The sequence below is a fragment of the Esox lucius genome, chromosome 12 (assembly GCF_011004845.1).
Source record: "Esox lucius isolate fEsoLuc1 chromosome 12, fEsoLuc1.pri, whole genome shotgun sequence".
NCBI classification, from domain to species: domain Eukaryota; kingdom Metazoa; phylum Chordata; class Actinopteri; order Esociformes; family Esocidae; genus Esox; species Esox lucius.
Genome location: NC_047580.1, coordinates 36,657,276 through 36,801,454, shown reverse-complemented (window position 1 = coordinate 36,801,454; position 144,179 = coordinate 36,657,276). Strand labels below are relative to the sequence as shown.

Here is a 144,179-nt window from a genome sequence, read left to right as displayed (position 1 = left end):
CAATTCATTGGAAGAACCTTAAGAGCAGAACATATCTGTATAGTAATTACAAACCTTATTGAACTTGTTACTAGGGGATTGTAACAAAAGGGAGTGTCCATTTGACACAGTTCAGTGATAATAGATCATTCTGCCCAGGCCTTCCTCATCAATACAGTTAGAAATATACTATACATAATAATATTGGAAACAAAGTTCCTCCAGCTGATTAGTTTTTCCACAGCCATGGAGCCACATGTGATAAAACAACACAAATTATTTTAAAAGGGTACAGTGGAAGTGGAAACCTAAAACAGAGGGTCAGTGTAAAACTAACACTGTTTCTCTGTTCACATGCACAGTATGTCGCAATCTGTAGTCATTTTGAGTAGTTGAATGACTTCTCATAACACAGGAACAGATGTCCATTTGCTGTCCATCAAAACTAGTCCACACTTTTACAGGGTGATGAATCAGGACACAACTCATAATCCTGAACCAAAGTATGCATTCATACAATCCCTCTCTGAAGGTAGTAAAACAGACCATTTGAAAAAGGGGGCTCAGGGCAACACATTTGTTTTTGCCATTTTGTTGCAATTCTAGCCCTCGCTTCTTCACATACGAGAGCATCTTCACCTGGCTGCTGGAGGGCAGCTTGTCCAGCAGCATCTCAAATACAGGAAGGTATCTGATGGAGATATGAGGGGTTTGCCTGCACATAGCAATGGTGTTATTTAGCTGTCCCACTCACAGCTGATAGTTTTCTGAGAGTTTGAATACCAAACAGATTCACATAGTCTGATATGGAGCAAATACTGTAATAATATGAAGAAGTGGTGTTTTTCCCTCCCAAAATAACTAGAGGTATTCTAGTCCATACTGTAGATCACCAACCCCCTTAAAGAAACTTGTGTCATTGGGGAAGTAAATGAATAAATATAAATGTAATGTTAACTCTACCATGCTGCTTGTATATCACTTCTGACTTTAACTACTGGACTAGACATAGAGGGGGTTGAGACAGCACACATCCAACTTGTATCATCTGTTATAGATAAACTCAGTGAGGAAGAGATATATGTGGTATGTGAACATTACTTCCACTGCTGCCTTTCACCACTCTCTTTCACTCCAGCCACCTGTTTAGGTCATCTGGACCTCCTAAACAGACAGACAATAGAACCCTAAATAACTAGTTATTTAACTGTTCCAACTGTTACAAGGCACAAAACAATTTACCATAGCTTCTTCCTGGTGTCCTCATTGTTTTAAAGGTAGCTAGCTCAGCTAGACAGTGCCATTGGGCTGGTTGGCTAGCTACTAACTATTGAACCTTTTCTTATCTGAGAAAGGTTATCGGCTCACATATTAACAATTATTAGGCAAATATATCCGGGCTAGCTTGTTTACATACTGTTGCGCTTATTTCACGTGCGTCCACTCAAACATAATTCCATGCAAGACAGCCTGTCTACCTATTAATGTAGCAAGCCTACAACGTAAACAGACTGGACCTGTTGATTTTGCCCAGTCTGGTTGACCAATGGAGATGCATTTCCTCTCTTAAACCCGCCCACCGTGAAATTTGTGTCAAAAACTCGCAACACCAAAAAAGAAAACGAAAGCAAAATCCAGGGTAACGTAACCAAAGATAGAAAAAAAATGCAGATAGATAATGCTTCCAAATCGTGTTATCAAGAAAAAAAATCCCTCTCAAATATTTGTTCATTCATTTTCAATCAATTTGTTTTCGCATTTCAAAAGATTTTATTTGCAATATATATCTCAATACATTTTAGTTGATGTTTTACTTTCAATATAAATTATTTTGTTTGCAATACTAATACTTTTGTTCGTTTTTATTGGGAAAAAAGTAACTCCATATGTTTCGTTGATGAGGTATTGACGATCAAAATCCGAATCTTGCCCCGCCTCTTATGTGTTTACTTAATTATGTTAGGTTTCGTTTCTTCGACTTCCGCAGAATTACTTTCTTCAGTTCCGTAATCACTACTGTTTGTTTCATAACGAAGTGAAGTAACGTACTAGCCATAGCTAACGGACTGTACTGTAGCCTCTTTTCAGAAGTTACATTTCACTACATCTTGCAACCTAGTGACTATGACTTTAAGTAAGCGACGTGAATTTGGACTTGAATTTTATGAATTCTTAAAGGATACCAATCGAACATCAATCAAAAACAAAAGTAAACTCCGAGACATCTACAACAACGAATTCCGAAACAGGTAAACGTCCGTTATTACCTTCAGTGTAGGAGATACAGTGGCGGTTGATGATTAACTATAATAATGTCCTAAAATGTTTACGTGGCAACATTAATCTTACTCTGTCTCTATTTATTTCTTTTAGTGATGGGGTGAAACGTCCTAACTTCAGTTCTGTTCTGTACGCTCTTAAGCTGTCCAACAAAGCAAGGGTTTACTCTGGACAGGTGCACTTCAACCCAACGGTAGGTAGGCTATAATATAATGGTAAATGACCATGGTCAATTCCATGGTCAGTATAATGGTAAATGACCATGGTCAATAAAGCGGCCTGCCAGGGAGATGCCAGTCCGTTCAGAAAGCCTGGTTTGGCAAGAGATTGGCAGGAGATAGTTGCAAACAAAACTGCATTTTTGATAATATTTGATAGTCTCTGATAATCAATAATAACACATGGAATTTACCTTGACATGGTTAACTGTATAAGAGCAGGCTACTGCTACTTCTTTTTTGTTTGTTCATATCCAAAGGATGTTTGTTAATTTTACAAGAATACAATCAAAATGCCATTGTGTCAGATAATGCAAAGCCATCTTTTCTCTTAGTTTTCAGATAACTATATACATATATTCTCCCTGACTCACAAACTTCCTGTCTTACACACATCCTGTCTTATACACAAAAAGCACATAACACAAACCCACATCATCAGCAGTCCAGGTCAAAACACCTCTTTCTCTCTTACTCCCAAAAGTGAACATCATTTAGGAAATAATTTAGGATACCCCAGAAACTGAAAGATGCTTAATTCTCAGATAACTGAGAATTTCATTGGTTACACATATTGAATAAGTCCTACCTTTATTGCACCTTTTGATGTCTACGTCACATTGTGCAGCCAATCAATCCCATGTCTTTTTTCCTGGGCCATCCAACTGTGTGTAATCTGCATAGCAGTCAAAACAGACTTCGGATTACATCACCCAGAGGCAGCATATATAATGAAAACAATAGAGGTCCTAGACCTCTGAAGGTGCGCTGTGGTATGTGGTACCAAGACGTTAGCAACAGATCCTGTAAATCCTGTATGTTGCAAGGTGGGGCCTCCATGGATCGGACTTGTTAATCCAGCACGTCCCACAGATACTCGAATGGATTGAGATCTGGAGAATTTGGAGGTCAAACAGGGCACATTATCCTGCTGAAAAGGCCAATGCCATCAGGGAATACCATTGCCATGAAAGGTGCACATGGTCTGCAACAATGCTCAGGTAGGTGGTACGTGTCAAAGTAACCGGCTGGTGCCATGTGTTCTCCAGGTAAACGACACACACACCTGGCCATCCACGTGATGTAAAAGGAAATGTGATTCATCAGACAAGGCCACCTTCTTTCATTGCCCCGTGTTCCAGTTCTGATGCTCACATGCCCATTGTAGGTGATGCACTGTTTGTTCTGACACCTTTCTATCAGTACCAGGATTAACTTTTTCAGCAATTTGAGCTACAGTAGCTCGTCTGTTGGATCAGAACACAAAGGCCAGCCTTCACTCCCCATGTGCATCAATGAGCCTTGGCCGCCCATGACCCTGTCGCCAGTTCACTGCTTTTCCTTTCTTGGACCACTTTTTATAGGTACTGACCACTGCAGAACGGGAACACCCCACAAGGGCTGCAGTTTTGGAGATGCTCTGACCCAGTCGTCTAGCCATCACAATTTGGCCCTTTTCAAAGTTGCTCAGATCCTTACGCTTGCCCATTTTTCCTGCTTCTAACATATCAACTTTGAGGACAGAATGTTCACTTGCTGCTTAATATATCCCACCTTACGATGCCATGATAATGAGATTATCAGGGTTATTCACTTCACCTGTCAGTGGTCCTAATGTTATGGCTGATGGGTGTATCAGTGTTATTCACTTCACCTGTCAGTGGTCATAATGTTATGGCTGATGGGTGTATCAGTGTTATTAATTTCACCTGTCAGTGGTCATAATGTTATGGCTGATGGGTGTATCAGTGTTATTCACTTCACCTGTCAGTGGTCATAATGTAATGGCTGATGGGTGTATCAGTGTTATTCACTTCACCTGTCAGTGGACATAATGTTATTCCTGATCAGTGTACACTCACCTAAAGGATTATTAGGAGCACCTGTTCAATTTCTCATTAATGCAATTATCTAATCAACCAATCACATGGCAGTTGCTTCAATGCATTTAAGGGTGTGGTCCTGGTCAAGACAATCTCCTGAACTCCAAACTGAATGTCAGAATGGGAAAGCAATTTTGAGCGAGGCATGGTTGTTGGTGCCAGACGGGCCGGTCTGAGTATTTCACAATCTGCTCAGTTACTGGGATTTTCACGCACAACCATTTCTAGGGTTTACAAAGAACGGTGTGAAAAGGGAAAAACATCCAGTATGCGGCAGTCCTGTGGGTGAAAATGCCTTGTTGATGCTAGAGGTCAGAGGAGAATGGGCCGAATGATTCAAGCTGATAGAAGAGTAACTTTGACTGAAATAACCACATGTTTCAACCGAGGTATGCAGCAAAGCATTTGTGAAGCCACAACACGCACAACCTTGAGGCGGATGGGCTACAACAGCAGAAGACCCCACCGGGTACCACTCATCTCCACTACAAATAGGAAAAAGAGGCTACAATTTGCACGAGCTCACCAAAATTGGACAGTTGAAGACTGGAAGAATGTTGCCTGGTCTGATGAGTCTGGATTTCTGTTGAGACATTCAGATGGTAGAGTCAGAATTTGGCGTAAACAGAATGAGAACATGGATCCATCATGCCTTGTTACCACTGTGCAGGCTGGTGGTGGTGGTGGTGTAATGGTGTGGGGGATGTTTTCTTGGCACACTTTAGGCCCCTTAGTACCAATTGGGCATGGTTTAAATGCCACGGCCTACCTGAGCATTGTTTCTGACCATGTCCATCCCTTTATGACCACCATTTACCCATCCTCTGATGGCTACTTCCAGTAGGATAATGCACCATGTCACAAAGCTCGAATCATTTCAAATTGGTTTCTTGAACATGACATTGAGTTCACTGTACTGAATTGGCCCCCACAGTCACCAGATCTCAACCCAATAGAGCATCTTTGGGATGTGGTGGAACGGGAGCTTCGTGCCCTGGATGTGCATCCCACAAATCTCCATCAACTGCAAGATTCTATCCTATCAATATGGGCCAACATTTCTAAAGAATGCTTTCAGCACCTTGTTGAATCAATGCCACATAGAATTAAGGCAGTTCTGAAGGCGAAAGGGGGTCAAACACAGTATTAGTATAGTGTTCCTAATAATCCTTTAGGTGAGTGTATAATTCAATACCAAAACTCTCCAATTGCCAGGTGAGTCTATATGTTACTATGAAGTCTGTCAAATACTTTGTGTTTTCCTACAGGTCAGAGAGTACTATCTGGACCAATGGCGAAGACCCACTCGGTCTGTTCAGAATGGAGGCCTGATAACCAGCACCCCGCCTGTTCACAACGGGGTGCAACTGAATAAGTACACTGTGGGGGTGCCGTCCTCCCCTGGTCCTGCCCAAACTGCCTCCACTCAGAATGGGGTGACATCACATACCCCCCGGAGGGACTGGAAACTTGCCAATAAGATCCTCAAGATGTACAACTCTGACAGGTGATTGGTGGAAACATGGAGCGGTTTGTCTTATCCTTTATCCTTCAGGTCCTTGTTGACCCCTACATCCTGAGCCCTAACCCTAATACCTAAACCCAAACCCTTACACCCTAATACCTAAACCCTAACCCTTACACCCTAATACCTAAACCCAAACCCTTACACCCTAATACCTAAACCCAAACCCTTACACCCTAATACCTAAACCCTAACCCTTACACCCTAATACCTAAACCCAAACCCTTACACCCTAATACCCAAACCCTTACACCCTAATACCTAAACCCAAACCCTTACACCCTAATACCTAAACCCTAACCCTTACACCCTAATACCTAAACCCAAACCCTTACACCCTAATACCCAAACCCTTACACCCTAATACCTAAACCCAAACCCTTACACCCTAATACCTAAACCCAAACCCTTACACCCTAATACCTAAACCCAAACCCTTACACCCTAATACCCAAACCCTTACACCCTAATACCTAAACCCTAACCCTTACACCCTAATACCTAAACCCTAACCCTTACACCCTAATAGACCCTAACCCTTACACCCTAATAGACCCTAACCCTTACACCCTAATAGACCCTAACCCTTACACCCTAATAGACCCTAACCCCTACATATTTTACCCAGGACCCTAAGCCCTGTCCCCTGACCCCTACACGCAAACTACTTCAGACCTAATATCATATTGACATTTTTAGGATGTAGGTTGTGTGTCAGGGGTATTCAACTCTGAACCTTGAAGTCAGTTCCACTCCATTTATTCATTGCAACTCTCTAATCAGGGATTTATTTGGACCTGGGAGACCAGGTGGGTGCCATTAATGAGGTAGAACAACCAGCAGGCTCCGGACCCTGTAGGGTTTGACACTGTCATGGCAACCATAGTTAACAGACCTCCTGATCCGAACCACCCCTGGTCTCTGTCCTGCCCGAAGAAACAGAGGAGACACAGGCAACTTCACCTTGGAGCCATCTGTAGCTGGGCCATAGATAAGATAGGTTGAGGCCTGGTGCCTTCAGGTTGTGGCTATGATCACAGAACAGGGCATGCTGACCTGGGTGGCATCCATGAATACAGGCCTAGTTGAATAGAATAATGAAAAGTAAGGATTTTTCCACCGTTGAATACCACAATATTTGGGTTCATTTTGGTTTGGAGCGAATATGACTAACCTAACCCTTCTCACCCTTAACCTGACCTCCAACCCCTCAGAGCTGAGTTGATCTCGGACCGTCGTGGCGTCCTGATCACGTCTGACCACCCAGTCAAAGACGGACTCATCAAGTTCAGTCTGGAGAGTGTGACAGAGGTAGGACCTGACCACGACCTTTAACCCTGACTCTAATAGTTCAGTCTGGAGAGTGTGACAGAGGTAGGACCTGACCACGACCTTTAACCCTGACCCTAATAGTTCAGTCTGGAGAGTGTGACAGAGGTAGGACCTGACCACGACCTTTAACCCTGGCCCTGATAGTTCAGTCTGGGGAGTGTGACAGGTGGGACCTGAGACCCTGTTCTTCTCCTGCAGGTTCACATTGTCCATCTGTTCCTGAAGAACAGTTCCTCCAGTCCTCTGCTCTTCACCTACTACTCTGCTCTTCACCGGATGAGCTGCTTCACCCTGCAGGACACACAGAAAGTCACCCGTAACAACCCGCTGCAGCTGGCCCCAGGTATACACACACACACACACACACACACACACACACACACACACACACACACACACACACACACACACACACTCCTATAACATTATTAACCATTATCCTCCCCCCTCTCTTCCTCCCCCTCTCTTCCTCCCCCTCTCTTCCTCCCCCTCTCTTCCTCCCCCTCTCTTCCTCCCCCTCTCTTCCTCCCCCTCTCTTCCTCCCCCTCTCTTCCTCCCCCTCTTCTCCTCCCCCTCTCTTCCTCCCCCTCTCCTCCTCTCCCTCTCTCTGATGTCCTCCCAGGTGAACAGTATGAAGTCCAGCTCCAGTTTAGGCCCAAACACCCTGGATTCTATCCAGCCGCTCTGGTGTTTGAGTTTAAACCGCCCCACTCATCCTCCCCTCCCTCTCTGGCGTTCCACCTGTTACGGTTTGTCGAGGCTCAGTGTGTGACGAGTCTAGCCAGGGAGCTGGGTCCTACCGCCCCTTACCGACCCAGACCCATCATGTCCGCTGAGGCCTCCCTGAGGTACATCGTGGAGGATGGGGAACAACCTGAGCGGTAACATACACACCTAAAATATACACATTATAACATAACTACACACCTAAAATATACACATTATAACATACATACACACCTAAAATATACACATTATAACATACATACACACCTAAAGGATTATTAGGAACACCTGTTCAATTTCTCATTAATGCAATTATCTAATCAACCAATCACATGGCAGTTGCTTCAATGCATTTAGGGGTGTGGTCCTGGTCAAGACAATCTCCTGAACTCCAAACTGAATGTCAGAATGGGAAAGAAAGGTGATTTAAGCAATTTTGAGCATGGCATGGTTGTTGGTGCCAGACGGGCCGGTCTGAGTATTTCACAATTTGCTCAGTTACTGGGATTTTCACACACAGCCATTTCTAGGGTTTACAAAGAATGGTGTGAAAAGGGAAAAACATCCAGTATGCGGCAGTCCTGTGGGCGAAAATGCCTTGTTGATGCTAGAGGTCAGAGGAGAATGGGCCGACTGATTCAAGCTGATAGAAGAGTAACTTTGACTGAAATAACCACATGTTACAACCGAGGTATGCAGCAAAGCATTTGTGTAGCCACAACACGCACAACCTTGAGGCGGATGGTTGAAGACTGGAAGAATGTTGCCTGGTATGATGAGTCTTGATTTCTGTTGAGACATTCAGATGGTAGAGTCAGAATTTGGCGTAAACAGAATGAGAACATGGATCCATCATGCCTTGTTACCACTGTGCAGGCTGGTGGTGGTGTTGTAATGGTGTGGGGGATGTTTTCTTGGCACACTTTAGGCCCCTTAGTGCCAATTGGGCATTGTTTAAATGCCACGGTCTACCTGAGCATTGTTTCTGACCATGTCCATCCCTTTATGACCACCATGTACCCATCCTCTGATGGCTACTTCCAGCAGGATAATGCACCATGTCACAAAGCTCGAATCATTTCAAATTGGTTTCTTCAACATGACAATGAGTTCACTGTACTGAAATGGCCCCCACAGTCACCAGATCTCAACCCAATAGAGCATCTTTGGGATGTGGTGGAACGGGAGCTTTGTGCCCTGGATGTGCATCCCACAAATCTCCATCAACTGCAAGATGCTATCCTATCAATATGGGCCAACATTTCTAAAGAATGCTTTCAGCACCTTGTTGAATCAATGCCACGTAGAATTAAGGCAGTTCTGAAGGCGAAAGGGGGTCAAACACAGTATTAGTATGGTGTTCCTAATAATCCTTTAGGTGAGTGTATACACACACACACACACACACACCTAAAATACACACATTAATACACACACACCTAAAATACACATTATAACACACACACACCCGCACACACCTAAAATACACATTATAACACACACAGATCTAAAATACACATTATAACACACACACACACACATGCACGCTCCTTAAATACACATTACACACACACCTACAATACACATTATAACACACACACACACACACACATTCCTTAAATACACATTTTTACTCACACACCTTATAGACATTATTACTCACACATAGCTTAAATACACATTATAACACACACACACAGAACTTAAATACACATTATAACACATACACACAGAACTTAAATACACATTATAACACACACACGCGCACACACACACCTTAAATACACATACACACACCTTAAATATGCATTATAACACACACCACAAATACACATTATAACACACGCTCCTTAAATACACATTATAACACTCCTTAAATATGCATTAGAATACACAAAACCCTTATATACGCATTATAACACACACACACAAACTGACAGACTCCTTTTATACACATTACTACACACTCCCCTTAAATACACATTGCAACACACAGACACCTTAAATACACATCACAACACACACCTCTTATATACATATAACACACACACCTTATGTACACATTATAACACACACCTGAGGGAAATGGGTGATCGTGACAAGGTAATGGACAGTTGTGACTGGGTATGGAGGGTAATGGCCCATCATGACAGGGTAATGGACGAGCATCACACGGCAGTAGTGACAGGGCAACGGACGGCCGTGTCGGGGCAACGGACGGTCGTGACAGGGTATGGAGCTTATTGGATGTTCATGACAGGGTAATGGGCGGTCATGACAGGGTAATGGGTGGTCATGAAAGGGTAATGGATGGTCGTGACGGTATGGAGCTTATTGGATGTTCATGACAGGGTAATGGGCGGTCATGACAGGGTAATGGATGGTTGTGACAAAAAAACCGTTGTTTCTGTTCAGTCTTTCAGCCAACAACCTGGCTAGTGTGGTGATGCTCCGGGACTACAAGGTTCCGCCGTATGTCAGAGATCTGATCAAATTTCTCAACGGATACTCCTTCTCTTCTTCTTCGCCATCCTCAACTCCCTCCGCCAGAAGCAGACTAATCGACAATCAGTGAGTACCTATTCTTCCTCAGCCCCAATCCTATTCTTCCTCCAGTCTGTGAATACCTGAATCAGAGGGGCTAAGAAGGAAGTAGGGGGGCTTTGTGTATTAAAGATGGGCTAGGGAGGAAGAGGAGTGGCTCAGGGGAAGTAGAGAGGCTGGTGGGAATAAAAGGGGCTAGAGAGTAAGAGGAGGGGCTGTGTAGAAGAAGATGGGCTAGAGGAAGAGGAGGGGCTGGGGGGTGAATGGGGCTAGAGGAAGAGGAGGGGCTGGGGGGTGAATAGGGCTAGAGGAAGAGGAGGGGCTGGGGGGTGAATATGGCTAGAGGAAGAGGAGGGGCTGGGGGGTGAATATGGCTAGAGGAAGAGGAGAGGCTGGGGGGTGAATATGGCTAGAGGAAGAGGAGGGGCTGGGGGGTGAATAAGGCTAGAGGAAGAGGAGAGGCTGGGGGGTGAATATGGCTAGAGGAAGAGGAGGGGCTGGGGGGTGAATAAGGCCTTGGGAGAGATCTGGGGGAAGGTTGCAATGGATAAAGAGGAGGCGCTAGGTGTTAATGGGAGGGGCTAATTGTGTTAAATTGAAAAATATAGTCATGTTAATACTAACAACTATATCTCCTCCCTGCCCCATGTCTTAATCCTAACACTTCCTATTAGGGCTGGGCAATAAATCGATTTAATCGATTTATCGATTTTGTAGTGTAAAACGATTTTTATTTTGCAAACTCGAGTTTTTTGCCACAATAGTTTTTTCGGACTTTTCTGCGTTTCGTCCTTGTGCGTTACCATAGATACTAAAAGAAGCGCGTAACACAATCAAAACAACATGGCAGCGTGTAGTACTAGCAGAGAACTACTTCCAAAGAAAGGCACAGGAAACTCCGTAATTTGGAACTGGTTTGGTTTTGATGCAGCAGACAAAACACAGACGAAGCCTTGCTGCAAAATATGTTTCAAGGCTGTTGCTACTGGAAGCAGCAGTACAACAAATCTTTTCCAGCACCTGAGGAATAAACATCGCGAAGAATGGGAGAAGTGCAGCCGGCTCCGTAGCGAAAACGGCTCCTCTAGCACACCTGCTAAAAAGCAAACTACACTTCCTGAGAGCTTTACAAACTGTGTGCCTTATGATAAGAACGGAACGCGATGGAAAGCGATTACAGAGGCGATCACGTTTTATATTGCCACAGACATGCTGCCAATTTATTCTGTCGAAAAGCGAGGCTTTAATCACATGCTAAAAATATTAGATGAGAGGTACGTTGTCCCCAGTCGCAAGTATTTCGCCACTATAGCGCTGCCTCACCTGTACAATACAACTCGGGAAAAGATCCGCAGTGAGCTGGAGGAGATGCAGTTTTACTCAGCGACAACGGACCTTTGGTCCAGCCGGACGATGTAGCCATATCTGAGTCTGCAGTCATTTAAGTGCATTGAAAAAAAAATCGGAAATCGAATCGAAACTCGAATTTTTCTTTAAAAAATCGAAGATTTTTTTTTTAGGCAAAATCGCCCAGCCCTACTTCCTATATCTCCTCCCTGTCCTGCCCTATGTCTTAATCCTAACACCTGTATTGCCTCCCTGCCCCAGGTCTTAATCCCAACACCTGCTTTATCCCCTCCCTCCCCCATGTCTTAATCTTAACACCTATATCTCCTCCCTGCCCCATGTCTTAATCCTAACACCTATATCCCCTCCCTCCCCCATGTCTTAATCCTAACAATTTCCATATCTCATCCCTCCCCATGTCTTAATCCCAACACCTATATCTCCTCCCTGCCCCATGTCTTAATCCCAACACCTATATCTCCTCCCTGCCCCATGTCTTAATCCCAACACCTATATCTCCTCCCTGCCCCATGTCTTAATCCCAACACCTATATCTCCTCCCTGCCCCATGTCTTAATCCCAACACCTATATCTCCTCCCTCCCCATGTCTTAATCACAAACACCTATATCTCCTCCCTGCCCCATGTCTTAATCCCAACACCTATATCTCCTCCCTCCCCCAGGTCTTAATCCTAACACCCATGTCTTCTCCCTTCCCCAGGTCTTAATATATTCAAGTTAAAGTTTAATAATGAATGTTTGGTGATGTCCATGCATTCCAGACTTTAAGCAGTGATTGCCTGCAAAGGATTCTTGACAAAGTATTAAAGATTAACATTTTATTTATGATGTGCTAATTTGTCCAATTACATTTGAGCCCCTGAAATAAGGGGACTGTGTAGGAAAATGGTTGCAATTTCGCCTTCTCTGTGGTCCAGGTCTCTTTTGGAAGGTGGGCTGACCTGGGAGAGTTACAAAGAGCTCCTCCAACTGTTGCTTTACTTAGAGGCGATCCAGATGGAGGTGGATATTAAGAAATACAACATGACCAAGTCTCCCATGTTCCGAGACAAGGCCAAAAAGTCCTTGCTGGTGCTGGAGGTACGCACGCACGCACTAGTTGCTGACGGACGGAATAGACAGGACATATTTGATCTGTCACACCACATGGGTCAGTTTAGGTGGTGCAGGGTTTTGATCTGTCATATTACATGGGTCAGTTTAGGTGGTGAAGGGGTTTTGATCTGTCATATTACATGGGTCAGTTTAGGTGGTGCAGGGTTTTGATCTGTCATACTACATGGGTCAGTTTAGGTGGTGAAGGGGTTTTGATCTGTCATATTACATGGGTCAGTTTAGGTGGTGCAGGGTTTGGATCTATTATATTACGTGTGTCAGTTTAGGTGGTGTAGAGTTTTGATCTGTCATATTACGTGTGTCAGTTTAGGTGGTGTAGAGTTTTGATCTGTCATATTATGTGTGTCAGTTTAGGTGGTGCAGGGTTTTGATCTGTTATATTACAAGGGTCAGTTTAGGTGGTGCAGGGTTTTGATCTGTTATATTACAAGGGTCAGTTTAGGTGGTGCAGGGTTTTGATCTGTCACATTACATGGGTCATTTTAGGTGGTGCAGGGTTTTGATCTGTCATATTACATGGGTCAGTTTAGGTGGTGCAGGGTTTTGATCTGTCATACTACATGGGTCAGTTTAGGTGGTGCAGGGTTTTGATCTGTCATATTACATGGGTCAGTTTAGGTGGTGCAGGGTTTTGATCTGTCATATTACATGGGTCAGTTTAGGTGGTGCAGGGTTTTGATCTGTCATATTACATGGGTCAGTTTAGGTGGTGCAGGGTTTTGATCTGTCATATTAAATGGGTCAGTTTAGGTGGTGCAGGGTTTTGATCTGTCATATTACATGGGTCAGTTTAGGTGGTGCAGGGTTTTGATCTGTCATACTACATGGGTCAGTTTAGGTGGTGCAGGGTTTTGATCTGTCATATTACATGGGTCAGTTTAGGTGGTGCAGGGTTTTGATCTGTCATATTACATGGGTCAGTTTAGGTGGTGCAGGGTTTTGATCTGTCATATTACATGGGTCAGTTTAGGTGGTGCAGGGTTTTGATCTGTCATATTAAATGGGTCAGTTTAGGTGGTGCAGGGTTTTGATCTGTCATATTACATGGGTCAGTTTAGGTGGTGTAGAGTTTTGATCTGTCATATTAAATGGGTCAGTTTAGGTGGTGCAGGGTTTTGATCTGTCATATTATGTGTGTCAGTTTAGGTGGTGCAGGGTTTTGATCTGTTATATTACAAGGGTCAGTTTAGGTGGTGCAGGGTTTTGATCTGTTATATTACAAGGGTCAGTTTAGGTGGTGCAGGGTTTTGATCTGTCACATTACATGGGTCATTTTAGGTGGTGCAGGGTTTTGATCTGTCATATTACATGGGTCAGTTTAGGTGGTGCAGGGTTTTGATCTGTCATATTACATGGGTCAGTTTAGGTGGTGCAGGGTTTTGATCTGTTATATTACATGGGTCAGTTTAGGTGGTGCAGGGTTTTGATCTGTTATATTACACGGGTCATTTTAGGTGGTGCCGGGTTTTGTTTCCAGACTTGAATGTTACCTGTGTCCTTGTAGGTACCTGGGGTTTCAGAGAACCGCCCTTCTGTCCTGCGTGGCGACTCCCTTCTGGTGACCAAGTGGGGTGAAGGAAAGGAAGGGAAGGTTCTGGTGAAATACCGTGGCTACGTCCATCGTGTAGAACTGGAACGTGTCAAACTGGGCTTCAACCCAAAGTAAGGATGTGATTTGAGGAAGGTTTGCCTCTTTAATTAAGTTATTATAGAAAAATAATAATACATTGTTATTTTTATTTTGTTTGTTCATTTCTTACATTCCTCCCCCCAGATTGCTGTCGTCCTTTATAGATGGTCAGAAGTTCGATGTGGAGTTTACAGTGAACCGACTGACCACTAGACTGCAGCAGAGAGCAGCAGAGCTAGCCTTCCAACACAACCTGGGGAACACACTGTTCCCTTCTGGAGGCACAACTACCAAAACCCCCAAACTACAACAACTCTGGTACCACTGCCAACATCCCCTTCTTTTTCATTGACTTTTGACCCCTAACACCTACTTTGGGACCCAGCTTTTCCCCTCTCAATCACACTCACCCTCCACCACACTCCCCCTCTCCCCCTCTATCACACTCCCCCTCTCCCCCTCTATCACACTCACCCTCCACCCCTCCACCACACTCACCCTCTCCCCCTCCACCACACTCACCCTCCACCCCTCCACCACACTCCCCCTCTCCCCCTTTATCACACTCCCCCTCTCCCCCTCCACCACACTCACACTCCACCCCTCCACCACACTCCCCCTCTCCCCCTCTACCACACTCCCCCTCCACCCCTCCACCACACTCACCCTCTCCCCCTCTATCACATTCACCAATCAGGCAGCTAGTTCTAACCAAAGAGAGCAGAGCTCATCTTTCTCTATGTCCCACTCCCCCCCCCCATTTAAAAAGGTTGCTTAGACAACTGCCACATCGTCAACAACCTTGTCCTTTATTTCCACAGAGCACAGAATATACTCGGTGATGTGCTTTGGGTCCGTGCTATTGTGAAAATAGCAATGCAGACTGTTTTGAGTATTAGGAGCCAGTATCTCAATTCCTGGGTTGATTAGAAATAGAAGGAATCGTGAGCATGCAACCCATAAAGTAAACTTGTCTAATCTGTTAACTGTAACACGTCAACCTACTAGTCCAGGAACCCCTATTGTATCTATTAAGCTGGCTTTACTTAATATCAGATCTGTCGCCAACAAATCGTTCTTGGTAAATGACATTGTTTATGTGTCTCACTGAAACGCGGCTAACAGAAGATTGTACTGCTGCAATTCTTAACGAGACAACACCCAAAAAATGTGTCTATATGAATATGTATCGAAATGGTAGGAAAGGAGGAGGAGTGGCTGCCCTATTCAAAGATACAATCCAGTGCAAAGAAAATACACTAGTTAATTGTATTTCTTTTGAATACCTCTGTTTTACATTGAAGGGTACCCCCAAAATGTCGTTTTTAACCATTTACAGACCTCCACGATATTCTGCAAATTTTATTGATTTTTCTGAATTACTCTCTGTTATATCAGTTGATTATAACTTGATTATTATTACAGGGGATTTTAACATCCACATAGTTAATAGTACAGACAATAATGCCAAATAACTTTTTGCACTACTTGACACTTTTGATCTCACTCAACATGTGAAATAGCTTACACATTCTAGATCTGGTTATCTCTAAAGTTCTCAATATTTCCTGTCATGGAAAAGACTTGGCCCTGTCTGATGATTTTTGAGTCTTTTTTTATCCCTTATCATGTTCCAGTAAAATCTGTTTCTGTTATCCAAAGTCGACATCCGCGGAACCGCGGACAGTGCTCATTGGCATAAATATTTCGAAAAATAGATTCGCCATAATCGTCCGATTCCAATGGTATATTATTTGTAGCCATTTTCGTGAAGCGTTCCGTGTATAATTTGGGTTGTCCGTGTATAATATGGGTTGTATAGTTGTATAGTTTGGGTTGCTATGAGAACTTTTCACCAGGCAACGACATTGACCATGCATCTTAGAAAGGCTAATGTGTAGACAAGAATAGAGATTACAAGGGTGTACATCACTATATATGATGTTTTGAACCATAATACATCGTTTGTATTATAAATATGATATAAAAATAAATATTTAGTCCATATAGTATGGCGGTATTCTTGAGTTTATGGGAAGAAGTTGGTAATTTTTCGGAGTTTATAAAATAGTCCAAACGTAACTAGCGATCTAGTGCTTGAGTCATTACATGCAAAAAGAAGTGCTATACATTCAATCTTATTTATTTCATAATGTTTTATGTCTAGGTAGAAGAACCAAATTTTTTGGGGGTGCCTATATTTTTTACCTTCTATTATTTAATTATGTCATTATTTTCAACCCAATTACAGTGTAATTTGATAGTAAAGGCATGAAAGTATGAGGAAATACCATTGACACAAAACCTAAAAATGCTTTAAAAAAAATCTTGATGCTGAATGGCAGAAATGTTTTCCGAAAACAATTCTTTTGCCTTTCAAACAGATTGGTTTTATAAATAGTGACCCAGAAGTTTTTATGTGTTTTTATTGTAGCCAGAGGGGTTGTTATTACCAGTATACATCATAATAGGTTGTATCTGTTACAGAAATGAATCTAGGACCCAAAATGTCCAAGTAGTGAAATCCGGCCGAAATCCCCATAGGCTACCAAGGTTAAGAAAAGGTACATTAATGCACATTCAGGGCACGAAGCTCCCGTTCCACCACATCCCAAAGATGCTCTATTGGGTTGAGATCTGGTGACTGTGGGGGCCATTTCAGTACAGTGAACTCATTGTCATGTTCAAGAAACCAATTTGAAATGATTCGAGCTTTGTGACATGGTGCATTATCCTGCTGGAAGTAGCCATCAGAGGATGGGTACATGGTGGTCATAAAGGGATGGACATGGTCAGAAACAATGCTCAGGTAGGCCGTGGCATTTAAACCATGCCCAATTGGCACTAAGGGGCCTAAAGTGTGCCAAGAAAACATCCCCCACACCATTACACCATCACCACCAGCCTGCACAGTGGTAACAAGGCATGATGGATCCATGTTCTCATTCTGTTTACGCCAAATTCTGACTCTACCATCTGAATGTCTCAACAGAAATCGAGACTCATCAGACCAGGCAACATTCTTCCAGTCTTAAACTGTCCAATATTGGTGAGCTCGTGCAAATTGTAGCCTCTTTTTCCTATTTGTAGTGGAGATGAGTGGTACCCGGTGGGGTCTTGTGCTGTTGTAGCCCATCCGCCTCAAGGTTGTGCGTGTTGTGGCTTCACAAATGCTTTACTGCATACCTCGGTTGTAACGAGTGGTTATTTCAGTCAAAGTTGCTCTTCTATCAGCTTGAATCAGTCGGCCCATTCTCCTCTGACCTCTAGCATCAACAAGGCATTTTCGCCCACAGGACTACCGCATACTGGATGTTTTTCCATTTTCACACCATTCTTTGTAAACCCTAGAAATGGTTGTGCATGAAATTCCCAGTAACTGAGCAAATTGTGAAATACTCAGACCGGCCCGTCTGGCACCAACAACCATGCCACGCTCAAAATTGCTTAAATCACCTTTCTTTCCCATTCTGACATTCAGTTTGGAGTTCAGGAGATTGTCTTGACCAGGACCACATCCCTAAATGCATTGAAGCAACTGCCATGTGATTGGTTGATTAGATAATTGCATTAATGAGAAATTGAACAGGTGTTGCTAATAATCCTTTAGGTGAGTGTAAATAAACTTGCTTGCTCTCAGTTAACTAAAATCAGTCCTGGCTCAGTTTTTCTCTCCCTCTCAGGTTGTATGACAAGGCATTAGAGCAGAATCCAGAGCAGTACTCAGCAGTCCAGAACATTGTAGCTGGTTCTTCACGACCCGCTCCATACTTGGTGTTTGGCCCCCCTGGGACAGGTAACACAACATCATCCGTTTTTTGTTTTTTTAAACAAAAAGTGAATTTTATGAAGTAGTAGGCCAGAGAGTGAGAAAAGGATTGTATTTAATTAAGATATTCAAATATGTGTGGTTGTGTGTGTTTTTTAATGTTTTTTTTATGTGTGTCCCAGGGAAGACTGTGACGCTGGTTGAAGCCATCAAACAGGTGTTGAAAACCAAGGGCAGCTCCCACATCCTGGCATGTGCTCCTTCCAATAGTGCTGCAGACCTGTTGTGTGTCAAACTTCTAGAACACCTGGAGAAAAGGAAGCTGTTTCGCATGTACGCCTCCTCCCGTAACCCTGACGACGTTCCTACTGCAATAGTGGTCAGTCACTCAACTTGTTTTGCTAGCAGCCTTTTGCTAACTCAGCTTTTCTGACTTGGGGTTAGAATTAGGGTGAGAAAGGGTTGTTCAACCATTATGGGTTAGTTTATTGAGTTTAGGTTAGGTATAGGATTGGTGCTTAGGTAAAATAGTTATTTTTAGTGGTAATACATTTCCAGTCCACATCTTTTATAGTAAAACCTTGGCGTGTGTGTGTTTTAGGTCTAACTATACTCATGGCGACCAAATGTCCCAATGAATATAGTAAAACCAGAAAAATTTTTTACTTGTTTTGCCGGTCCCCTTGAGGCAGAAGTAAATTTCCGGCTCAGGGTTTAGGTTTAGGGTCAAATTTACTATTCATTTTAGAGTAAGAATTGGGGTTCCTTTAAGGTCCAGGTATTGTTGGTTAAGTTTAGGGTTAAGGTTAGGCATTACATCTAGGTAAAATGTAGGCATAAATGTTACTTTAATGAGGTTAGGGTTAGGTTAAGGTTAGGGTTATGGTTAGGTTTAGGGTTAAGATTAGGGCGAGGGAGCATGCAATTTCTATTTTCTGGTCCACATGAAGATAGCAATACAAACTTGTGTGTGTGTGTTGATGTCTACAGGACTGCTGTAACATGGGTGAACACTGCTTTGTGTTTCCCTGCAAAGAGGAACTAATGAAGTACAGCATCATCATTACCACCCTTCTCACTGCCGGACGGTAAGGCTAAGCTAACACTTGGAATACCCATAGCAGGAAAGCTAATGCTAATCTAACACTTGGAATACCCATAGCAGCCAAGCTAATGCTAAGCTAACACTTGGAAAACCCATAGCAGCCAAGCTAATGCTAAGCAAACACTTTGCAAAGCATTATTGAGATTATAATGCTAAGCGGCAGTCTGTGTGTCTCTGCAGGCTGGTGACAGGTGGCATTCCTCCGGATCATTTCAGTCATGTGTTTGTGGACGAGGCAGGACATGCAGTTGAGACCGAGACCATCATACCACTGGCTGGTGAGATGGAGCAATGAAGGGAAGGAGGGAGGGAGGCAGGGAGAGGGAGGAACAAATGGAGAGATAGGAATGGAGGGAGGGCGGGGAACTTTGTTATTGGTCAATTGTACATTGTTTTGCCCAGTAGATGGTAAAACAGGACATTTTTCTGGTTGGTCATTTTGCCGGTTCTGTGTGTGTCTGTGTAGGGCTGCTCGATCCAGATAATGGTCAGGTGGTTTTGGCAGGAGATCCTAAACAGCTGGGACCCATCATCAGATCTCCACTAGCCATCAAATACGGCTTGGGTCAGCTTCCTCTCTTTCTTCCTTGTATCTTCCCTGTTGTGTCTGTATTAAAAGGCCTATAACATTTTAGGAAAAAAAAGGAAACCTAACCAAAGTTTATTTTGTGGCCCAATTTTGTTTATAGTTAGAAACCTTCTTGCTTCCATTTAGAACCCTTTCCAAAAAGGATTCTACTTGTAACCAAACATGCTTCTTCCAGGAACCATAATGGGTTCTCCTATGGGGACAGGCAAAAATCCTAGTGTGGTCGAATAAACAAAGCCCTGTTATATTTTGTAGGTGTTTCTCTATTGGAGAGGTTGATGAAAGTGTCTCTCTACCAGAAAGAGGAATCCACTGGAACATTCAACAACCGCTATGTCACCAAACTGCTCAGAAACTACAGGTATGTAAGACTTGTTCACTGTTAAAGGGATAGTTCACCCAAAAATAATAATTTATCGTAAACATATACAAATATAATAGCATAAAAACAAATACTCTAATGAAAACATAAAAACAACATCATAATAAGAAAATAGAAGTAGAATAAAAATGTGATAAAAACATAGGAAGTTATAAAAGCTGTAAGGCTAAACGGTGAGGTTAGGTTTAGGCACTCAGTCCAATGCGTGTTAAAAGAGAAGTGTTTTTAACCTGGATTTAAAAATGTATATGTTTGGGGCACGTCTAAGATCTTCTGGTAGTTTATTCCAGTTATGTGCAGCATAACTGCTAAACACCGCTTCTCCATGTTTAGTTTGGACTCTGGGCTCTACTAACTGACCTGTGTTCATGGATCTAAGAGCCCTGCTCGGTTTATATTCTTCAAACAAATCAGATATGTATTCGGGGCCTAAACCATTCAGTGATTTATAAACTAAAAGCACCACTTAATCACCAGTTAGGAGGCCATTACAGTAGTCAACCCTACTAGAGATAAAGCATGGATGAGCTTCTCTTGGTTTTTTTAGGACACCAAGCCCTTGATTACTAATACTAGTTATTTTATTTTTGTTGACAAACATAATAATCTCTGTTTTATCTTGGTTTAATTGTAGACAATTTTGGTTCATCCAGGTTTTTATGTGCTCTATACTGTGACACAGAGAGTCTATTGAGCTGTTGTCATACGGTTCGAGAGCCAAATATAGCTCTGGAAAAAATGAAGAGACCAATGCACCTTGTTCTTTCCTTTCCAAAAAAGTTGAGAAGGAAAGTTTTGAGTGAAGAACAGAAGAATTCAATTTGCAGTGGTCTCTTAATTTTAACCCTCCTTTTCCTGACTCAAAACCTTCCATTCCAACTTTTTTGGAAAGGAAAGAAAAAGGTGCAGTGATCTATATTAGGTGCAGAGCTGTATATTTGAGTATCATCGGCATAGCTATGGTAGTTAGTGTTGTTGTTCTGTAGAATTTGGCCCAGAGGTAGAATATAGAGATTGAACAGAAGCGGTCCGAGAACTGATCCTTGGGGATTCATGGTTACCAATGGTGACCTACAGTGTCAAATGCTGCACTGAGATCTAATAGAACTGTTATTTTATTGGAATCAGTATTCAGCCGTACATCATTTAAAACTCTGATCAGGACCATTTCAGTACTGTGGTGATGTTGGAAGGCTGACTGAAATTTGTCTGAGACCGCTTGAGTTCACAAAACTGCTGGTTCAATATACAGTGGGGTGAACAAATATTTGATAACCTGCAAAATTGGCAGTTTTTCCTACTTACAAAGCATGTAGAGGTCATAGGTACACTTGGAATCTAAAACAACAATCCAGAAAATCACATTGTATGATTTCTGTAATAATTAATTAGCATTTTATTGCATGAAATAAGTATTTCATCACCTACCAACCAGTAAAAATTGCGGCTCTCACAGACCTGTTCGTTTTTCTTTAAGAAGCCCTCCTGTTCTCCACTCATTACCTGTATTAACTGCACCTGTTTGAACTCGTTACTTGTATAAAAGACACACACTCAATCAAACAGACTCCAACCTCTCCACAATGGCCAAGACCAGAGAGCTGTGTAAGGACATCAGGGATAAAATTGTAGACCTGCCTAAGGCTGCATAGAGCTTTTTGGTCTAAACTCCACTTGCCGTGTTTGGAGGAAGAAGAAGGATGAGTACAACCCCAAGAACACCATCCCAACCGTGAAGCATGGAGGTGGAAACATAATTATTTGGGGTAAGCTTTTCTGCAAAGGGGGACAGGACGTCTGCACCGTATTGAGGGGAGGATGGATGGGGCCATGTATCGCGAGATCTTGGCCAACAACCTCCTTCCCTCAGTAAGAGCATTGAAGATGGGTCGTTGCTGGGTCTTCCATCATGACAACGACCCGAAACACACAGCCAGGGCAACTAAGGAGTGGCTCCGTAAGAAGCATCTCAAGGTCCTGGAGTGGCCTGGTCAGTCTCCAGACCTGAACCCAATAGAAAATATTTGGAGGGAGCTGAAAGTCCGTATTGGCCAGCAACAGCCCTGAAACCTGAAGGATCTGGGGAAGGTCTGTATGGAGGAGTGGGCCAAAATCCCTGCTGCAGTGTGTGCAAACCTGGTCAAGAACTACAGGAAACGTATGATCTCTGTAATTGCAAAGAAAAAGGTTTCTGTACCAAATAAGTTCTGCTTTTCTGATGTATCGAATACTTATGTCATGCAATAAAATGCAAATTAATTACTTAAAAATCATACAATGTGATTTTTCTGGATTTATGTTTTACATTCCATCACTCGCAGTTGAAGAGTACCTATGATAGAAATTACAGACTTCTACATGTTTTGTAAGTGGGAAAACCTGCTAAATCGGCAGTGTATCAAATACTTGTTCTCCCCACTGTAGATGCATCCAGAGTTTTCTTTTTTTAATAGGGGCTTAATGGCTGCTATTTTTATAGATGTTGGAAAAAATGCCTGATTGCAGAGAGCTATTAACTATTTGCTGTTAAAAATTGTTTAAAAAAATTCTTATGTGTGTCGAGACAACATGTGGAAGCTTTAAGATGTCAAACTGTTTCTTCTAGGGATTTCTGATCAATTGTATTAAATTGCAACATAATAACCAAGTTATGTCTCGGTGGTCGTGGTGACATTACAGTGTCCTTGTGAGACTGTAGTTCTGATGGTCTGTCTAATACTTAAACATTTTTCACTAAAGAAACACGCAAATTCATTACATTTCAGTGAACATGAGTTCTGACGCTATCTGCTTTATTGGGTTTGTCAGCTTGTCCACCATGACAAATAGAGTGCCGGTATTGTTGATATTCTTGTTGATCATTCCCGATAAATGTTGCTGTCTGGCCCTGCGTAACTCATTGTTGAAGCTACCAAGGCTTTGTTTATAGATGTCATAGTGGATTTGAAGTTTAGTTTTCCTCCACTTACATTCCACTTTCCTACATTCTCTTTTCAGGGCGCTTACCATCATGGTGGTTCTCCATGGTGTTTTCTGTTTGATCATAGTTTTCTTTACCTTTACCGGAGCAACACCATCCATGACATTCAATATTTTGGCATTAAAACTATCCAGGAGTACATCAACGGACTCAGCACTTATTGTTGGAGAGATAGCTATGGCTTCAATAAACTGAGCATTGATACTCTCCTTAATGTACCTTTTCTTAACAGAAACAGATTTTACTGGAACATGATAAGGGATTAAAAAAAGACTCAGAAATCATCAGACAGGTGTCTTTACCAAGTCTTTACCATGACAGGAAATATCGAGAACTTTAGAGATAACCAGATCTAGAATGTGTAAGCTATTTCACATGTTGAGTGAAATAAAGAGTCAAGTAGTGCAAAAAGTTATTTGGCATTATTGCCTGTACTATTAACTATGTGGATGTTAAAATCCCCTGTAATAATAATCAAGTTATAATCAACTGATATAACAGAGTAGTTCAGCAAAATCATCAATAAAATCTGCAGAATATCATGGAGGTCTGTAAATGGTTAAAAACAACATTTTGGGGGTACCCTTCAATGTAAAACAGAGGTAATACCTTGTGTATTTTCTTTGCACTGGAATGTATCTTTAAATTGGGCAGCCACTCCTCCTTTCCTACCATTTCGACACGTATTCATATAACCACATTTGGTGATGGAGGGAGGGGTGGGAGTTGTTGCACCCCTATTTGGGACAAGGACAACTTCTGGAAGCATTGGGTGATTCTAGTCAGGGGTCAGGTGAGGGGGGCTGGATACTCTGCCTATGAGTACTGTCCTTCATGCTCATCTTGTTTGCACATGGCATTCCAATAGTGTGACATTTGTTGGCACCAAGCAGCCGGCATCCCGTGATTTTTGGATGAACCAAGTCTCATCCCTTAATCCTCATCAGGTCTCATCCGTCTATCCTCTCCTCAAGTGTCATCTCTATATCCTTTTTCTGGTCTCATCCCTCCTCCACCAGATCTCATCCATCTCTCCTACCCCAGGTCCAATCCCTCTCTCTTCCCCAGGTTTCATCCCTCACTCCACCCTCAGATATGGTCCTTCCCTCCTCCCAAAGTATGATCCTTTTTCCCTCTCTGGCTCATATCTCATCCCTCTTTGTCCTTCCTCCCAGGTTTAATCCCTTTTCACTCGTTGAGGTCTCATCGCTTACTCCTCCTCAGGTCCAATGCTTCTCTCCTCCCCTCAGGACTCATCCATCTCTACCTCCCTCCTCTGCAGGTCTCATCCTTCCATCCTCAAGGTGCCTAATGAGTTATTTTATGAGGGGGAGCTGCAGGTGTTTGCTAATGAGATGATCCGCAACTCTTACTGCAACTGGGAACACCTGCCTCAGAAGGTATTCACCCATATTGTGAGAACACAGCGGTAATGTAAACATGTTAATGTGATTACCAGTGTAGGAATTTCAATACGGCCACAATGGCCGTGGCTCTCGTTGCCCTGCGCTGTGGCCGTGATGCCCAGAAAATCATGGGATGCCCTACGGTCACCATGGCTACTGTCAAAATCTCAGGGTCAGCAGTTTGTTCCTAAGTTTGTTTGTAGTTTGTTACAGAGAACAATCACAAGAACTGACTACATGCAGGTAAACAAGCCAGTTAGTTATCGATAGACATCGGACTTATTTAGTGCTTAACTGAATCAAACCTTTCTGTTTTGGGAGGTGAGTTCATGAGCAACAGGGCGGTGGGAAAGAACTCCCCTCTGAGTGAGTGAATACCGGAGAATACACCAGAACACTTTTTGAGAGCTCAGAGAAGTAACGTTAAGTTTGACATCACTCAACATGGCAGCGTTTGTGGCGAAAGATTAAAAAACAACAATTACTTGCTCCGCCCACTAATAAGTCAATATATTTGTATATTTAGATATACGTACTCATTAGCGCAGGTGATTCTTTGTGGTTTACTTTTGGGTAACTGAGATAATGTCAATAACTGTCAATACCGTAGCCTGTTTGTTGTCGTAATGTGAATGTTTCTAAAACCTCAAATTAAACAGATTACAGAATAAAGAAATGTCAACAGGTTCATGTGAGAACACAGCGGTAATGTAAACTTGTTAATGTAGTAACACAGTGGTAATGTTAGGATTTTAATGTGATAACACAGCCGGTCTTCAACATTAGTTTGTTTCACAAAACTAAGGGAAAGACATTTTCTAGAATTTTTTGGAAACTTACCTAGTTAACTTCTGACTCTCAAGGGTGTTCTTAATAACCGTTGTCTCCAGGGTTTTCCTGTAGTGTTCCATGGTGTTGCCGGTCGGGATGAACGGGAGGAGAACAGCCCATCATTCTTTAACGTGGCAGAGGTGGAGGTGTTGATGGAATACATGAGGAAACTGCTGCAGGGCCAGGGCAAAAGGGGCCTCGCAACCATCTCACCAAAAGACATTGGCATCATCGCCCCCTATCGGAAACAGGTGGGAACACACCAGACATTTTAAATGTGAATGTAGAGCCTCTGCTGACCTGGAATGGTTGTTTCTGAATATAGGTAGAGAAGATCCGTAAAGCCCTGAAGATTGTGGAGAAAGAATTCAAACTGACCAGCATCAAAGACCTGAAGGTATGGAAACATTTCTGGTTATATATTTTATTTGTCTAGCTAGGGGAGGAATTAGGCTGTGGTGTCCACCCCACCCTGGTGTCTGCTCCACTTTTCAGCAAAACAACCACTGTTGAAACTGCTGGGATGGTCAGTCCCTGGGGCAGTAGTTGGAGGCGTGGTCAGTCCCTGGGGCAGTAGATGGAGGCGTAGTCAGTTCCAGGGGCAGTAGATGGAGGCGTGGTCAGTTCCTGGGGCAGTAGTTGGAGGCGTGGTCAGTTCCTGGGGCAGTAGTTGGAGGCGTGGTCAGTTCCAGGGGCAGTAGATGGAGGCGTGGTCAGTTCCTGGGGCAGTAGTTGGAGGCGTGGTCAGTTCCTGGGGCAGTAGTTGGAGGCGTGGTCAGTTCCTGGGGCAGTAGATGGAGGCGTGGTCAGTTCCTGGGGCAGTAGATGGAGGCGTGGTCAGTTCCAGGGGCAGTAGTTGGAGGCGTGGTCAGTTCCAGGGGCCACCACCCCAGGCCAGCTGGAGTAGCAGTGTTTTCAAGAGTAATTAATGACTGTCAGGCTAAACACTCAAAGGCCAAATGGGTAACATAGGCCAGGATAAACACTGCGTTGTGGACAGAAGTCCAACAGTTCAATACAGTGCCAGACACCAGGTTTGAAGAGACTGCCTAAAAAAGGAATCTCCCTGTAAAGAGTCTGTCTAGTGAACTACCAGGTGGTGAAGAGTCTGCCTAGTGAACTACCAGGTGGTGAAGGGACTGCCTAATGAACTACCAGGTGGTGAAGAGTCTGCCTAGTGAACTACCGGGTGGTGAAGAGTCTGCCTAGTGAACTACCGGGTGGTGAAGAGTCTGCCTAGTGAACTACCGGGTGGTGAAGAGTCTGCCTAGTGAACTACCGGGTGGTGAAGAGTCTGCCTAGTGAACTACCGGGTGGTGAAGAGTCTGTCTAGTGAACTACCGGGTGGTGAAGAGTCTGTCTAGTGAGAGGCTTTTTGTGAGATATCACTATATGGAAATCTAGAAAGCATCAAATTCAGCAGGTGGGTGTGTGGACCCATGAGCAATGTTGTTGTTTATTCAGTATGTTTCCTGGGCTGCTCTGGTATACCGTGTGTTTCCTGGGCTGGTCTGGTCTGCAATTTTAATAAAACATAGTGACATCTCATTCTGGTCTGCAATTTTAATGAAAAATAGTGACATCTCATTCCCTCTGTGTGTGTTAGGTGGGGTCAGTAGAAGAATTCCAGGGACAGGAAAGGAGAGTAATCTTGGTGTCAACAGTGCGCAGCAGCGCCAAGTACATCCAGACAGACCAACGCTTTAGCCTTGGCTTTGTCAAGAATGAAAAGGTACACACAAAAAACCACACACCACCCATCTAAACATACTACACACACCATTCATATATAAACACCACACATCTAAACATACTACACACACCATTCATATATAAACACCAAACACCACACACCATTCATATATACACACACAAAACACCACACACCACCCATCTAAACATACTACACACACCATTCATATATACACACACAAAACACCACACACCACCCATCTAAACATACTACACACACCATTCATACACTCTTTACAGGGAGATTGGACAGTTGAAGACTGGAAGAATGTTGCCTGGTCTGATGAGTCTGGATTTCTGTTGAGACATTCAGATGGTAGAGTCAGAATTTGGCGTAAACAGAATGAGAACATGGATCCATCATGCCTTGTTACCACTGTGCAGGCTGGTGGTGGTGGTGTAATGGTGTGGGGGATGTTTTCTTGGCACACTTTAGGCCCCTTAGTGCCAATTGGGCATGGTTTAAATGCCACGGCCTACCTGAGCATTGTTTCTGACCATGTCCATCCCTTTATGACCACCATTTACCCATCCTCTGATGGCTACTTCCAGTAGGATAATGCACCATGTCACAAAGCTCGAATCATTTCAAATTGGTTTCTTGAACATGACAATGAGTTCACTGTACTGAAATGGCCCCCACAGTCACCAGATCTCAACCCAATAGAGGGTCATCTTTGGGATGTGGTGGAACGGGAGCTCCATGCCCTGGATGTGCATCCCACCAATCTCCATCAACTGCAAGATGCTATCCTATCAATATGGGCGAACTTCTAAAGAACGCTTTCAGCACCTTGTTGAATCAATGCCACGTAGAATTAAGGCAGTTCTGAAGGCGAAAGGGACACAGTATTAGTATGGTGTTCCTAATAATCCTTTAGGTGAGTGTACATAATGTACACTCTAGAAAGAGCAGGACGGGGAGTATGAACAGTGTGGTAGAAGCATTAAGTATTATAGATACATATGAGTTTAATATGTTTATGAATGGAGTATTCCATTTATGGAATATTCTAATGTCCATTAAATGTATCTGAAAAGACATCAAAGCATCTGGAATGTTTGGTGTGATCAGTGTGGTCATAGATCAGCGTTGCTGGTTTAGGAGCCTTATGGCCTGAGGGGAAAAATTGTTTGTGATTCTGGAAGTGCTCTGATGCTCCGGTAGCGTCTTCCAAACAGCAACGGTGTGAACAGACCATGTCTGGGTGGCTGAACATCTTTCATGATGTTGGGTGTGTTCCTAAGGCATTGTGTATGGTAGATGCCTTATAGGATGGCAGCCAATGATGCACTCCGCAGACTTCACCACCCTCTGGAGGGACTTGCGGTCTGCAGCAGAGCAGCTGCCATACCAGGCAGTAATGCAGCCTGAGGATGCTTTCAATGGTGCACCTGAAGATGTTAGTGACAGTTTTTATAGACATGACAAATATCTTGAGTCTCCTCAGGAACTGAAGTCGTTTTTGGGCAGTTTTCACTGCCTACGTGAGATCATCCTTGATGAACACACCAAGCAACTTGAATTCTGAGACTCTCCACTTTAGCTTGATCTATGTGTATGGGGGCATGACCCCCCCTTACTGAATTCTATGATTCTCTTTAGTCTTGCAGACATTGAGAGAGAGTTTGTTGTCCTGGCACCATGTAGGCAGTTTCTTTACCTTGGCGATGAGACCCAGGATGGTAGTGTCTTCTGCGAATCAGGAAGTCCAGGATCTAATTGCAGAGGGAGGTGTTAAGTCCCAGGGTCCTGAGCTTAGGAACAAGCTTGGTGGGCAAAATACACATCTACACACACTCCCACACATTAACAGTGTTTCTCTGTGTTGTCCAGCGGTTCAACGTGGCTGTGACCAGAGCCAAAGCCCTGCTGGTTGTAGTGGGAAACCCTTTAGTGCTGCGAGGAGACCCCGCCTGGGACAGGTACGTCCTGACCCCTGACCCCTAACCCCACCTGGGACAGGTACGTCCTGACCCCTAACCCCACCTGGGACCAGTACATCTTCAAAGAGGTCGACATTAGAAATACCTGAAGTCATCCACTGAGACAATTTCAGGAATGACTCAATATGTCACTTTAAAAACTTACTTCTCCAAACCACACCCTTTCCTCTCTCCCCTCCTCCCTCCCCTCCTTTCTCCCTCTTTTCCCTCTCCTCTCCCTCCTCCTGTCTGTGCCTCTCTCCCCACCTGTTTCCTTTCTATCCAGGTTTGTCCAGTTCTGCTCCTCTGAGGGGAGTCCAGGGTTTAACTCCTCCCAGGCTGAGGGTAGTGAGGAGGTGGTGGGGAGACTAGCTGCTCTCTGCTTACAGGCTGAACCCCACGGTAACACACACACACACACACACACACACACACAGAGTACGTACACACACACACTGAGATTATTTTAAATTATTTTGGAGGTTGACCGTCTGCTGTTTTGCCCCCCAACAGTGGAGACAGAGGAGAGTGAGGTTCAGCAGCAACTAGATCCAGAGTGGAGGAACGAGCTGTGATACACACACACACATACACACACACACACACACACACACACACAAACCCACATACACACTGCCTACACACACATACACACTAACACACACCGCCCACATACATACACACCACCTACACACAGACAGATTCAAGTAGACTGACACAGTAGACTCAACTGTATTGATCAGGATTCAGTTGTTCTTGCCAATAGCTTGCACCAATTCTATCCAGTTTAAGTAGACATTGTAATGATCAGGAATCAGTTCTACAGCTAGACACACCAATGAGTTTCATTAATCTGAAGATATTGTACTGATCTGGAATCAGTTCCAAATCTACATAACTATGACATTTATTGATTGTGAGTAAATTCCAACTACTCCGGGACCAGTTGTGGAGGACAGAAAAACAAACTCCTGTTATGACATTGAACTCTGAGTCTGCTATCTATATTGGTGCTAGTTTTACTACTAAGTTGGTAATCTGTACACAGCAGTCATCTCGTTTAACTACTGAGTCAGAAATCTAGTTTTATCACTAGGAATGCACAGACTGAGACCAGGATTTAATCCTTTAATCAAGATTTTTATTTGAATAAAGTACTTTTATATAAAGTAGTGTATATTAGTGGTTGAACATTATGTAGGACTTCCATATCAACCAGGTTCTTTACCTATCAATGCATCCATATCAACCAGGTTCTTTACCTATCAATGCATCCATATCAACCAGGTTCTTTACCTATCAATGCATCCATATCAGCCAGGTTCTTTACCTATCAATGCATCCATATCAACCAGGTCTTTTAGACATCAAGAAATCCACATGAACCTAATAAATCCACTTTAACTGGAATTAATGCAAATTATATTTCTGGTCCTTTGTCTCTTTGTTAAAATTCTTCAGATTTCTAGGCCATAGAGCTGTTACCTTTCATGTAATTGGACCAAATACTCTTCACTAATACTGAATACTGATAGAATACCAGCGTTTAATTTTTGTAACATTAAACAGCTCTAAAGTTGACCTGTGTGGGGAAGTCATTATTGGCAGAATTCTTGTACCTAAAGACAGTAAAGACCAAATGAATTATGCTGTTCTGTAACTTAGCAAAATATTTACAAATATAAACAACATGACTGAATTACATGCAATACATCTTTATGTATTTTCTCATGTTTCATGGGGAATGTATTGGTCCCTTTTTACATTTTTATTTGTCACTATGTTTATTATGGAGTGATTGCTCAATATGTTTGCTGTACCATGACTCTATATTATAAGGTCATTTCTGACTATGTTTTCTGACCTTTGACTGGGCCCTTGGGACTTCCTGCTGGCTGAGGTTATACACAGGAGGACTCCTTGGGAACTCTGAATCACAAAAGCTATTTTGGTCATCTTGATGCTGTGAATGGGGGCCCCCCTTTGTGTTTATTCAGCGTTGAAACCCCCATCTGTTTACTCTGCGTGAAACCACCATCTGTTTACTCTGCCACAACAGAAATGGATACTGAAGTGAATAAGAGCATATCAAATGTCCTGTAGCCAATCAGAACTACCATAAGCCCATATGCACAGGCTGGTATAATATACAGTAATGTGAAAAAATTAGGACATCCCATTAAATATTCAGTTATTCATTAAGAAATGTTCACATATCGATGTATAATCTATTTTTATTAATCACTGGAAAAGAATGTGATCCAATTGCAGGTAAACAGCAAAAAATAACATTGTTTTACTCATTAAACAAAAGACATCAACATAAATGCATATTCTAACTGAGAAAAAAGTTAAGACACCCTACCCCCTAATATCTAGTGTTACCCCCTGAAATAACTTTAGTGAGACGCTTCTTGTAACCCCCAGTTTCTGACATCGGTCTGAGGAAAGTTTGCCCCACTCCTCAATGCAGAATGCTTTAACCTATGTGATGTTTGAGGGGTTTCTTGCATGTACAGCCCGTTTCAAGTCACCCCACAGCATCTCAATGGGATTAAGATCTGGGCTTTGACTGGGCCATTCCAGGCCTCTCCATTTCTTAGTTTTCAGCCAGTCCTTGGTGGATTAACTGGTATGTTTAGGGTCAGTGTCGTGTTGCAGGGTCCAGTTCCGAATCATCTTAAAATCTTCTTACCGATGGTCTCACATGTTGCTCAAGCACCCTCTGATACTGTAGAATTCATGATGGATTCTATGATGGTGAGCTGGCCAGGTCCTGCTGCAGCAAAGCATCCCCAAATCATGACACTTCCACCTCCATGCTTCACAGTTGGTATGAGGTTCTTTTCCTGGAACGCTGTGTTTGGTGTGTGCTAAACATGTCCTCTGTTCTGGTGTCCAAATAATTCAATTTTAGACTCATCTTTCCAAAGAACATTATTCCAGAAGTCCTGTTCTTTGTCTACATTCTATCTGGCAAACTTCAGTCTGGCCTTAGTGTTTCTCTTTGAGTGTAATGGTTTCCTCCTTGCACACCTCCTGTGAAGATTAAACTTGTGTAGTCTCTTTCTGATTGTAGAGGCATGCACTTTCACATCAAAGGTCACCAGAGCCTGCTGTAGGTCCCGTGATGACATTTTAGGGGTTTTGGAGACTTCTTTTGGCATCTTGCGGTCTGCTCTCGGGGTGAACTTGCTGGGCCGGCCAGACCAGGGAATGGTGGCAGTTGTTTTGAATGTCCTCCACTTGTACACTATTTTCTGGACAGTGGAATGGCTGATTTCAAACTCTTTTTAAATCCCTTACCAGACTCATAAGCTGCAACGATCTTCTTTCTGAAGGCCTCAGACAGGTCTTTCGACCTCACCATGGTGTTCACTCTTACATCAACAGTCAGAAGCACACCAAACTGAATATCTGAGGTTTAAATACGGCAAGCCTCCTTCAAAATGCTGAGTAACAATGTTCAAATCATGTGCACCTGATGTGATACACCTGTGTGTGATTTCAGCCATTTTAAGTGGGACAAAATGCGGGGGTGTCCTAATTTATTCCTCACCAGAAATTGCATGTTTATTTTATTACATTTTACAGAATGTTATAAGTATTTCCTTCAGTTTTACTTGTTTAGTTATATTACTTGAATATCTCTGTATTGTTAAAAGTGATATTAAATATCCATATCTCTAAATACGTAAAAAAAAACATGTGACTGTTAGTGGGCTGTGTGCAAAGTCTATTGGCAGAATCCAGATCAGCTGCCAAACCAGGTGGGCAAGGATGACCAGATGGGCAGTGACAACAGAAATCATCCAGAAGCTAGACCTGCAACACAACCAGGTAGCCTATAGACAAAAACAGCCAGGAGTTGCCAAGCCAGGTAGCTCTAAGGCACAGGTGTCAAACCGGTTCCACGGAGGGCCGAGTGTCTGCAGGTTTTCGCTCTCACCTTGTACTTGATTGATTAATTAGTTCACTAATTGGTTAATTTCTACCCCCACCTGGTTGTTCAGGTCTGACCTGGGAACCAATTTAAAGGAAAACCCAAAGACCTGCAGACACTCGGCCCTCCGTGGAACCGGTTTGACACCCCTGCTCTAAGGTGTATGCCAGATAATAATTATTGTTTGTAAATCCAGTGCATTACCTTTCACCGTCACACCCTGGGCCAGATCACACTTCTAGGTACAGTAAAGATGCCTGCAACTTGGGAACAGTACATGGGTATGGTTATCAACTGCAAGACCAATTCAGGGAGAGGAGCAATGGGAAGTCCATGTAATGCTTTGTAGATTAACATTTAAAACAGCCTTTACATCGCCTGTTTGTGTAGCGTTGACTGAGACGACAGCTGTATCAACGACATTAGGCTAATTATCAAGAAATAAGTAAATTAGATATAGGGACATCAATAGTGGTTGCCAGTGGTTTACATACTTTCCTCAATATTGGGAGACAGCGGCCAATATTTCAAAGCCAACGGCAAAACGACTGACCCTCTAGAAAACATCATAACGTTTTTCTTTTTTTTTTACATTCATCAGCTTCTTGGTTGTCCGACATTATTAATATTATTCTGTACATGCTTGACATCCACTCAGAACATATTCTCTGTATCAAAGTTTGATGCAAGAACAATCATCCACAGTGCTAGGAAAAGCCTTTTCTCAACACCAACGTCATGCTCTGAAGAGAATATCACTACATCTTCATCATGGATAGCGAGACCAAGCACTTTAGAAACACATTTCTCAAGTATCAAACTATAGAAATGATCCCTGAAAGTATAGTCTTGGCCATACAAGTCATCTGATCAAGCTGAAGCAACTTGGACAGAGCATTTACATTGTTGGTTTGTTTCCAAATTCACAGTGACGACAGATGATTCAAAGAAATTAGGCTAATTATCCAAAAATATGTCAATTAGACATAGGGACCTCAATAGTGGTTGCCAGTGGTTTACATACTTTCCTCAATATTGGGAGACAGCGGCCAATATTTCAAAGCCAACGGCAAAACGACTGACCCTCTAGAAAACATCATAACGATTTTATTTTTGTATTTTAAATATGTATCAGCTTCTTGGTTGTCCGACAATATTAATATTATTCTGTACATGCTTGACATCCACTCAGAACATATTCTCTGTATCAAAGTTTGATGCAAGAACAATCATCCACAGTGCTAGGAAAAGCCTTTTCTCAACACCAACGTCATGCTCTGAAGAGAATATCATACATCTTCATCATGGATAGCGAGACCAAGCACTTTAGAAACACATTTCTCAAGTAATCAAACTATAGAAATGATCCCTGAAAGTATAGTCTTGGCCTTACAAGTCATCTGATCAAGCTGAAGCAACTTGGACAGAGCATTTACATTGTTGGTTTGTTTCCAAACTCACAGTGACGACAGATGATTCAAAGAAATTAGGCTAATTATCCAAAAATATGTCAATTAGACATAGGGACCTCAATAGTGGTTGCCAGTGGTTTACATACTTTCCTCAATATTGGGAGACAGCGGCCAATATTTCAAAGCCAACGGCAAAACGACTGACCCTCTAGAAAACATCATAACGTTTTTCTTTTTTTTCACATTCATCAGCTTCTTGGTTGTCCGACATTATTAATATTATTCTGTACATGCTTGACATCCACTCAGAACATATTCTCTGTATCAAAGTTTGATGCAAGAACAATCATCCACAGTGCTAGGAAAAGCCTTTTCTCAACACCAACGTCATGCTCTGAAGAGAATATCATACATCTTCATCGTGGATAGCTAGACCAAGCACTTTAGAAACACATTTCTCAAGTATCAAACTATAGAAATGATCCCTGAAAGTATAGTCTTGGCCTTACAAGTCATCTGATCAAGCTGAAGCAACTTGGACAGAGCATTTACATTGTTGGTTTGTTTCCAAACTCACAGTGATGACAGATGATTCAAAGAAATTAGGCTAATTATCCAAAAATATGTCAATTAGACATAGGGACCTCAATAGTGGTTGCCAGTGGTTTACATACTTTCCTCAATATTGGGAGACAGCGGTCAATATTTCAAAGCCAACGGCAAAACGACTGACCCTCTAGAAAACATCATAACGATTTTATTTTTTAAATATATGTATAAGCTTCTTGGTTGTCCGACAATATTAATATTATTCTGTACATGCTTGACATCCACTCAGAACATATTCTCTGTATCAAAGTTTGATGCAAGAACAATCATCCACAGTGCTAGGAAAAGCCTTTTCTCAACACCAACGTCATGCTCTGAAGAGAATATCACACATCTTCATCATGGATAGCGAGACCAAGCACTTTAGAAACACATTTCTCAAGTATCAAACTATAGAAATGATCCCTGAAAGTATAGTCTTGGCCTTACAAGTCATCTGATCAAGCTGAAGCAACTTGGACAGAGCATTTACATTGTTGGTTTGTTTCCAAATTCACAGTGACGACAGATGATTCAAAGAAATGAGGCTAATTATCCAAAAATATGAAAGATGAAAGTCTTTTCTCAACACCAACGTCATGCTCTCTAGACAATATCTTACATCTTCATCAAGGATGGCGAGACTACGCACTTTTGAAACACATTTCTCAAGTATCAAACTATAGTACAGGTGAAAGTACAGTTGCATCTCAAAACATTTTATTATTGAGGAAAAGTGTTTTTTTTCTGTAATTCAAATAAAAAAGTGACACCTTTATACATTCTAGATTCATTAGGTATATAGAGAAATATTTCAAGCCTTTTTGTTTCAATCCTGATGAGGACGGAATACAGGTCCTATAAATCAATATTCCAGTATCTCAGAACATTAGACTTTTTCAAATAATACAGTTATAAAAATATTGCTTTGTTCAGCTAATTCACTCCAAACACCTGCAAAGATTTCCTATGTATGTTAATTTATGCACTGAATACTTGGTTGGGGCTCCTTTTGCATTAATAACTGCATCAATGCGGCTTGGTAATCAGGCTGTGGCACTGCTGAGGTGTTATGGAAGCCCAGTGTTATTTATTTTATGTTTAGGAAAATACTGCTTTGTCATCATCCGCCGACATCATAAATTAGAATTTTCTAGGGCTCTCCAGATTAATGCTTTAATGCATGCTATTAATTTAAAATGCTTAACATAAGAAGGTAAAACAGCAACATAAATGCTTTATTTATAAAAGCAATTTGCACACATGGAAATACTTTTATAGTTGGAAAAACGTTTTGCAAACTTGCAAAAACAAGTTGAAAACTGGTTGAAACACTGGAGCTGCATGTTCCAGAATCTACTCAGATTGGTTAAAAGGTGATACTGTGAAGGACTCACCATGCACTCAGTTCATTGGTCAGAAAAGCAATGTCATGCCACTCAGATTCCTCATGGGTATCTCTGATTCTAAACGCTGTGAAACGCACTCCTGCAGTACTCAAACAGTATGTTATTAATGAGTTGCATGATTCCAAATATCAAGTTATTTACACGTTTGCAAAACGTTTTTACAATTCAAAAGTAATTCCAAGTTTGCAAATATTTTTATACAAGTGTCCATAAATGTTTATTAATAAAAAACGTATGTCTCTGTTTTATTTTAATTAACGCCGTTACCTTTTTGTCAGTCAGAACCATAGTGCTTGACTTGAGCGGGAGCTGTCACTTATCCATTTGCAACAGTATATGGGCAACTTCATTTGGCACTTGAATACTGGAATGGTGAGAGCGCTTCACATTAGCTTTTTGCCGGACCAAGGAAGTGGAGCCAGCCAAGAGCGAATGTCTCTTACTGAGTGCCTGACAGGCTGTCTGACTACCCATTGTTAAATAGCATAGTGTTCAGCGATATGGTTTTTCATGCAGTGGACTTGGGTTCAATCCTTGCTTCTGATCAAACAAGATAGATTAGGATTAGTCCAGGATAGATTAAACTCCAAGGTCTCACTCCGCGGATACGCGGATTTTGCACATTAGTATAAATTAGCATAAATAATCGAAAAAAACGATAATTGACAACATCGTAGTTTTTTTGTGGATTAAATCTTGACATATTCGTGAGGCGTTCCGTTTGTGTTCCCATGTGAATCACCGCCTGAGAGGCGATGGGAGAGGCGCACCAAAACTGACTTTTGCACACATTTCCATAAAACGTTATTACTAGAATCATCAGGCTGACTTTTGCTCATATCTAGGTATTCTAATGAAGGGATTAGTACATAGATTTTGTTCTATGGGGATAACAGCCTGCGTGAGAGAAATAGTAGAGTGTAACCAACTGCCACCTCTGACTGATCACATAAGTGTACATGTCTATAAATATCCCAAAATGAACTGTAATAACTAGAATCGTACTTACCTAATATCCAGACAACTCCAACAAAGCGATCCGGAAGTAGTTTGTATTCCCATTTGGATAAACAGCCAAAAATATAGTCCACAAAATGGTGGCCAACCGAAACGCAAAATGTAGGCTACATTTCTATGAATATCCAGAAAAATAATCACTAGAACCATACGGCTGACTTTGGCTTAGATCTAGGCATTTTAACGAAAATAATGGTATATCATTTGTATCCCTTTGTATGTCCGCCTGGTAGATCTGGACAAAATCGGTCACCATTACTTGTTGGATTATCCAAGGCTTCCTTTGTTGAGTTTTCATAAATGCCGCCTGTACAATGTTTATATTGGCTGGAGACATTACCTTATATCACGTAAGAGGTGAGGTGACGTCATAGAGTTCGTTCCCATAGTAACGGTAAACAATATCGCTATTTATGTTTATTTATTATCTATAGTCCCTTATTACGTCGTTTGTATTATAAAAATAATATAAAATGTTTTTTCTGTTAACATACTATGGGGATGTTCTTTGGTTTTTGGAAAATATTTGAGTTTCATAGTCTTTTTTGACAAGAAAATACGAACTTCGCTACTGATCCTCTGCTGCCATCACATGGTCGTTTGGTGTCATTACATCTAATTTATCAAAAAATGTCTCATCTGTATTTCATAAAATTCTCTGTTTCATCTCTATGCTGAAGAACCAACATTATTTGGGGAACCTATAATTTTTTACATGGTATTATTAACTGTATTCATTAGTGTCAGCCTAAAGCAATGTAATATGACAATAAACGCATCGAAATATCAGAAAATAACATTGAAACAAAACTTCATAAGGGTTTCAATAAAATGTTATCATACCAGTCTTGTTAGCAATTGCTCTATTCTTCAAAACAAATTATGCATTAGGAGTTCTTCAGGATAGGCAAAAACCTTACTGGCTTCAAGCTTCAGTAGCTACGTTATATAGTAAGTCTAAAATGAAACTGTTTACAGTTATATTGCGACTATTTCTGGTGGATTTGTGTACTTCACAACACCTTGCACAGTAAAAGAGGATGGGTTTTCACAATTCTCTCGAGAATAACAGATGAAAAAGTCAGTTATGGTCACCTATATTGATAGTTATTGTATCAATGTCAATCACGAATGAAAGAAAAACATTGTTGTTCCATGAAATGAAATAGCTTTGGCAGTGTTAAGTTCATCTTCAGTCTCGCTAGCAATTGCTCAATTCTTATGACTACTCCAAGTAGTAAACAGTAGATACATGTAAGCCTATTACTGGCTTATGTTAAAACTGCCAGTGGCAAAAGCCATACAGTTCATAGATGCTATTTGTGTTGGAAGTAAATTAATAAGAAACGTCAGTCATTTCAACACAATGCTTAATGGTGTCTAGCTAAATATTCAAATTTGGCGTGATGTTAATGCGTGACAAAATTTGCAACCAGGTTATTGTGAGTTTTTTATTTTTCCCCCTCAAAGTTTTCAGTTTGTTTTTCAATTGAATTGTTCACGTTATAGGTCACATTAAAGGTGGAAAAAGTTCTGACCTGATTTATCTTTGTCTCATTCTTGTACATCACAACAACCTGGCATTTTAACAGGGGTGTGTAGACTTTTTATATCCACTGTATACTCCAGTCCCAACTTATATGTAAACACGTTGGTGGTATCAGATTCAAAATGGGCATGTATCTTTCCAAAAACAATAAAATTTCTCAGTTTCAACATTTGATATGTTGTCTTTGAACTATTTTCAATTAAATATATACATAACTGATTTGCACATTATTGTATTCGATTTTTATTTGCATTTTACACAGCGTCACTTCTTTGGAAATGTTGTATACTGTATAATGCTAGTTTATTAAAAATAAAAGATTTCATATAAAACCTTCAAAGGTAGAGGATATATCCTTACTTTACAGAATTTTGAAAGGTAATACATTATCTTGAGAGAAGAATAACGAATGATTACTAACAAAACTGATTCTCCTATCAAAATGAAACTGCTTTTTATTTTTATGCCAGATTATTATCACTTCATGCCGGAGGACAATTTCAAGGTTCAAATGTATGAAACTGTTCATAAAAAATGAAAATACATACAGTCGTATCAGACCACCTACATTTCTTAAATACTCAGAAATGTTTAGCAGTATACTATGTTTTCTATATGCAATTTAACTATATAATACCAGTTTTTTTATGCTTGAACGTCAACCGCCATTTGTGAATGTCTCTCCTTTCAGTCCTATAATCCCTCCTATTAGAGGTTTCTAATCTGGAATGTCCCTATTTTGTTATAATCCAGAATGTCTCACTCTGGTAGGAGGTATGATGGTGACCACTCTGATCCTGAAAAGATTGGTCACCTTAGGCCCCATGCTGCAGTTACCCGGTGAGAGCTGGCAACCTGAGGACTACATGGCAGCCCTTAGAGACTCTGGGTTTACCCAGGTCACTATGGAGAAAAAGAAACACAGAAACCTGATTTACCAGGCTATCTACGCTACAGCTGATAAGTGAAAAACACAGACGCTTAACATACCAGCCAATATACACTACCACTACAACTGAGCGACACTTAACTTACCTGGCTATATACTCTACAGCTGAATCAAAAGCTTTGCTTCATAAATGGTGGCATGAGCATTTCGTCAGAAGACTTTACAGATTATATTCAATTGATGCTTCACAAAGCTTAACACTGTCCTGCATCTTGGTAGAGCACTGCAATTCCAGAATAGAGCTATTTAACTAACTGCTTGTAGCAGATTTTAACCATAGTATAGAGTAAATGGAATTTGTATTTAATTGCAGCAACCATTTCAGTAGCGAATGCAATATAAAGTACATCCGAAGCGAGCTATCTTCTGTAAATAGTAGCTAACGTCTCCATATCTGTCTCCATAAGAGGTGTGTTTTGCTAATCAATATATTGTTTCAGCTAGCCTACCGCCATTTTTTATAGAAATGTATGGAGGTTAAAACCTTTTTTTTTAACTCTTAAAAATGTCATGTATGGAAATTGTTTAGATAATTTGTGAAATTCGACTTGCACGAAAGACCAGACATCATTTAATGACCAAAAATAAAATAACCTTATTTGGATAGATTTTACACCGGTTGTAACTCTAAAAATATGTTAAGAAAATATGTTTTGGGGAGTATGCCCAGACCCCCAAAAACGAGAATTAGCCCCTCCATCCATGATTTTCTAGTTGCGTACCTGCTAGATAGAGTAGCTATACTGTAGTGACACACGTGTCTCGCAGCCAGATTTATTTATCCTTGTCAAAGTAGTTTGTTAGCTAGCCAGCCAGCCAGCCATCCTATGTTGTGATAGTTTCACTTGTAACTCTCGCATAGTCATTTAATTGTTTCTTTCTTTGCCTAGATGATAAAGAAAATTGCTCCTGGATCAGCTCTATGTTGCAAAACTACTCCTGCCGAAGCTCAGACAATATGGAATGATTTCCTGAAGCCTCAGCATTCTTGTTGACACTCTAGCATCTACAGTGTGTTTAGTCTTCAAGCAAATACAAAAAAATGCAGGCATGTGCAATGTGCATGTATCCATCTTAAATAAATAAACTTGCCTGCTTCATTTGGACCACCACATGACCTGCCTGATTTAGATTTATTTATATACCATACTGATTGTTGTGTGTGTAGAGTACCTGTGTGGTTACATTGTTTAAAATACAACCTAATGACATTTACAGTACGTAGGGTTTATAGTAGACTATATACAACACATACCACAGTTAAGGTCTGTTGTTAGACACTCTGCAAAGTATAGGCATACAAAGGTACAGTTATGTCCGCAAATAATTGGACACTGACACAAGTTTTGTTATTTTGTCTGTGTCGATATATTGACTGTATAAGCTGCTAAACTGTTGTTAGCATTGAAGCAGAATGTTGGATGTCTGCTGAAAGTTGCAAGTAGAAAAACACGAAATCTTATTTAGGCAGTTGCTAGGAAGAGGAAGTAGATTTAGCTTGTGTGTCTCAGACACACAGGGAACAGGACACAGATACTGAGGAACTTCAAGCTGAAGACATAAAGCCCAAATATGACGCTTGTGCTGCATGTACACATATAAGGTATAGAACATAAATTGGACCAATGGCACACTGCTTGGCTACCTTAACGCCCCCACTTTTTAGGCGTGTTTGAAGTATAAATAATGCTGTTATGACAGTTCATGTTTAGACATTGTGCGGCAACACTTGTCTCCAAAAGCTTTTGTAATAAACGGAATATACGGTACGGTAATTGACCTGACTCCTGGTGTTTTATTCTCCTTTCCAATAAACCAACTCGGCTAAGTGTTAGACTTCAACATCTGTTTACCAAAATATTTTCTAGCTACAATATACACTCACCTAAAGGATTATTAGGAACACCTGTTCAATTTCTCATTAATGCAATTATCTAATCAACCAATCACATGGCAGTTGCTTCAATGCATTTAGGGGTGTGGCCCTGGTCAAGACAATCTCCTGAACTCCAAACTGAATGTCAGAATGGGAAAGAAAGGTGATTTAAGCAATTTTGAGCGTGGCATGGTTGTTGGTGCCAGACGGGCTGGTCTGAGTATTTCACAATCTGCTCAGTTACTGGGATTTTCACGCACAACCATTTCTAGGGTTTACAAAGAATGGTGTGAAAAGGGAAAAACATCCAGTATGCGGCAGTCCTGTGGGCAAAAATGCCTTGTTAATGCTAGAGGTCAGAGGAGAATGGGCCGACTGATTCAAGCTGATAGAAGAGCAACTTTGACTGAAATAACCACTCGTTACAACCGAGGTATGCAGCAAAGCATTTGTGAAGCCACAACACGCACAACCTTGAGGCGGATGGGCTACAACAGCACAAGACCCCACCACTCATCTCCACTACAAATAGGAAAAAGAGGCTACAATTTGCACAAGCTCACCAAAATTGGACAGTTGAAGACTGGAAGAATGTTGCCTGGTCTGATGAGTCTGGATTTTTGTTGAGAAATTCAGATGGTGGAGTCAGAATTTGGCTTAAACAGAATGAGAACATGGATCCATCATGCCTTGTTACCACTGTGCAGGCTAGTGGTGGTGGTGTAATGGTGTGGGGGATGTTTTCTTGGCACACTTTAGGCCCCTTAGTGCCAATTGGGCATGGTTTAAATGCCACGGCCTACCTGAGCATTGTTTCTGACCATGTCCATCCCTTTATGACCACCATGTACCCATCCTCTGATGGCTACTTCCAGCAGGAGAATGCACCATGTCACAAAGCTCGAATCATTTCAAATTGGTTTCTTGAATATGACAATGAGTTCACTGTACTGAAATGGCCCCCACAGTCACCAGATCTCAACCCAAAAGAGCATATTTGGGATGTGGTGGAACAGGAGCTTCGTGCCCTGGATATGCATCCCACAAATCTCCATCAACTGCAATATGCTATCCTATCAATATGGGTCAACATTTCTAAAGAATGCTTTCAGCACCTTGTTGAATCAATGCCACGTAGAATTAAGGCAGTTCTGAAGGCGAAAGGGGGTCAAACACAGTATTAGTATGGTGTTCCTAATAATCCTTTAGGTGAGTGTAAATAAATGAATAAATAATGAATATGGGCTTGAAATGCAGTCCCTCTGCTTTAATTTGAGGGTATTCACATCCAAATTGGAGGAAGGGTTTAGAAATTACAGCTCTTTAACATTTTTCGTCCGGGCCGTGGAACACTGGACCAGCTCTATACCCTCTACGGGGTGCTGGAGGGTTCATGGGAGTTTGCCCAACCAATCCACATGTGTTTTGTGGATTTGGAGCATTCGACTGTGTCCCTCGTGGCATCCTGTGGAGAGTGCTTCAGGAATATGGGGTCCTGGGTCCTTTGCTAAGGGCTGTCAGGTCCCTGTAAGACCGAAGCAGGAGCTTGGTCCGCATTGCCGGCAGTAAGTCAGACTTGTTCCCAGTGCATGTTGGACTCCGGCAGGGCTGCCCTTTGTCGCCGGTTCTGTTCGTAATTTTTATGGACAGAATTTCTAGGCGCAGCCAGGGGCCAGAGGGTGTCAGGTTTGGAGACCACACAATTTCGTCTCTGCTTTTTGCGGATGATGTTGTCGTGTTGGCCCCTTCAAACCAGGAACTTCAGCATGCACTGGGACGGTTTGCCGAGTGTGAAGCGGTGGGGATGAAAATCAGTACCTCCAAATCTGAGGCCATGGTCCTCAGTCGGAGGAGTTTAAGTATCATGGGGTCTTGTTCACGAGTGAGGGAAGGATGGAACGGGAGATTGACAGACGGATCGATGCAGCTTCTGCAGTAATGCGGTTGATGTATCGGTCTGTCGTGGTGAAGAAAGAGCTGAGTCGCAAGGCGAAGCTCTCAATTTACCGGTCAATCTACGTTCCTACTCTCACCTATGGTCATGAGCTTTGGGTCATGACCGAAAGGACAAAATCCCGGATACAGGTGGCCGAAATGAGCTTTCTCCGCAGTGTGGCTGGGCGATCCCTTAGAGATAGGGTGAGAAGCTCGGTCACCCGGGAGGAGCTCAGAGTAGAGCCGCTGCTCCTCCACATCGAGATGGGTCAGCTGAGGTGGCTTGGGCATCTGTTTCAGATGCCTCCGGAACGCCTTCCTGGGAAGGTGTTCCGGCCCGTCCCACCGGGAGGAGACCCCGGGGAAGACCTAGGACATGCTGGAGGGACTATGTCTCCCGGCTGGCCTGGGAACGCCTCGGTGTCCCCCCGGAAGAGCTGGAGGAAGTGTCTGGGGAGAGGGAAGTCTGGGCATCTCTGCTTAGACTGCTGCCCCTGCGACCCGGCCCCGGATAAGCGGAAGAAAATGATGATGATGATGAGCTCTTTAATATGTAGCCCCCTCTTTTTCAAGGGATGAAAAGTAATTTGACTATTGACTCAAAAGCTGTTTCATGGACAGGTGTGGGCTATTCCTTCATTATTTCTTCATCAATTAAACAGGTAAAAGGTCTGGAGTTGATTCCAGGTGTGGAATTCACATTTGGAAGCTGTTGCTGTGAACCCACAACATGTGGTCAAAGGAGCGCTCAATGCAAGTGAAACAGGCCATCCTTAGTCTTCTTCAGAAACAGGTGCCTCACAATGTCCTCAACTGGCATTTTCATTAAATAGTACCTGCAAAATACAAGTCTCAATGTCAACAGAGAAGAGGCAACTCTGGGGTGCTGGCCTTCTAGGCAGAGTTGCAAGGAAAAAGCCATATCTCAGACTGGCCATTAAAAAGAAAAGATTAAGATGAGCAGAAGAACACAGACCCTGTACAGAAGAAGATTGGAAAAAAGTGTTATGGACAGACCAATCTACGTTTGAGGTGTTCTGATCAGAAAGAAGAACATTCATGAGGCGCAGACCAAATGAAAAGGAGTGCATGATGCCATCTGTCAAGCATGGTGGAGGCAATGTGAAGGCCTGGGGGTGCTTTTGTGGTAGTCTAATACGAGATTTGTAGGAGGAAGGTCACTCCATTTTCTCATCATGGAGCCAATTTCCTCCTACAACAGGACAATGACCCAAAGCACAGCTCCAAACTATGAACTATTTTGGGAAGAAGCAGTCAGTTGCTATTCTGTCAATAATGGAGAGACCAGCACCCTCACCGGATTTCAACCCGATTGAGCTGTTGTGGGAGCAGCTTGTCTGTATGATACATAAGTGCCCATCAAGTCAACCAATCTTCAGGAAGCATGGGGTGAACTCTTCAGATTACCTGAACAAATTCACAACTAGAATGTCAAAGATCTGTAAATGAAGGAATCTGTGACGAAGGACTCGATTATTACTTCAATTAAAAATAATTTCCAACCTTTTCAATTACTATTTATTATTCATTATGCGATGTTTCCTATTCAGATTCATTTCATGTATGGTTTCATGGAAAACAAGGACATTTCTTAGTGACACCAAAGTTTTGGCAGGGCTGTTAATATTTCCTGGTTGAAACAAGTAGCAGGAAAAACGCAGCATGGCAAGTGGATGTTCTGTAGATTAAACTTTGTCTCTGAATTTGTGGGTTGGCGAAGGCAGGACCATTTATGAAAACATAGGTGTTGTATGTACTGAAAAACATATCTACCTTGGGCTTGGATAAATGGTCTACAGATTCACCTTTGTTAGCTGAAGACTTGGCCAGGAGTAGTACTACTTCTCTGGGTGTGTGTGCGCACTACACATTTGGTGCCAAATTGTAACATACTAGTCTACTGTCCTGTCAGTGAAAATTATTATCATAAAACATTTTTTCTCCAAATGTTGCTGTGATAGAAATGATAGGTAAAAGGTAGCATGCTACCACAATATCTTCAGAAGTAGCCAGAAAATTAATGGCCAGCGACCATAGAAAAAGCACTGTTGTCATGGAAACTGTGCTTCCTCCACAACTCCCCCCCCAATATAGCGATGCTATGGAATAATGCAGATATAACTGTCAGGAATATGGCATGAAAGAAATATTAACTTTGTCCTTAATCCTCTAACATTAAGGCTAATCACACTAAGGGAGTTAAAAACAAGCATGTGAAGCTCTCATAACAGTGGAGGGGATTATAGAATCTTTGCATTCAATGAATAAAGGCAAATCACCTAGTCCTGATGGCCTGTCACTTGAATCTTATTTGCAGTTTTGGGATTTATTGGAGGAGCCAATTTTTAAATTGTTTAAGAATTGTATTGTCAAGGGTGAAATGGTTACATCCATGAAGCAAGGTATCATCTCTGTAATTCCAAAGCCAGATAAAGATCTGTCTCTTAGTGATAATTGGATACCAATAACTGTTAAATATCGATTATAAACGAATTGCCCTGATCTTGGCCAAAAGGCTTAAAAAAGAAATAAATCAACTTTAAATGAGAATCAGACAGGCTTTTTAAAGGAGCATCATATAAGTTCCAATTCTGGAAAGATCACACTTCGTAGCTCTCGAACCAAGACCTGACGTAAGGCCTGATTGGCTGGAGCACAGGCCAAGATGGTGTAAAGAAAGCTAGTGAAGAGAGAACCCCATTAGCCACATTGGATTGCAAGTACAAACTGTTTTTGCAAATCTAATTCTGTTAACAAACAGGAAATAATCCACAAGCACAGTTTACTATACACGAATACGATACGTTCCACAAACTCAAATGTCACTCACAAACACCTCTTGACCTGATGAAATGAGTTTGCATATTGTGAATTCCGATTGCGGATCATGTTTCATACTTACAGATCGTAAAGTATTAATTTTGTGAATTTAAAACATGTTGGCTATTTACAGATAATGATGTATTGTTTTGTAGAATTTGTGCAATTGTAGATTTCTATGTAGTATCAAACATCTGAATTACATTTGTGGACTACAGGAGAGGGGAGGGTTATCCGTGATGGACTGTAACACTACAGGAGAGGGGAGGGTTATCCATGGTGGACTGTTAACACTACAGGAGAGGGGAGGGTTATCCGTGGTGGACTGTTAACACTACAGGAGAGGGGAGGGTTATCCGTGGTGGACTGTTAACACTACAGGAGAGGGGAGGGTTATCCGTGGTGGACTGTAACACTACAGGAGAGGGGAGGGTTATCCGTGGTGGACTGTAACATGGGAGGGGAGGATTATAAATATATTTGATTGATAATTCAAAATGGGTAGTTACTTTTCCAAAACAATACAATTTCTCAGTTTTAACGTTTGAAATTGTTGTAATGGTACTAGTACATTGCATTCTGTTTTTATTTGCATTTTACACAGCGTTCTGACTTTGTTGGAAACGGTTGTATAAAAATCTCCGCCTGATGGCTTCTCCCTCATTATACCTGTTCAAAATTGTCTAAACACATGTTTCTATTGGTCTCTATGTCACTCCATGTTTGTGACCAAGATACGCCAGTGAGGTGCCTTTTATCTGAGGACAAACATAAATGCAGGCAACTTACAGTGATGGAAAAAAGTATTTGATCCTCTGCTGATTTTGTATGTATGCCCACTGACAAATAAATTATCAGTCTATAATTTTAATGGTGCAAATCAATTTATAACATTTTAGACATGCGTCTTTCTGGATTTTTTTGTTGTTATTCTGTCTCTCACTGTTCAAATAAACCTATATATAGACTGATAATTTCTTTGTCAGTGGGCAAACGTACAAAAGAAGCAGGGGATTAAATAATTGTTTCCCTCACTGTATATGCACTGGGTCTATGGTCATCTTATATGCAGCTGGTCTATGGTCAACATATATGCACCTGGTCTATGGTCAACATATATGCACCTGGTCTATGGTCATCTTATATGCACCTGGTCTATGGTCAACATATATGCACCTGGTCTATGGTCAACATATATGCACCTGGTCTATGGTCATCTTATATGCACCTGGTATATGGTCAACATATATGCACCTGGTCTATGGTCATCATATATGCACCTGGTCTATGGTCAACATATATGCACCTGGTCTATGGTCATCATATATGCACCTGGTCTATGGTCATCATATATGCACCTGGTCTATGGGATAGCCTGTCAGAGATTCTGAGAGGCCCTGAAATTGGGCATTTAAAAAATATATTTCAGATATCTTAAAACACATATTTTTGGCTTTGCTTTTCTTATTGGGTTTTTGGTGTTTCTGTCAGCTTTGGTCTTACAACGTTTGTCTTATAGAAAATATATTTCAGTTGGATACATTTTCTATTTTAAGCTAAGATTGATTTGACTAATATACATATTCACCCTTGATTAATACATGGTCAATACAAATATGTATGAATAAGTGAATAAGACAATCACACATCAGAATACCTTCAATCAATGTACTCAATCCCAATATCAATGACAATATTTTAATATTCAACATAATCCAAAAGGTTTCCAAAATGTAAACAGTCACATGGTCACAGTTAATGAAAATAAAAAATCTATTTAGTTTTGGTTATGGTTAGAGTTAAGAATAAAGCAAATTATCCAGTGGGCCTGATTCTACAGAAATACAACTCATGCATGCTTCATTGCAGTTTTTCTCAAAAGTATTTCCCAGCATGCTCAATTGCAGTGTTTGCAGTGTGCACATAATTTACTTTTAAGTTGCTGAAACTTTAATGTGGTCCAACAAAGCTGTATTTTTTATGTCTGAGAAAGATTTTGTCCACTTCTTTAGTGTTACAACAGACAGTAAAGACTTTCATTCTACTCCAAAACTAGACATTTGTCCATTGTTGAAAAAGTTGTCTTTTCTACAGAGGGCAATATATGTTGTAGAAGGTTTGGGGTTAGGGATAGAAATCAGAGGGGAAAGTTTGAGGTTTTCAAAATCAATTAATTTATTTACAAAAAATTCAAAGTTTGAAATAATGTACAGAAGCAAAGGTGCAGAAAAATTGTGCCTAAACTTTGTAGTTTCCAAGGTTCATTAATAATAATTAAAGTAAATATCCAAACTTATATAGCTATCTTAGTATGAAACCTGTATTGTGTGATTATAAATGTATACTTCAATTCAATTTACTTAGTCTAATTCTCAGTTCACATAGAACCTTTAAACTTTAAGAGAATTTGAGGAGAAATTGCATGTTTGATCTTATTGACCACTGCTATCTCTTGTAGATTGGGTTGGGATACATCCAGTTTAAATTTCAGTTAATTCAAGAAGTACAAAACTATTTTAATTACAAACCAGGACTTTCAATAAGGTTTACTCATTGAATTGACAGTTGGTACAATAATCTGTATTGAACAGACGATCAAAAACATAATACTGACCCAACCCTTTTGTCACCAGAGGACCAACCCTTTTTCAAAAGTAAAATCAAAACCTTAATACTGACCCAAAATTGAATGGAAAGCATGGAAGGCTGTGTACCTTTTGAACTGTGGAATGTGCAGGTTTAAAGAGAGATGACATGAAACTGAAGATAACATTAGGTTGTATTGTGACCCTGATTAATAGTGTTTATTTGGAACAGCTAGTTCCTACTCGTCATATAATCCCTACCCAGAAAATAATACCTACCCAACAGATAATTCCTACACAGAAGATAATGCCTACCCAACAGATAGTCCATACCCATCAGATAATCCCTACCCATCACATTATCCCTACACAGTAGATTGTCCCTACTCAGCATCTAGTCCCTACACATAAAATAATCCCTACACAGCATCTAGTCCCTACCCATAAAATAATCCCTACACAGCATCTAGTCCCTACCCATAAAATAATCCCTACACAGCATCTAGTCCCTACCCATAAAATAATCCCTACACAGCATCTAGTCCCTACACATAAAATAATCCCTACACAGCATCTAGTCCCTACCCATAAAATAATCCCTACACAGCATCTAGTCCCTACCCATAAAATAATCCCTACACAGCATCTAGTCCCTACCCATAAAATAATCCCTACACAGCATCTAGTCCCTACCCATAAAATAATCCCTACACAGCATCTAGTCCCTACACATAAAATAATCCTTACACAGCATCTAGTCCCTACCCATAAAATAATCCCTACACAGCATCTAGTCCCTACCCATAAAATAATCCCTACACAGCATCTAGTCCCTACCCATAAAATAATCCCTACACAGCATCTAGTCCCTACCCATAAAATAATCCCTACACAGCATCTAATCCCTACCCATAAAATAATCCCTACACAGCATCAAGTCCCTACCCATAAAATAATCCCTACACAGCATCTAGTCCCTACTCATCATATAATACCTACCCATCAGACAATCCCTACCCATCACATAATCCCTACCCATCACATAATGCCTACACAGTAGTTAGTCCCTCTTTAGCATCTAGTCCCTACCCAGAAGATAATCCCTACCCAGCAGCCTCACCTCCTTTCCATATCACTATACTAATTAACGCTATAATAAATCTCACAGTGGAAGATAAGTATCCAACCCTTTTGTACCTGAATGCTTCTGATGGTCGAGGGGACAGGTGTCATGGGTCAGTGGTCACAGGTCAGATGTCAGGTCTTAGAAGTCAAGGGGTTTGAGGTCAAGTGTTAGAGATCATGTGTCTGAGGTGTTAGTGGTCAGAGCTGGCTGGGCTTGATTCAGGGGACACCTCCAAACCATCCTCACTATTGTCCTGTCGGGGTGTGTGTGAGGGTGTGTGTGAGGGTGTGTGTGTGGGTGTGTGTGTGGGTGTGTGTTCTGGAGAGGGTGTGTGTTCCGGGGACTCTGCTCTGTTTTCCCTGATCTCCTGAGGGCTCTTCAGAAACCTGGAACGGAGAGAGACAAATGGAGCTCAGGGTTTCTGTCTGTCTGTATGTGTGTCTGTCTATGTGTGTGTGTGTGTGTGTGTGTGTGTGTTACCTAAACAGTAGTTTCTGCCCAGGTTCCTTCTTGATGATGTTCAGTTTGTAGTAGTGCCTGAGAGCACGAGACATCTTCTCATACGTCATGTTGGCTCGATTCTACCAACACAAACAACTTATCATCAACACAAACATCATTATCTCAAACATCATCATCATAAACACGATCATCATCCCAAACATCATCATCCCAAACCTCATCCTCACCACAAACCTTTTCCTCATCATAAACATCATCATCCTAAACATCATCATCCTAAATATCCTCATCATCCCAATTCTCATCCTCACCATAAACCTTATCCTCATCATAAACATCATCATCATCCTAAACATCCTCATCATTCCAAATGTCATCACCCCGATCATCATCATCAGAAACCACATCCTCATCATAAACATCATCATCATCCTAAACATCATCAACCTAAACATCCTCATCATTCCAAACGTCATCACCCAGATCGTCATCATCAGAAACCACATCCTCATCATAAACATCCTAATCATCCTAAACATCACCATCATCCCAAACATCATCATCATAAATATCATCCTAAGCATCCTCATCATCCCAAATCGTCTCTAACCCTGTATGAAGTACAACTGACTCCAACCCTGCATGATATAGAACCGACTTCAACCCTGCATGAAGTAGAACTGATTCCAACCCTGTATGAGATGGATATGATGCCAACCCTGTATGAGATGGATATGATGTCAACCCTGTATGAGATGGATATTATGCCAACCCTGTATGAGATGGATATGATGCCAACCCTGTATGAGATGGATATGATGCCAACCCTGTATGAGATGGATATGATGCCAACCCTGTATGAGATGGATATGATGCCAACCCTGTATGAGATGGATATGATGCCAACCCTGTATAAGGTAGAACTGACTCCAACTCAGTATGAGATGGAAATGACTCCAAATATTTGTGAGGTAGAATTGACTCCAACCCTTCATGAATTGACTCCAATCGTTTGGGGTCAACTTGACATGAGTCCATCCTTAACTGGGAGCTAAAGACAGCATCCTGCATACCTTGTGGTTCCCCCAGAGTCGGGCTAGTCCGTTGGGGTCGGCCACCCTGAACACCAGCCTTTCCGGGTCCTCCCAGCGGATGAAGTGCTGGTAGCGCTGGTCTGATAACAACTGGTACACATAGTCCCATAGCAGCCTGCAGTCTGCAGAAGGAAAGACAGCAAATTGGAGTGTGACTTTAACACCTGACCAATGAGATGGACTGAAAATAAATCAACATGATGTTCAAACTGAGCATGGCTTTATAACTGAATGTCACTGTAACACCTGACCAATGAGATAGTGATGGCCAAACGAGGCTTTATTAGCGTTATTTTAGCAGCAGGATATTATGCTGCACTCTGAATTTCTTAATCACTATAAAAGCCATCACTGAAATGTTTAAGGCAATATAGTTAACAATTTGATCTGTAAATAAGATGTCCGTTCCAACAATATTGGAACGGACATTAAACATAAAATGTACAGACTACATTATTAACTACATTGCCTTATATAGTTCAACGATTGCTTTTATTTTGAAAAAGACCATCTGAGTTAGCGCTGCTCGCATAATATCCTGCTGCTAGAAGAACAGGAATGAAGCCTCGTATGGCAATCACTACAATGAGAATGACTCAAATAAATCAACATGATGTACAGACTCAGTGAACATTAGATCAGATTCAACTTTATTGTCATTGAACAGTATAGGTACAGTACAATGGAATGCATCTAACCAGACTGTATTTTGTTGTACTGTACTTGTACTGTTCAATGACAATAAAGTTGAATCTAATCAAGTCAACAATAAAGCATGGCTTTATTACTGAATATCACTGTAACACCTGACCTATGAGATGGACTAAAATGAATCAACATGATGTACAGACTCAGTGAGCATGGCTTCATTACTGAATGTCACTGTAACACCCGACAAATGAGATCGACTCAAATGAATCAACATGATGTTCAGACTCCGTGAGCATGGCTTCATTACTGAATGTCACTGTAACACCCGACAAATGAGATCGACTCAAATGAATCAACATGATGTACAGACTCAGTGAGCATGGCTTTATTACTGAGCGATTACTGAGAGGCTGACAGGCAGACGTGGACCTGCCAGACGACTGTGTACTGTGTACTGTGTACTGTGTACTGTGTACTGTGTACTGTGTACTGTGTACTGTGACAACACCTTCTGCTCCATCTTGCTTCTTTCCCTTGTTGTCATTAAAGTGTCTGTGGCAGGTTTGAGGACACCTGGACCAGAAGGGCGAAGGCCTTGGTTACCCATTTGGGAAGACCTTTATCCATGCAGCCTTTTGTTTGGTTTGAAGTTATGATTAGATTTTTTTGAATAAATATCATTTTTTATAATAAAAAAAAAAGGTGTTGTTCCCATTTTTGTCAAAGCATAAGAGTCGATGGTAACAGCTGCAATTCTTAATCTCCTCCCAAGTGTTCAAAATCAAACATTATTAAACTCTGGTATTTGTTAGGCTAAATAATGCGATGTGAAATTAAAGCTGCTTTTGCCATCAGAAAACATATTTTGTAAACAACTGCAATGTTTATTTTTTCTTTCTTTTTATTTTCACAGCATCTGATGTTCCTCCAACACTTCCCAACATCAGTGAAGTTTCCTTGAAATTTAGTTTCTTCCACTTTTGTTATTCACTATTTATCTTTCTTGTTTTTCACTTCCTCTCTGTCTCTGTGTGTGTTTGTGTGTGTGTGTGTGTGTGTGTGTGTGTGTGTGTGTGTGTGTGTGTGTGTGTGTGTGTGTGTGTGTGTGTGTGTGTGTGTGTGTGTGTGTGTGTGTGTGTGTGTGTGTGTGTGTGTGTGTGTGTGTGTGTGTGTGTGTGTGTGTGTGTGTGTGTGTTTGTGTGTTTGTATGTGTGTGCATGCGTGCGCATGCGGGTGTTTTACCTGGTATTTTGCCATTCGCCTCTCTGGGTGGGGCTTCTTTCTGAGGCCTCTCTTGATTGGACAGATTCAGAGGTTCCTCCTCTTGGGATTTAGGAATTGTTGGTGGACAATCTGTCAGTCAGAGGCAGACAGAGAGCAGATAGAAGGAGGGGGGAGGAGAGAAGTAAGGAGAGAAAATGAAAGTAAACAATTGTGAATTGTTAACACAGGACCACTTAGAATGAGTCAGTACATAATGTTGTTACAGTCAGTTCTGATGTGGTGTGTCTCCCTGTGTCACTGGGAGAGGAAGGGTTAACTGGGCAACTTCTCCAGGTTAACCACCTTCTGGCCTTCACAAAAATCACCTAGAACTGTGTGTGTGTGTATTCAGCCTAATATTTCCTAGTGGGAAGATAAACATGATGAGAAAATGTTTTTAAACGTTGACCTTTTGAGGTCATTTCCACAGTCCCCAGCTGGAAAAAAATAAGTACTTTCAGCAAAGGGTTTAGGGTCAACTTACAAAAAAAATGATTTTAGTTAGTGACATGACTAGGGCGTGTAGGTTGAGTTCAGGGTTAGTATTTTAGGGTTAGAGAAAACATTTCCCACATGATAACAAAATGTATAATGTGTGTGTGTGGGGGGTGACGAGGGAGGGGGTCATGTAGTTGCCCAGGACGTATACTAGCCAGGTAGATACTGCAAATTTTGTAAATGTATTAATAGTTGTGCACAATTATAGTATTTACAATTACAGTTTTACTTGAGGTTGGGATGAACAAAACATTGTGGTGTTGGGCTAAACAGAAAATGCTGCTGTTGGGCTAGACAGAACATCTTGGTATTGGGCAAGACATAACAACCAGGTGTTGGGCTATACTGAACATCTTGGTGTTGGGCTAGACAGAACATCTTGGTATTGGGCTATACAGAACATCTTGGTGTTGGGCTAGACAGAACATCTTGATGTTGGGCTAGACAGAACATCTTGGTATTGGGCTATACAGAACAACCAGGTGTTGGGCTAGACAGAAAAACCAGGTGTTGGGCTATACAGAACATCTTGGTGTTGGGCTAGACAGAAAATCTTGATGTTGGCCAAGACAGAAGATCCTGGTTTAGGGCTAGACAGAAGATCCTGGTTTAGGGCTAGACAGAAGATCCTGGTTTAGGGCTAGACAGAAGATCCTGGTTTAGGGCTAGACAGAAGATCCTGGTTTAGGGCTAGATCAGGGACAGGCAACTCGGGTTGGTGGTAGGGGCCACAGAATATATGTACTGGTCATCAGGGGGCCACAGAATATATGTACTGGTCATCAGGGGGCCACAGATTTACTTGGAACACACACACGTCCATGTATTTTATGTAATTATTAACAAATGCATTCAAAGTACACAAGGTCTGATTCTAGTTAACATATATCTGGGCAATTTTAAAATATTGATCAAAGTGATGTTTTCCCGCTCTGCTCATCTCTCCCGGGATTCAGCACCTTCTCTGCCATGTGATTAAACACGTTAACCCTTTCAACGCTATAGGTTTTATGTCTGTTTTCACTTCTTTGATATTTTGTCTTATACAGAGACTTCTGTAATAGATATCATCAAACATCAGCACACTCTCAGCTACACTTAGAAAGACATCACAATAGCTTTCTGAGACCCTGAAAATGTCTGTTTTATATGTAAACACACAAAAAAAGATTTCAAGTCTATTTCATGTTTTGTTTTCAGGATAGAATTTGGTTCCAATACTAACTTTACAACAAATTTAAGGTCAAACGATATATATTTGTTTTTTTCAACAACAAAAAAAGGGGGGATATATCCTTTTACTGTTTTCTAAATTCATCTGAGGGCTGCACAAAGAGGGGGTGGGGGCTGCATGCGACCCAGGGACTGCCAGTTGCCCATGCCTGATTTAGACAGAAGATCTTGGGCTGGTTGCCTGGGATATCTCCCCTTGCCCAGCAGCCAAACACGTCTTCAACTCACCTGTCCGCGTACTGACTCCATCCAGCTCTGGGGGATGGGGAGTCTGGCTTCCATTGGATGGGTGGGTCTGGGTGTTCCTACAGAGGGTGGGCTTGGTGAGATTCATGGTGGGTGGAGTTTGAGGTCCACAGACCACACCTCTTCTCTGTTGCTTGACACACTGTAGGACCTCATACAACACATCACCTGGCCAGAGAGAGGGAAGTTCAACACACCTACACCCACACACATTACTGTACACACACCTACACACACACTACTGCACACACATATACACACACAAACCCCTCCACAAACACCCATACCCACACCCAACTATACACACAACTACATAACCACAACCCCACAATCACATACCAACCATGTGCCCTACCTGAGTCCGGACAGCGTCGTCTGAAGTCGTCCTTGGTGAGCAGACAGAGTGCTCGTCCGTTCATCTCAAAGCGTCCTCTCTCTGACCGGCGGAGCGAATACTCCTTCTGGGCCCAGTGCAGCCAGTGGGCCACATCCTCCTTATCCCACAGGGATGGGTTTATACCTAAACACACATTTAAAAAACCACAGGCGTTTAAGGGAATTTAAAGTCTTTTAGCTTATTTTCTGATCGGTGTATTTACAGACTTCAATACCAAATAGGTCCATTGCAGTGAACAATGAAGAACAAAAATAACAGCTGTATAATTGTACCCTGATAAACACACCTTCTCAAAAAAGAAAACATTAGGCTCATTGCAATTTGAAATCTCTATGCAATAATGTGCATAATCCAATATTTGTTTGATTACTTTATTCAAAGGTGAAAAATGACAATCTGTTTTGAAATTATTCAGAATTATCGCTTTTATAAACAGAACATGTATTTAGATGTTCCAACAGGCACGAGATTCCACCCAAACATAACAGCATCCCCTGTGATTGGTTATAGGCGAGGGAAATAATGAGGTAGTAGAAATAGTAAACTGCTTCCCAAGCTTGAATAATGCAACACAGCCTTCCGCTGCACAAATCACATGTCGACGCTACGTAAAGATCTGAAATAAATGGGAGCTGGGAGAGTGGCTGTGGTAGGTGTATCATGTCCTTTATCTGGGAGAGTGGCTGTGGTAGGTGTATCATGAAATTTATCTGGGAGAGCTGGTGCTGCCATCTTCTGTTGCCACGTGCTACTAGAGAAAAGTAACGCAATGTAAAGCTACATAGTTTCCAATGAGGTAAATTGAGTAGCGTTATTTATTTTAAAAATTAAATAGTATGGGATTATATAAATTAAATAACTAATGTGTTACGTTACTCATTACCATTACAAAGTAGTCTGACTACTTTGTAACGCATTACCCCCAACACTGCTTGCCATAGAACCAGAAATCCAAGATCAATATCTCGTAACCGTAATCCCAACCCATGAAATAAACATTAATAATCTAATCTTAATGCCTAAACCTAACCTAGGTAAATGGACACAACCCTGAATTTAACTGGTAATACCTAAACCAAAAACTCAAATTCTAACAATGTCCATTTACCCCAAACCTAATCCCCAAACTCCAAATTTTAAAATGACCTTTATCCCAAACCTCCCAAAACAACCTTTTTTCCAGTGAGGACTTGCTGAAAACAACATTTTGGGTGGGACCTATTTGTAAGTAAAAACAAGACCACAAACAAACATTAACAGTCAGTGTATTTGCATGCCTGTCAGTGTGTATAGCAACTTGTGCTGTGTGTATATGTACAGTATATTTGACTCACGTAGTCTTCCAGGTAAATGCCACAGATCATCATCTTGTGATGGGGGGAGAACAGGGGGAAGGACGGTGGAGGGGGGAAGGACGGTGGAGGGAGGGCAACGAGATAGAGGGAACAGCACCTTTCTACCAGGTTCTAGGGGATTGTCCAACGCCAGGGGACTCCACTCTCCGTGCTCCTGCTACACTCACAAAATGTGGAATGAAATCAATTCAGTTAAGACCCCAACTCTTCTTCAGTCTCGTTTTCAGTTAATAAAACTATACCTATAAACGTCTCTCTATAAACGTCTGTAAACCTTTAACTATAATAGTGTATCTCGCCACTCAAACTATCCAACGCATAAATGCAAAAGTGAAAGTGTATCTTATCATTTTACTTCTCGGTCGTACACTGAAAGTTTCAAAATAAACAACTAAATGCATAAAAAGCAATATTACTTCAATGTATTGCTGCTGAAATATAACACTGTACTGGACGCTTTTCCTAGATTTAATGTTATCAGAGTTTACCTTGATCAAAGTTGGCGGGGAGCTGCGTCGTTTTTCCATCGTTAAAGCCAACCTATCCAGACTGGTTAAATATATATAACCTGTCCACTAATATTTAATATCGTATAAGACTCCTATTTATTTACGGTCACAACAACAAATAACATGTTATAACCAAAATTATAAGAGTTGGAAATTCTATTCAGATGCCGCCTATGACATTTTGATCCTTGTTTCCGGGAAATGAAATCGAAAGGATGCATGTGTGCGTGTGTTTGTGTGTGTGTGTGTGTGTGCGTGTGCGTGTGTATTTGTGGATCGGGTTATTATTGGATTTTAGTCAGTGTATAAATGTACATAATTAATGAGCTAATTGAAATTTGTTTAAGAAATGCAACATACGTTTTTATGTGCTGATTTAGTGTGCATGCGCACAATCCTAAACGTGTGTGCGTGTTTTCAGCGCCTACCGCCGCATGTGCGCTCGAACGCTCGCTCTAGTCTGTTGAGCGTTTAAAAAACAGCAGGCGATCAAGGGAATTGAAAGTCTTTTAGGTTATTTTCTTCATTGGACGAGAGAAACACCGCCCTTTTCCAACGAGGAAGCAGACTATTTGGCAACGAAAGAACTGGAAGGACTGGGTTGTAACTGACTTCTATAGCCAAAATCTGAAAAACACTGCCAATAAAAAAAGCTCTGTGGAGTTTATTAATTCCTCCACATTTTGTCATACAAAACGTTACCAGCCACACAGACTTCAAAATATGAATGTTTGTTTCTTTTACTGGTTTCAAATCCAGAATGTCCATTTTAGGGGGTTCTAATCCAGAATGTCTCTTTTAGGGGTTTCTAATCCAGAATGTCCCACTCCTGTTACAATCCAGAAAATTTCTCCTTTTATGTTGACAACCTGCGGATTACATGGCAGCCCTTAGAGATGCTGGGTTTATCCAGGTTACTATGGAGGACAAAAAACACAGACCCCTAATTTACCAGGCTTTATACGCTGAGTAAGGGTTATATAAAGCCAACACCAGAGATAATAAGCTGCGTTGGTGAAGATTAGTTTAAAGGGCTGTATAAAACCAACACCAGAGATGATGAGCTACATTTTTACATCTGTAATTACTTGGACAGTAAGCAAGTTTTCTTCTTTTGGCTCTATACTCTTAGTTATGTGGTGAAGGTATATCTTATCAGCATTGGTGTGAGGGTATTTGTGTATATATTGGTTTAAACAAAGAACCTGACCACGTTTTATACTCAGACCCTCTATTTCATAAAACAGCAAAACAGCTGGTCTGGTGTTTCTGGTTAGTCAGGTGAGTTCCATCACAGATTTGTGCTGTCTTAAGAGAACTGCCAATGTCTAGTCTTTATTCTAGGCGTTGCATTTGCCTTTGGAGTCTATTGCTATTGGTGTTGGCCAACACAAGGACCACAGAGGTGTCAGTGAATTATGAGGCAAAAAAGTTTAAACTAAATAAGAAAGAAAAATAACTGAAATATTGCAAGAACCTAAGGCTTACCAAAACATCATTAACAAAGGACAGTTGAACTCAGCTATCCCAAATGGCCTCGTAGAAATATTGCTTTGAAAGATAATCTATTATTTTTAGCTACTTGTTATATAAGTGGCACTGTCGAGCCAAAAAGAGTCCCTGAAAATTGTGTCCAGCCCAAAATGGGAGTTTTTAAAAATGATTTTGTTAATAATCAATCAATCAAATGTATTTATAAAGCCCTTTTTACATCAGCAGTTGTCACAAAGTGCTTTTACAAAATACCCAGCCTGAAACCCTAAGGAGTAAGCAACAACAGTGAAGCACAGTGGCTAGGAAAAACTCCCTAAGAGGGGCTGAAATTTAGGAAACCTAGAGAGGAACCAGTCATGGAGGGGTGACCAGTCCTCTTCTGGTTGTAATAATTAATAAATACATGTGGGCTGTATCACCAGGTATCATCTTGATCTGCAACACAACCAGGAGGACTTTGGACAGGGACAGCAACAAGTCTTTCAAGCCTGGATCCTGGTACTCAGGAGGTATGGGCCAAGACCTCATGTTCTCTTAAGTTTAAACAGAGCGGAAGATGAGGCAAATTTAGAGAGTACATTCCTCAGATTTACAAGGATTTACAATGGAGGAGGACTGACCCCACTCCACTGGCACAATACTATAGCAGCGTAAAACCTTGGGGCTGAGACAGGGGGGTCCAGTGACACTGTGGCCCTATCTGGGGGAGGCCCCAGACAGGGCCCAACAGGCAGGAAGTCAATCCACCCACATTGCCAAGCATCTATTTGCCCTTCTGGTTAGATGCTAACTGCATTTTGTTGTACTGTACTTGTACAGTTCAATGACAATAAAGTTGAATCTAATCTAAAATTGCCAAGCATCAGCTAAAGGGACACCAACCAACCACAACCACCCTGAATGAGGGCCGAGTATTGCCAACAGAGTTCAGTCCAATTGCTCGAGGGGCACAACTGAAAGACAACAGCAAGCCAATGACTCCGCCCCCAATGTCATTGGAGAGAGGGCATCCCATCCCAGTGCCATCTTTACAATATCAAAGTATTGAAATAATCCTTGATAAAAGCCACACGTATGTTATCCAACAAAAATAAATGTATTTTGGCTTATAGTATTCATTTTTAGCCAACAATGTTGTAGACAGCCTACACTTTTCCAAGAAAAGTTACTTCAATCAGCCCATGAACTACAATACCTACAAGGCACTTGACTCACGTCACTTAAAGGCGAGTTTCCTGCAAGGAGGTAGGGTAACGGGTAGGAGGCATCAGTTTCCTGTGACGTATGAGGAGGGAAAATCAAAACATTGTGCTTCACGCCATTCACAAACGAGTTACCCACCTTACTAACTACAGTTTTGCTCTTTGTACGATTTCGCTTTCAGCTGTACGTGAAGCAAAAAACGACATATTATATTGTCCAGGTAAGCCCAAAACTTTAAACTGTAACGACACTAAATACCTCCCAATCCAGCTATTTTTAGCACCATGATACTAGCTAGCAATCAAACGCTAACTTTGATGACGGGTCGTTTTTCAAATTAATATTGCTGAAATTTATCACGTCATAGTAAGCAATCAAACTAGTTTAAAATTTATTAAACTAAATTTAAGAACGAGACAGAATGCAGAGGACTTCCCGTCTGAAGCGCGAGTTGCAGATGTTGAGCACAGAGCCTCCTCCAGGAATCACGTGTTGGCAGACGGAGGAGCAGATGGACGAACTCCGGGCCCGTGAGTAGTAGGGTGTCAATCAACTAAATCAACGTATCGACCAGTCGGTAATATGGTTCTGTATCTCTGTACAATATGCCATAAACTGCTAAATATGTGTTGATACTGTGTTGTGTAGAGATAGTCGGAGGGGATGGGACACCGTTTGAAGGAGGACTCTTTTCACTTGAGATCAAAGTTCCGGAGAGGTACATGAGAGACAGACACACACACACACACACACACACACATACTGGTTTAGAACTCATTACAAATTTAGTGAATGTGTCGAGCGATACGGTATCAAACTTGGTGTCCCCATTGACACCTGGTCAGGGAGGTTCAGGACATTTTTAGGACAACTGAGATTTTGAGGACCATAACTATTTAAGGAGGAGCCAGTTGTTTGTTTTCTAATAGTGATGATTTTTTCATCAAAGTAGTTCATGTATTCATTACAACTAAAGTGAACTCCCACTTAATTTGTTAAGCTTTGCTTTTTTTGTTAACTTTTCAACTGTATCAAGGAGACATTGTTTTTGTTCACCTCAATCAGGTTGGAGAAATAAGCTGATCAAGCAGACGTGAGTGTTTTTTGGTATTGTAGTGTACTGTCTATCCAGGCTAGTCTGAATACTTCCAACTTGGTGGAGCGCCACTTTCGCTCCAATTTTCTGGAGGCTTGCTTAAGTGCTCTAGTATTGTCTGTGTACCAGGGAGCAAGTTTCTTGTTGCGTATTTCTTTAGATTTTAGTGGTGCAACCGTGTCTAATGTTTTTCGCAGTGTTGAGTTTAGATTCTCGATTTGAACGTTTACAGATTTATTTACTCTGCCGTTAATGAACGAACTTGTAAGAATATCAAGGAATTTATTTGTAGTCCAGAGAATTTATAGTACGGCTTTTGAAACTCATTGTTTGCGGAGCAAGTGGATTTCTTGTTTTAACGGTAAATGTAATAAGACTGATCCGATAAACCGGGATTTTGGAGGGAAATTATTAGATCTACAATATTTCTCGTGACAGGACTAAATCTAAGGTGTGATTGTGGCAATGTGTTGGACCTGAGACATGTTGGATAAAACGCATTGAGTCAATTATGGCTTCAAATGCTTTTTAAAGAGGATCATTGGACTTTTCTATATGAATATTGAAATCGCCAAAAATTAGAATACTATCTGCCATGACTACAAGGTTAGACAAGAATTCTGGAAACTCATTGAGGAACAATGTGTATGGCCCGGGGGGCTATAAATAGTAGCTATGTAAAACGATTTATCGGCTGGTTAACTTTCATGAGTAAAACTTCAAAAGAATGAAGTTCAGTGATATGTTTGAGAATACATTCATATTTACTGTCATAAATGTTAGCAACACCCCCTCCTTTTCGGGATGCACGAGGGATATGATCACTAGTATAACCAGGAGTACAGGCCTCATTTAAGGCAGTGAATTCATTTGGCTTTAGCCACGTTTCACATAAACCAATAACATCTAGTTTATGGTCAGAGATTAATTCATTTACTGCAACTGCCTTTGGAGCATGGGATCTAACATTTAGGAGTCCCATTTTGAGATGCAAGGTGATAGTCATTTTTATTTGTGACCGAGATGGAGAAAGGCTTCATCTTAAGGTTGTTTTTGTTAGCACTACCTTATTTAACTTTTCTCAGCCTGGAACGAGTCACAGTGGCAATAGGTAAAGCTGTACTAACTACTCAGGCTATGCTATCAACAGACTCCGCTATGCTAGCAGGCTGGCTAACAGCCTGCGACCTGACCTGCACCCTATCTCATGGTGAGGCTATAGGAGTGAGATTCCTGTCAATGTTCCTATTTAAAAGAAGCGCACCACTCCAGCTAGGATGGAGTCCGTCGGTCCTCAGCAGATCGTAACCTCTGACTGTTTCATCCTAACATCGTTGGTGCCAACGTGAATAACAATATCTCTGTACTCTCTATACTTGCCAGTTTTAGACTTTGCTAGCACCAACCCCAGGTAGGTAACAGCAGGCAGCGTACAGCACGTCAACGATCCCACAATGCAATTGGTCAGCTGACAAGAGCAGGCAGGCAGACAGACAGAGACACACACACAGAGACACACACACAGAGACACACACACACACTAGTTGTCCTTGTTAGTTTGTGGGAATGGAGGGGCCTGTGGGTTTCCTTGGGAACTATACTAATGTTAATAAAAACACTTATATAAGTGGTGTCAAACGATTAAAATAATTAATCACCATTAGTTGCATAAACGTCTGTATTTAGTCGTTAGAGATTGATCACAATTTGGAGTGTGTTCAAATGTTGTCTCAAACAATTTTCTGTTTAAAAGGCAGTGCATAATGTTAAAGACATTGTTTTTTTGTAAACTATGGACATTGCTTGATTTAAAAATAAATTAGTGATGGAGCTTTTTCCAAGGTGGTCCATTAGAACAGGGTATGGCATGGCCCGTAAATGTCTCCCCTCAAATGAACACAGTGACTGGCAGAATCTATTAGTATCCCCTGTAAATCTAAATAGAAAGTTGCTGGTCTCTGATCCAATAGTTCTGCCATGTCCTACCACTGTGCTCTTCATCAAGGCACAAAGTACAATAACACCCATCAGTCCCTCTTTGGACAGCTGCAGGCATGTTATCCAACACTGAATCACACCTATGCTTTGAGGTATTGTACTTATTAGGACAAAATGTGGTTAGAATGGGGTTCAGGTCAGGGCCTGCAAACAAGTACCTTTTTTGATAGGTGTTTGGCCAAAGCCAAATACGTGTATTTATAAAATTATTTCCAAATGCTATAACCAGACTAACTTGATCCACGTCATAAAAAGCATTACAAATGTCCATCCATCTTCTTCTGCTTATCCGGGGCCGGGTTGCGGGGGCAGCAGTCTAAGCAGAGATGCCCAGACTTCCCTCTCCCTAGACACTTCCTCTAGCTCTTCCGGGGGGAAACTGAGGCGTTCCCAGGCCAGCCGGGAGACATAGTCCCTCCAGCGTGTTCTAGGTCTTCCCCAGGGTCTCCTCCCAGTGGGACGGGCTAAGGGATCGCCCAGCCACCCTGCGGAGAAAGCTCATTTCAGCCGCCTGTATCCGGGACCCAAAGCTCATGACCATAGGTGAGAGTAGGAACGTAGATTGACCGGTAAATTGAGAGCTTCGCCTTGCGACTCAGCTCTTTCTTCACCACGACAGACCGATACATCAACCGCATTACTGCAGAAGCTGCATCGATCCGTCTGTCAATCTCCCGTTCCATCCTTCCCTCACTCGTGAACAAGACCCCATGATACTTAAACTCCTCCGACTGAGGACCATGGCCTCGGATTTGGAGGTACTGATTTTCATCCCCACCGCTTCACACTCGGCAAACCGTCCCAGTGCATGCTGAAGGTCCTGGTTTGAAGGCGCCAACACGACAACATCATCCGCAAAAAGCAGAGACGAAATCGTGTGGTCCCCAAACCTGACACCCTCTGGCCCCTGGCTGCGCCTAGAAATTCTGTCCAAAAAAATTACGAACAGAACCGGCGACAACATGCACCGGGAACCAGTCTGACTTACTGCCGGCAATGCGGACCAAGCTCCTGCTTCGGTCGTACAGTGACCTGACAGCCCTTAGCAAAGGACCCAGGACCCCATATTCCCAAAGCACCCTCCACAGGATGCCGTGAGGGACACAGTCGAATGCCTTCTCCAAATCCACAAAACACATGTGGATTGGTTGGGCAAACTCCCATGAACCCTCCAACACCCCTTAGAGGGTATAGAGCTGGTCCAGTGTTCCACAGCCTGGATGAAAACCACACTGTTCCTCCTGAATCCGAGGTTCTACTATCATCCGTATTCTCCTCTCCAGAACCCTGGCATAGACTTTCCCGGGGAGGCTGAGGAGTGTGATCCCCCTATAGTTGGAACACACCCTTCCGGTCCCCCTTCTTAAAAAGAGGGACCACCACCCTGGTCTGCACTGTCCCCGACCGCCACTCGATGTTGCACAGGCGTGTCAACCAAGACAGCCCCACAACATCCAGAGACTTGAGGTACTCAGGGCGGATCTCATCCACCCCCGGTGCCTTGCCACAGAGGAGTTTCTTGACTACCTCTGTGACTTCAGCCCGGGTGATGGACGAGTCCACCTCTGAGCCCTCATCCTCTGCTTCCTCAATGGAAGACGTGACGGCGGGATTGAGGAGATCCTTGAAGCACTCCTTCCACTGCCCGACGACATCCCCAGTTGAGGTCAACAGCTGCCCACCTCTACTGTAAACAGCGTTGGTAGGGCACTGTTTCCCTCTCCTGAGGCGCCGGACAGTTTGCCAGAATCTCTTCGAGGCCAGCCGATAGTCCTTCTCCATGGCCTCACCAAACTCCTCCCAGGCCCAAGTTTTTGCCTCCACAACCACCCGGGCTGCAGTCCGCTTGGCCTGCCGGTACCCGTCAGCTGCCTCAGGAGTCCCACAAGCCAACCAGGCCTGATAGGACTCCTTCTTCAGCTTGACGGCATCCCTTACTTCCGGTGTCCACCATCGGGTTTGGGGATTGCCGCCTCGACAGGCACCGGAGACCTTACGGCCACAGCTCCGAGCGGCCGCTTCGACAATGGAGGTGGAGAACATGGTCCACTTGGACTCAATATCTCCAGCCTCCCTCGGGATCCAGTCGAAGCTCTGCCGGAGGTGGGAGTTAAAGATCTCTCTGACAGGAGACTCGGCCAGACGTTCCCAGCAGACCCTTACAGTACGCTTGGGTCTGCCGAGTCTGTCCAGCTTCCTCCCCCGCCATCGGATCCAACTCACCACCAGGTGGTGATCAGTTGACAGCTCCACCCCTCTCTTCACCCGAGTGTCCAAGACATATACGGCCGCAGGTCAGATGAAACGATAACCAAGTCGATCATCGACCTACGGCCTAGGGTGTCCTGGTGACACGTGCACTGATGGACACCCTTATGCTTGAACATGGTGTACGTTATGGACAAACTGTGACTAGCACAGAAGTCCAATAACTGAACACCGCTTGGGTTCAGATCAGGGGGGCCGTTCCTCCCAATCACGCCCCTCCAGGTGTCACTGTCGTTGCCCACATGGGCGTTGAAGTCCCCCAGTAGAACGATGGAGTCCCCAGTTGGAGCACTTTTCAGCACCCCTCCCAGAGACTCCAAGAAGGTCGGGTACTCTGCACTGTCGTTCGCCCCGTAGGCACAAACAACAGTGAGAGACCTATCCCCGACCTGTAGGCGCAGGGAAATTACCCTCTCGTTCACCAGGGTAAACTCTGAGCTGGGGAGCTATGTGCAAACCCACACCAGGCCGCCGCCTCTCACCATGGGCAACTCCAGAGTGGTGAAGTGTCCATCCTCTCTCAAGGAGTGTGGTTCCAGAGCCCAAGCCGTGCATAGAGGTGATCCCGACTATGTCTAGTTGGAACCTCTCAACCTCACGCACGATCTCAGGCTCCTTCCCCGCCAGCGAGGTGACGTTCCACGTCCCTAGAGCTAGTTTCCGTGTCCAGGGATCAGGTTGTCGAGGCCCCCGCCTTCGACTGCCGCCCGATCCTCTACGCACCGACCCCTTATGGTCCCTCCTGCAGGTGGTGAGCCCACGGGAATTATTACAAATGTATAATTCAAAATAAATTTAAGGCTCAACGTAATTTTTTTTTGACACTGGCCCAGTGGGTTTGAAATTTATTGGCCCCAACAACATTTTTACTGTTTTATTTTTCCAATAGTTACAATTTATCAGCGTTACAACATATAACCAAATACTTTTGTTACTTAATGGGATAGTTTGTCCAAAATTCATATTTTTCTGAAAGTTCACTTACCAGGAAATTCCAGAAGGCACTTATGCTGTGTTTCCACTGGTGATTTACCCTAGTACCAGGGCTACACTGGTGATTTATGCTAATGTTGGCTCCAGACTTTCCTGTTTCCACTATACATTTGGTACCATGGACTTAAGGAGGGGCTCACGTATGGAGGGAGGAGTAAACTATCAACACTTTGGTTTTCCGGTTATGAAACATTCAAGGAGAAATTTTTCTGGTAGTAAAATAAACAATAACGCCATGCTCAGTTTGTTTACAAATACAGCATTTGAAGTAATAAAAACTAATATCTTCCTCAAACTCCTACGACTGGCTCCTTCTCCATGTACCTACACTTGTGACACAGCAACTTAACTTTAAACTTAGATAGTACTGACAAAATACTTATTAAACTATCTTAAATAGAAGGATTTGGGAGAATTCTCAGAACATTTGGTGTTTTTATAGGTTCTGCAGGTTATGTCTGTCTCATCGCTCCGTTTTTCAATTCAGTCAATGGCATCGTATCACCTTCGGTCGTTCCAACTCTTTCCGTTCTGAGTCTTTGCTTCCCTGTACTGTTGCTTAATTTTCTTTATTTTATAAGGGATTTGTTTGTTAGATCGGATGAAAACCCTTACGAGAAGCCTAAAGCAAATGATACACATTGCCATTTGAATAGAACAACATGCCTTGTTTTCACAGCACGTAACGCCTCAATCCACAAACCCCGCCCTAAGTCCTAAAGTCCGGGGCTTGGCATCAAGTGAGAGCTGGTCTACTCAGCCATGGCCTGGCCCATGTCTGTGGAAACAGGGAAAAAATCTGGACTTCTGGGTAAAATACCAGTGTTTGGCACCAGTGGAAACGCAGCAATGGTCATTTATTCAAACAATTCATTATTTAGCTCTGTCCAAGTCTGTAATTAGCGTTATTAGCATCGTCCAAATTGATGAATGGAAACGGTTTGTACCTCTATTGCAAAGCTGCATTGCAAACCACTGTCGCGGTAGCATCAAGGTTTACATTTCTTTTTATTTCAACTGTACACTGACGAAACAGCCGGCGGAATTGGCTGAATTCAAACTGGCACTAGCAAACTATTTCCTATAGCCACCATGAACAGCTTCTGTTCTTCGGCAGTGATGTCATTGAGGTGAGTGTAAACTTTATCCTCAACAAGCCATGTTAAGATATGTTGCTTCACCTAGCTTTTTAAAATTGCTGCTAGTTTATACTTATGTATGTTATTGATATATTTGTGCTTTATATATTTCTTAATTCTTACTATGTAGATTTTATTGTGCAGGATGACGCTGTGTTATTAGGTGTATTTGATAAATTCACTTTGAACCTCTAGATTTCATTTTTTTGTATCGATGTCGACTTCTGCCTGCTCGTTTGCCTGCTTGTGGGTCTTGAATTTAAATTTAATTCTATTAGCTCTGCAATTGGGACAATACCTCTGCCTCTCCAGAGTTGTATTGTGGGAGAATCAATGGAGCAAATGAGACACAATTTTTGCGAGAAACATTTTAATAAAGAGGATTGTGACCCACATTCATTTAGAAGAGGACTAAAGGCGAATGCCATTCCATTAAGTTACCTAGTTCAACCCATGGAGACAAGACGGATTGTAAGTAGTACTTCCGATTGCTATGGTATAATACACAAAGTACACATTGCCTCTGGATATTCTGGGCAGGGGTTGGGGATTAATGTGTTCACCATCGCCCCCCTTTAGCTGTTCTCCAAGCTTCTATTCGGTATTCAGAGTCAGACACAAAATATATGTAATTTCCATTCTCAAGCAAATACAGTTTGACTGTCTGAGGTGAATATCAAAAACTAAATGGGTAATTTGATTTCTAGCTAGTGAATACTAACTTTTGTTTATTGTGCTGTATACACTTACTCTTCCTGAACGAACAAGTGGATTTATACAATTGTGAACAAAACTGACCGGTAAACACAGGAAGTACACATTTATTTGAAATGAGAATTATATCATGAAAATGAACTTTATTTTGAGGTATACAACATTGTTATTTGAGGTAAACAACACCACTTAATGCAGCTTTGAGATAGGGCACATACGGTTTCCATTCATTCATTTGTATGATTCTGAACGCTAATTACTTACTTCCACAAAACATATTAATTTTATGTACTGTAAATACCTTTTCAGGAGGCTGAACAGATCCAAGTGTGATCCATAGTGTTTGTCTAAGCCCATGGGCACATAAAAAGGTAAGCGTAGGTCTCATGCAATAACAGAATTGGCAGATAAATTAGCAAATTCTTGATATTGCAGGCGGACAGTTAAGCTGTCAAACAATGAGAGTGAGGAAACTGAGAGAAACAGATGCAGCGGCAGCTGTATATTTCCATACAAACTTTAAAAGTATTGTATATTTCCTTTGAAACTTTGAAGTATACACTTTTTTCATTAGCCAAATTACACCAAGGATACACCAACGTGTGTTTTCATTAGCCGAATTACACCAAGGATACAACAACGTGTGTTTTCATTAGCCGAATTACACCAAGGATACACCAACGTGTTTTCATTAGCTGAATTACACCAAGGATACACCAACGTGTGTTTTCATTAGCCGAATTACACCAAGGATACACCAACGTGTTTTCATTAGCTGAATTACACCAAGGATACACCAACGTGTGTTTTCATTAGCCGAATTACAGTCTCACACTTCTGCGATTACATACGTTAGAATGGGTCATCCAGAGATGTCTCATCTCCACATTACAAACTGGCTGGCTTAAATTTATAACGCTTGTTATGCGGAAGAGTTGCTGTGTAGTTGGTTTGTTGTCCCCCTTGCCATTCCGTTTGGCTCCTTTTACTTTTGTTGTCATGCTGTACTGCCGTCAGTGTCACCTACTCAACCTATTAGCTGCTGACTGATAGGTGATGAACACCGGCTGGGTAAACATAGCTAGCTAGATCAGTTGTCAGAGCACGTTGCTATTAATAGCTTGCATACTATTTGTAGAGCAGGAATGAAAATTAAACAATTTCACTAGTAATTTGCTTACCTGGAGAATCAATAAGGTAGGAATAGATGTCTGGGTAGGACACCTCTGGCCATAGAGTGGGGTTAATGCACCAGTTAGATGCAGGGAGACTGAATGGACATGATTTAAGATGGACCAAATTAATATTTTCTATGTATCTTGCGTGTTCTATTGCAGGCATAGTGGACATATATTGACTTCACATAATATATTTTGGGTCCTCACCTTAACCCTGGCCTCTAGAGTAGCAGTCCTAACCTCAACCCTGGCCTCTACAGAAGCAGTCCTAACCTCAACCCTGGCCTCTACAGAAGCAGTCCTAACCTCAACCCTGGCCTCTAGAGAAGCAGTCCTAACCTCAACCCTGGCCTCTAGAGAAGCAGTCCTAACCTCAACCCTGGCCTCTAGAGAAGCAGTCCTAACCTCAACCCTGGCCTCTAGAGAAGCAGTCCTAACCTCAACCCTGGCCTCTAGAGTAGCAGTCCTAACCTCAACCCTGGCCTCTAGAGTAGCAGTCCTAACCTCAACCCTGGCCTCTAGAGTAGCAGTCCTAACCTCAACCCTGGCCTCTAGAGTAGCAGTCCTAACCTCAACCCTGGCCTCTAGAGAAGCAGTCCTAACCTCAACCCTGGCCTCTGCAGGTATCCATTTGAGCCTCCTAAGATGCGGTTCCTGACTCCCATCTACCATCCTAACATTGACAACGCTGGTCGGATCTGCCACGACGCACTCAAACTCCCTCCCAAGGTCAAGGAGACAGAAACAGACGTTAGATTACGTATTGATTTGAATAATAGTTTCTGTGGTAGGTTAATGAATACATTTCAAGAACCCAATACTGATTCCCACTTTTGTGTGTGCGTGTGCGCACAGGGTGCATGGAGGCCATCCCTGAACATCTCTACAGTTCTCACGTCCATCCAGCTGCTGATGGCCAATCCCAACCCTGACGACCCACTCATGGCTGACATAGTGAGTGTTAGTCACACACACTCTCTGTGTTCTGTCTTTGTGTCTGACGATGTCTCCCTCTTCCAGTCTGCAGAGTTCAAGTACAGCAAACCGGTGTACCTGGAGAAGGCCAAGAGGTGGACGGAGATGCATGCTGTTCAAAACAACAAGGTGACCTATCTCTTGTTACATGATGTACACATTAGCGTTCTACAGGTGGACTCTACATGTAGTGCCTTCAGATAGTACAGATGGACTCTAACCCGAACCCTTCCGACAATATTCAGGCCACGTCACCCATGTTTTCTTGTTATATAGACCTCATTTCTACCCATATATTCTACCCAGAATATCCCATAACGATGCGAAAACAAGTTTTTACAAATGTATGCCAAAACATTGAAAAAAAGAAAATAAACTGTATTTAGAAGCTTTATTCAGGTCTTGTCTATACCCCCTGTATAGATTTGGCGTTGGTAGCGATCACAGATTTTGGCCTTGGGTTTGCCGCTACCAGCTTTGCAGACCTGGTATTTGGCAGTTTCTCCCATTCTTCCTTGTAGATCCTCGTAAGCTCTGTCAGATTTAATGGGAAACATCAGTAAATTGCAATCTTTAGGTGTTCCTAAAATGGGGTTACATTTTGGGCTTTGGCTGGGCCACTCAAAGACATTCACGGTCTGGTGCCAATGTTGTCTTGGCTGTGTGCTTTGGGTTGTTGTGCTGAATGGTGGGGATGCACCGATATTAGTATCGGGCACGAAACTTGGCTCAAGTTGTACTCACTCAAGCTCTGCTCAGCTAAATTGTCTAGTAGGAAAGAAAAAACACTAATTTAAGCAATTTTATAAAATATCGTTGGACACAACACAGCGCAGAGTTCGAGTATGATAATGCTAGCAGTGCAGAACCACAACAACAGCTAACTCCCAACACTGGAGAAGCAAAATAAAATGTCTAGAGACAGCAGGAGGGCAGAAATAAATGATAGAGCAGAGTATAAAAAGATTCAATGAATCACGCAGTTTACTATCACACGAGCATCAGAGCAACAGTGTCCAGTCTTGCATGTTCAGTGTATCAAACTAGCTAGTGAATTCAGAGAAGAGTAACCAGCTGTGTCTGTGCAGGCACACGTTTGCGTTGAACAGTCAGTAAGTGGCTGTCATATTGATATAAAGGCAGCCATCGTCTGAGCGACCACCCAAGGTAAGAAGCTATAGTGGGGAGAACAAGTATTTGATACACTGCCAAATTTGCAGGTCTGCCATTTTTATCATAGGTACACTTCAACTGTGAGAGATGGAATCTAAAACAAAATGTTTATAATTTGCATTTTATTGCATGACATATGTATTTGATCACCTACCAACCAATAAGAATTCCAGCTCTCACAGACCTGTTAGTTTTTCTTTAAGAAGCCCTCCTGTTCTCCACTCATTAACTGTATTTACTGTACCTATTTGAACTCGTTACCTGTATAAAAGACACCTGTCCACACACCCAATCAAACAGACTTCAACCTCTCCACAATGGCCAAGACCAGAGAGCTGTGTAAGGACATCAGGGATAAAATTGTAGACCTGCACAAGGCTGGGATGGGCTACAGAACAATAGGCAAGCAGCTTGGTGAGAAGGCAACAACTGTTAGCGCAATTATTAGAAAATGGAAGAAGTTCAAGATGATGGTCAATCTCCCTTAGTCTGGGGCTCCATGCAAGATCTCACCTCGTGGGGCATCAGTGATCATGAGGAAGGTGAGGGATCAGCCGAGAACTACACGGCAGGACCTGGTCAATGACCTGAAGAGAGCTGGGACCACAGTCTCAAAGAACACCATTATTAACACACTACTAAAATCCTGCAGAGCACACAAGGTCCCCCTGCTCAAGCCAGCACATGTCCAGGCCTGTCTGAAGTTTGCCAATGACCATCTGGATGATCCAGAGGAGGAATGGGAGAAGTTCATGTGGTCTGATGAGACAAAAATTTTGCTTTTTGGTCTAAACTCCACTCGCTGTGTTTAGAGGAAGAAGAAGGATGAGTACAACCCCAAGAACACCATCCCAACCATGAAGCATGGAGTTGGAAACATCATTCTTTGGGGATGCTTTTCTGCAAAGGGGATAGGACGACTGCACCGTATTGAGGCGAGGATGGATGGGGCCATGTATCGCGAAATCTTGGCCCACAACCTTCTTCCCTCAGTAAGAGCATTGAAGATGGGTCGTGGCTGGGTCTTCCAGCATGACAACGACCCGAAACACACATCCAGGGCAACTAAGGAGTGGTTCCGTAAGAAGCATCTCAAGGTCCTGGAGTGGCCTAGCCAGTCTCCAGACCTGAACCCAATGTGTGCAAACCTGGTCAAGAACTACAGGAAACGTATGATCTCTGTAATTGCAAACAAAGGTTTTTGTTTGTATCAAATACTTATGTACTGATGCATCAAATACTTATGTGATGCAATAAAATGCAAATGTATTACTTAAAAATCATACAATGTGATTTTCTGGATTTTTGTTTTAGATTCCGTCACTCACAGTTGAAGAGTACATATGATACAAATGACAGACTTCTACATGCTTTGTAAGTGGGAGAACCTGCATCCTGTAACTGTCACAACTCGATAGCTACAATGGATTAGTGTCATTCAGGCAACAAGACCTTCGGTTTTTGAATTTTTCTTTCAAAATAAAAGTCTGCGATGGGTTGTGTGTATTGTTAATATTTTCAAAGAAAAAGCTATTTCGGGGGAGAATATAAACTAAACAAATGACTATTTAACGAATACATTAAATAAGGTTACGAATATTATAAGGTAGAGCACACTGAGAAATGGTTAGAGCTTAAGTAAGTTTACATAGAGAACCACAACATGTTTATAGGGGACAAAACGTTAGTTTGGTGCAGCTTTGAGTACTTTGTATCGGTACTCTGTATCGGCAAGCACCCAATTATAAGTACTCGTACTCTGTCTGGTATCGGTGCATCCCTACTGAAAGGTGAACCTTTGCTGAAGTCTGAGGTCCTGTGCTCTCTGGAACAGGTTTTCTTCTAGGACCTCTTGGTAATTTGCTCCGTTCAGCCATTCCTCAATCCTGAACGAGTCTATATGTAATAGATACAGTATATGACCGTTATCCTGACAGACTCTGTGTAGTGGTGTGTTTCCTCCACTAGGCGGGGCTTTAACTCCATGTCAATTTTGTCATGGCAATACTCAGCCCTCATTCAGGGGGGTTGCGGTTGGTGAGTATCCCTTTGGTTGATGCCTGGCAATGTGGGTGGATTGATTTCCTGCCTGTTGGGCCCTGTCCGGGGCCTTCCCCGGGCAGGGCCACAGTGTCGCCGGACCCCCCGTCTCAGTTCCAAGGTGTTACGCTGCTATATTATTGTGCTGGGGGATATGAGGAATGCACTTTCTAACTTTTTTCAGTCTCCTCCAGTTTTAAATTTTAGGAGGAGATGAGGTCCTGGTCCACACCTGCGGAGTACCTGGTTTGGGGGGCCCGTTGCTGTCCCTGTCCTTGTCCACCTGGTCATACTTTTGACCTAGTCTAAAATCAAATAGCCTCTGGATTTAGCCCAGAGAAATTTATAAATTATTCCAATTGGACTCTTAATATCTCACCCGGCACAGCCAGAAGGGGACTGGTCACCCCTCTGAGCCTGGGTCCTCTCTAGGTTTCTTCCTAAAATTCGGCCTTCTTAGGGAGTTTGTCCTAGCTACTGAAATCCAACACTACTGTTGTTTGCTCCTTGGGGTTTAAGGCCGGGTGTCTCTGTAAAGCACTTTGTGACAACTGCTGTTGTAAAAAGGGCTTTATAAATACATGTGATTGTTTGATTGTCCTATTAGGACCCCTGTAGTGAAGATGAGACATGGTAGTAGAATAGCAACTCTTCATATTGGAAATGTGATGCATTGACTATGTGCCTGTGTTTGCAGGGCGGTGTGGAGACGGTGGACAGTGTGGAGTCTCGGGTCCAGGTGGACAGTGTGGAGGCTCCTGTCCAGCCATTGGCCCGGAAGAGAGAAGCTCAGAATGTCTGTCAGGACAAGGCAGAAGGGGAACGAGAGCCACGCTCCAAGAGATCCTGTCTGTAGCGGGACACCTACAGACACACACCCTCTCCTATGCCCTGGTGCTGGTCTTGCTCTTTCTGCAGTTCGTCTTTTTAAATGTGTATTTTTCCAGCACAGAGTGTGATGTTTATCAGTGGTTTCCAGTCCTGCTCATGGGGGCTTTTGGGGTGTTTTTGCTTTCAAATCCACTTTAATTGTATGAATCAAACTAATGTTTTGCTTTCAAATCCATTGTATGAATAAACTTTGTAGAAAATATATTAGGAAAATAATTTTAAGTCCTTGGTCCAGGCTTGATTAACACTTTGGTACTGGATAAGGAATGTTCCTTGTATTATATACTTTTTCTTATTAAAATATATTTCTGCCGAACTATAGATGTTCTAGGTGATTTCTCAGTGTGTTTTCTTTTTGTATGTGTTGGTTGAGGGGTGGGGGTCACTGACAGGAATCCTAGAAAAACACTGACTATGTACAGACTCAGTGAACACAACCTGACCACAGAAACAGGTTGTCACAGACAACTGGCCACCCAGAGAGGACCGGTTGTGCTCCCTCTGCCCAGAGAGGACCGGTTGTGCTCCCTCTGCCCAGAGAGGACCGGTTGTGCTCCCTCTGCCCAGAGAGGACCGGTTGTGCTCCCTCTGCCCAGAGAGGACCGGTTGTGCTCCCTCTGCCCAGAGAGGACCGGTTGTGCTCCCTCTGCCCAGAGAGGACCGGTTGTGCTCCCTCTGCCCAGAGAAAGATGTAGAAATGGAGACATTTTCATCGTACAACCACAGGCTTGTCATTTCTCATGACGAAACTATTATTTTCATTTAACCATTTTAACAGTCCTTATTCAATGGTAGTGACCTTTTTAAAGGCACAGTCCTGTCACATGATCATCCATCTGATATCTTTTCAGCTAAAAAGGACCACAAACTAGACTAAACCTGAATAAGTTCACAACTCACTGGCTAAATATTTTTAAGTTCATTCAAATTTGCACAACTTAGAGGTATATGGCTAGTTATATATTTTCATTGCATGCTAGTTAAATTATTGAAAATGCATACACAAATACTTTCAGTTCATATAACTCCAACAGGGTCCAGATTTGATTGTATTTGCTTAAAGGAATTGTGTAATATACTTAGCTACAACTACGATACAATTTCCCAGTATACATTGTCATTTCATGTGAACTAGAGTTGCAACCCATCACTATTTGTTAACAATAGAGTCAGTACAGCAGAGTTCAAGTACAGCAAACAGGTGTACCTGGAGAAGGCCAAGAGGTGGACGGAGATGCATGCTGTTCAAAACAACAAGGTGACCTATCTCTTGTTACATGATGTACACATTAGCGTTCTACAGGTGGACTCTACATGTAGTGCCTTCAGATAGTACAGATGGACTCTAACCCGAACCCTTCCGACAATATTCAGGCCACGTCACCCATGTTTTCTTGTTATATAGACCTCATTTCTACCCATATATTCTACCCAGAATATCCCATAACGATGCGAAAACAAGTTTTTACAAATGTATGCCAATACATTGAAAAAAAGAAAATAAACTGTATTTAGAAGCTTTATTCAGGTCTTGTCTATACCCCTATATAGATTTGGCGTTGGTAGCGATCACAGATTTTGGCCTTGGGTTTGCCGCTACCAGCTTTGCAGACCTGGTATTTGGCAGTTTCTCCCATTCTTCCTTGTAGATCCTCGTAAGCTCTGTCAGATTTAATGGGAAACATCAGTAAATTGCAATCTTTAGGTGTTCCTAAAATGGGGTTACATTTTGGGCTTTGGCTGGGCCACTCAAAGACATTCACGGTCTGGTGCCAATGTTGTCTTGGCTGTGTGCTTTGGGTTGTTGTGCTGAATGGTGGGGATGCACCGATATTAGTATCGGGCACGAAACTTGGCTCAAGTTGTACTCACTCAAGCTCTGCTCAGCTAAATTGTCTAGTAGGAAAGAAAAAACACTAATTTAAGCAATTTTATAAAATATCGTTGGACACAACACAGCACAGAGTTCGAGTATGATAATGCTAGCAGTGCAGAACCACAACAACAGCTAACTCCCAACACTGGAGAAGCAAAATAAAATGTCTAGAGACAGAAGGAGGGCAGAAATAAATGATAGAGCAGAGTATAAGAAGATTCAATGAATCACGCAGTTTACTATCGCACGAGCATCAGAGCAACAGTGTCCAGTCTTGCATTTTCAATAAATTATTGAAAATGCATACACAAATACTTTCAGTTGATACAACTCCAACAGGGTCCAGATTTGATTGTATTTGCTTAAAGGAATTGTGTAATATACTTAGCTACAACTACGATACAATTTCCCAGTATACATTGTCATTTCATGTGAACTAGAGTTGCAACCCATCACTATTTGTTAACAATAGAGTCAGGTTATTGAACTAATTCATTTTCAGCTGTTTCAATTCGTAGACAATTATACATTTTCAACTCTTAATACTTTACATGTCCATTAAGGCGTAAGTGTTCATTTGTACAGTGGCCAGAAAATCAAGATGGATTTTTGATTTAATTTTAGTAGAGGGAGTAAAATACTTTTTTATTAGATGACTGGATTACTTTAGAAATATGAATGTTTAATGTTGGTTTAAGATAAATTAGTCAATCCGTGTACATGCTATAGAGATAAACAAACAATTCCAAAATATCAAACTGAAGCAGATCATGTTGGGAACATTTACATTTTTAGCTTACAATATTTTTAGTAAAATTCAGTATCATAATTATTTCAAGTCATTAGGATAATTTTTCTAACTTTGAGTTACTCAGGGAAGTATCAAAAAATATCTTAAGACTTAGTGTACTTCTAGCCAGTTTGCTTCTAGCCAGTGTACTTCTAGCCTCCTCTATCAGAGCAGGGCAATCCCATCCAAGCAACATGCTGCTTACTGCATTTTTTGGAACTGGGACTGTTGCTAAACTGTCAGAGCCAAGGTGAGATCACCTTTTCAGGACAGTGTGTATTCAAGGAGTTTTGTTCCTTAACTGACCATATGATAGGAGTGCACCTTTAAAGGATTTCCGATCCAACATCGGCAGCATTTCACATGAATGGTTATTCCTAAATAGTACTAAACTGAATTTTAAAACCAACAATGCCTAGAAACTGTTTTGGATTGAGTCCAGGTCCAAAACATAATTTCATTGCTGCAAGAGTGGTTTAGGTTTACCCCTTGAGCGAGCATAAAAGACAGTTGTAGTGGCCCAGTCAAGCATAGGGAGCTGTAAATATATACACAAACAAGGCTGTGATTGAGATTCAGTCAAAAATCACATAGCAATGTTTACAAAGTCTTTATTCATTTTTTGTCCGCACACTTCTATAATGATGAAAGGAATGTATACCTGAGAGGTGGGTCAACATAGTAGTGGACCAGTACCAAGACCAGTCTGGTAGTAGTTGTAGGTTTTATACAGTAAAACCAGTCTGGTTGTAGTTGTAGGTTTTATACAGTACCAAGCCCAGTCTGGTAGTACCTGTGGGTTTTTATACAGTACCAAGACCAGTCTGGTAGTACCTGTAGGTTTTTATACAGTACCCAGACCAGTCTGGTAATAGTTGCAGGTTTTATATAGTACCAAGACCAGTCTGGTAGTAGGTGTAGGTTTTTATACAGCATTAAACCCATCTGGTAGTAGACCAGTATCAAGACCAGTCTGAAAACTGTAGGATTTTATACAGCACAGGGGATTTGACCACTGGAAAAACACCCTGCAAGTTGGGTTTAATTGAAGTGAGCCTAACACCTCATTCACACATAAGCGGCATGTCATTGTTGAAAGCAAAAGCGCTCCATTTCTAGCCATTCAAAAAAGGCCTCCTTTCCTGGTAAAATCAATTCACGTGTCCTATTGTTGTTCTGTAAATTATATAATAGGACTCAGCACCCATCTAAGGTCATACGTGTACATGGTTGAGGCAAGTTATCTTTCATCATCTAAATGAAACGTTTGTTACAAGAATCATATATAAGTATATGATATAAATGGAACATCTGGGTTTCTAGGGACAACATGCTAGTTCAGAGGTAGTTACATTGTATTTACATCACTGTCCCCTGTATTCTGATTGGCAGGGCTCAACATTACATCAGAAAGACATGCCAAAGAGGTGAGATCTGAGGAGGGGAGGGGTCATATAGGTGAGATCTGAGGAGGGGAGGGGTCATAGAGGTGAGATCTGAGGAGGGGAGGGGTCATAGAGGTGAGATCTGAGGAGGGGAGGGGTCTAGGGAGGAGGACTAGGGGCTAGTGACAAGAGGAGGAAGGGGTCACTAAGATTAGGTGGTCCTCTAATCTGTGAACCCTGGCTACATCCCATCCAGTCACACACAGTACTAGAACTAGGCTGGACTGAGACTAAGATACATGGTTCACATGGTACTAAGTTACGGAATCTCACAGATAATACTATCTCTCGGCTGGGCTTGAGTCTAAACCACATCCTTTTACAGGGCATGCCACTTTTTCTAACTTGTTCAAAATATCTTTTTTAATAGTTCTTCTATTACTGCAATAGCAAATACACCCCTCCGCAACTCCAAGGACAGAAGGCTGTAGAAGCCAGTCCCATCCAGGAACTAGTTGTTACCAGGACTTGGTAGTGGACTAGAATAAAGTTTTGAGTGGATAAAGGGGCAGAGAAATATAAGAAAGGTGGATACTCTCTACCGCCACCTGTTGTTAAAAGTCTGTAATGATCCACAGTGTGGAAGGGATACTCTCTACCGCACCCTGTTGTTAAAAGTCTGTAATGATCCATAGTGTGGAAGGGATACTCTCTACCGCACCCTGTTGTTAAAAGTCTGTAATGATCCATAGTGTGGAAGGGATACTCTCTACCACCCCCTGTTGTTAAACATCTGTGATTATCCATAGTGTGGAAGGGATACTCTCTACCACCCCCTGTTGTTAAACATCTGTGATGATCCATAGTGTGGAAGGGATACTCTCTACCGCCACCTGTTGTTAAAAGTCTGTAATGATCCATAGTGTGGAAGGGATACTCTCTACCACCCCCTGTTGTTAAACATCTGTAATGATCCATAGTGTGGAAGGGATACTCTCTACCGCCCCCTGTTGTTAAACATCTGTAATGATCCATAGTGTGGAAGGGATACTCTCTACCGCCCCCTGTTGTTAAACATCTGTGATAATCCATAGGGTCCGAGTCAGTTAGTTAGCCAGTGGTGCTTTAAATTGTAAATTAATGTCCCTTTGTCATTTCATTAGCCACACCTTACCAGTCTGACTCCTCTGTCTCCCTCTCTCTTTCTCTCATGCTGGAGGAGGATGCCTGGCATGGGATGATGGGAACGAAGGAGGAGGAGGAAGAAGAGCTTTGGCTGTTTCTGATTGTCTCCAGCTGGGGTTGAAGGGCGGGGCTTCCACTGTAGAGCACTTCGGCCTCAGTAAGTGACATCTGCATTGACGAATCAGAACAAGAGCTCTTCTCTGTCTCCACAGAGACCATAGAGTCATCGAGAGTGCGATCACGGTGCAGGTGGGGGTGTGGCTTGGGGCGTGGCCATGACAGGATGTGGGTGTAGTCTCGTGTGAAGAGGAGGAAGAGGAGGGGGTTGAGGCATGAGGGAAGAGGCTGAAGGAGGAGCAGGACAGACTTTATCACCTCCTCCCCCAGGGAGAGCAGACCCAGCAGTGAGCAGAGGGACAGGAAGGCCACAGGGATGTAGAGGAGGCCGTTGGTGAAGATCAGCCAGGCCACGTGTTTCACTACGCTGCACTCCCATACCCCCCCACACTGCCCCCTCCGCAACTCCCAGGACAGACGGCTGTAGGAGCCAGCCACTATCAGCAGGCACAACGTGTTCACCATGATCAGACAGAGGGGGAAGCTCAGGGAGGACGGGGGAGGCAGAGGGGAGGGCAGGCAGAGAGGAGAGGAACCGTACTCCCCCACACTGACCAGAGGAAGGGAGGCCAGGATAAGGGAGAGGGTGAGGCAGAGAACAGCGGCGAAGCGCACGCTCCCGTGCGAGGGCGTCTTCCCATAGGCCCGGGCACACGTCACGCTCACAGCGCACTGCACGGCCGCCAGCGTCAGCAGTAACACACTGGCCTCGGACGCAAACACCCACACCCAGCCCGTCACCTGGCAACCGGCACCCGACTCCCAGCGGGCGCCGTGGCGACCAAACTCTCCAAGTGTCAGGGCATCTACCAGGGCCAGGGTGCATGTGCACATGCCCGTGAGGAGGTTGGAGGCGCCCATGCAGGCGGTGGTGAAACGCAGCGGAGACAGGCAGCCTGCTGTGCTGAATAGAGACAGCAACAGCAGAGAGTTCCCCAGCAGAGACACCACAGAGATGGACCACAGGCCCACACGGACCAACCAGCTGCCCAGCAGAGTGTCACATGGCCGGAAGGCATCTGGGCGGGCGGAAGTGATGGAGACACGTTAAAAAGAGACATTTAGATGTTAGTCATTTAGCAGACAATCTTCACAAGAACATTTTCACACTGGCTCCCTTATGGGTATCCCTCCACAAACCTGGCCATAAAAAAAAAACTTTCCCTTGTCAAGGGAACTACAGGGGAACCAGATTAAATCTTCAACACCTGGTAAATGTGTGTTTTAGTATGTGTGCTTACCTGCTAAAGGTGTGTATTGGTGTGTGTTTACCTGGTAAAGGTGTGTAGTGGTGTGTGTTTACCTGGTAAAGGTGTGTACTGGTGTGTGTTTACCTGCTAAAGGTGTGTACTGGTGTGTGTTTACCTGGTAAAGGTGTGTACTGGTGTGTATTTACCTGGTAAAGGTGTGTACTGGTGTGTGTTTACCTGGTAAAGGTATGTATTGGTGTGTGTTTACCTGGTAAAGGTGTGTACTGGTGTGTATTTACCTGGTAAAGGGGTGTATAGTTTGTGTGTTTACCTGGTAAAGGTGTGTATTGGTGTGTGTTTACCTGGTAAAGGCGTGTATTGGTGTGTGTTTACCTGGTAAAAGTGTGTATTGGTGTGTGTTTACCTGGTAAAGGTGTGTATTGGTGTGTGTTTACCTGGTAAAGGTGTGCACTGGACATTGGTCTGTAGGTTAGACTCCTCTATTTCCATCTGAAACTCTTCCAGGTCAGGATAATCTAACAAAACAACAGCCAGACAGACAGACAAGTTTGGCCTAGACAGTGTTCAACCTGGCCTAACTCAATGTTTCATTATCTCACATCACTCCTATCTCAATGTTCTCCTATCTCAGATTACCCCTAACTCAATGTTTCACTATCTCACATCAGTCCTATCTCAATGTTCTCCTATCTCAGATCACTCCTATCTCAGATCACTACTCTCACATCAGTCCTATCTCAATGTTCTCCTATCTCAGATCACCCCTAACTCAATGTTTCACTATCTCACATCAGTCCTATATCAATGTTCTCCTATCTCAGATCACTCCTATCTCAGATCACTACTATCTCACATCACTCCTATCTCAATGTTCTCCTATCTCAGATGACTCCTATCTCAGATCACTACTATCTCACATCAGTCCTATCTCAATGTTCTCCTATCTCAGATCACCACTAACTCAATGTTTCACTATCTCACATCACTCCTATCTCAATGTTCTCCTATCTCAGATCACCCCTAACTCAATGTTTCACTATCTCACATCAGTCCTATCTCAATGTTCTCCTATCTCAGATCACTCCTATCTCAGATCACTACTCTCACATCACTCCTATCTCAATGTTCTCCTATCTCAGATCACCCCTAACTCAATGTTTCACTATCTCACATCAGTCCTATCTCAATGTTCTCCTATCTCAGATCACTCCTATCTCAGATCACTACTCTCACATCACTCCTATCTCAATGTTCTCCTATCTCAGATCACCCCTAACTCAATGTTTCACTATCTCACATCAGTCCTATCTCAATGTTCTCCTATCTCAGATGACTCCTATTTCAATGTTCTGCTATCTCAGATGACTCCTATCTCGATGTTCTCCAAAGGATCTGACCCTCTTTAATAACCACTGTGATTATTTTAAACGCTCAGCTATGAAAAGCCAACTGACATTTAAATTAATCTGGAGTGAGGCTTTACTGAACCCCTGGTCATCTGAATGTTTGTATTTATTCATGGGCAATTGGCCTTAAAATTTAATTTACTCTTAAAATCTGGCTCAGTCAGAAGAGGACTGCACCCCACCTAAGGTTTCTTACTAGTTTCAAATCCTACTTGTTTACTTAGCTACTCTGCATCAATTTCTTGTTCCATGCCCTTTGGGGTTTCAGGCTGGGTATCTGTATAATGTAAAAAGGGGCTTTATAAAACGAATGTGATTTGAATACCAGCCTTGTTCAGATGAGTGATATCTGAATTATATATACATATATACAGTAGCTTGTTTGTTTTCAGTAGCTTTTGTTTTTCAGTAATTTGTTTTTCCAAATTTTCTGTGTAATTGCAAGGCAACTTTTCTCACAGCATTGGCAGTGTGTGTTTGTGAGTTAGTATGTAAGTGTGAGTGTTCTTACAGTGTGTGTGTATCTGGATAGGGTAAAGTGTGACAGTTTTCTTGTGCAGCTCTTCCTCCTCGCTGCTCTGCTCAGTCTCCCATTGGCTGATGGACTTGTAGCTGTCACATGACGTGTATACACAGCACTGGTATGCATATGGCATTTCCACCACCCTGAGAGGGAGACAGCAACTTACCGTTATTCACCTCCATAGTTACATTGCTAGTTACCTGTGTCAGACAATGAAAAAGTCAGAAAGGGAGACAGACAAACAGGCAGACAGACAACCAGGCAGGCAGAAAGCAGTGTAGCAGGTAAACAGACAAAAACAGACAGCAGACAGACAGATGAACAGGTAAACAGACAGAAACAGACAGCAGGCAGACAGACAGGTCAACAGGTAAACAGACAGAAACAGACAGGCAGACAGGCAGGCAGGCAGACAGACAGGTGAACAGGTAAACAGACAGACAGACAGGTGACCCTCAGGCAATGACATGACCTAGATTCCTTAATGTTATGAAGCGGAACTACGCTCCAGAGTTCTATCACACTGACAAGTTCAGTTTTGTCAGAAGTCACGCCAATAAACTAGACAGATATATGTACATACTGTAAATTAGAGCCAAAAGATTCTCTGGTGTATAATTACTATAGCTCTGGGGGAATGGGGTATATTTAGAAATAATCTCCCGAGTAGGGAGAGGGAGGGGGGAGAGTGAGGGGGGAGGCGGAGGGGGGAGGCGGAGGGAACAGTAGGGATGGATGTGGTGTTGATGGTCTGTACATTCCAGGAATTTGGGATACTGTGATTGACAGGTAGCATTACCCCCAGCCATTTCACAGATGACTAGTTCTGTTGCTGTTGGGACGGGTCAGGAGACAGCCTGGTTTGATTGGCATGTTTGGAAGTCAGAGTCTGAAGGAAGGAGGAGGGGTTTGAGGGGTTTGGGGGGTGTGGTGTCACAGTTTTCAGTATTAAAAACCTACACATCAGAGTGACATCAACGTTTTGTGTTTTAATAGCTGTGTGTGTATATGATAAAGTCTTTATTTTCTTTACTGTGTCTATCTTGCTAATCTGCCAATTTAAGGCATTAATGTTTTACATTGAATATTACTTTTGCAATACAGTTTAATATCAGAAGGTCCTGGAAAATAAAAAAGTTATGAAAATGTTTGGTAGTACCCCAACAGTTTGAGATAATAATTCATATAGTCCAAACAGAAAACAGTTTTCTTGTTGACAGCCTACATCATTTGTATAGGGCCGCCCAAAATGTTTTTCTTCCAAAGTTGTCCTGTCATAAAAGGTAATGCCAGAAACTAATGGTAACATTTGTGGTTTTGCAATATGATGCACACAAGCTTCCACAGTTTTGCTTAATGATGCAGACACACTTCAGTAGAGGAAGCCTGTGTGCATCATATTTAAGGTTAACAGTAAAGGATAGTTGATGTAAATATGACTAACTTAGAAGATTATCCCAGTTTCAAAATGATTCATAATAATATTACAAATATTTGACTTGTATCATCGGTATATTTGCTGAATTATGCATGGTGAGACTGGGTGATTTCAGAGGTTAGCTTAGTGGAATTAACTAAGGATGACTTTCAGTGTGCAACAGTGGAAGAACCTTTAGAACCATAATGAATGGGAAGGGTTATGGGTCAGAGGCAGATATCTTTATGGGTCAAACATTAGGGGTTAAGGGTCAGAGGTTAATAGATAGGGTTGTCAGACCTCAGACGGGGGAAGTGTTCAGGGCTGAAGTCTTCATAAAGCTCAGTGTTTCCTCTCAGCTTCAGATGGGTCAGACCCCCTAGACCACCCACAGGAAGTGACATCAGACTGTTCTCACTTAAGTCCCTGCAGACAGAGGAAGTATTGTGGAAAATGCTTTTGAAAGCTGTGAAATATTCAAATATGAAATCTGGTTCTTGTTGGTGACATGAAATAGATTGTTGTGCTGCCTTGTGTTTGGACCGATACGGAAATGATTCTGTAACGCTGTACACACCCAGGCAACACAGGCATCTCCATGACATCACACTGTAAACTGCCTGTTGTGGTGGACCATAATGACATCACACTGTAATCTGCCTGTTGTGGTGGACCATAATGACATCACACTGTATCTGCCTGTTGTGGTGGACCATAATGACATCACACTGTAATATTTCTCTTGTGGTGGACCATAATGACATCACACTGTAATCTGCCTGTTGTGGTGGTCCATAATGACATCACACTGTAATCTGTCTGTTGTAGTGGACCATAATGACATCACACTGTAATCTGTCTCTTGTGGTGGACCATAATGACATCACACTGTAATCTGTCTGTTGTAGTGGACCATATTGACATCATACTGTAATCTGCCTGTTGTGGTGGTCCATAATGACATCACACTGTAATCTGTCTGTTGTAGTGGACCATAATGACATCACACTGTAATCTGCCTGTTGTGGTGGACCATAATGACATCACACTGTAATCTGTCTCTTGTGGTGGACCATAATGACATCACACTGTTATCTGTCTGTTGTAGTGGACCATAATGACATCACACTGTAATCTGTCTGTTGTAGTGGACCATATTGACATCATACTGTAATCTGCCTGTTGTGGTGGTCCATAATGACATCACACTGTAATCTGTCTGTTGTAGTGGACCATAATGACATCACACTGTAATCTGCCTGTTGTGGTGGACCATAATGACATCACACTGTAATCTGTCTGTTGTAGTGGACCATATTGACATCATACTGTAATCTGCCTGTTGTGGTGGTCCATAATGACATCACACTGTAATCTGTCTGTTGTAGTGGACCATAATGACATCACACTGTAATCTGCCTGTTTTGGTGGACCATAATGACATCACACTGTAATCTGCCTGTTGTGGTGGACCATAAAGATATCACACTGTAATCTGTCTGTTGTGGTGGACCATGATGACATAGCCCTGTAATCTGTCTGTTGTGGTGGACCATGATGAAATCACACTGTAATCTGTTTGTTATCATAGAACATAATGACATCACACTCTAATTTACCTGTTGTGGTGGACCATGATGACATCACACTGTAATTTGTCTGTTATAGTCGACGATAATGACATCACACTCTAATTTGTCTGTTATAGTAGACCATAATGACATCACACTCTAATCTGTCTGTTATAGTAGACCATCATGACATCACACTCTAATTTGTCTGTTATAGTCAACCATAATGACATCACACTCTAATTTGTATGTTATAGTAGACCATAATGACATCACACTCTAATTTGTCTGTTATAGTAGACCATAATGACATCACACTCTAATTTGTCTGTTATAGTAGACCATAATGACAACACACTCCAGTCTGTATGTTATAGGGAGCCATGATGACATCATATTCCTGTAGGACAAACTGCACCATGGAGAGATTCCATATGATCCACAGCTAATCCAATAAAGCATCCAGCGTTGCCCTCCAACAGGGCGGCAGATAGCCTGGTGATCAAAGTGTTGGGATAGTAAATTAAAGTTTAATGGTTTGAGTTGGAAAGGTACAAAATCTATCAATGAGCAAAGCACTTAACACTAATTGCTCCAGGGTTGCCGTCAATAATAACTTATCATATGCATTGATATGGCAGGATATGGATATGATGGCAGCAGCGTACAGCACAGACACACCTGTTCCTCATTACTAATTGTTATCTATTTAAAGCTGCACTAGGTAGGATTATCAGTAAAAAACAAACAAATTATAGCATTTTGCAATTAGTCACTGGTCAGGGAGTTGTTCAGCCTGAATGCCCAATAGAGAAGGTTCAGAATAGTAATATGAAAAATAGAATTATCTGTTCCAAAAAAACTAACTCAGAGTTCAAAGTTATTATTAACCTTGCTAACATTAGCTTAGGGTTCTTGGTTGCTAGCTATAGAGAGTTAGTCCTCTTTCACTTCTTTTCAGTTGTGTATGCTGTAGTAGACAAGGGAGGCATTGGCAGTTTGTCATCCTGGTATCTAGCTGCCATTACAGTTTCTTACAGTAAGCGAACTTCACTCCCAATGGCGTACTCATGCTATATGCATCTTCCAGGTAAAATGCGCTTTCTCAAAATAAGCCAAGGAGGAAGGCCTATAAGAGGTGATTGGTTGGAATGGGATTGGCTGGAACAGAATTGTCTGGATAGTGGCACTCTCGAAAAATGATAAATTGACGTTCTACTGGTACTGAGCTGTCTGTGTTCCTAAACAACTGTTAGAGAGCCTCATTAGCTTATCCAACTTGTTTTTTACATTCATTTTTTACTTATTATGTTCCTGTTCATTGAGACCCTGTATTACAGGCCTTATTAGAGATCAAGTTTAGAAACGTTGTTCTTCATGTTGGTGTCATTTTGTTGTTTTCATTTTTGTCTCTCCTTTACACACTCAATAACCTCACACATCACAAATCTATCACATGGATGATCGGGGTGACTGGTCATGTTGTCAACAGAAAGATTTGCAACAAAATTATGTTATTTTTATTTCTCGAAGATTACTTCCTATAATTATTATCTATTAATTATTACCTATTATCTATGAATATAGCATCTTCCTAAATTGCATATCCTTTGTGTTAGGACTTTATTTAATGTTCATTGGTCCCTGCCTTGCTGCTTCAGACTGCGTTCTGCCGATTTGAGTTCAGAATAGTAAGCCATAGGCTAAGCGTGAATGTGGAGCTAGCCCCTCTTTCAAAATGCATGTACATTGTACGTGTGAAAATATTAATACGCATGCTCAGAATGTTAGTGTGATCAATGTAGATCACATGAATTTGATGCCAAGTGGGGCTGACAACCCGTAGCTCCACTACAGCTTCATTTCGTATTTCAGACCTCGTTGACTGTCTGTCTGGCGCCAAAATTAGTCGGCAAGAAGAGCGAGGAGGGTAGATTGTCTTAGCTAGCTTGTTACCTTCACAAACGCCAGATAACTTGATAAAATGAATAAACTGAATTTCATACTCGAGCACCAGTTTGAAACCCTTAATTTGGAGGAGAAACTTGAAGTAAAGCGACCTGGTGCACATCAGCCATGGGATATTGTCATCACTCAAACTGCCGGTAAATGTAACCGCGGGTTTAACGTGGAGTGGATAACGGTTAGCATACAAAAGAAGGCACTCTTCTGTTTTCCATTTCTGCTATTTGGTGGAGATGGTACTTGGTCAAGGACTGGTTACAAAGATTTGAAACATCTTTCTGAGAGGATTTCAAAACATGAGAGCAGCGGGAGTCATCTGGACAATGCTGTGAAATTGGGCTTACTTGGAAGGGTAAATGTCGCAGCCCAAGTTGACAGTGCATACAGGCGCTCCATTGAGCAGCATAACAAACAGGTGGAGGAAAACAGGTACGTTCTCAGCCCGATCATAAGGTATTAAACTGTGTGGAAAATGTGAAACCGCACTACGGGTCAGTGGACTCCCTGAATCCTGGAATATTCAGATGCATTTTCAAGACTATGTGTGAGGGCGATTCAAGACTTCAGAGGCACTATGATGCTCAGCCCATCTTCAAAGGGACATCTAGAACTGTACAAAACGAACTGTTAGACTGTATGTATGAAGTGTCCAGGGAGGAGATAGCCAAGCAAGTGGACGAGACATCATGTGTTGCCATACAGGCAGATGAAACAACTGATGTTTCCTGTAAATCACAAATGCTGGTTGTGTTGCGATAGATGTTGCCTGACAATACAGTGACCGTGAGGTTTTTGGAGTTTGTGGAAGTCATGGCCCTGTTGGCACATGGGTTTCTGAGCTTGGTTGCATTCCTAATTTAGGTTTGTAAATGTGACAGTGGTAATTCTACTTGTGTGAGAGAGAAGGAGAGCAATAATATAAGGTCTCTCTCTCTCCAGTACGTGTACTACAACACCTAGTAGAAGCAAGCCGCTCTGTCCTTAAAAGTGTTTTGTGGAGCCACATTGTTTGTTGATGTGTTAAATAAACACATCAGTAGCTAGAGGGAGTTTTGTAGCTTTACTGGTATGTATCCTATATTTTAAAATGGTTTGTGCCCCAACAATAAAAACGCCACTGTGGATGACAGTGTCCTCTTTATGTACTAATTGCAACCAACACATTTCAAGAAACAGAACTCTGCGTTTTTGTTCAGAATGTTGCAAACCGGATGTGGTTGCTAAGTTAGAATCATACCCTCTACCAAGGGTTGGTAATTGTATGGATCGTGTTGGGGCTGCTAAATGTATTAGCAACTTAGATCAGCTGAAGGGATATTGGCAGGTCCCTCTAATGGAACATGCCAAAGACCTGTCTTCTTAACTTGTTTTCCCTTCAGGATACAAAGGACTGCTATTTTTTTCCCCCACTTTTCAAAGGACTGCTGTATGGTTGGGAAGATAGATGCATATTTAGTTGATATGGTTACTATGTTTGTTCGGTTTATATGTTTAGTGCCACACAACCCGAAAAAGTCCAGCACATCAGAAAACTGTTCTGAAATATAATGTGCCAACTTGACTGTTAATTTGTCACAGAGTTAAATCGCCCTAAATACAGTGAAGTGTCTTGGAAATGTGATCGTTAAGGAAAATTCTAGTCAAATTTTGAGGCTATCAATTATCTTCCTATGCCAACCTCTCCCTAGGAAATGCATCCATGGGCAATGGCTGGTTAATCTTGTTGTCTATATCATTATAATCTTATTCTGATTACTTTTGTTGTCTATATCATAATAATCTTCTTCTGGTTACTCTTGTTGTCTATATCATTATAATCGTCTTCTGGTTACTCTCGTTGTCTATATCATTATAATCGTCTTCTGGTTACTCTCGTTGTGTATACCATCATTCTAATCTTCTGGTTACTCTTGTTGTCTATAATCATAATAATTGTCTTCTGGTTATTCTTGTAATATCATTATAATCTTCTTCTGGTTACTCATGTTGTCTATATCATAATAATTGTCTTCTGGTTACTCTTGTTGTCTATACCCATCAAAATAATATTCTGTTGCTGCAGAGGACTTGTACCACAAACAGCAGAGTCACAGTAAGTCTTATTTTGTCAGATGTTTTCCTTAAAATCAGGCAGGGAGATTTCTGTGTTTGTGCCAGAAAGACCTGGCACATTTGGTATGTTTTCTTGGAAGAGATGTGGAGACGTTCGAATTGTTTTGGTTATGCATCCCAAGGCAACAAATATACTGACATTTCCTTGAGTTAAAAACATATATGTAAACTTCTGAATTTTAGTCACCTACCTAGTTCTAAATTTAAAAAACAAAGACATAGACAGCCATGTTTATTTTGGTGAAGGCAATGCAGTTTTGAAGAGACTAGGGTTGAATGGCCTCTTCTATTTGCACTTCTGGTTAGATGCTAACTGCATTTCGTTTTACTTGTTCAATGACAATAAAGTAGAATCCAACCTAATTTAATTTAATGCGGGTTAGCAGGATACCAAGATTTACCAGGATTTCTCCCCTAAACTCACTCCCTTTTACTGGTGCAGAATCACTTGAGAAACTGGTAAATTATTAATCCTTAACTGTATGAACAGTGTGAGAAACAATGCAACAGCAAATGCAATGTCCAAATATGTCTTCCTTATTGCCATCTTCCATTTGCCATCAGTTTTTGGAATCAGAAATTCCATGTTTGAAAATGTTTTATTGACTGGGCAAACATATGAGGACACATAACACAGTACACAATCTGTTGGCTCAACAGTGCTACTGGGTCCTAAAATCCCAGAATGCATCTTTTAGTTGCTGAAATTATTTTGTTTGTTTAAGTGTGTGTATACTTACAGTTTGGTGAGGGAGTGAAGAGAAATGAATGTATCAGGGTGAATCCACTCAATACAGTTGAAGCTGAGGTCTCTGGGAAGGATAGAAGGGAGAGAGGGCCAATCAGGTAATCAGTCATTGTGGGGTTATAACGGTGATCAGTTCAGTGACATTGTGGTGATGTACCAGTGACATTGTGGTGATGTACCAGTGACATTGTGGTGATGTACCAGTGACAGTGTGGTGATGTACCAGTGAGTGTGGTGATGTACCAGTGAGTGTGGTGATGTGACAGTGACAGTGTGGTGATGTACCAGTGAGTGTGGTGATGTACCAGTGACAGTGTGGTGATGTACCAGTGACAGTGTGGTGATGTACCAGTGAGTGTGGTGATGTACCAGTGACAGTGTGGTGATGTACCAGTGACAGTGTGGTGATGTACCAGTGACAGTGTGGTGATGTACCAGTGACAGTGTGGTGATGTACCAGTGACAGTGTGGTGATGTACCAGTGACAGTGTGGTGATGTACCAGTGACAGTGTGGTGATGTAACAGTGATAATGTAAGTCTGGTGATGTAACAGCAATAGTGTGGTGTTGTGACAGGACTCACAGAGAGCGCAGAGAGACGAGATGCTGGAAGGTTCTCTCCTCGATCCTCCTGATTTGGTTGTGCTGCAGGCCTCTAAAAACACACACACACATATGCAAACACACACCAACACACATAAATTCATATTTGTAAACTTTTTTAGGACGCAAACCACAATGACTGGTTTCTAAGACAACAACACCATGTTTACTCACATCTCCTGCAGGGCAGAGCAGTGGAGGAAGCTGGGTAGACCTTCTAATTGGTTATAAGACAGCTCCCTGTCAACACAGTCATCCTTCTAATGTTATTGTTCAACACAGACATGATTATAACATTCATTTGTATTCAGGGTCAGGTAATGTAAGTTTGTCTGTTCTTACAGCACTGTGAGGCGGGGAAGCTGCTGACAAAACGCCTGAGGAAGAGCAGAGAGACCAGCCCTGGTTAACGTCCTGGAGAGAGAGTGAGGAGAGAGAGATGGGGGAGAGGAGACAATGAGAGGAGAGAGCGAGTAGGTAGAGTGGAAAGGAGAGACAAGACAGAAGGTAGAGATGGGGTTCTATTTGTTTTACCTTATTTAAAATCTTCCTATATGGTACATAGCTTATAATATGACACTCAAAATGAGGGTCATATTATAGGTAACAAAAATGGCAAATGGCAGCTGTGCGTTAACTTTTTTATATTACCTTACAATGAAATCAATGCAGCACACTCCTTAAAACGAGGAAAATGAACATGTAAAAGGGTCCAACAAAAATATAAAGCAGGATGTGCGAATTTTAGTTCTACATTTCTTTCTCTCATTATGTCCATTAGCTAGTCAGGACTAACCGAGACAATTATCACAGCTATGTGGGGGTGTGTGTGTGTTTATATATATGTCTTACAGTATTTCCAGGCTGCTGGTTCCTTTCAGGTTGGGGAACTCTCGTATTTGGGTTGCTCCATTAAGGGAACTGAAGAGGTGTACAATGGTTACTGAGATGGCACACAACACACACAACACACAAACAAACCCACACACAACACCCACAAACAAACCCACACACAAAACCCACAAACAAACCCACACACAAAACCCACAAACAAACCCACACACAAAACCCACAAACAAACCCACACACAAAACACAAAAACAAATCCACACACTCTCTGGATAAAAACATTTGTCTCTCTGGATAAGAATATATGTCTGCCTGGATAAATCTATTTGTATTTCTGGCCAAGACCATGTGTCTCTCTGTATGAGGACTTATGTATATCTGGATAAAATAATTTGTATCTCTAGATGAGACCATATCTCTTTCTGGATAAGAAAATACGTCTTTCTAGATAAGAACATACGACTATTCTGGATAAGAACATACGACTCCCTGGATGCGACCTTATGTCTCTCTTGGTAATTATGCCAAATGGCTGAAGTATAGCTGAATGATGTACTCACAGGGTGTGCAGCTTGGGTAAGAACTGGAAGGCGGATCTTCCAACTGACTGGATGGGATTCTCATAGAAATGACTGAGACAGACATATAGGACCATTATTATGCACAGAAAAAGACGTGTATGGATATTATGTAGAGATAAAGATGGTATATACAGTGGGGAGAACAAGTATTTGATACACTGCCTATTTTGCAGGTTTGTCATTTTTATCATAGGTACACTTCAACTGTGAGAGACGGAATCTAAAACAAAAATGTATGATTTTTTAGTAATTAATTTGCATTTTATTGCATGACATAAGTATTTGATCACCTACCAACCAGTAAGAATTCCATCTCTCACAGACCTGTTAGTTTTTCTTTAAGAAGCCCTCCTGTTCTCCACTCATTACCTGTATTTACTGCATCTGTTTGAACTCGATACCTGTATAAAAGACACCTGTCCACACACCCAATCAAACAGACTCCAACCTCTCCACAATGGCCAAGACCAGAGAGCTGTGTAAGGATATCAGGGATAAAATTGTAGACCTGCACAAGGCTGGAATGGGCTATAGGACAATAGGCAAGCACCTTGGTGAGAAGGCAACAACTGTTGACGCAATATTTAGAAAAAGGAAGAAGTGCATGACGCTGGTCAATCTTCCTTGGTCTGGGGCTCCATGCAATATTTCACCTTGTGGGGCATCAATGATCATGAGGAAGGTGAGTGATCAGCCCAGAACTACACGGCAGGATCTGGTCAATGACCTGAAGAGACCCGGGACCAAAGTCTCAAAGAACACCATTATTAACACACTACGCCGTCATGGATTAAAATCCTGCAGCGCACGCAAGGTCCCCCTGCTCAAGCCAGCGCATGTCCAGGCCGGTCTGTAGTTTGCCAATGACCATCTGGATGATGCAGAGGAGGAATAAGAGAAGGTCATGTGGTCTGATGAGACAAAAATTTAGCTTTTTGGTCTAAACTCCACTCGCCGTGTTTGGAGGAAGAAGAAAGATGAGTACAACCCCAAGAAGCATGGAAGTGGGAAAATCATTCTTTGGGGATGCTTTTCTGCAAAGGGGACAGGACGACTGCACCGTATTGAGGGGAGGATGGATGGGGCCATGTATCGCGAGATCTTGGCCAACAACCTCCTGCCCTCAGTAAGAGCATTGAAGATGGATCGTGGCTGGGTCTTCCAGTATGACAACGGCCCAAAACACACATCCAGGGCAACTAAGGAGTGGCTCCATAAGAAGCCAATATTTAGTTCTGCTTTTCTGATGTATCAAATACTTGTGTCATGCAATAAAATGCAAATTCATTACTTAAAAATCATACAATGTGATTTTCTGGATTTTTTACAGACCTCTACATACTGCAAAATTGGCAGTATATCAAATACTTGTTCTCCCCACTGTGTGTGTGTGTGTGTGTGTGTGTGTGTGTATATATATACACACACACACACACACACACACACATGTACACCCATATATACAATATATACAGTATCTCACAAAAGTGAGTACACCCCTTCGTGTTATCGCTCAACAATTGCACGCTCCCTCAAAAATTGCAACATCTGTGGCATTGCGCTGTGTGATGGAACTGCAAATTTTAGAGAGACTTTTTATTGTGGCCAGCCTAAGGCACACCTGTGCAATAATCATGCTATCTAATCAGCATCTTGATATGCCACACCTGTGAGGTGGATGGATTATCTCGGCAAAGGAGAAGTGCTCACTAACACAGATTTAGACAGATTTGTGAAAAGTATTTGAGAGAAATAGGCCTTTTGTGTACATAGAGAAAGTCTTAGATCTTTGAGTTCAGCTCATGATAAATGGGGGCAAAAACAAAAGTGTTGCGTTTATAATTTTGTTCAGTGTAGAATACATCTTGGTAAACTGCCAAAATAACTAAACTTGTATCATTCAGTTATTTCCAGACCTAACTGTATGTACAAAGTATACAGGGATTTTGTTACAGAGAAAGACTATGATTATTATTACATACTGAGAAAGATAAATATATAGAATAATTATTACATGAAGATACAGATATTTTGGATTGTTATTACACAGAAAGAGAGAGAATGCATTTTAAACTTTATTTTATCATTTCTTTACATGTCTGCAGTGTGTTTATGTTTGTGTGACTATGTGAGCGTGTGTGTTTATATGTGCTTATGTGTTTTTAACCTAACTATATTGTTGGGATAAAAAGGTCCCCTAGCTGATTTTAAATCCGATAAAGTTGACTAAGGGGAATTTATTTGCTATATGTATTGATGTGTGGAAGGGCCTTGTGCATGGTTTGTAGGTCCCTGGGTTTGGTTATCTGCAGTATGTCAGACATGCTCTGATTGTACATGACTTGTATTTTCAGGGAATTTACATGTGTTTGATATATACATGTATGCTTTGAAAACAAGTGCACTGTGTTTCTAGACCCAAGGGACTGTGCAGACCTCGCCAGGCCCAATACCTACTAAAAACCTGAGGCTATTGAGGGAATAACACTGGTTTTACTTTGTCTTGTGTTATTTGTGAGTGTCTTGTTTTGTCTTTTAACTATTTATTTTTTTCTGTTTGTTTTTAATCACTGAACCTAAACTGTATTTGTAGACATGTATACGCAGAGCTCAGCTGTAAAGAGAACTTGGTCTTAGCTGCATTCCTTGTTGAGATAAAGATTTAAAAATGTCTTGCCCCCATTTTGAATAAATAATTTATTTGGCGTAAAAAGGTTTAGAATTAGGGTTAGAAGTACTGCATTAAATTCATGGTTAAATTGAGGAACTATAATTAGTTTTAGAATTAGCGTTAAGTTTTGGCATTAAGCGTTAGGTTTAGGAGTTAGAGTTATGTTAAGGTTAGGTAGAAAGGTCAGGATATTGAGTTTACATTTAGGGTTAGGTTAAGGTTAGGCAGAAAGGTCAGGATATTGAGTTTACAGTTAGGGTTAGGCAGAAAGGTCAGGATATTGAGTTTACAGTTAGGGTTAGGCAGAAAGGTCAGGATATTGAGTTTACAGTTAGGGTTAGGCAGAAAGGTCAGGATATTGAGTTTACAGTTAGGGTTAGGCAGAAAGGTCAGGATATTGAGTTTACAGTTAGGGTTAGGCAGAAAGGTCAGGATATTGAGTTTACAGTTAGGGTTAGGCAGAAAGGTCAGGATATTGAGTTTACAGTTAGGGTTAGGCAGAAAGGTCAGGATATTGAGTTTACAGTTAGGGTTAGGCAGAAAGGTCAGGATATTGAGTTTACAGTTAGGCAGAAAGGTCAGGATATTGAGTTTACAGTTAGGTTTACAATGAGGTAAAATCCTTATTTTTAATAGTAAAACATAGCAAGTCCTCACCTCCCAAAACCTTCATTGTTGTGTGTATTGTTGTGTGTATTTGTGTATGTGTGTGTCTGTAGGTGTGTATATAGTCTTACAGGGTTTGCAGTTGTGGGTTTCCCATGAATGCTCTCTCAGGGATCACTCTAATGTTGTTATTGTGGAACCCTCTAGAACACACAAACAGGGAACATGTTGATGTTCTTATTGTGGAACCCTCTAGAACAAACAAACAGGAAACACATTTATGTTCTTATTGTGGAACCCTCTAGAACAAATAAACTGGGATCACTCTGGTGTTGTTATTGCGGAACCCTCTAGAACACACAAACAGATCACTTTGATGTTCTTATTGTGGAACCCTCTAGAACACACAAACAGCCATGCCAGAAGATATACTGTATGACAGGCATGCCAGATGATAAACTGTATGACAGCCATGTCCGATGATAAACTGTATGACAGCCAAGCAAGATGATATATGGTATGACAGCCATGCTAGATGATATACTGTATGACAGCCATGCCAGATAATATACTGTATGACAGCCATTCCAGGTGATATACTGTATGACAGCCATGCCAGGTGATATACTGTATGACAGCCATGTCAGATGATATACTGTATGACAGCCATATCAGGTGATATACTGTATGACAGCCATATCAGGTGATATACTGTATGACAGCCAAGTCAAATTATATACTGTATGACAGTCATGCCAGGCCAATGTGTGTGGACTCACAGTTCCTGAAGCTTTGCCAGTGTCCTGATGGCTGTGGGGAACTCCTGTAGATTATTATAGTTTAGATCTCTGGGAGATAAAGAGACAGACAGGTGAGATAAAGAGACAGACAGGTGAGAGAGAGAAAAATATATAAATTACATTGTACATATATAATAATCACTACTTTAGTGAATATATTGAATTCTGTAAGAACTGCAAGTAAAACAGTATGGAATCTCTGTATATTCCGAAGTGGCATAAAAATACAGTAGTCCGCTGCAAGAGCACAATGAAAAAGCAAGCAAGTTTATTTATATAGCACAATTCATACATAGAAGCAATTCAAAGAGCTTTACAATGAAAAGAAAAATGTAAAAATGCAATAGTATTAAAACAGTCAGATTGTTACAATTCTCTAACTCAGTATTCAAAAGCACATTTCAATACTGTAAAATCAAAAATGTTATGCAACAGCAACATCAAAGTCAATAAGACATTAATTCAGCCTCAGCATCACGTCTTTGTGCTGGGTCCTGCCAGAGGACTCTTCCTCCTCGTCCACTGCCTCTGACACAAGCAAGAATCTGAAACTTTCTATCAGAAACTGATGCAGAAAAACTAATCCATTGTTTTGTTACTTCTAGATTAGATTACTGCAATGCTCTTCTTTCCAGTTACCCTGATGAATCAATAAATAAACTTCAATTAGTGCTGCACACAGCTTCTAGAATCCTAACTAGAACAAAGAAATGTGAACACATTACTCCAGTACTAGCCTCTTTACACTGGCTGCCTGTTAGGGTTAGGGCTGATTTTAAGGTTTTATTGTTAACCTATAAATCAATACATGGACTTGCTCCTACTTACCTCTCTGAAATGATCCAGCCATACATACCTACACGTAACCTTAGATTGCAAGATGCAGGAGTTTTAATTGTACCTAGAATATCTAAACAAACAGCCGGAGGCAGGGCCTTTTCTCATAGAGCTCCACTACTGTGGAATGATCTGCCAATTAAGGTTACAAATGCAAACTCAGGGCAAACTTTCAAGTATCTACTAAAGACTCATCTTTACAGCATGGTCTATGATTAAGTGTAGTCTGGCCCAGTGGCGTGAAGGTGACCAGTAGGCTTGATACTGTCCATCCTTGCTGTCTTGCCAGGTGGGCTCTCATCGCCACTGGGATGCCCTCCCTCCAATGCCGTTCAGGGGCGGAGTCACTAGCTTGTTGTTGTCTCTCTGTTGCGAACTTGTGTAATTGGGCTGTACTCTGCTGGCAATACTTGGCCCTCATTCAGGGTGGTTGCGGTTGGTTGGTGGCCCTTTTGTTGATGCCTGGCAATGTGGGTGGATTGATTTCCTGCCTGTTGGGCCCTGTCTGGGGCCTCCCCCAGATAGAGCCACAGTGTCACCAGACCCCCCTGTCTCAGCACCAAGGTCTTATGCTGCTATATTATTGTGCTGGGGGAGTACAACCCCAAGAACACCATCCCAACCGTGAAGCATGGAGGTGGAAACATCATTCTTTGGGGATGCTTTTCTGCAAAGGGGACAGGATGACTGTATTGAGGGGAGGATGGATGGGGCCTTCCCTCAGTAAGAGCATTGAAGATGGGTAGTGGCTGGGTCTTCCAGCATGACAATGACCCAAAACACACAGCCAGGGCAACTAAGGAGTGGTTCCGTAAGAAGCATCTCAAGGTCCTGGAGTGGCCTGACCTGAACCCAATAGAAACTCTTTGGAGGGAGCTGAAAGTCTGTATTGCCCAGCGACAGCCCCGAAACCTGCAGGATCTGGAGAAGGTCTATATGGAGGAGTGGGCCAAAATCCCTGCTGCAGTGTGTGCAAACCTGGTCAAGAACTCCAGGAAACGTATGATCTCTGTAATTGCAAACAAAGGTTTCTGTACCAAATATTAAGTCCTGCTTTTCTGATGTATCAAATACTTATGTCATGCAATAAAATGCTAATTAATTACTTAAAAGGCATACAATGTGATTTTCTGGATTTTTACAGTCACTTACAGTTGTAGAGTACCTATGATAAAAATTACAGACTTCTACATGCTTTGTAAGTGGGAAAACCTGCAATATCGGCAGTGTATCAAATACTTGTTCTCCCCACTATAGGAAATGCAAGGCAAAGCAAGTTAGTTTGTCTAGTGCATTACACACACAAAGGCATTTCAAACCTTACAAATGCATGAACAACAAAAGAAAGAAAATGAAGTATAAAAAATACAAATAATACAATAATAGCCTATGGTAGTGATACAATATTTGATATTGTGATACGTTTGTGTGTGTTGTGTTCCTCGTAATCATATTTTATATTACCTATTATTATGATTATAATTGTGGTTGTTGTCACTGAGGCTGTAACGATTGTTGTTTTGCGTGATAATGATGGTCTTATTGCGAATCAAGCATGATCTTATTTTTTGACGTTAGATTACACAGTCTCTGACCAGACGTGAGTTTGATGGTAAGGATTCAACAAAGATAATATTGATGAACGGCAGCTCTGTCGGTGAAATTATCATAAGATAATTTTAAGATCAAATTTGATCGTATGCACATTTCATGAATGAGGGCCACTGTGTGTAAACGATGACAACTGTGTTGTAGTTGTTTAACTTTTACCGCCCCTGTTTACCATTTTGCAACACAAGTGCATTACAGTGCGAAATGTGATTTAATGAGTGAGAATGTAAACTTTTTGCAAACAGAGTGAATGCAATTTGAAAATGATGTCTAAAGGTTTTACAAAAAGTGACTAATTCGACAAATGGGTTTAGGCCAATGAGAATTTGGTTCTGAGAATGGGGTTTAGTTTTTTAGCAATTCAGAAAAAACTGTCATGAAACTGTGTGTTGCTTTGCATTAGTTTGTGATTTGGGGACTGTTTGAGACCCATGTCTGTTTGGGCATGTCTCACTGAGCTGCATGTTGGCTGATTCATTTGAATAATCAGACAGTTTGGAATTTTGAACACATTCATGTTCCTTAATGAAACAAGAAGCAATGTATTAAATCTGTCCTCCACCTTTGTCCATGAGGTTTGTGGTCGTGTTGTTGGCCTTGGCTCTCTGATAACAGTGAAGGGCAAGATGTTCGGCTCTGTTCGAGACCAGTTGTGTTTTCCTTTGCAGTCCCTGACCATTAGTCAGTAATCAGTGAAGTACAAATCAATTCCTGCTGGACATGTTTTGTCGACTGTAGAGGTATGAATGGTGAGGATCAGACAAATGTCTCCCATCATTCTATTGAGTCAATAGGCTTAAACACAGACATTTTAGTCCATGGTGATGCCAAGAAGTTGGTCTACTCAAATGGTTTGATCTTTTTTTCCTCTGTTTAACTGAGGTCTTCCCATTTAAACTGAGAAGAACTTATCAAGCAATGGGATGACTTATTCTATACGTTTTTATATGTTCAGGACTATTTTACTAGACTTTATCAAGTAAATGGGATTACTTATTATATACACACACACAGATACACAATCATTCACACATACTCACACTAATACAGACACACACTTTCGTACAGAAACACACAGGGACACAGGGTCAAGTGTTCTGGTCCTCAGCTTGATAGTTAAACCAATGTGTGTGTTTGTACTCACAATGTCTCCAGACTGAGCAAGCCTAGGAAACATCTCTGTCCCAAGGTCTGGATCTGGTTATTATGGAGATGACTATGTACAGATAAACAATAAATCAGAACCACAAACAGGATTTTTTATCAACTACATCTCAACAAATCTTAACATTTTAATTAATCAGAGTGAAAATCCTGACTCTGATTAATTAAGGGGTGATACACCTACAGAAAGCAGGCACTCAATGTTAATGAACACAGGCATATTTTCATGACAACATGACATTATTTTTATAAACATTTCCCAAACGTCTAACCCCAACCTGTTTTACCAGATGATGAGAATAACTGTTAATTTAGAACAATGGCTGGGAAGCCAGGGACAGATGGTCTAATAACCTTGTTCAGGGACAGATGGACTAATAACCTTGTTCAGGGACAGATGGTCTAATAACCTTGTTCAGGGACAGATGGACTAATAACCTTGCTCAGGGACAGATGGACTAATAACCTTGCTCAGGGACAGATGGACTAATAACCTTGCTCAGGGACAGATGGAATAATAACCTTGTTCAGGGACAGATGGACTAATAACCTTGCTCAGGGACAGATGGACTAATAACCTTGTTCAGGGACAGATGGACTAATAACCTTGCTCAGGGACAGATGGACTAATAACCTTGCTCAGAGACAGATGGACTAATAACCTTGTTCAGGGACAGATGGACTAATAACCTTGCTCAGGGACAGATGGACTAATAACCTTGTTCAGGGACAGATGGACTAATAACCTTGCTCAGGGACAGATGGTCTAATAACCTTGCTCAGGGACAGATGGACTAATAACCTTGTTCAGGGACAGATGGACTAATAACCTTGCTCAGGGACAGATGGACTAATAACCTTGCTCAGGGACAGATGGAATAATAACCTTGTTCAGGGACAGATGGACTAATAACCTTGCTCAGGGACTGATGGACTTTTCAGTTAACGGCCAGATGCTTTAACCACTAGGCTGCCATCCCTAAACCCCACCCACCCCTAAACCTCACCCCTAACCCATTAGCCAACAAAAACAACTTCATCAAAAACAACTTCATCATGTTTTATATTCTCATGTCTGAACATTTTGGTGAATGTTGGTCCTAAAAAGGAAGGGGGAATATAACACATCGACACACACAGCTGTACTCACAGAACTACCAGGAATGAGAGGTTGCTGAATGCGTTGTCAGGTATTTTTGTGATGTGGTTGAGGGCAAGGGTCATGGCCTGTAGGTTGGGCAGGAAGTCCAGGGCTGACACAGGGATCTCTGTTAAGAAGTTATCATCCAACCACAGGTGTCTGAGAGACCGGACAAAACTAAACGATCGTGCCGGCACCTCTGTCAACAGGTTAGCATCCAGACGCCTGGAGGGGAAAACAACAGCATTTTTATACATTTAAGTAATTTAGCAGACACTCATTCCATTGCTAGCCCCCAGCAAGAATCAAACACATAACCCTGCTGTTGGTGCTCAGGCAAGATCACATGGCTGTGTATTAAACAGCGGAGTTAAAATAGAACATGATCTATTCATGTGTGTGTCAGCACAGCTCAGGTATGTTGTGGTGTTGAAACAGACTCAGAAGAGGATCATTATGTCTCTGATTTATAGCATGTTAATGAGGCTACTTGTAGCACCACTGATGCTGGAACACATGTTATGGTAGGGAGAGGCCGGGGGGTGGAGCATACACTGAGATACAGATCACACCAAAATACAGATTATACCGAGATACAGATCACACCAAAATACAGATTACACCGAGATACAGATCACAGTGATATATAGATTACACCAAGATACAGATTACACCGAGATACAGATCACACCAAAATACAGATTACACCGAGATACAGATTACACCGAGATACAGATCACAACAAAATACAGATTATACCGAGATACAGATCACACCAAAATACAGATCACACCAAAATACAGATCACAGCGAGATACAGATCACACCGAGATACAGATTACACCGAGATACAGATCACACCGAGATACAGATCACACCGAGATACAGATCACACCGAGATACAGATCACAGCGATATACAGATCACAGCGATATACAGATCACAACGATATACAGATCACACCGTGATACAGATCACACCGTGATACAGATTACACCGAGATACAGATTACACCGATGCCTCAAGCATTGTGGAGGGGGGAGTGTGGAAGTCGGGATGGGCGGTCACTACAGTGGACAGAAGATTGTGGCTTTAACAGTAAACACAGAGTAAACATCTACACCGACTTCTGACAGATCTGGAAGAACAGAGGGTTCATGATAACACATGACTTCAGACAGATGTGGAAGAACACAGGGTTCATGATAACACACAACTTCAGACAGATGTGGAAGAACAGAGTTCATGACAACACACAACTTCAGACAGATGTGGAAGAACACAGGGTTCATGATAACATACGACTTCAGACAGATTTGGAATAACAGAGTTCATGACAACATACGACTTCAGACAGATTTGGAATAACAGAGTTCATGATAACACACGACTTCAGACAGATTTGGAATAACAGAGTTCATGACAACACACAACTTCAGACAGATTTGGAATAACAGAGTTCATGATAACACACGACTTCAGACAGATTTGGAATAACAGAGTTCATGACAACACACAACTTCAGACAGATTTGGAATAACAGAGTTCATGATAACACACGACTTCAGACAGATGTGGAAGAACACAGGGTTCATGATAACACACGACTTCAGACAGATTTGGAATAACAGAGTTCATGACAACACACAACTTCAGACAGATGTGGAAGAACACAGGGTTCATGATAACACACGACTTCAGACAGATGTGGAAGAACACAGGGTTCATGATAACACACGACTTCAGACAGATGTGGAAGAACACAGGGTTCATGATAACATACGACTTCAGACAGATTTGGAATAACAGAGTTCATGACAACACACGACTTCAGACAGACGTGGAAGAACACAGGGTTCATGATAACACACGACTTCAGACAGATGTGGAAGAACACAGGGTTCATGACAACACACGACTTCAGACAGATGTGGAAGAACACAGGGTTCATGACAACACACAACTTCAGACAGATGTGGAAGAACACAGGGTTCATGACAACACACGACTTCAGACAGATGTGGAAGAACACAGGGTTCATGATAACACACGACTTCAGACAGATGTGGAAGAACACAGGGTTCATGACTGCACTAGGAACTACTTTCAAAATGGATCAGAAATGAAGGCTTATGGATGTACTCCAGTGACCTATCCATATGGTAACTGATCATTGTCAAGCTGTTTTTGAGATGGGTGGAAGTCTATCCCACAAATGAAAGGATATGCAAACCTCACAGTAAAGATCTTGGTTGTTATTGTTGTTATTTATTTTTTACAGGGACAGGGCGCATTAATCAATGTTTCCATAAAAGTGACGGTTTAGCCAGCCGGCTCATTTTTAACCGTAGTCCCTGGATAGGTTATTAAAAACAATTACAACAAAATACATTAAAAAAATACACCTCTCAAACTACTGACAACATGGAAAGCACCAATACAGAGCTAAGGATTATGTTCACAAATCTGCTTGGCCTTTAGCCATGTCTTCAGGTTTGTTGTGAAGGTGCAATTGGTAACAACATGGAATGCTCTAACAGAAAGCAGACAGAATAAAGGGGATTTTCCTTAAGGTAACTATACAGTCACCTCTCATGGCAGACCCTGTGGATCTGCTGCCCTGGGTTTGGGTTTTCTATTGAACAAAAGCACTAAGTGGAGGGGAAGCCAAGCCATTTAGGATCTGGAAAACAGGACGTGTCAGTGTATTGCACAATATGTTCCCAACTCAGGAACTCATGCTTTCTGAGGATGTAACCATGATTATGGCGGTTGGGCTTTCTATCAAGCACTTTGAGAGCCTGTTTGTAGACAGACTGAGAGGGTTTTAATGTTGTACTGCAAGCTTGGGCCTAACTAGTCCAGCAGTATGTAATGTAAGGGAGTATCATAGATTGAAAGTACAGTTTTGCTACCTCTATAGTCAAACAATTTTGTATAAATCGTTAATTAGCTAGGTTGAATTTGGTTATTTGAGATACCTTTTTCTCCTGCTTTTTAAAAGAGAGGTTGGAATAATTTATGATGCCAAGGTAATACATTTTTTTTTACTCATCATCACTGCTGTACTAAGTGTCTATAATATTCAATACTTATACCGTACTGTTCATACTCCCCATCCTACTCTTCCAAAAATGAATACTAGTTTACATTAAGTATATTATTGCCATCCTTGCCATAGGCTTACCTATAATTTCAATACCACCACCAATATTGCTAGTTTACAGTACTATTTCTAAACTGCTGTTAGTGTACAGTGTAATGTATATTATTGCTTTCTCTTCATGCCATATTTTTACTGTGTATATATTTTTCTTATTAATTCTCACTACGTAGTTTTAGTGTGACATGTCACCATTCATTAGCTTATTACACTATGTATCTATAATATTCAATAATTCTACCAAATTGCTGCTAGTTCACACCGTTATGTATATTACTGTCTTACTTGCCATATCTATAATCAATAACAGACTAATACCCAGATTGCTGCTAGTTTACAGTATACTCTTTTAAACTGCTGCTAGTGTGCAGTGTTATGTATAGTGTTTATTTATTTTTTGTCTGGCTATATTTTTGCTAATATATTCTTCTTAACTCTCACTACGTGGTTATCGGGTGCAATGTCAAAATAATGTAATTTGACAAATAAACATTGCAACTTGTAACATCGTTTGGAATTCTAGTTGGAGGGAGGTGGGGGCAGGAAAGATCCACGTGGGGATTTGTAGTAGAATGAATAACACTACAACACTCATATTATTGTGAGGCTGTGAGCAGACAGTGTCAATCAATGGAATTAGGGAAGTAGCAACCATAAATAAACAAAAATGTTTCTAACAAGTGACCAAACCCTTTAAAACATGCCCAAAAAAACTATCCGTTTCCTACAGGATTCAAGGAAATCATTCAAAGATTACCGAATCACCTGGACTCCAATCAAGGAAAACACAGGGAGACACAGGGAGAGCGTGTCAAGAAGTTGCCAGACTGTTGAACATTGATTGGCAGCTACATTGTCCCTACCACCCTCAGTCTAATGGTCAGAAAGAACGGACCAACCGTATTTTGAAGGACAGACTACCCATAATGCATCAGGCTGGCATAGCATGGCCAGACATCATGCCACACACTGCTGTCGTCAAACTTTAGTGATCAAGTAAATTAAGAACCCAAGGAAAGATTTGAAAACACTTCTACTATCACTCTTGGGTTCTCTTGTTTTTCACTACAGGTGGTGTTCAACTTCTCTCGCTGGACTCTACACACATGTCCCCTGTCTTCTGGTCTGACTATTTACAAATACAAAGTCACATACAAACTCTGGGTCCGACATTACCTAACCGACCAGTGGACCGGCTGGAGAGTCCCCCATTACAGGCCCAGGCCTGCAACTAAGACAGTGATTGCTTTGTGTGTAGGGCTCATTCCTGTCTGGAGCTCCTAGCCTTACCTTACATTACATTACAGACTATTTGGCTACTAGGGCAATATATAGCAAAATTAATAGGAAATTTAGTCATTGACTAAGTTAGAAATAATGATTTTTAATTTAAATAAATAATTGTGTCCTATAAACCTTTTTGAGGTTATCTGAAGAGATTTCACCCCATTCCTGAAGCACCTCCCACAAGTAGGATTGGCTTGATGGGCATATCATATGGTCTTACATATCATATGGTCTTACATATCATATGGTCTTACATATCATATGGTCTTACATATCATATGGTCAAGCTGCTCCCACAACAGCTCAATAGGGTTAAGATCCTATTGAGCTGTTGACCGTCACATTGCCTCCACCATGCTTGAACAGAGCACTCCTCCAACATCTTTTCATTTGGTCTACATTTCACAAATGTTCTTCTTTGTGAATGTTCATCAAAATTAGATTTGATGAACATTAGATTTTTTCCAGTCTGCCTCTGTCCACTGTCTGTTCGTTTGCCCCACTTAATCTTTCTTTTTATTGGCCAGTCTGAGATGTGGCTTTTTCTTTGCAAATCTGCCTAGAAGGCTGGCATCCCGAAGTCACACTTTGTTAGTCATATCACTTTCACTTTGTTAGTCATATCACTCATACTAAGTTCTCCTTCTCCACTATAAATCGTTGTTGATATGATGAATGCATTTTCTGAATTATCCCAGTCTTCTCCAGTTTTAAACTTTAGGAGGACATGAGGTCCTGGTCCACACCTGCCTGGAGTACCTGGTTTGGGGGGCCCGTTGCTGTCCCTGTCCTTGTCCATCTGATAATACTTCTGACCTAGTCTAATTTTAAATGGAATCTGGATTTAGCCCAGATAAATGTATTAATTATTCCAATTGGACTCTTAATATCTCACCCGGCACAACATTACAGGACTGGTCACCCCTCTGAGCCTGAGTCCTCTCTAGGTTTCTTCCTAAAATTCGGCCTTCTTAGGGAGTTTTTCCTAGCCACTGAAATTCAACACTACTGTTGTTTGCTCCTTGGGGTTTAAGGCCGGGTGTCTCTGTAAAAGCACTTTGTGACAACTGCTGTTGTAAAAAGGCTTTATAAATACATTTGATTGATTGATTGATTGATTGACTTTGTTAATCAAATCACGCTCACATTGTATGCCATATCACTCTCACTTTGGTGTCTTATCATGCTCACTTTGTAAGCCATATCATTCTCACTTCATTAGTCACATCACTCACTTTGTTAGTCATGTCACTCTCACTTTTTTAGTCTTAACACTCACTTTGTTTGTCATATCATTCACTCTCATTGTTAACACTGCATTTTAGGAAACAGGCTCATAAGCAAGCATTTTAATATTTGGTTGCTTTCAAAGTATGTGACAAAACAATATGATTTGTGTGTGGTAGAACAGGTCTGATTCTATGGTAGAACATTGTTGGTGGCACAGCAACTAAAAATACACCTGTGTGTGTGTGTCCTGAATCACTTCACAATTGGTCTAGTGTACACAAAAACACACACACAAGCAGCTGACCATGTGAATATGATGGTAGTGGCAGTGGTATGTTTTAGAGGGAACTACAGACAGGTTGCAGCCCCTTGCACCCCAGTAACGCCCCTGTTACTCACAGAGACAGCAGGCTGGGCAGGTTCCATGGATCCTCACTGGGAAGTCTCTCCAGCTGATTGTTTTGCAGCATCCTATCAAACAGACCAAACATGCTTGAGATATAGGAAGGCATGTGGTTTGTGTGCTTGTGTGAATAAAGGCAAAGGAGAAAGAAACTTATTTGGTGGGCTGCTGATGACCGAGGAAGTGAAGAAAAACAATAAAGCATTTCTCTCTTTCTCTCCTTTAACCCTCCTCCTTCCCTCCTTCCATTCATATCCTTCACTCCCTCCCTCTACAACTCCTTCCCTTCATTCATATCCTTCACTCCCTCCCTCTACAACTCTTTCATTTCATTCATATCCTTCACTCCCTCCCTCTACAACTCCTTCCCTTCATTCATATCCTTCCTTCCTCCCTCTACAACTCCTTCCCTTCGTTCATATCCTTCCTTTCCTTCCTCTACAACTCCTTCCCTTCATCCATATCCTTCCTTTCCTCCCTCTACAACTCCTTCCCTTCATTCATATCCTTCACTCCCTCCCTCTACAACTCCTTCATTTCATTCATATCCTTCACTCCCTCCCTCTACAACTCCTTCCCTTCATTCATATCCTTCCTTCCTCCCTCTACAACTCCTTCCCTTCATTCATATCCTTCCTTTCCTTCCTCTACAACTCCTTCCCTTCATTCATATCCTTCCTTTCCTCCCTCTACAACTCCTTCCCTTCATTCATATCCTTCACTCCCTCCCTCTACAACTCCTTCATTTCATTCATATCCTTCACTTCCTCCCTCTACAACTCCTTCCCTTCATTCATATCCTTCCTTCCTCCCTCTACAACTCCTTCCCTTCATTCATATCCTTCCTTTCCTTCCTCTACAACTCCTTCCCTTCATTCATATCCTTCCTTTCCTCCCTCTACAACTCCTTCCCTTCATTCATGTCCTTCCTTTCCTTCCTCTCTCCATTCCTCTTCTTCTTCCTCCCTCTCTCATCTATGTTTCACTCTTCTTTTTCTATTATTGTAAATCTCTCTTTCACCTTCTTTCTCTTTATTGTCTGTCTTCTATCTCTCCCTCCTTAATTTCTCTTTAACTAGACATGTCACACTAAACACCCTCACACAGATACACACATTTCTACATTTTAGTTTCCTAGTGGGGATACCAAACACATTTCCAAAATCCCTAAACATAAACTTATTTATAATGCTATCCTTGTATTATAACATTTACCCTAAACATAAACTTATTTAAAATGCTATCTTTGTATTCTAACATTTACCCATAACATAAACTTGTTTAAAATGCTATCCTTGTATTATAACATTTACCCATAACATAAACTTATTTATAATGCTACCCTTGTATTATAACATTTACCCATAACATAAACCTATTTATAATGCTATCCTTGTATTATAACATTTACCCATAACATAAACCTATTTATAATGCTATCCTTGTATTATAACATTTACCCACAACATAAACGTATTTATAATGCTATCCTTGTATTATAACGTTTACCCTAAAAATAAACTTATTTATAATGCTATCCTTGTATTATAACATTTACCCATAACATAAACTTATTTATAATGCTATCCTTGTATTATAACATTTACCCATAACATAAACCTATTTAAAATGCTGTCCTTGTATTATAACATTTACCCACAACATAAACTTATTTATAATGCTATCCTTGTATTATAACATTTACCCATAACATAAACCTATTTAAAATTCTATCCTTGTATTATAACATTTACCCATAACATAAACCTATTTAAAATGCTATCCTTGTATTATAAAATGTACCCTAAACATAAACTTATTTATAATGCTATCATTGTATTATAACTTTTACCCACCACATAAACCTATTTTTAACCTTATATTATACTTTTACCCATGACATAAACCTATTTATAACCTTGTATTATAACCTTTACCCAAAACCAGGCCCAGGGTTGTGGGTGGGCATTAGGAAGCAGTACACACCCTACAGAACTATTATACCACCCCAGATAGAAAAACATGGCTAAATGAAAATGTTGCATGATTTCAATTTTGCATGATCTTTTCTAAGAAATTTCAGAAATGCTAATTAAGCTAGCATTTTATGTCACTAATAATCATAAACATTGATGACTTGATCAAATTATTACTTGGTACAAGATGATGTATCATAGCTGTTGGCTATGCTGATAATAGGGAGTTCTACTAGAGCTGTTATGAAAAGTATCAGTAGCCTAAACTATTGAGACCATGCAGGGTAGAATACTTACAACACTCTGAGACTATTGAGACCATGCAGGGTAGAATACTTACAACACTCTGAGACTATTGAGACCATGCAGGGTAGAATACTTACAACACTGAGACCATGCAGGGTAGAATACTTACAACACTCTGAGACTATTGAGACCATGCAGGGTAGAATACTTACAACACTCTGAGACTATTGAGATCATGCAGGGTAGAATACTTACAACACTCTGAGACTATTGAGACCATGCAGGGCTTCCCCAGAGATGTATCTTAACTTGTTCCCCGAGATACGCCTGACAGGGAGTAGGGGAGAAAAGGAGAGGAAAATGTGGAGAGAAGGAGAGGGTGAGGGAAGGAGAGAGGGAGAGGGTGTTCACCGTGTTCAAATTTGTTAAAAATGTTGCCACTTGTTAAAGACACTGTTTCATTGCATACTATGGGCAGTGCTTGATGTCACAGCTCTTAGATTAGTTTACTATGCATACAGTGTCAGTCTATAACTGACCACAATAACTGGCCGCATCTAAATGTAGCCCATGTAAATCTAAATAGGAGGTTGCTGGTCAATGATCCCATAGTTCTCCCATCTCATGTTGTTCTCCTGATTAATGCACCAAGGACATTAACAGCTACGTTAGGCTACTGTATAAGGCTAATGTATACGCCACAAATCAGCCTTTTATCTGGTCAGCTGCTGGGCGTGCAGGCATTTACCCCACTGAATCACACCTAAGTTTGATGTTTAGGCTGAGGACAGTGGCCTGTAAACATTAGATTTCCTGAAATACGGTAAGCCACAATCAAATACTTTATTAAATGATTCCCAAATTTAACCTGTTGTTGTTAAACATGATTCACGACATGAATGCCAACTCTCAAATTATATACTGAAGAAAATGAAATGCTCAGGTCAGGTCAACCATTGATAAAGTCAGTACACAATATGTGCATGCGATCCTGAAAGCTCCCACTGAAGTCAACCACTAACTATGGATGGCTCTGAGGCTCAAAAAATAAAAATAGATTAATGTCGAAAATAAATGAACAGTGTTAAGCATTTTTTATTAATCACATCCGTTAATACATTAACATTTACAGTCCTAGTGTGAATGCAATCACAATTTCACATGGATATCTGACAAATTATGTACCAACATCAATTTCAATAGTATACATATTTTTCTGCAGGCATAATAATACTTTGTTGGGCAGGGATGACAGGAATGAAAAGGGAGAATTTTGCTGAAAAATCTGTGGGCCAGATCCAGACTCACTAAGAACACAACACTGAGGAGGCCCATTGTTGAGGGAGAACATTGAGAACAGGAGGGGGCTAAGAACACACCCCTGAGGAGCCCCAGTGTTGAGGGAGAACATGGAGAACAGGAGGGGACTAACTACACATCCTTGAGGAGAACCAGTGTTGAGGGTGGACATGGAGAACAGGAGGAGACTAACTACACATCCCTGGGGAATACTAGTGTTGAGGGGAGACATGGAGAACAGGAGGAGACTAACTACACATCCCTGGGGAACACTAGTGTTGAGGGGGGACATGGAGCCCTACTACCCTATTAAAGGAGTAGGCACTAAGGCACTATGGCAGAAGATTCAGAAGCCCAGTTGAGGTATGACAAACTGTATGTTTCCAGAGGCTAGAACCATGTGGAACATACACAGCCTTTTTTTATTTTACATACATTTTACAAAATTAAATAATTTTTGCTTTAGACACAGACGCTGTAAAGCTACTCTCTCTAACTGAGGATTACAGACGCTGTGAGACCACTGTCCCCAACTGAGGATTATAGACACTGTGAGACCACTGTCCCCAACTGAGGATATTAGACGCTGTGAGAACATTGTCCCCAACTGAGGATTACAGACGCTGTGAGACCACTGTCCCCAACTGAGGATTATAGACGCTGTGAGACCACTGTCCCCAGCGTTTTAGAAACTACAAAAAAACTTCAAATCGCACTTTTGTAGAATTCGCTAGAGACAAAGAAACACTATTTGATCGCTGGTGTGCCGCCAGCAAGGCTACAACAGTCAGAGAAATTAGGGAATTAATCCTGCTGGAGGAATTTAAAAACCACCTTCCTGATCGTGTTGTTGTTCATTTAAATGAACAGAAAGTGGCGACGTTGTCCCAGGCAGCTGTATTGGTAGATGAGTATTCCTTAACCCACAAAACTGTGTTTGGCGGGCCTCGCTTTGAAAACCGAACAGTGACGTCAACAGCGTCTCGTTCGCTTCGGTTCTCATCCGGTGACGTTAAAGCTTCGCCTGTGACCCGCGAGTGTTTTTACTGCCACCGAATAGGCCACGTAATATCGGACTGCCCGGTTTTAAAAGGCAAACCGAAACAGTCCCTGCCATCGTCCGCTAAACCGAAAGGTGTTGGATTCGTTCAGACTGTGCGTCGTGTACAGGGCACATCGGTTGTCTCTGTGGACACAGTTAAGCCAGATCCCGTCTACGCTCTGTTTGTGTCTGTCGGTTGTGTTTCGGTAACGGGTAAACCAACCGATCAGAAAAGCGTTCGGTTACTTCGAGACACCGGTGCAGCGCAGTCACTCATTCTCACAGACAGTTTGCCCTGGTCTGCTGAGACATACTGCGGCTCACACGTCCTTTTACAAGGCCTAGAGAACAAGCCAAAGTCTGTGCCGTTACACTGGCTTTATTTGACATCTGAATTGATATCAGGCCATTTCTGTGTTGGCGTAGTGCATAGCCAACCAGTGAAAGGGGTCACACTCTTACTAGGGTACGACATCGCTGGTGGTCACGTGACTCCAGTGTTAGAGGTGGTAGACAGCCCAAGACCTGAGAGTATGGATGATAACTTGATCCAAGCATTTCCCCAGGTATTTCCGGCTTGTGTGCTAATGAGAGCCCAGTCTCGCAAGCTGGGTGACGTGGTGGATTTGTCTGGGTCCATATTCGAGCAAGTTAGGGTAGAGGACCCAACACAAAACGGTCCTTTTACTAAGTCTACAGTGTCTAGTCCCATACGGACTCAAAAAGGGGAAAGCGGAGTCGTGCCCCAAATGCAAGACATTCTCCTGTCAGTCACACCAGAGAAGTTGAAGCCATATCATGTACGGTGTTCCACAGACAGCACCTTCAGCTTGCCAGTTCAGCCCGCTGTCTCCAGCGTGGCTGCGGTGGTGCTGCAGCCTGGCACAAACCTAGAGGAGAACGACGATGGGTTGGTGTTACGTCATACGTTGCAGCAGTGTGAACGCCTCAGTAACTCAGAAATGTTAAAAACATTGCCCTTGATAATGGGACATTTGAACAAAGATCAAATGACTGATCTTATTGCCTTGCTAAACTGTTATCTTACTGTGTTTCAAGACATTCCCAGTCGCACCTCTGTCCTGGAACATGACGTGGATGTGGGGGACACCGCTCCCATTCGGCAACATCCTTATCGAGTAAACGCTCGAAAAAGAGAGATATTGAAAGGTGAGGTTGAGTACTTGTTAAAGAATGACATGGCTAAGCCCAGTAACAGCTCCTGGAGTTCTCCATGTATTCTTGTTCCTAAGCCAGACGGTACGTCTCGCTTATGCACGGACTATCGTCGTGTGAATTCTGTTACGGTGCCGGATTCTTTCCCACTGCCTCGGATGGAAGACTGTGTAGACAGGATGGGCTCCGCTAAGTATGTGAGTAAGTTAGACTTGCTGAAAGGTTACTGGCAAGTGCCTCTGACCCCTCGTGCTTCAGACATTTCAGCTTTTGTGACACCTGACAACTTTGTGCAATACACTGTAATGCCTTTTGGTATGTGCAACGCTCCGGCAACATTTCAGCGGTTGGTTAACATCGTGTTTGCTGATGTACCAAACTGTACTGCTTACCTGGATGATGTGGTAGTCCATTCTCCTACTTGGTCCGACCATCTCTTTACGCTGGAGATGGTGCTTCAGTGCTTGGAGAAGGCCTCGCTAACCCTTAATTTGGCCAAATGTGAGTTCGGCAAGGCAACTGTAACCTATTTGGGAAAGCAGGTGGGAGGTGGTCAGGTGCGCCCCATTGCTAGCAAGGTGGAAGCGATAACTGCTTTTCCTGCTCCTGCTACTCGCCGTCAGTTGCGTCGGTTCCTAGGAATGGTGGGGTATTATTGCACCTTCTGCAAGAACTTCTCGGCGGTAGTTGCTCCCCTGACGTCCTTGCTTAGTCCCAAAGTGCCGTATAAATGGTCCGCAGAATGTGACTCGGCCTTCGAGTCAGCTAAAGCGCTGCTTTGTAGTGCCCCAGTGCTAGCTGCCCCTAACTTCGATAAACCTTTTAAGTTGGAGGTGGATGCTAGCATGGCAGGGGCGGGTGCAGTCCTCCAACAGGAAGATGAGGAGGGAATCGATAAGCCGGTCAGTTTCTTCTCAAAAAAGTTCAATACGTGCCAGTCAAGGTACTCAACTATTGACCAAGAGACGCTAGCGCTATTACTGGCTTTACAGTTCTTTGAAGTCTATGTTGGCTCTAGCGCCATACCTGTTATGGTCTTCACAGACCATAACCCGTTAACATTTCTCAGACAGATGTACAACCAGAACCGTCGCCTAATGCGGTGGGCTCTGATTGTACAAGGGTACAATTTAAGCATCCATTATGTGAAGGGTTCCACAAACGTGGTTGCCGACACGTTATCGCGTACTTACTGTGTGTAGGTGTTGTGCATGTTTGCTGTGGTTGCAAACCCAGGGTTTGCATCTTTTGGGGTGGGCGTGTTACGTCCCCAGTGCTTTCTTTTGCTCTGTGTTCGTATGTGGTTTTGTCCCTTTGTGTTCTATGTGGTGGTTGCAGGCTAATTGGCTTCCTGATCGCCGGTTGCAGCTGATTGGTCGGATTTGGGCTGATTGGAGAGCCCCTATGCCAGCTCGTCAGTGGGTACAGCTGGTTTTGCCTGCATATAAGCCACAGTTCTAGTGTCTCAGAGAGAGTCACACATGCTGTTGCTTTTGATCTGTGGTGCTATCTGTAAGGTAGAAGGAACGTTTGTGATTAAGTGTTGTGGCAAGTGTCTGTGTTCAAACTTTATGTGCATTGTGTGTTGTGGCATTTGTTTGTGTTTAAACCTTTTCCATTTGTTTCCAGGGGGAAGGGGAAAGCCATTATGCTTTAGGCAAGAGGCCCTGGGGCATACACCTCCCATAGCTTTACTCTGTCTAAAACCACTAGGTCAGACCTGGGCGGACCACCGCCTGTAGTTTGGTTAGAGCACCGGCGCAAGAGGTGCTAGTTAGGTAAGATCTTGGTTTGACAGGTAAGGTAGGTTTAGAGGGTTTGGGTTTACTTTTATGTTCTTTGCTTTGGTTCCGTCCAGCCCCTTTTCCCTGAATTACCGTTACGTTCATTAAATAGTCCTGTAAACGGTAGTCCTGTCTCTGTCATCCATTCTCGCACCCACGACCCCATACCCATTCTGTCAAGTCATAGGGTGTTTTACGTGTAGCGGGGTGTTGCGCTCTCTCCTCCGGGAGGCGTGCGTAACACCAACTGAGGATTTTAGACGCTGTGAGAACACTGTCCCCAACTGAGGATTACAGACGCTGTGAGACCACTGTCCCCAACTGAGGATTACTGATGCTGTGAGACCATTGTCCCCATCTGAGAATTACAGACGTTGTGAGACCACTGTCCCCAACTGAGGATTACTGACGCTGTGAGACCATTGTCCCCATCTGAGAATTATAGACGTTGTGAGACCACTGTCCCCAACTGAGGATTACAGACGTTGTGAGACCACTGTCCCCAACTGAGGATTACAGACGCTGTGAGACCACTGTCCCCAACTGAGGATTACAGACACTGTGAGACCACTGTCCCCAATTGAGGATTACAGACATTGTGAGACCACTGTCCCCAACTGAGGATTACAGACACTGTGAGACCACTGTCCCCAATTGAGGATTACAGACACTGTGAGACCACTGTCCCCAATTGAGGATTACAGACGCTGTGAGACCACTGTCCCCATCTGAGGATTACAGACACTGTGAGACCACTGTCCCCAATTGAGGATTACAGACACTGTGAGACCACTGTCCCCAATTGAGGATTACAGACACTGTGAGACCACTGTCCCCAATTGAGGATTACAGACACTGTGAGACCACTGTCCCCGATTGAGGATTACAGACGCTGTGAGACCACTGTCCCCGATTGAGGATTACAGACGCTGTGAGACCACTATCCCCATCTGAGGATTACAGACGCTGTGAGACCACTGTCCCCATCTGAGGATTACAGACACTGTGAGACCACTGTCCCAATCTGAGGATTACAGACGCTGTGAGAACACTATCCCCATCAGAGGATTACAGACACTGTGAGACCACTATCCCCATCTGAGGATTACAGACGCTGTGAGACCACTGTCCCCATCTGAGGATTACAGACGCTGTGAGACCACTGTCCCCATCTGAGGATTACAGACGCTGTGAGACCACTGTCCCCAACTGAGGATTACAGACGCTGTGAGACCACTGTCCCCAACTGAGATTTACAGACGCTGTGAGACCACTGTCCCCAACTGAGGATTACAGACACTGTGAGACCACTGTCCCCAACTGAGGATTACAGACACTGTGAGACCACTATCCCCATCTGAGGAAGCAAATGCCCTGAGACCAACTGAGCATACAGAGATAGAGCAAGAGAGAGAGGGAGGGAGACAGAGAGACAAAGAGTGTGTGTGTGTGAGCGAGGGAGACAGAGAGACAGAGTGTGTGTGTGTGTGTGCGTGTGAGAGAGGGAGACAGAGAGACAAAGAGTGTGTGTGTGTGTGTGTGTGTGTGTGAGAGAGGGAGACAGAGAGACAAAGAGTGTGTGTGTGTGCGTGTGAGAGAGGGAGACAGAGAGAGGAGACAGAGAATCCAGGCAGAGAATGTTGCAATTTTTTGACATGTCCATATTGTTTTGATTGTAATCTCTATTTTTAAGTCTCAATGACCGATCAATGAAATGTTTTTTGGCGAAGGCAAACCTTATTTTGATGTGATTCATGATTCAGCCGAAACACACACACACACACCCACACACATGAACACATCCTTGAGAAAACTATGAACATCAAAGGTAACTACTGTGAGAAAGTGTCTCTAAGAGAAGACCTCATTAAACTGAGTGGTGATTATAGATAATGACAGGAGAACTAGCAGGATAGAGGGATGAAGAGATGAAGGGATGTAACAGCAGATGTAATGCAGCAGAGACCCAGACAGGAGACAGAGAGAAGTTTAAAGTAGTTAAAAGCAGGTTGTGGCTCTGAAGTTATCAAGACATAGGGACTTTGATATGATTTGGGGGTAGTAATCTAAACTGTGTTGGAGAGTTACAGGAACTACATTTTGTGTCGAAAAGATATAGGAGTGAAACTTTGTTTGACAAACATAGCAGTTAAACTGTGTTGGGGGGATATAGGAGCTAAATTGTTGGAGGGACATAGCAGGTAAAATGTGTTGGGGGATATAGGAGCTAAACTCTGTTAGAGGAACATAGCAGGTCAACTCTTTTGGGGGATATAGAAGCTAAATTCTGTTGAATGGACATAGCAGGTAAAATGTGTTGGGGGATATAGGAGCTAAACTCTGTTAGAGGAACACAGCAGGTAAACTGTGTTGGAGGGATATAGAAGCTGAACTCTGTTGAATGGACATAGCAGGTAAACTGCTGGAGGGATATAGGAGCTAAACTGTTGGAGGGACATAGCAGGTAAACTCTGTTGGAGAGAGTATATGTGCTAAATGTCTAACCCTACTCGATTCTATAACAGAACATTTACTTAAGGATTTGATTAAATCAGTCTTTTAAAATGCAGAACAATGAATAAGAAGCTGAAGGTCAAAACAAGTTTCTTCTATATGAATTAATTGTGTCTGTCATCTCAGCAGAACAGCAGACATTCTTGCCAGCTATTTTTCTATCACTGTTAGACTTCTGACTTCTGAGCAATTCTGTCTGGTTCTTCCATTAGAACTAGAACAGCTTGGTGAGATATGCTTGGAGGAAGTAAAATTCTGTCTGGTTCTTCCATTAGAACTAGAACAGCTTGGTGAGATATGCTTTGCGAATGAATGAGCTATATCTGGTTCTTCCATTAGAACTAGAACAGCTTGGTGAGATATGCTTGGAGAATGTCTGAACTATGTCTGGTTCTTCCATTAGAACTAGAACAAAGAAAAACAATTGTTAAATAAAAAAATTATAAATCCCTTTAATCTTTAGAAAACTGAGAGCTGTGTTTAGTTTTGAATTTCAGATTTTCTCATTTATTTTCACTTAAATGTGTAAATATGTTTTGCTTATTTCCTTATTTGTCCCATGCCAATAAAGCCCTTCACAAGGAAATCTAATGGAGTAGACAGTAACAGTGAGAGAGATGGAGATAGAAATGAAGAGACTAAAGAGAGAAGATAGAGGGTTAGAAGTAGTTCCATCTGATTATCACCATTAATAACATGGTACAGCACAGCTGTGATTATACTTGATAGCTGCTTTATAAAGAAAAATAATGAATACACTCATTTACTACTTTGAACTTCAAAGAATGTTGGATGTGATCATTAAACTCCAGGGATGGGAGACAAAAGGCCAGGGGCAGAGAGAGAGATTGAGAATGAAATGGGAACAGAGAGGGGTTAGCAGTGGTTTACTTTAGAAAACTCACTGGAAGTATCTAGTAGAACTGTTAGAAATTCCATTCACTAAGTAGGAAAAAATAAGTGGCTTTTCAAGCCAGGACCAGAAGCAGTCCACTGAATAGAGCCTCACCCCCAAAATACAACCACCTACAAATCTATAGAAATCAACTAATAATCTTTAATGAAGTATATTAGTTTGTTTATTTTTAGCTAGTGGTTATTGAAATTTGATGAAACTTCTAATGGCTGTACAAAGAAAACCAACTTTGTATTACAGTTTCTCTTGTCTCACTGATTAATTTATGTTGTTTATTTTAGCCCGGTCATTGTGTAGTTTTGCCAGCCCCAAAGAAATGGTGATAAAGCTCTGTAGAAAACTATAATAAAGATAAGCATTGCTTTTGAGTGATAAAGGAATAAACAGACTGCTATGAACTGAGTTTTATGACCAGTTATCTTATTGACTGCTTTGGCTCCATCAACTCCAACTCATGCAACACAAAGAGCTAAACAATGGACCTGAACAGAGTGCAGACTCTGTCTTTTTCTCCAAAGGGCACCAACGGCAGCATGTTTGCCTGTCATAACACTGGCCCCATCTGATCCTAGACCAAGCACCTGATGGAGAGCCCCAGCCCCTCCAATACTGCCTTCTCCACTTTTTAAAAACACACACTGCAATTCTACAGAAACCATGTTTCCATTTCCCTCCCATTTCCCAGTAAATATAAATTACAGCTTGGTTTTCCGCTGTTGTAGCATCAATAGTTATGCCTGCAAACTCACTGTCCTGCAGTTTTCTATATAGTTCTTGAAGTAGAGATTTCTGAAGGAAATATCCAGAACATTCATACTGTGGGAATAGATACTTGCATCTCTGACAAAACTGGGGTCCTTGACCAATCGCAGGAGCACTGTCATCACAAATGTTTGTCGGTCAATGTTGCGGTTGTCATGTGAAAGACCACTTCCGATTTAGGCACCAGCTTACTCCCAGCTGTCAGTAGTGTTTTTACCTGCTCACTCCCAGCTGTCAGTAGTGTTTTTACCAGCTCACTCCCAGCTGTCAGTACTGTTTTTACCAGCTCACTCCCAGCTGTCAGTACTGTTTTCACCAGCTCATTCCCAGCTGCCAGTGGTGTTTTTACCAGCTCACTCCCAGCTGTCAGTAGTGTTTTTATCAGCTCATTCCCAGCTGCCAGTGGTGTTTTTACCAGCTCACTCCCAACTGTCAGTACTGTTTTTACCAGCTCACTCCCAGCTGTCAGTACTGTTTTCACCAGCTCACTCCCAGCTGTCAGTAGTGTTTTATCACGGTTATATCTCAGCCATTTTAGTTTTACTTGAGTTCAATAACCATTGATTCTGAAGTGTCAGTAAGCTGTTACTTTTCAAATGGTATGTTAAAAACAACTTTTGCTGAAGCCAGAATCTCTCCTCAAAACACACTAGCTGATCGGAATTGGAGTGGGGATAACATTATGAATATTCATGCTGATCTTTGTTCTGATTTAGATTCATACTACATACCCATAGCTAGCTAGGCCAACATTTACACACAATTTCCATGAAGAATTGTAAAAACATAAATCATCACACTTTTTTGATCTTCATGAAGCTAGCTAGCAGAGCTGTAGTACTGTAGACAGATTCCGGTCTTGAGTCCTGCCTTGAGACCACTGAATGTTTTAGCCAATTTATGTCAGGTTGACACAGTAACTGGCGCTTTATGTCTTCCAAAGCCATTACAGACATACCAAGGACATAGATTTTGCTACTTTCCTACTGGTGATACTAATTACAGCCTTAGTTCAAAGGTTGACTACATTCAGTAAAAGTGCAGATTTTGCTGTGCATACCCTTTAATGCTCAACCAGACAAAGACGCATTGGGTTCCACATTGGCAGTCGCTGGTCAAACCCTGACTGTCCAGTGTTGTGGCACTGACCACAAGGACCCCGGGTTTATGTAATTATTGTGATTTTCCTCCAGCTGCACAAGGCGACTCGGTATTTCACACACACCCCTCATGCCTGACTGGTGACGGTCATTAGCAAAGAAAGCAGCAGGTGCTGGTGGGTTCAGTAAAACACACATTGATTCCCCCTCAGGGCCTGGCTGTGCTTGCCGCTGGGCTGCTGTTCCCACTCAGAACCTCCTCTATTCAGATGCCCACTTAGAACCCCCTCTATGCTGATGACCACTTAGAACCCCCTCTATTCAGATGCCCACTTAGAACCCCCTCTATGCTGATGACCACTTAGAACCCCCTCTATGCTGATGACCACTTAGAACCCCCTCTATTCAGATGCCCACTTAGAACCCCCTCTATGCTGATGACCACTTAGAACCCCCTCTATTCAGATGCCCACTTAGAACCCCCTCTATGCTGATGACCACTTAGAACCCCCTCTATGCTGATGACCACTTAGAACCCCCTCTATGCTGATGACCATTCGGCACCCCCTCTACATTGATGACTACTCTGTCTCAGAACAATGCTATTGGCCAGGACCCTCTCACTTTCCTGGTTACTAGCAGGTTAAATACCACCTAGTCCTGTTACTCTGAAAACCATAATTCTGTATTTTAGACCCTGAGCTAGTTGCCAACATGTTTGTTGATGGTCCAAATATCTGATGGTTTTTGTCAAATATATATGTTCATTGTACATGGTCTCCAGACTGCAGACCTGCCACAGACCAGAGAAATGCTGCAGGTTGGTTTTGCTGCAGGTTGGTTTTGCTGCAGGTTGGTTCTGCTCTGCCTCCAGCATTATGGGCAGTTAGAGAAGGTTTTTTGTACCCTTAAGTGTGTTGGTGTGAACTGTTACTATGCATGCATGATTTACTGATAATCCATAATACATGTGTGGATTTAAATACTAAAGCGTGTGGTACTCACAACTCTGTCAAATGGAGAAGTCTGTGGAAGGCTCCAGGCTCAAGCTCACTGAGGTTGTTCATACTGAGATCACTGAGAGAAGGGGAGGAGAGGAAAGCAGACATTTGTATCCAAATAATGAATAGAAACACATACATTACATTTAGCTGTGTGGCTGAGGATATAGGAGATGAAAAGGAAAAGTTGAGAAGGATGGAAGAATTTAAAATATAATTATAGTTTAGAGGAATGGAGGGAGAGAGAAAGGACTGATAGGAGATGAATGGTTTAGAGGAGTAGATGGAGAGAGGGATGGATGGTTTAGAGGAATAGATGGAGAGAGGGATGGATGGTTTAGAGGAATAGATGGAGAGAGGGATGGATGGTTTAGAGGAATAGATGGAGAGAGGGATGGATGGTTTAGAGGAATAGATGGAGAGAGGGATGGATGGTTTAGAGGAGTAGATGGAGAGAGGGATGGATGGTTTAGAGGAATAGATGGAGAGAGGGATGGATGGTTTAGAGGAGTAGATGGAGAGAGGGATGGATGGTTTAGAGGAATAGATGGAGAGAGGGATGGATGGTTTAGAGGAGTAGATGGAGAAAGGGATGGATGGTTTAGAGGAATAGATGGAGAGAGGGATGGATGGTTTAGAGGAGTAGATGGAGAAAGGGATGGATGGTTTAGAGGAATAGATGGAGAGAGGGATGGATGGTTTAGAGGAATAGATGGAGAGAGGGATGGATGGAGAGAGGGATGGATGGTTTAGAGGAGTAGATGGAGAGAGGGATGGATGGTTTAGAGGAGTAGATGGAGAGAGGGATGGATGGTTTAGAGGAGTAGATGGAGAGAGGGATGGATGGTTTAGAGGAATAGATGGAGAGAGGGATGGATGGTTTAGAGGAATAGATGGAGAGAGGGATGGATGGAGAGAGGGATGGATGGTTTAGAGGAGTAGATGGAGAGAGGGATGGATGGTTTAGAGGAGTAGATGGAGAGAGGGATGGATGGTTTAGAGGAATAGATGGAGAGAGGGATGGATGGTTTAGAGGAGTAGATGGAGAAAGGGATGGATGGTTTAGAGGAATAGATGGAGAGAGGGATGGATGGTTTAGAGGAGTAGATGGAGAAAGGGATGGATGGTTTAGAGGAATAGATGGAGAGAGGGATGGATGGTTTAGAGGAGTAGATGGAGAGAGGGATGGATGGTTTAGAGGAGTAGATGGAGAGAGGGATGGATGGTTTAGAGGAGTAGATGGAGAGAGGGATGGATGGAGAGAGGGATGGATGGATGGTTTAGAGGAGTAGATGGAGAAAGGGATGGATGGTTTAGAGGAATAGATGGAGAGAGGGATGGATGGTTTAGAGGAGTAGATGGAGAGAGGGATGGATGGTTTAGAGGAGTAGATGGAGAGAGGGATGGATGGTTTAGAGGAGTAGATGGAGAGAGGGATGGATGGTTTAGAGGAGTAGATGGAGAGAGGGATGGATGGTTTAGAGGAGTAGATGGAGAGAGGGATGGATGGTTTAGAGGAATAGATGGAGAGAGGGATGGATGGTTTAGAGGAATAGATGGAGAGAGGGATGGATGGAGAGAGGGATGGATGGTTTAGAGGAGTAGATGGAGAGAGGGATGGATGGTTTAGAGGAGTAGATGGAGAGAGGGATGGATGGTTTAGAGGAGTAGATGGAGAAAGGGATGGATGGTTTAGAGGAGTAGATGGAGAGAGGGATGGATGGTTTAGAGGAGTAGATGGAGAGAGGGATGGGGATCTTTCCCCAATCTATCTTAGTTTGACAGATGTAATGCCTTTCACTGGTTCTCTCATTCTCTCTTTTCCAGATATTTCCACCCTTATAATAACTCAATTTCTCTTTTTTCTCTCTCTGGTGTTTTACAGTGTTCAGGCATATAGCCCAGACACTCCATTTCTCTTTTAGACACTAGTCTGACGTGACATGGTGTCAGAGAAACCGCTTGTTGCTGCAGGTGTGGTACTCACACACACTCACGCATGCACGCACACAGACACACACACACATCGAACCGGTAACTTATGAACCTGTGCTTATGAAAACATTCATGTCCTAATTCCAGTCATTTAAGATGGTTGCTTTCATGAACAGAAACAAGAAAAAAACTAATAAAGAAGGTAAGAAAGAGGGTGTGACATCATCCTCTTCATCATCTTTCATGTTGTTATTCCTATGTTTGTGTGTGTCAGTGTTTGTGTGTGAGTGAGTGTGTGTGTGTGTGTGTCATCTAACATCTCTTCAGGTGATGAGTGATGGGCAGGCAGACATCTTTGCACATTCAGGCAGGCAGACAGACAACTTTGTACAGGCAAACATGAACAAAATGTAGGCTGGGATTTATTTCCATGAATCATAGCAATGTTTACACATTGCCTTTATTTTCAATATTCATACCGTGCTCACACACATCTAATCTAAAAGTAAAGGCTTACCTGTAAGTGGTGCAATATTTTTATACACTACCCACAAGTGCATTTGACCCTTGGAAAAGCGAGCCTTTGGATTATGTCTTTGACTCATGCAGTGTTTTACAAAAGATGTTGAGTTCCAGAGTTCCTGCATGGAGATGGGAGAACCTTCCAGAAGGACAACCATCTCTGCAGATCTCCACCAATCAGGCCTTTATAGAAGTGGCCAGATGGAAACCCCTCCTCAGTAAAATGCACATGACTGCCCAATTGGAGATTGCCAAAAGGCTCCTCTAGTCTGATGAAAGGACATTCTCTGGTCTGATGAAACGAAGATTAAACTCATTGACCTGAATGCCAAGCTTCAGGTCTGGATGAAACCAAGCACCGCTCATCACTTGGTCAATACTATCCCTACAGTGAAGCATGGTGGTGGTAGCAGCATAATGCTGTGGGGGTGTTTTTCAGTGGCTGGGACTAGGCGACCAGTCAGGATTGAGGGAAAGATGAAAATAGCAAATTATAGACAGATCCTTGATGAAAACCTGCTCCAGAGAGAGCAGGACTTCAGACTGGGGTGGAAGTTCAACTTCAAACAGGACAACAACTCAAAGCACACAGCCAAGACAAAGCAGGAGTGGCTTTGGGGACCATTGTCCTTGAGTGGCCCAACCAGAGCCTTGACCTGAACCTGATCAAACATCTTGGGGGAGACCTTAAAATAGCTCAGCGAAGATCCCTATCCAACTTGACAGAGCTTCAGAGGATCTGTAGAGAGGAATATGAGAAACTCCCCAAATACAGGTGTGCCAAGCTTGTAGCGTCAAACCCAAGAAGACTGGAATCAATGCCAAAGGTGCATCAATAATGTACTGAGTGAAGTGGTCTGAATGCTTATGTAAATGTGACATTTCTGTCTTCACAAACAAAAAATAGCGTAGATCGATACAGGAAAAATCTGTGTGCTCGGTTTTAGAATAAGTCATTTGTGGAAAAAGTGATGGTGTCTGAATATTTTCCCTAAGTAGTAAGGGTTAATCAGTAGTGGTGTTGGTTAGTTGGGAGAAGTAAGGGTTAGTTAATAGTAGTAAAGGTTAGTGTAAGTAGCAGTGTGGGTTAGTAGTGCAATGACCTAGATATTAGAAGTATTAGTTAGTTAAGGTTTGTAGTGCGTGAGAGTAAGTATGAATAACATGACTGATGTGTGTCTGTGTGTCTCTGTCTGTGTGTCTGTGTTTGTCTCTGTCTGTGTGTCTGTATGTGTCTGTGTTTGTCTGTGTCTCTGTGTGTCTGTCTCTGTGTGTCTCTGTGTTTGTCTGTGTCTGTGTGTCTGTGTTTGTCTGTGTCTCTGTGTCTGTGTGTCTGTGTTTGTCTCTGTGTTTGTTTCTGTGTCTCTGTGTCTGTGTGTCTCTGTGTGTCTCTGTCTGTGTGTCTGTGTGTCTGTGTTTGTCTGAGTGTCTGTGTGTCTGTGTTTGTCTGTGTGTCACATCAGCCCACAGGACAGAGACACAATGCCACTGCCTTCCTGCGTAGAGCATGTTTTCTCTCCTGTTTCACTCCAAACATCCTGGGCGAGGCATTGTTTCTTTGTTTCTGAATACACACTGTCTTTCTCTCATCCTCTTTGTCTTTCTTTTCATTAGAGAAGGAGGAGAGGCGTCCATCTGGTCACACTCTAGAGAGTGAGTATAGGGCCCCATCTGGTCACACTCTAGAGAGTGAATATAGGGCTCCATCTGGTCACACTCTAGAGAGTGAGTATAGGGCTCCATCTGGTCACACTCTAGAGAGTGAGTATAGGGCTCCATCTGGTCACATTCTAGAGAGTGAGTATAGGGCTCCATCTGGTCACACTCTAGAGAGTGAATAGAGGGCTCAATCTGGTCACACTAGAGAGTGAATAAAGAGCTCAATCTGGTCAAACTTTAGAGAGTGAATAGAGTGCTCCATCTGGTCACACTCCAGAGAGTGAGGAGAGGCCTTCACTTGATCACACTCCAGAGAGTGAATAGAGGGCTCCATCTGGTCACACTCCAGAGAGTGAATAGAGGGCTCCATCTTGTCACACTCCAGAGAGTGAGGAGAGGCCTCTACCTGGTCACACTCCAGAGAGTGAGGAGAGGCCTCTACCTTGTCACACTCCAGAGAGTGAACAAAAACATTATGAACCTATCTGGAATTTGTCTATTTAATTGTTTTCACACAGAACCATTCACACGTGTTTATTAAATTGTTCATAGCTTAACTACTATGCTGTATACATGTCTATTACACTGTACATTACTTAAATACTATACTGTAAGCATGTTTATTACTTTGTGCAAAGCTTAACTACTATGCTGTATACATGTATATTGAACCTGTATACATGTTTATTACACTTTACATAGCTTGATTACTACACTGTATACATGTTTATTACACTGTATATAGCTTATAACACTCAAAATGCCTTGTGTGTGCAAGGGTGTAGGAGTCGGGGGGCACGGAGGGGGTATTTACAAACAGGTTAAATTGTCCCCGTCAATAAGGATTTTTTGCGTAATACTTGTCATGTCCTCGTCATGAGCAAATATAACATTCTCATTCATTCCTTCATGACGAGCAGTTTGTGTAGGTTGGCTAAGTGGATTACTGTAGCTATACGTTTTGTTTTCACAGTAAGTACAATGTGTATGAATGTCAGTACATTATCAGAGTACATAGGATGTAGTTAGCAATCTATCTTTATTTTCAGGTTTTATCTAACTAACTTTACAGTAGCTCGCTTGCTAGATCACACTGAATAGTTTCTATGGCTGCGTGAACAATTGTTTGTGAATGATAAAGAACACTTTATCAATCTCTGTTTAAGTCTTCACCTTAAGGACTGCAGGTAGCTAGTTAAGTACTGTAATGGACGAACCACAACCAGTCAAAAATGGAGTGTAAGTAGTTATGGTTCTTGGTTACAATCTCCACACCACAGCTGGCTGTTGTTTTTCTTCAGTATCACATAGGTCCTAAAAGTGTGTTCAATTTTTTAAGAATTTGGTTGATGCCATTTATGATCATGGCAGGAAAATGACAGACATGAACAAACAGGCAAGGAGGGAGAGAGCGAAAGAGGCCACAAACCAACAGGTAAATCATTGGTAAGTGCCACGGCAAGATAGACTGTTGCTCTGTCATCATGTAAATCAATCAGAGACATTGAATACGATCTCTGACAAAAGGACACCATCTGAATTTATGCATGTACTCTATGTGTTTATGCAGGAGAAAGACTGTCATAACAATAACACTGGTCAGAAAGGCAGGCAGAGCGAGGAAGAGAGAGGCCACAAACCAACAGGTAAGATGTGAGAAGTATAATTTAAGGTGGCCTGTAGGAGCAGATTGGAAAACGTAATGCTTGACTAACATGCCTGACTGAGATGTTACCAACATCATTGTCATTATCATTTATCTGAAATGCCTTCCCAGCTGAAAAGTCCCACCATGCAAAAAAATAACACATGGATAGGACTAGTGCTAGTTAGGTCTACTGTATGTTAAAAAATCACACATGGTTAGGACTAGTGCTAGTTAGGTCTACTGTATGTTAAAAAATCACACATGGTTAGGACTAGTGCTAGTTAGGTCTACTGTATGTTAAAAAATCACACATGGTTAGGACTAGTGCTAGTTAGGTCTACTGTATGTTAAAAAATCACACATGGTTAGGACTAGTGCTAGTTAGGTCTACTGTATGTTAAAAAATCACACATGGTTAGGACTAGTGCTAGTTAGGTCTACTGTAGGTTAAAAAATCACACATGGTTAGGACTAGTGCTAGTTAGGTCTACTGTATGTTAAAAAATCACACATGGTTAGGACTAGTGCTAGTTAGGTCTACTGTATGTTAAAAAATCACACATGGTTAGGACTAGTGCTAGTTAGGTCTACTGTAGGTTAAAAAATCACACATGGTTAGGACTAGTGCTAGTTAGGTCTACTGTATGTTAAAAAATCACACATGGTTAGGACTAGTGCTAGTTAGGTCTACTGTATGTTAAAAAATCACACATGGTTAGGACTAGTGCTAGTTAGGTCTACTGTAGGTTAAAAAATCACACATGGTTAGGACTAGTGCTAGTTAGGTCTTCTGTATGTTAAAAAATCACTGCTTTCTTAAAGTCTAATTGATTGGATTATTCACCCACAAGGCATCGGTACATAAAGCATATTGAGTAGACAACATAGTTTGGGGTAACCATCTATTTGCTACACCCTTTCCAGACATAATGAGTATTGCGAGTCAGTGCTGTGGAAACAATTATCGCCCCCAGTATTTTAAACCAGACTCCCTCCGAGTGAAACTGTTCACTGGTCCTGTTCACACTTCAATAGTGCCGACGCCTTTTTATCCAGAGCATGTCAATATCTAACATAGTCATGGACAAAAAGAATCAAAACTAGAAGTGGAAAAACACATAGAACTACATATTAAATAGACATTTTGGTGAATTCATTGACCTTCACATAGTCAAATGTGTCCCCCCAATATCAAAGTCACTCTTACGCTCTTGTGTATATTTCCGATGTCAATGAAAATATTGAAAATAGAACTGAAATTGAGTTGAGAGACAGAGAACCAAAGAGGGAGAAAAATAGAGTAGAAGAGGGAGACTGAGTTGGGGAGAGAGAGATCAGGAGAAAGTGAGTGAGGGAGAAAGAGAGAGGGGGAATAAGAAGACAGAGAGGGAGACTGAGAGAAGAGGGAATAAGGAGACAGAGAGGGAGACTGAGAGAAGAGGGAATAAGGAGACAGAGAGGGAGACTGAGAGAAGAGGGAATAAGGAGACAGAGAGGGAGACTGAGAGAGGGGGGAGTGAGAGAAGGGGGAGTCAGAGAGGGGGGAGTGAGAGAAGAAAAAACGCATTGTAGGTTAATGATATTTAATTCCTCTCCAATCCCTGTGAGGAGCATCAAAGACACAGATAATACTGCTATTACAACTAATACAACTAGCATAGCCTGGCTTAGAGTGGGGAGACTGTTTGCACGCACATACACACACACACAGACAGAAAGACACACACACAGAGACACAGACACACACACACACATAGACACACACACACAGACACAGACAAACACACACACAGACACACACACACACACACACATAGACACACAAACAAACACACACACACACACACACACACAAACAGAACACACACACGCACATAGACATACAAATAGACACACACACACACAAACAGACAGACACACACACACACACAGACAGACACACAGACACGGATGAATGCAAAGACGCTCAAATGCAGGTACACACACAAAGGCTGACAGCATATACAACCAGCCACATTCAACCACACAAAGCTTTCTCTGTGCAGAGGAAAATGACACACACACATGCTCATACACACACACACCAACAAATTTATAAACAAACACACACTGATATTTTCCAGGAGAAACAGCTGGCTGAATCAGATGGACACTGAAGACCGCAAACTCACATTCAGGTGGACATATTAAAACAGTCTGGTGGACATAAAAACAGTCTGGTGGACATAAAAACAGTCTGGTGGACATAAAAACAGTCTGGTGGACATATTTAAACAGTCTGGTGGACATATTTAAACAGTCTGGTGGACATATTTAAACAGTCTGGTGGACATATAAAAACAGTCTGGTGGACATAAAAACAGTCTGGTGGACATAAAAACAGTCTGGTGGACATATTTAAACAGTCTGGTGGACATATTTAAACAGTCTGGTGGACATATTTAAACAGTCTGGTGGACATATAAAAACAGTCTGGTGGACATATTAAAACAGTCTGGTGGACATATTAAAGCAGTCTGGTGGACATATTAAAACAGTCATATAGACATATTAAAACAGTCTGATAGACATAAAAACAGTCTGGAGGACATATTAAAACAGTCACATGGACATATTAAAACAGTCTGGTGGACATATTAAAACAGTCATATAGACATATTAAAACAGTCTGATAGACATAAAAACAGTCTGGTGGACATATTAAAACAGTCACATGGGCATTAAAAAAGTCGGAAGGCCATAGTAAAACAGTCAGATGGACATTGAAACTGCCAGGTGGACATATTTAAACAGTCTGGTGGACATATTAAAACAGTCACATGGACACATTTAAGCAGTCAGGTGGAAATAATAAAACAGTCTAGTGGACATATTAAAACAGTCTGGTGGACATATTTAAACAGTCTGGTGGACATAGTAAAGCAGTCTGGTGGACATAGTAAAGCAGTCTGGTGGACATAGTAAAGCAGTCTGGTGGACATATTAAAACAGTCTGATAGACATAAAAACAGTCTGGTGGACATATTAAAACAGTCACATGGGCATTAAAAAAGTCGGAAGGACATAGTAAAACAGTCAGATGGACATTGAAACTGCCAGGTGGACATATTTAAACAGTCTAGTGGACATATTAAAACAGTCACATGGACACATTTAAGCAGTCAGGTGGAAATAATAAAACAGTCTAGTGGACATATTAAAACAGTCTGGTGGACATAGTAAAGCAGTCTGTTGGACATAGTAAAGCAGTCTGGTGGACATAGTAAAGCAGTCTGGTGGACATAGTAAAGCAGTCTGGTGGACATAGTAAAGCAGTCTGTTGGACATAGTAAAGCAGTCTGGTGGACATAGTAAAGCAGTCTGGTGGACATAGTAAAGCAGTCTAGTGGACATAGTAAAGCAGTCAGGTGAATATTAGTGACTATCTGAGTCAAATCTTTTTTGAAGGTATCCTATAGCTATCCCTCAATCCATCACTAAAAGGAACATCAATAACTGTAGTGAATAAGCCTGGATTGATTCTTTTTAGCTTCTGTAATGCTATTGATGAAAAGCAAAAACATTACAAAACTGTTTCAGATTTTTGAGCGAAAAGTAGATCCAGCCCAGGGTTCACTTCTATCCGAGTTTATACAAAAAAAAATGCTGGATCGGTTAAAGCTAGATGTTTATTGTACTATTTTGCATGTGTTAGCACTCCAAAAAACTATAAAACGACACATCACATCTGAACCCCCATACACAAAATAACATGCATAAATGCACACACACGTTAACACACCCACACACATACAGCCCTGGGCAGGTCCTTCTCTCTAATCTGATATCAAAGCCTGAATTGTTCAAAGCACTTCACATACATACACACATTGCCTTGTTGCTTAAGGTGATGATTATCTTCATAAACCTTACAGAGAGAAAATCTACTACCTGATGTTGTTCTCATCCAAGTCACCTTCATTTAAGGTATGTCTATTCATCTAAATCTAGAGGTGTCACTGTCATTTAAGGTATGTCTATTCATCTAAATCTAGAGGTGTCACTGTCATTTAAGGTATGTCTAAGAATCTCAGTCTAGAGGTGTCACTGTCATTAAAGGTATGTCTATTCATCTAAATCAAGAGGTGTCACTGTCATTTAAGGTATGTCTATTCATCTAAATCTAGAGGTGTCACTGTCATTTAAGGTATGTCTATTCATCTAAATCTAGAGGTGTCACTGTCATTTAAGGTATGTCTAAGAATCTCAGTCTAGAGATGTCACTGTCATTAAAGGTATGTCTATTCATCTAAATCAAGAGGTGTCACTGTCATTTAAGGTATGTCTATTCATCTAAATCTAGAGGTGTCACTGTCATTTAAGGTATGTCTATTCATCTAAATCTAGAGGTGTCACTGTCATTTAAGGTATGTCTATTCATCTAAATCTAGAGGTGTCACTGTCATTTAAGGTATGTCTAAGAATCTCAGTCTAGAGGTGTCAATGAAAGGGATCTAACCTGACAATGAAAGGGATCTAACCTGACAATGAAAGGGATCTAACCTGACAATGAAAGGGATCTAACCTGACAATGAAAGGAATCTAACCTGACAATGAAAGGGATCTAACCTGACAATGAAAGGAATCTAACCTGACAATGAATGGAATCTAAACAGACAATGAAAGGGATCTAACCTGACAATGAAAGGGATCTAACCTGACAATGAAAGGGATCTAACATGACAATGAAAGGGATCTAACTTGATAATGAAAGGGATCTAATGATGTAAAACAGAGGCTAAATATGGTACCATCAAACAGCATTATATGGTCTTGGATTTACCGCAACATTGCTTAAAGGATAATATTTAGAAGAAACAATGCTGCCAGTTTCATCATATCATTAAATGTACTTTGACAGATGTCAATGTTGTCATTGATATGTCAAACATATGTAACAATGCTAACGTTAGCTAGCTAAAATTTGGTGGACATAATTTAAAATACATTTGGTTATATTAAAATGTATTTTCAAGCTTTAGTAATGCCCTTTAGAACAAATGGTCATCACCTCTAATTGAGAGTGCATTGAATAGAATGCTCAGTTGGTCCCAAAATCCACAAATACTGTATAAACAGTACACACAGACAGATTAAGCCTTGTCTAGGCTTAATCTGTATTGAGGCTTATTCTGTGATGAGGCTCAACCTGTGTTTGCATAACCGGCCAATAATCTACAAACATTTGTTTTTCCAAGAAAATCCTGTCAACTCCATAAAGAAACAAGACAGACAGCAGCAGCGTGGCGAGAGGAGAAAGAGGAGAGACAGGAGAGGATAGAGAGGAGGCTGAAAGAGGAGAGACAGGAGAGGATAGAGAGGAGGCTGAAAGAGGAGAAAGAGGAGAGACGGGAGAGGAGAAAGAGGAGAGACGGGAGAGGATAGACAGGAGGCTGAAAGAGGAGAAAGAGGAGAGACAGGAAAGGATAGAGAGGAGGCTGAAAGAGGAGAATGAGGAGAAACGGGAGAGGATAGAGAGGAGGCTGAAAGAGGAGAAAGAGGAGAAACGGGAGAGGATAGAGAGGAGGCTGAAAGAGGAGAGACGGGAGAGGATAGAGAGGAGGCTGAAAGAGGAGAGACGGGAGAGGATAGAGAGGAGGCTGAAAGAGGAGAAAGAGGAGAGACGGGAGAGGAGAAAGAGGAGAGACGGGAGAGGATATAGAGGAGGCTGAAAGAGAAGTGAGTGGAGAGAGAGGAGAAGTTAAGACAAGAGAGGGTGAGAAAGTATGAGAGGGAGAAATAAGATAAATTAAAGTGGTGAGAAGAAATTGAGTGAAAGACTGATGGTAGGATTTCTTAGATGTTGATATTTTGAAATGCAGAGCCCTCAGAAAGTATTCAGACATTGAACATAGACAGCTCTGCGAAGCGCCGCAAAAAAAGGGTCTTTGGGTAACTACAGTGCCTTGCGAAAGTATTCGTCCCCCTTGAACTTTTCAACCTTTTGCCACATTTCAGGCTTCAAACATAAAGATATAAAACTGTCATTTTTTGTGAAGAATCAACAACAAGTGGGACGAAATTTATTGGATATTTCAAACCTTTTTAACAAATAAAAAACTGAAAAATTGGGCATGCAATATTATTCAGCCCCCTTAAGTTAATACTTTGTAGCACCACCTTTTGCTGCGATTACAGCTGTAAGTTGCTTGGGGTATGTCTCTATCAGTTTTGCACATCGAGAGACTGAAATCTTTGCCCATTCCTCCTTGCGAAACAGCTTGAGCTCAGTGAGGTTGAATGGAGAGCGTTTGTGAACAGCAGTTTTCAGTTCTTTCCACAGATTCTCGATTGGATTCAGGTCTGGACTTTGACTTGGCCATTCTAACACCTGGATATGTTTATTTGTGAACCATTCCATTGTAGATTTTGCTTTATGTTTTGGATCATTGTCTTGTTGGAAGACAAATCTCCATCCCAGTCTCAGGTCTTTTGCAGACTCCATCAGGTTTTCTTCTAGAATGGTCCTGTATTTGGCTCCATCCATCTTCCCATCAATTTTAACCATCTTCCTTGTCCCTGCTGAAGAAAAGCAGGCCCAAACCATGATGCTGCCACCACCATGTTTGAGAGTGGAGGATGGTGTGTTCAGGGTGATGAGCTGTGTTGCTTTTACGCCAAACATAACGTTTTGCATTGTTGCCAAAAAGTTCGATTTTGGTTTCATCTGACCAGAGCACCTTCTTCCACATGTTTGGTGTGTCTTGGGAAATCTTTTTGTATCCAAATCCGGCTTTAAACTTCTCGACAACAGTATCTCGGACCTGCCTGGTGTGTTCCCTGTTCTTCATGATGCTCTCTGCGCTTTAAACGGACCTCTGAGACTATCACAGAGCAGGTACATTTATACGGAGATTTGATTACACACAGGTGGATTTTATTTATCATCATTAGTCATTTAGGTCAACATTGGATCATTCAGAGATCCCCACTGAACTTCTGGAGAGAGTTTGCTGCACTGAAAGTAAAGGGGCTGAATAATTTTGCACCCAATTTTTTTATTTGTTAAAAAGGTTTGAAATATCCAATAAATTTCGTTCCACTTCATAATTGTGTCCCACTTGTTGTTGATTCTTCACAAAAAATTACAGTTTTATATCTTTATGTTTGAGGCCTGAAATGTGGCAAAAGGTCGAAAAGTTCAAGGGGGCCAGAAACCTATGGGGCAGTATGGGGTACTACCGGGTGATGGGGGCAGTATGAGTTACTACCGGGTGGTGGGGGCAGTATGAGTTACTACCGGGTGGTGGGGGCAGTATGAGGTACTACCGGTGGTGGGGGCAGTATGAGTTACTACCGGGTGGTGGGGGCAGTATGAGGTACTACCGGTGGTGGGGGCAGTATGAGGTACTACCGGGTGGTGGGGGCAGTATGAGGTACTACCGGGTGGTGGGGGCAGTATGGGGTACTACCGGGTGATGGGGGCAGTATGGGGTACTACCGGTGGTGGGGGCAGTATGGGGTACTACCGGTGGTGGGGGCAGTATGGGGTACTACCGTGTGGTGGGGGCAGTATGGGGTACTACCGGGTGGTGGGGCAGTATGGGGTACTACCGGTGGTGGGGGCAGTATGGGGTACTACCGGTGGTGGGGGCAGTATGGGGTACTACCGGGTGGTGGGGGCAGTATGGGGTACTACCGGGTGGTGGGGCAGTATGGGGTACTACCGGGTGGTGTAGGGGTGCTTTGGTTGTGGTGATCAGGGAGAACAGGGAAAAAGGGATTGAAGAAGGAAGGCTATCACATTTTGTAACACCATGCCGTACCCTGTGGAGGGCTCATGGTTGGAGTCAATTTCCTCCTACAACAGGAAAATGACCCAAAGCACAGATCCAAACTATGCAAGAACTATTTAGGAGCAGTCAGCTGGTATTATGTCTATAATGGAGTGACCAGCACAGTCACCAGGAGATCAAGCAGTCAGCTGGTATTTTGTCTATAATGGAGTAACCACCACAGTCACCAGATCTCAACCCTATTGAGATATTGTAGGAGCAGGATGACATGGAAAAATATGTTGAGATGTAGAGATGTGTGTGTAGAAAAGTAGATGCTCTATTGCATATTTCACTTGTAATATACCAACCTGGTCTCAGGAGACTACGTAGACTATTTTACATAAAAATCTTTAACAGCCAAATACGTATGATATATTACATTAGGTAAAGTAACGTTAGAGTAATAATCAAGAAAGAAAAGGACCTTCCGTTCTGCAGATGGGTGCACAACCCACTGCCCCAAAGTGGAACTTGCTGTTTGAGGAGACAAGTAGTGGTGTTACAACATCAATATGTTACAAGTGAACATATTGTAACATATTGTAACATTGTATTTCTAACCTTAACCATAATCTTAACCCCAGTGCTGTGATACCTAACCATAACCATAACCATTAAACCCAGTGCTGTGATACCTAACCATAACCATAACCATTAAACCCAGTGCTGTGATACCTAACCTTAACCATAACCATTAACCCCAGTGCTGTGATACCTAACATTAACCATAACCCTTAACCCCAGTGCTGTGATACCTAACCTTAACCATAACCATTAAACCCAGTGCTGTGATACCTAACCTTAACCATAACCATTAACCCCAGTGCTGTGATACCTAACATTAACCATAACCCTTAACCCCAGTGCTGTGATACCTAACCATAACCATAACCATTAAACCCAGTGCTGTGATACCTAACCTTAACCATAACCATTAACCCCAGTGCTGTGATACCTAACATTAACCATAACCCTTAACCCCAGTGCTGTGATACCTAACCATAACCATTAACCCCAGTGCTGTGATACCTAACCATAACATACATATAATGAATACTACTACATTTCTGCCCTCCTCTATATTCTGGTTGGATGCTAACCGCATTTTGTTGTACTCGTACTTGTACTTGTTCAGTGACAATAAAGTTGAATCTAATCGAATCTAATATGTAGAATAGATACTCTATGTAGAGATGTGTAGATGTGTAGATATGTAGAGAAATATATACTCTATGTAGAGATGTGTAGATATGTAAAGAAATAGATACTCTATGTAGAGATGTGTATATGTCTAGATATGTAGAGAAGTAGATACTCAATGAAGAGGTGTTTAGATGTGTAGATATGTAGAGAAATAGATACTCTATGTAGAGGTGTTTAGATGTGTAGATATGTAGAGACATAGATACTCTATATAGAGGTGTTTAGATGTGTAGATATGTAGAGACATAGATACTCTATGTAGAGGTGTTTAGATGTGTAGATATGTAGAGAAATAGATACTCTATGTAGAGGTGTTTAGATGTGTAGATATGTAGAGAAATAGATACTCTATGTAGAGGTGTGTAGATGTGTGTACTTACAGGTAGGTGGTTTGGGTGCTGATGTTATCAGGGACCACTGTCAGTCCAAGTTCTGAACAGTCCACCAGAATAAAGATACCATCCTCCTCACACTGGCACTGTAAAGGACATGGTTCTGGACCCAAGGATACCTTATGTTCCCCGTACCCCCACACACCACGCCCGTACCCCCACACACACCCACCCCAGGACAGCACCATCAATACCCACGTAATGTCCATGTCTCTCTCTCCTTTTATCAATTCCCTTTCTCTCTGTCCTTTTTCTCTCTCTCCTTTCTTTCTCTCTCCTTTCTTTCTCTCTGTCCTTTCTCTCCTTTCTGTCAGCCTCTTTGTTCCAGTGTGACCCAGTAAACAGTTGAATTGGAGTTTAGAGACTTGCCTTCTCTTTCTCCTCAGTGTCAATCTGATCTGCCTCTTCTGTCTTTCTATATTTCTCGCTCCTGTCTGTCTCTGTCTCTCTCTCTCCTTTGAAACATGTACCTATTGTAGACGAAGCGCTTGAATTTGGAATGGGTTGTCTTGATTGGCTTAAAGTTTTGGGGAAGGGCAAAACGTATTTGATGGGGAGGAGTTTAGGTGAAGCTCAGGAGGGAGAAGCAGAGGACGAGGGAGAGGAGAGAAAGGAATGGGAGGAGGAGGGTCAGAAAGGAGCTGTGGATTTGAATGAAGAACAGAGAGACAGAGGGAGAGAGAGAGAGGAGAAGGGGAAAATAATAAGTACAGAAAGGTACAGGTATGAACCACCTGTTCAGACTCTTCACACCCAAACACTCCACCAACAGACCCACTGACTTATACCTGGGTGATGTTCACATAGCCTCAGGTGGATGTAGAGGGAGTCTCAGGTAACAGCTTGTCTTTGTGTTGTCAGGCGACCGCTGCTTGGACAGGGAGTGGAGAAAAGGGGAGGGAGGGGTGAGGAGGGGGAGGTGTTCCTTTGATCTAGTGTGTTTGATCAAGGTGTGTGTGGGTGTGTGTGTGTGGTGTATGTGTGTGTGTGAGCATGCATGTAGTTCTTATACTGACGCTGGTTCTGGAATCCAACCCCTGAAGCTGTGTGTGTGTGTGTTAGGTCTTACTGAACGAATGGGGACCAAATGTCCCAATGAGTATAGTAAAACCAGAAAAAATTGACCCCATTAGGACCTTTTGCCGGTCCCCGTGAGGCAAAAGTCAATTTCCGGCTCAGGGTTTAGGTTTAGGGTCAAACTTACAATTGATTTTATAGTTAGAATTGGGGTTTCTTTAAGGTCCAGGCGTTGTTGGTTAAGTTTAGGGTTAAGGTTAGGCATTACATCTAGGTAAAGTTTAGGCATAAATGTTACTTTATTGAGGTTAAGGTTAGGGTTAGGTTTAGGGTTAGATTAGGGTTAGGTTAGGGTTAGGGTTAGGGTAAGGGTTAGGGTTAGGGTTAGGGTTAAGTTTAGGGCAAGGGAGCATGCAATTTCTATTTTCTGGTCCCCATGAGGGTAGTGGAGGTCAGTAGAACCTTCATCCTGACCTCAACACAGTGGATGACAGCAGAACCTTCACCCTGACCTCAACACAGTGGATGACAGCAGAACCTTCACCCTGACCTCAACACAGTGGATGACAGCAGAACCTTCACCCTGACCTCAACACAGTGGATGACAGCAGAACCTTCACCCTGACCTCAACACAGTGGATGACAGCAGAACCTTCACCCTGACCTCAACACAGTGGATGACAGCAGAACCTTCACCCTGACCTCAACACAGTGGATGACAGCAGAACCTTCACCCTGACCTCAACACAGTGGATGACAGCAGCATTCCCTAACAGAGTGAGAAGGGTTTTCCGTGACCATATACTGAGTCTGAGAGCATGGCTTTGATGATAAAATAGGGGCCACTATAGACAGACTTGGCTCAAGAGAGAAGACAGACTGTGAAATCAGACTGTGAAATGGAAATGGAGCTGCAATTCTTAATATTGTGCTAGCATTAAAGACACATTTCCCACAATACATACATACAGACCAAAATCCTTTTTTTACATTATTAAAGATTGATAAACTCACATATATGTTAGATGAACTACTGCAATGTGTGTTTACTGCAGCAATAATTCATAAAGCCCATTTTAAATGTGGACAGATCAAAAGAAAGACACACTGACACACACACACACTGCTGAATAGAAGCTGAGTAGATGGATGGATGGATAGATGGATGGAGGAGACAGCGAAAGGAAAAGAGGACACAGGATAAAGGGAGGGGGACCTCCCAGTGTATTGATGTATGAAAGAAAGAGAGTGAGAGAAATACAGTGAGGGAGAGAGAGAGGGGGGATTGAGAAAAGGGGAGGGAGGCAGGGAGGGAGAATGTGCAAGCAGTCGTGTGTGAATGAGTTGTTGTGAGGCTCTAACAAAGAGCCCTCAGACACAGAAAGAAAATGGTATTTTAATTAATTAATGGAACTCCATTCATTCAGCCCACAGAGAAAGATAGAGGGGGAGGGAGGGAGGGAGGGAGGGAGGGAGGGAGGGAGGGAGGGAGGGAGGGAGGGAGGGAGGGAGGGAGGGCGGTCGGGAGGGAGGGAGGGAGGGAGGGAAGGAGGGAGGGAAGGAGGGGAGGGATGGAGGGCACTGACACAGGTTTGGTTATTTTGGCTGTTCACCAAAATATATTGAAGTTTCAGTTAAATAATGAATACGGGCTTCAAGTCCAGTCTCTCAGCTTTAAATTGAGGTTATTCACATCCAAATTGGAGGAAGGGTTTAGGAATTCTAAATCTTTAATATGTAGCTCCCTCTTTTACAATTGACTCAAAAGCTGTTTCATGGACAGGTGTGGGCTATTCCTTCATTATTTCTTCATCAATTAAGCAGGTAAAAGTTCTGGAGTTGATTCCAGGTGCGGCATTTGCATTTAGAAGCTGTTGCTGTGAACCCACAACATGCAGTCAAATGAGCTCTCAATGCAAGTGAAACAGGCCATCCTTAGGCCGCAAAAAAAATTAGCAGAGAGATAGCAGGAACATTAGGAGTGGCCAAATCAACAGTTTGGTACATTCTGAGAAAAAAAGAACACACTGGTGAGCTCTGCAACACATAAAGGCCTGGACGTCCATGGAAGACAACAGTGGTGGATGATCATAGGATCCTTTATATGGTAAAGAAAAACCCCTTCACAGCATCCAACCAAGTGAAGAACACTCTCCAGGAGGTAGGCATATCATTATCCAAGTCGACCATAAAGAGAAGACTTCACAAGAGCAAATACAGAGGGTTCACCACAAGGTGCATACCATTCATAAGCCTCCAGAATAGAAAGGCCAGATTAAACTTTGCCAAAAAACATGTAAAAAAGCCAGCCCAGTTCTGGAACAGCAATCTTTGGATAGATGAAACTAAGAGCAACCTGTACCAGAATGATGGGAAGAAAAAAGTATGGAGAAGGCTTGGAATGGCTCATGATCTGAAGCATACCAAATCATCTGTAAAACACGGTGGAGGCAGTGTGATGGCATGGGCATGCATGGCTTCCAATGGTACCGGGTCACTAATGTTTATTGATGATGTGACAGAAGACAGAAGCAGCCAGATGAATTCTGAAGTGTATAGGGATATATTGTCTGCTCAGATGCAGCAAAATTCAGCAAAGTTGATTGGACGGTGCTTCTCTTTACAGATGGACAATGACCCAAAACATATCGTGAAAGCAGCCCAGGAGGCAAAGAAGTGGAATTTTCTCCAATGGCCGAGTCAATCACCTGATCTCAACTCGACCGAGCATGCATTTCACTTGCTGAAGACAAAACCCACTTGCAGAAAGACCCACGAATAAACAATAATTGAAGACAGCTACGGTAAAGGCCTGACAAAGCATCACAAAGGAGGAAACCCAGCGTTTGGTGATATCCTTGATGTCCGTGATGTCCATTGCCTGCAAAGGATTCTTGACAAAGTATTGAACATTTACATTGTATTTATGATTGTGTAAATTTGTCCAATTACATTTGTGCCCCTGAAATAAGGGGACTGTGGATGAAAATGGTTGCAATTCCTAAATGTTTCATACAATATTTATATCTTTTGAAATTCTGCACTTCAATTGCATCTCGGTTGTTTAATTTCAAATCCATTGTGGTGGCATACAAAGCCAAAATTATGAAAATTGTGTCAATGCCCATATATTTCCTAACTATATAATCATAGTAAATCATTTTAAATGTATATACAAACTGCTACCACTACAGAACTAGAAGTACAACAAAATTGGTAGTACCAAAAATATATACAAACTACTACCACTACATTACTAATACAACCAATTAGTAGTACCAATAATATATACAAACTACTACCACTACATTACTAATACAACCAATTAGTAGTACCAATAATATATACAAACTACTACCACTACATTACTAATACAACCAATTAGTAGTACCAATAATATATACAAACTACTACCACTACATTACTAATACAACAAATTAGAAGTACCAATAATATATACAAACTAATACCACTACATTACTAATACAACAAATTAGAAGTACCAATAATATAGGGGATTAGGTTGGAAGGTGCCAAATGGCAAACGTTTTAAACTCAGGGAAATTATCAGCTACCAAAATATTTTTCTGGTATAATATAATTCTGAAGAAAATCACTTTTGCCTGTGTTTGAACCGTTATAAGGTATTTTAACCTCTGACACCTGTAATGGACTGTATTGTACAACACTACAACCTGAGTTTGACCCCTGGCTGGTGTCAGGCTACACTACCATCTAGTGGTTACAGATGGAACTGCACTACAGGGCTGGGATTTGTTATCTATGGTATTTTCTAAGATTTAAAGGCCACATTGAAATTACGCCACGTCTGCAGACAAATGCTTGCATTTCTACCTCAGGTGATGTCGCTCCATGTCAAGGGTCAGCGTAGAGAAGGTGATGCACCCCATGTCAAGGGTCAGTGTAGAGGAGGTGATGTCACCCCATGTCAAGGGTCAGTGTAGAGGAGGTGATGTCACCCCATGTCAAGGGTCAGTGTAGAGGAGGTGATGTCACCCCATGTCAAGGGTCAGTGTAGAGGAGGTGATGTCACCCCATGTCAAGGGTCAACATAGAGGAGGTGATGCACCCCATGTCAAGGGTCAGCATAGAGGAGGTGATGCACCCCATGTCAAGGGTCAGCATAGAGGAGGTGATGCACCCCATGTCAAGGGTCGGCATAGAGGAGGTGATGCACCCCATGTCAAGGGTCGGTGTAGAGGAGGTGATGTCACCCCATGTGAAGGGTCAGTGTAGAGGAAGTGATGTCGCTCTGTGTCAAGGGTCAGTGTAGAGGAGGTGATGCACCCCAAGTCAAGGGTCAGCATAGAGGAGGTGATGCACCCCATGTCAAGGGTCAGCATAGATGAGGTGATGCACCCAAAGTCAAGGGTCAGTGTAGAGGAAGTGATGTCGCTCCGTGTCAAGGGTCAGTGTAGAGGAGGTGATGCACCCCAAGTCAAGGGTCAGCATAGAGGAGGTGATGCACCCCATGTCAAGGGTCAGCATAGATGAGGTGATGCACCCCATGTCAAGGGTCAGTGTAGAGGAAGTGATGTCGCTCCGTGTCAAGGGTCAGTGTAGAGGAGGTGATGCACCCCATGTCAAGGGTCAGTGTAGAGGAGGTGATGTCACCCCATGTGAAGGGTCAGTGTAGAGGAAGTGATGTCGCTCCGTGTCAAGGGTCAGTGTAGAGGAGGAGATGTCGCTCCGTGTCAAGGATCAGCATAGAGGAGGTGATGTCACACCATGTCAAGGGTCAGTGTAGAGGAAGTGATGTCACCCCATGTGAAGGGTCAGCGTAGAGGAGGTGATGTCGCTCTGTGTCAAGGGTCAGTATAGAGGAGGTGATGTCGCTCTGTGTCAAGGGTCAGTGTGGAGGAGGTGATGTCGCTCCGTGTCAAGGGTCAGTGTAGAGGAGGTGATGCACCCCATGTCAAGGGTCAGTGTAGAGGAGGTGATGCACCCCATGTCAAGGGTCAGTATAGAGGAGGTGATGTCGCTCTGTGTCAAGGGTCAGTGTGGAGGAGGTGATGTCGCTCCGTGTCAAGGGTCAGTGTAGAGGAGGTGATGTCGCTCCGTGTCAAGGGTCGGTGTAGAGGAGCTGATGTCGCTCCGTGTCAAGGGTCGGTGTAGAGAAGTTGCTGCACCCCATGTCAAGGATCAGTGTAGAGATACAGTGCGGAGAACAAATATTTGATACACTGCCGATTTTGCAGGTTTTCCTACTTACAAAGCATGTAGAGGTCTATAATTTTTATTATATGTACACTTCAACTGTGAGAGATGGAAAACCCAGAAAATCACATTGTATGATTTTTAAATAATTAATTTGCATTTTATTGCATGCCATAAGTATTTGATCACCTACCAACCAGTAAGAATCCCGGATCTCACAGACCTGTTAGTTTTTCTTTAAGAAGCCCTCCTGTTCTCCACTCATTACCTCTATAAACTGCACCTGTTTGAACTCGTT

The 144,179-nt window shown here is 42.1% G+C and overlaps 4 protein-coding genes and 4 pseudogenes across 11 annotated transcripts; 2 read left to right on the top strand and 6 right to left on the bottom strand.

The window, feature by feature from the left end:
- The first annotated feature begins 1,903 nt into the window (after positions 1–1,903).
- Positions 1,904–30,923, top strand: LOC105007953 (putative helicase mov-10-B.1). 6 transcript variants are annotated; one of them, XR_004576618.1, is made up of 24 exons: positions 1,904–2,228; positions 2,353–2,452; positions 5,629–5,867; positions 7,100–7,196; positions 7,416–7,560; positions 7,840–8,098; positions 10,359–10,514; positions 12,774–12,936; positions 14,477–14,634; positions 14,747–14,920; positions 18,268–18,398; positions 18,554–18,750; positions 19,362–19,459; positions 19,657–19,754; positions 19,943–20,041; positions 20,321–20,426; positions 24,710–24,842; positions 25,724–25,915; positions 25,990–26,061; positions 27,271–27,396; positions 29,254–29,342; positions 29,629–29,744; positions 29,856–30,561; positions 30,596–30,923. XR_004576618.1 is itself a non-coding variant. In XM_034296013.1 (23 exons), exons 1-23 carry the CDS (start codon positions 2,104–2,106, stop codon positions 29,915–29,917), a joined length of 3,135 nt encoding a protein of 1,044 aa, XP_034151904.1. In that variant the 5' UTR covers positions 1,904–2,103; the 3' UTR covers positions 29,918–30,923. The 6 variants fall into 6 exon arrangements, 5 of the variants coding, with proteins under 5 accessions (XP_034151904.1, XP_034151906.1, XP_034151905.1 ...); XM_034296013.1 differs by having other exon boundaries at positions 29,856–30,923; XM_034296015.1 differs by having other exon boundaries at positions 1,906–2,228; positions 18,286–18,398; positions 29,856–30,923.
- Positions 30,924–33,934: 3,011 nt separating this feature from the next.
- On the bottom strand, positions 33,935–34,136 carry LOC114840580 (annotated as a pseudogene).
- Positions 34,137–34,468: 332 nt separating this feature from the next.
- LOC114840581 lies at positions 34,469–34,670 on the bottom strand (annotated as a pseudogene).
- Positions 34,671–34,997: 327 nt separating this feature from the next.
- On the bottom strand, positions 34,998–35,198 carry LOC114840548 (annotated as a pseudogene).
- A 328-nt stretch (positions 35,199–35,526) lies between these two features.
- On the bottom strand, positions 35,527–35,727 carry LOC114840546 (annotated as a pseudogene).
- A 12,825-nt stretch (positions 35,728–48,552) lies between these two features.
- On the bottom strand, positions 48,553–58,717 carry etv7 (ETS variant transcription factor 7). The gene is made up of 8 exons (XM_010904827.5): positions 58,260–58,717; positions 57,751–57,928; positions 56,375–56,539; positions 56,002–56,187; positions 54,022–54,132; positions 52,108–52,250; positions 51,053–51,153; positions 48,553–50,958 (listed from the first exon to the last, which is right to left on the bottom strand). The coding sequence occupies exons 1-8, from the start codon at positions 58,296–58,298 to the stop codon at positions 50,763–50,765; spliced, it is 1,119 nt and encodes a 372-aa protein (XP_010903129.1). The 5' UTR covers positions 58,299–58,717; the 3' UTR covers positions 48,553–50,762.
- A 2,334-nt stretch (positions 58,718–61,051) lies between these two features.
- Positions 61,052–75,760, top strand: ube2t (ubiquitin-conjugating enzyme E2T (putative)). Its single transcript, NM_001310934.1, has 7 exons — positions 61,052–61,197; positions 61,388–61,507; positions 61,626–61,695; positions 70,987–71,092; positions 71,219–71,317; positions 71,384–71,467; positions 75,249–75,760. The coding sequence occupies exons 1-7, from the start codon at positions 61,059–61,061 to the stop codon at positions 75,405–75,407; spliced, it is 777 nt and encodes a 258-aa protein (NP_001297863.1). The 5' UTR covers positions 61,052–61,058; the 3' UTR covers positions 75,408–75,760.
- A 1,263-nt stretch (positions 75,761–77,023) lies between these two features.
- Positions 77,024–138,125, bottom strand: LOC105030759 (leucine-rich repeat-containing G-protein coupled receptor 6). 3 transcript variants are annotated; one of them, XM_013136191.4, is made up of 19 exons: positions 137,675–138,125; positions 122,515–122,586; positions 111,172–111,243; positions 108,691–108,762; positions 102,621–102,836; positions 101,451–101,522; positions 97,838–97,906; positions 97,190–97,261; positions 93,761–93,832; positions 93,204–93,272; positions 92,694–92,765; positions 92,526–92,591; positions 92,332–92,403; positions 91,741–91,812; positions 85,653–85,778; positions 83,924–84,078; positions 82,441–82,521; positions 80,668–81,814; positions 77,024–77,104 (listed from the first exon to the last, which is right to left on the bottom strand). In XM_013136191.4, coding segments are annotated over exons 1-19 (2,799 nt in total). In that variant the 5' UTR covers positions 137,896–138,125; the 3' UTR covers positions 77,024–77,103. The 3 variants fall into 3 exon arrangements, with proteins under 3 accessions (XP_012991645.4, XP_034151624.1, XP_034151625.1); XM_034295733.1 differs by lacking the exon at positions 77,024–77,104 and having other exon boundaries at positions 78,706–81,814; XM_034295734.1 differs by lacking the exons at positions 77,024–77,104; positions 111,172–111,243; positions 122,515–122,586; positions 137,675–138,125 and adding an exon at positions 110,968–110,992 and having other exon boundaries at positions 78,706–81,814.
- Between the last annotated feature and the right edge of the window lie 6,054 nt (positions 138,126–144,179).

Coding starts and splice junctions, on each gene's coding strand:
- LOC105007953 (XM_034296013.1), top strand. CDS start 2,104: ATGACTTTAAGTAAGCGACGTGAATTTGGACTTGAATTTTATGAATTC. Junction 7,197..7,415: donor GTCTGGAGAGTGTGACAGAG/GTAGGACCTGAC, acceptor CTTCTCCTGCAG/GTTCACATTGTCCATCTGTT. Junction 24,843..25,723: donor AGAAGGTATTCACCCATATT/GTGAGAACACAG, acceptor CGTTGTCTCCAG/GGTTTTCCTGTAGTGTTCCA.
- etv7 (XM_010904827.5), bottom strand. CDS start 58,298: ATGGAAAAACGACGCAGCTCCCCGCCAACTTTGATCAAG. Junction 56,540..57,750: donor GCATTTACCTGGAAGACTAC/GTGAGTCAAATA, acceptor ATGTGTGTTTAG/GTATAAACCCATCCCTGTGG. Junction 54,133..56,001: donor TGGAGTCAGTACGCGGACAG/GTGAGTTGAAGA, acceptor TCTGACTGACAG/ATTGTCCACCAACAATTCCT.
- ube2t (NM_001310934.1), top strand. CDS start 61,059: ATGAGGAGGGAAAATCAAAACATTGTGCTTCACGCCATTCACAAACGA. Junction 61,198..61,387: donor CGACATATTATATTGTCCAG/GTAAGCCCAAAA, acceptor ACTAAATTTAAG/AACGAGACAGAATGCAGAGG. Junction 61,696..70,986: donor GAGATCAAAGTTCCGGAGAG/GTACATGAGAGA, acceptor TGGCCTCTGCAG/GTATCCATTTGAGCCTCCTA.
- LOC105030759 (XM_034295733.1), bottom strand. CDS start 137,895: ATGGACATTACGTGGGTATTGATGGTGCTGTCCTGGGGTGGGTGTGTG. Junction 122,587..137,674: donor AGCACCCAAACCACCTACCT/GTAAGTACACAC, acceptor CCCTTCTCTCAG/TGATCTCAGTATGAACAACC. Junction 93,273..93,760: donor TTACCCAAGCTGCACACCCT/GTGAGTACATCA, acceptor ACACCTCTTCAG/TTCCCTTAATGGAGCAACCC.